The sequence below is a fragment of the Emys orbicularis genome, chromosome 12, assembly GCF_028017835.1.
Source record: "Emys orbicularis isolate rEmyOrb1 chromosome 12, rEmyOrb1.hap1, whole genome shotgun sequence".
Lineage (NCBI taxonomy): Eukaryota > Metazoa > Chordata > Testudines > Emydidae > Emys > Emys orbicularis.
Genome location: NC_088694.1, coordinates 22,945,022 through 23,089,200, shown reverse-complemented (window position 1 = coordinate 23,089,200; position 144,179 = coordinate 22,945,022). Strand labels below are relative to the sequence as shown.

Here is a 144,179-nt window from a genome sequence, read left to right as displayed (position 1 = left end):
TATTTTAATAAGATTTAATGTAGACTTTGGATAGCAGAGACCCTTTCTTCTAACAAGGCTAATTCAGGGGGATGGGTGGTCAGTCTGTTGAATAGGAGGCTTAATGTGCGAGTTGGCATCTTGATCAGGAGTTAAAGGGCTTTGTGGAATTTAGTGTGTGTATGTATGTATAATAATATAATATTGTTCCCTGGTTTGGCTTTCTCTTCAGTGCCTGAGAATTTTTAATGCTTGTGTAAGCATATTGCAGAGATGAGGTTTCAGGCAGCAGGGCAGGATCAGGCTAACAGGCCATTGTTTCATCAGAATCCCAGCCTGTTATAGACTGTTATCAGAGCTAAGGTCACCGAAATAACTGATCCTCTTGGTTTCCTTTCCCAGACCCTGGACCTGGACCCTTTGGGCAGTGAACAGTCCCTGGAGGATGTGGAAAGCATTCATGAGTTTGAGCCTTTGTTTGCTGAGGAACAGCCTGAAGTTGAGAAGCCAGTTACCACAGTGGAGGTGTGACTCTTTATAATCTTTCTTCGCTTCATGGGGATTGCCCTACCAGTCGAGACCAATTGTCCAGTGGGTCTACTATCCTAGCTCAATAGCAGCCAATGCTGGATGCATTAGAGAAAGGTTCCTCGTCCCCTGGAACGTTAGACTATGGAGGAAACTTCTTCCCAACCACAGTTGATCAGTTATATTCTGGTGCATGAGGATTGATGGCCCTTGCGATTTTTTTGTCCTAGCTAATGTAGCTGCCCATACTTATTCAAAAAGAGTAATCATACTTTGAAACTTACTGTTTGCCTCTGCAGCCACAATTAAATAATAGAGGCATGCTAGAACTTTGCATGGTTCAGCTGACTGATTTGAGACTGGTGTGCAGCCAAGAAACTAAATGAAAAGACTCTGATCTTTTTTTTACTCCATTAAAAAGATGAACATTAGTGAGGAGAAATGTTTTACAGCTTGTAAGAGTCTCTCTAATGAACCATTGTTTATAAAAGAAATATTAAATGTTTGAAAAATAGAATTGATGGTTGTCCTCTTGCGGTCAGCTTGATACATTGCACAGATGCTTTAATTTCATTCTTTATGAAGATGTCCTTCAAGCAAGTGAGACTTGGCTGCTAGCATTGTAGCTGACTGGGCTTCTTGCTACCAGTTTAACTCTGTTCACACTAGAAACACAAACATGTTCGCTACGACAGTATGTCAATGTAGCTTTTGCTAGCAGGGTTCTGGCATTGTTTCCCTCAACAACATAGGCAGGGATTTTTTTTTTTTCCCCCTGAGAAATTTTAATATAAAATGGTGCTAACAGGCTGTTACCCTACGTCAGGTGCTGGTCTATAGCACAGTTCTGCTAGCAGCTTTGTCAGAAAAAGGTCCCTGTTGATGTTGGTGAGGCAAACAGCGCTAAAGCTCTACTAACACGGCTTTGTTACCAGTGACTTTGGCCATATCTAAAAAGGGCAAACAACCTTGCTTAGCTGACTTTTACAATAGAATCTGGCTCGGTAGCATGGATGGGGATAAACCCAGTCCTAACAGGCTAGACCGCAGCTCCAGCCTATGTCTCTATTAGGCTCTTGTCTGCATTAGCCTTGTTTTTTCATTTGACTGTTGCTGCCACTGATGCCACTGCTGGTAGCAACAGTGAAAGCACTAGTATAGACAAGGCCCCAGTGGAGGTTTTAACAAAATAATATGACTTGTAACCTTGTGTAGGGCAGACCTATGTGAAACGGTGGCTTAAAAGTATGGGCAACCATTAGTGCCTTCGAGCTCAAATTGTAACAACAGTAAGAAAAAGGTCCAGTATAGATGCAGCTTGTTTGGGCTGAAGCCTGGCTTTATAACATGATTTGGCCCTGCCCACACTGGCTGGCCAAACCATGTTACAACCTGGCTTGCCCAGAACTGTACTGAAAGCGTGGTTGTCTAACCTCTGCCCTGTGTAGCTGGTGCCTTTGTAATCCATTTAAGCAGCAACCTGCTGGGAAAATAGGAAACAGGGAAACAAAGTATATAGTGATTATGGATTACAACACTGATGTTGCCTGATGGTCCCTTCTGGTTTGTCTGTCCCTAAAATCTCAGGGCTTCAGCCAGTCACCTTCAAGGGTCAGGAAGGGATTTCCTCCCCCCAGTGTAACCTGGATTCTTTTTGTCTCCTTCCTCTGAAGCATCAGAGATGGCCATAGCCCGGGCACTGGATGGGGATTACCCGTGCTCTCAGATGGTACTGAGCATTCTCTTTCTCAGGTGCTTGGCTGGCTAGTTCTTGTTCATGTGGTCCAGGTCTAACTGATTGCTATATATGACCTGTTGGGGGGGTAGGGGGAGGCAAGGTGGGGTTGCCACCTTCAGCCTGGGATGCAGGTCTCTTGCCAGGATAATCGGAGTATACCTCACTTAATTCCCTGCCATTGCAGAAACCTCAAATTTGGTGCACCTCAGTACATCCTATTCTCTGCCTATGGCACATAATAGTTTAGTCTTCTGAGGGCTATAATATCTTGGTGTAACTTCAGTTGTTGAGTTTTGTGTGCCTGTGCCGGGTGGTGTTGGTGGCCTGTGATGTACAGGAGATCAGAATAAATTATCTGGTTGTCCCTTCTGGGCTTAAATTCTATGACTCTGACACTGTAGTCCCCCAACATGATTAAAACACACTTTGGCCTTGCAATGTAGATAGAATGGAGCCATGATTCAACCATATTGAATATGTTCTACATACCTGCAAGGCTCAAGCCCTATTGCACTGTAGGAATACAGGTAAAACATGAGTTAGTCCTATCTATGCTGCCAAGTCAAACTGTGTGTGAACTGTCAGGGCACTGGTGTTTTGTAACCAGGTCCCACAACATAGTAGTTAGGGAGGCATACTTTGAGGGAGGGGAAAACATAGTGGGAAAAGATAAGTAATATTTAATGTTTTATATTTAAAGCCCGTGTTTAACCTGGCAGAGTACCACCAGCTTTTTCTTGGTACGGAGAGAATCCGGGTTCCAGAAATCCTCTTCCAACCCTCTCTGATAGGAGAAGAGCAGGCGGGCATAGCAGAAACCATGCAGTACGTCCTGGACAGGTGAGTTAGCAAAACTGCATGGCTCCCTGTGGGCTTTGTTTGCGGAAATGGAATTAACTCCCTTAGGCTAAACTGAAAACAGATTAAGGGTCCAATCCCACTAAAATTCACTTTGGTCTGCGCATCTAACTCCCTTAAATTCCTCTGAAAATCTTCATCTTAGTTTTGAATTTCAGCTCTCACCATTTGGGTCAAAATAGCTGCTTGCTTGACAGCACAGGTATTCAAATCCGCTTTTCTTTTGCTGGCCTTAGTTGATCCACAATGCTCCATGTGGCCTTTGTGTTCTGGATTGAATCGTTAGTGACCGAGTAACAATCCTGTGCTAGCCTAAGTAGATACAGATGCCAGCAATAGCCCCTTGTAGGAATCTGAATCATGACACTACAACCTGGAGTGGGTCAGGATTAGAATAGCCAAGGGGCTTGCAAATCTGTTTAGAGTAGTGGTTCCCAAACTTGTTCCGCCGCTTGTGCAGGGAAAGCCCCTGGCGGGCCGGGCCGGTTTGTTTACCTGCGCGTCCATAGGTTCGGCCGATCGCGGCTCCCAGTGGCCGTGGTTCGCTGCTCCAGGCCAATGGGAGCTGCTGGAAGCGGCGGCCAGTATGTCCCTCGGCCCACGCCGCTTCCAGTAGCTCCCATTGGCCTGGAGCAGCGAACCGCGGCCACTGGGAGCCGCGATTGGCCGAACCTGCGGACGCGGCAGGTAAACAAACCGGCCCGGCCGGCCAGGGGCTTTCCCTGCACAAGCGGCGGAACAAGTTTGAGAACCACTGGTGTAGAGGGACACTAACTAGATGCCCAACCCTACCCAGAGCCCTAATTCATTTATTTTTATCAGCATTGAGTCACCCCACAAATGTAGGACCAGAAAAATAATCTAATATGAGAAAAGCTCTAGCCCTACATAAAGGACTGAGGATTGAAATCACTATAAACAGAATTCTGGTAACGTAGGATTCTGATTATAACATGGGAGCCAGCACAGGAACTGTTTTAATGACTTCGTCTGCCACCTCAGCGAACTTCTGGCTGTCTACAGGAAAACAAATATGAGCACCAGGTGTGGTATTCATGAAGCAAGGACTGTCTGCTTATGTCCAAAGAAATCTCGCTTGATGTTGAGGTGGCAGTATTCTTCTCCATAGCTATTCACTCATTGCAGTGAGATGCTCCCAAAGTTGAAGCATTGGTTTTCTTCCTGCAGATATCCAAAGGAGCAACAGGCTTTACTTGTCCAGAATGTCTTTCTCACTGGTGGAAATACAATGTACCCTGGACTGAAAGCCAGAATCCAGAAGGAGCTACTTGAAATGAGGCCATTCCAGTCTTCTTTTCAGGTGCGGTATTGTCCGTGAAAATGCACAAGCTCACAGTGTATTCCATTAAAAAATCAGTAAGGCATGCGTAGGAGAAGTGTGAGATGAAATCCAAGTCTCCTGTATGTTTTTGTAATGACACTTGCAAGGTCCTTCCTACCCATCTCAAAACAACTTTTCCCACAGCTTTTCCCACAACCTGCCTTTACTTTTTAAATAGCAGACTGGCCTATAGACAGTATAAAATGACTGATGTAATCATAGTCTATTAGTTTAATATCTGTTGCTTTGCAATTTGATGACTTTACATAGCACTGGCCTTCATATCACTGACCAGTGCAGAAACATGGATGCAGCCATGTTTTTGGCAGTTGTAATAAGGGTTACTGTTGAATGCCACTCACTATTTTTCTGTATATTAACCACCTTTGGGTAGCTTTCTTCTAATCACGTAATCCTCTTATTTGCTGCTGTGCTCCGTGTAGTTCTGCTGTACACAGCTGAAGGTGAATTTGGGGCTGCTAGCTTCCTCACAGCAACATAGTGCCAGCTTTTGGTGTCCCTACTTCTTTACTCTTTGATCTCTTGATATAGTCTCTTCCTTTCTCTTTTTTTCTACCCAGCAACCTGCCTTCCCATCTGGCCTACCCAGCCCCCCATGAGGTGACACTCCCTGTTAGTGCACTATATCCAACATGCTTGCATTGCTATTCCCAGCTGCACTGTAGCACTATACAGCTGGATGTTGGCTTTCAGGGAGTGAGAGTTAAGTGCTTGGAACACAATCAAGTAGGTTCCCAGCTATTTGATCATATTAAAATGCAGGATTACTGTAGCCAATAAGTCAGGTAGAATAAGTTGGCAGTTCTTAAACTGTGTTCTGGAAGCCTGACTGGTTACATTGTGCTGGCTTTTCTGGTTTCCTGCTGCTGACTCAAAAAAACAAAACAAAAAACCTCCAAGTAAAAAACTAAGCACCCTATAAGGACTTCCTTATTACCATCAGTGCGGCAACTACAATAATTGCTTATGTGATCATATATGGGAAGGGAGGTGTCAACACGATGATCTTCCCAGTAAGATGTGGTCCACACTGTAGAAGCCCCTGCCATAAAGTCTTCATTTTAACATTGATATCTCTTGAATCAGTGGTGGTGCTGGGAATCTCCTAGAAAAGGGCAATGTCAGTGGAATGTGATACAGTGCAAACTTCTCCAGTACAGCACTCCTTACTGTTAATCTGCAGTTCCTCTCTGCTGTTCTAGTCCTAGGTTGCCAGACCATTCTGCCAATGCACTTAACCTGTGCTACCCCACCACTACTATTCTAACCTTGGGCTTCCACTTGTTCTGAACCCTGTGGTGGGATTTTTGATGTACATAATACAGAGGTTCACCAAACCCACTGGGGATTTGTCTTCACGAGCCAAAGAACAATACTTTGACCCCCATGACTTCCAGGGCATTGAGTGGGATTGGCTCAAACTCTTAAACGTAATGTATGGAATATTGCAGTATGTAGACTTGATTTTTGTGAAGTAAGTTAAGGGGCTACTCTCTCCCAGAGTGTCTCTTGTTTTCAGGGTTCACCTACATTGACAGACCTCTTCTTTGTGCTTTCTGCTGTGTAGGTTCACCTTGCTTCCAATCCCATTCTGGATGCTTGGTATGGAGCTAGGGATTGGGCACTGGAATATGTGAACCATGAAGAAGGCTGGATAACCAGAAAAGATTATGAAGAAAAAGGTGGCGAATACCTCAAGGAGCACTGTGCTTCAAATGTCTATGTCCCCATTCGCCTTCCAAAACAGGCTCCACGGACAACTGAAGCTCTAGCACCCACCAAAGTACTGGCGGCTAGTGTAGGCAATCCCTGTGACCTGGCATAGCAGAGAGACTTTGACCACACACCCAGGGTTAAAGTGACTGCATGCCAAGCAAGGGAATAGTTGCTACCCTGCACAGTAAACTCACCATGGACTGCAGGCTGGAGCCTAGCACAGAGCATTTAGCACCTTGGGTAGCAAGTTTCTCTTGAACAATCAGGAGTGGGAGCTGTTCTGTGTCTCTAGAGCAGCAGCTGGCCTTGTCATAACACTGTAACATGGAAGCTTTCGGCAGCTCCATGTCTGATGTTGCCTGCACAGAATATGGGACTATGCATCCATTCTATGAGGGAATCGAGCAAGAGGATGAATACAGAAGATAAATATTTCAGATGAAAAACATGATCAACCTCTTGGAATTTGAGAGTTGTATTACAGAATATGTTTTTTAGAATTCTTCAAATAAAAGAAGATTTTTTACTTTTTTATGGTGCTGTTTTATTAAACGACTTATTCTATAAGCAGGATTTATAATGTAGCAGTCCAGCAGGGGTCTCTCTTGCCCATTACAATATGCGTGGTTTGTAAGAAAACCAGCACACTTCATTGGTATTAGAAAACAGAAAGCTGGGCTGATGCACTGGCTCTAATCCTTGTTGGTTTGACCATCGATTTTTGTTTCCTCCTCCCACCCTCAAAATAAGTAATGTTTGAATCGGCAGCCATAATTGGCTTTTATTAATCATTTGTTTTAATCGCTGTCCCCTTTAGGAGTGGGGCCACTTGTGCTAATTGCAGTTGAAGTCTGAAGATATCCCTGGCCTAAAGACCTTACAATCTGATGGGCTTGCCAGATCCTTAACTATACCTAGGATCTGGCAGAGGAGAGGTGCAGGTCAGAGTGGCCCCTTGACCTACCGATAGTTTTGAGACAAAAGGTCCGAGAGATGTGACCTGACTGGTTCTCCTCCCCTCCTCTCCCAGGCCTGGTCCACACTACCCCCCCACTTCGGACTAAGGTACGCAAATTAACGTAGCTGAATTCGAAGTACCTTAGTCCGAACTTACCGCGGGTCCAGACGCTGCAGGCAGGCTCCCCCGTCGATGCCGCGTACTCCTCTCGCCGAGCTGGAGTACCGGCGTCGATGCCAGAACATCGATTGCCTGCCGTCGGACCCGGAGGTAAGTGTAGACGTACCCGAGTCTGCCCCTGTTGTGGAATACCGGTTTAAGACCATCTTACTGTGCCTATGGGTTTTAGAGCAATCTGAAAGTTAAAAGCTCATAATATATGGACTTTGACATTGGGAACCCCTTGATCAAATGACTCCACCTTTGAACCACAAGCTCTACCCCAGCACTTTCTCTGGCCCACTAGTCTTCTGTGCATGTAGATCTGAAGTCAGCAGTTCACTGGGGAGGGGAGTCCTGTATCTGAGGAATCCCTGGACCAAACAACCCCATCTTGCACCATGAATTCTACCACAGCCCTAATGTAGCACAGCAATATTATGGTGGTGCCACCACAGTTAAGGTTACACCAGGATTTCCACTGTAATGGGGAGGAAAAGGTTGGCCAAAATTGTCTTGCGTAACTTAGATCACTTAAAGTTTATTGTAGTTTGTGTACGGCTTGGGGTTTTGTTTTGTTTTCTTCCCCTATAGCCATCTGTGGGAGGAAATAGCAATCAAGGTTTGCTGTGACCGCTTTAAAGAGGGGATGTGACTAAAAATTTTCTAGTATCTGACATTTCCTTCAGACCCCCCTTTTCATAAGTAGTACAGCACATAGGGGGCTGAATGGTGTGACCTTTGGTAGGTGTAGATAGCTTGCCAAATAAATTTCAGCTATACAAATTGATGTCTTGACTGACAGTATCCTCCTGCCATGTTAGCCAATAGTGACCTTAAACCAATCCTTAGAATAGAAAACTTTCTATGGGGGTGCTTTTCTTGATGCTCAGAAACTCTTTTGATGATGCTGGCATTGAGAGTCACAGCCACTTGCTCTTTTGTTCACACAATCCCGTTGATGAGGGTGAGGAGCCTGCTGCATAATTACATTACCCTAATGTTGCTGCTTATTAGAGTCTTCCTTCTTGTGACGGGTTGGATCACAGAAACCCCCTTGGGGGCTGCCACCTAATGTGCAAAGACTACCTCTGCTCCTGTTTTCCCTGCCAGCTCGGGACTCCAGCACCCTGTCTTGCTGAGTCAGACACTCCTGTCTGGCTCCAACACAGACCCAGGGTCTGAATCACTTGCCCCAAAGCTGCCCGTTTACCTGAAAGCAGCTCACAGAAGTCTGCTTGTCGTTAGCACTCAGATGCCCAACTCCCAATGGGGTCTAAACCCAAATAAATCCGTTTTACCCTGCATAAAGCTTATGCAGAGTAAACTCATAAATTGTTCGCCCTCTATAACAGTGATAGAGAGATATGCACAGTTGTTTGCTCCCCCAGGTATTAATACATACTCTGAGTAAATTACTAAATAAAAAGTGATTTTATTAAATACAGACAGTAGGATTTAAGTGGTTCCAAGTAGTAACAGACAGAACAAAGTAAGTCACAAGCAAAATAAAATAAAATGCGCAAATCTATGCCTAATCAAACTGAATACAGATAATCTCACCCTCAGAGATGCTTCAGTAAGCTTTTTCTCAGACTGGACACCTTCCAGGCCTGGGCACAATTCTTTCCCCTGGTACAGCTCTTGTTCCAGCTCAGGTGGTAGCTAGGGGATTCTTCATGATGGCGCCTCTCTCCCCTTTGTTCTGTTCCACCCCTTTATATATCTTTTGCATAAGGCGGGAACCCTTTGTCCCTCTGGGTTTCCACCCCCCCACTGGAAAAGCACCAGGTTAAAGATGGATTCCAGTTCAGGTGACATGATCACATGTCACTGCAAGACTTCATTGCCCACTTGCCAGCACACACATATACAGGAAGACTAACAGGTAAACACAACCATCTGCAGACAATGGTCCTGGTTAATGGGAGTCATCAAGATTCCAAACCATCATTAATGGCCCACACTTTACATAATTACAATAGGCCCTCAGAGTTACATTTTATATTTCTAGTTTAGATACAAGAGTGGTACATTTATACAAATCAGATGATCGTACTCAGTAGATTATAAGCTTTGTAATGATACCTAACAAGAGACCTTTTGCATGAAGCATATCCCGGTTACGTTATATTCACTTATTACCATATTTTCTCTAAAACTATCCCAGTTACATTATATTGACTTATTATCAAGTTTTTATAAAACCATATAGACTGCACAACGTCACACTTCTCTTTACTGTTTTCCTTGACCATGCTCCTGAAGGAACAAATAAGCATGCATGTGTATTTTAGAGCACTTTGGAATATCAGCTCTTAAATCAGAAGCTTTGCTCTTAGGGCAGAATTTCCAGAAGAAGCCTCCGCAGAATGCAGGCAGAGAGAAACTACTGCACACAACACAGGTTCTAAGAAAACTGCCGCGTGCAGGACTCAGACTCAGTATGTGGGTGCTGCTCATCAGGTTCAGCGATAACGGTGCAGCACCTTGAGCCACCCGCTTACTGTCAGGCTGCCTGTAAACTGTCTTGCAACAGAGTCCCAGTCCTGCTGCACAAGTGCAAATTACTTTCTCTGGCTTGTTGGCTTGGCTTGAACTTCATTTTACCCCCTGCCTAACGTGTTGAGTATTGCTTGCCCAAAGACTAGCTGAGATCAAGCCCAAGCAGGTGATAACAGTTTGGGGAGGATGAGGACCATAGTTTGAACTTCAGGATATGTTTAAAAAAAAAAAAAAAAATGTCTGGCTGTTTGGGGGGTTGAGGGATCTATATCTTAGGAACCCCTTGTTCAAGTGACCTCACATTTGGACCACTGATCTGGGTCCCCAGGAAGGCACAGCAGTTTTCAAAACAATCAGAGGCAGCATGTGGATTTCAGAGAATTAGAAAAGTCAGCTGTTAAGGCTGATACTATTTGCTGTTTAATTTGCTCTCCCACTATAATGAAGTAGAGGTGAAAGGCTGAGCATCCCTTAGCTGTGCACCCATTTTTGACAGACCCCTAGCTGTGGGGGCAGCACGACTCTTCGCTGAAATACTTTAATAACAGTGGGAATTCATTTAGACTCCTCAAGACTGGAGTATCAAAAGACTAGCTATGCTGAATGTTCCAGCTATTGTCTGTAGCTTAATTTGGAGCAACGCAATCAGTGTGATGGAACCAGAGATGCCAGATCAGCTGCTCAAAGAGTAAAATAGTATAATGCCCCAAAATAGCAACTATTGATTTGTCACTTTACACCATCACTAGCTGTAGTAGCCAATGAGAACTCAGAGGGATGGAATGCAATCATTGGCTGCTAAAAATGCATTCCAGCCTATGGATGTTGCATGGGTGAGATTTTCAAAGTCTCTGAAGGGTTTTGAAGGCCTTCATTAATTATAATGGGACTTGGGCATACAAATCTCCTGGGGCTCTTGGAAAATTTAAGCCTGTAACTGGGCTTTGTGCCAGGTGGGACTAGAAGACGCAAACTGTGGAGGGATCCGGCCCAGAGGTGGAGGTTTTTTAGCTTGGTTTTGGGTTGTGTAATAGGTAGTAAGAGTGAATTGGTGTTGGGGGTGCTGCTGCACCCTCTGGTTTGAAGTGGTTTCCACCATATACAGGGTTTACAGTTTGGTTCAATAGCTGTCAGCACCCCCACTATACAAATTGTTCCAGAACCCCTGTAAGAGTGACTTCTACACAGTAAAAAGCCCTGTGTCTTAACTGCAAAAAAATCCACCTGCATCTCCTGAGTGTAACCTGTAGGCTTGTGTAGCGAGTACAAAGTGATGCTCAAGGCAGCCTTCCACAGGGGATTTCTCACAAGTGCCCATTACTGTATAGCAAGTGCCTCACAATCTTTAATGTATTTATCCTCACAACCTCCCTGTGAGCTAGGGAAACACTATTTTATCCTTGTTTGACAGAAGGGGAATTGAGGCACAGGTGCCTTTAACATGTGAATTCATAGCAACATACAGCTCCATAAAATTAATGGTGTGTTATCACCTCATTCAGGTAAAAGAACGCAAAGACACAAATTACCACGTTGTGACAAGCTAGGTGAGTTGAGTCTGTTGTTTAATCTGAAAGAGGCAATCTTCAACTGGGTTCCACCTTTCACAGACTTGCTTAGATTTGTTCTGAGTGAAAACACCACATCACTGGGAAGCCCTGGAGACTGAGAACATGCCCCACTTGTTTAAATGTCCCAGATTTCAGTTTGAGCTGCAGGCAGGTTTGTTTTTAGTGTTTGAGGCTTCTTACGCTCTCTGTCCCAATGTAACTCCAATGCTGTGACTCATTCTCAGTCTCCACCAAAGCAGCCCAAGATCAGAACTCTTTGCTCCAATTAACAATCTGTGAAACATGTAAGGTGCTGCATAAGTGAGCTGTCCAGAGAAATGGGCGGACACCCCTGAATTATCACTGCCCTCAAGGTTGGAATGCAGGATTCTCCCACCCAGAGAGAGGTTACAATGATCCTGTGACAACCAGTGGGAAGGCAGGGAGTCAGAAATGGGGCTGAAGGAGAAGTGCATGAAAAGTTGGAAAGGCAAATGGTGCAATGGATTTCCCCCTGTAATATTACTATCCCCAAACCCATAGCATGTATTTTCCCATGGGTTCTATGCATCCTGAGAGACTACTATCCTGGGTCTTACCTTTCATTCCCATGTGCTACCTCTCTGCTCTTTTCCTTTGGGTGTGAAATAGTCCAGGCCCTAAAAGTTCAGCTTCAAGAAGAGTTTCCTTTCAGAGATGTAAAATGCTTGAATCCCTCCTTACCTAGCACCTCTTAGCACAGCAAGTATTCTGCAGACTGGCTCTTGCTCCCATTTCTTGGCTACCTATATTTAGCTGGTACACAGCTTTCCTCCTCCTCCTCCCCTTCACACATGCCCAGCACTGGCTCTCTTAGGCAGTATCGTGTTAAGTTATTTTTATGGTAAATGTTCTTTTTTTACGGTCTTATTTTCTTCTTTTTCTTGAACACTAGTACTAGGGGGCGGTTTCCCTTTCAGCGTGCTGTGTGGTTCAATGAGCAGGGCACTAGACTGAAAGTCAGGAGATCGGAATTCCGCTCCTTGTTATATACACAATGATAGACCAGAGGCTATTTGCTTTGGGACCTTGGGCAAGTCACTGCACTCTTCTGTGCCTTAGTATCCCCCATCTGAAAACAACAAAAAAAGAACTAATTTCGTAGAGTGTAAGTTCTTTGGGGGCAGGGAATGGTGTTTTTTGCTCTGTGTTTGTACAGCTCTTAGCACAATATGAGCCTGGTCCATGGCTGGGGTGCCTAGGCACTATGATAATATAAATAATATCTAATCACCTTTGTAAACTGCTTTGAGATGGAAGTATCAAGTGATAAGTCTTACTTCTTTCATAGTCTTACTTCATTCATAGCCAACTGCAGGCCGGGCAGGATTATTAAAAGTTGGCTTTTCCCTTTCTAGACTCAGACACAATGTACCTGCAGGATCTCCCTCTTTGTCTACCATTTTCCTTAGCAGTGTAGCGCAGTATCTGCTTCATTTATTGTTCAACTTACTGAAGGACCCTCTGAGGGCATCTATGTTCATGTGTAAATGGAAGCAATCAGAAAGAAGAGTCAATTCAAAAAGAACCCAACCCACCAATGAAATTCAAACCACCTTCCTCAAAAGGGCTGGCTGAATGGACCAGCATTGCAGCATGCCAGAAAAATGTGGCTTGGTTCAGGCCAACCTCTGTCAAGGTGAATTCAATGGAGGAGAGTTCTCTCTCCAGCACACTCAGGCTCCCTGTGTTCAAATGCAGTTAGCTGGTGTGCCTCAGCTGATCTCAGCTAGATAATGTACAAGGAGAGAGGCAGCCTGTAATATAACCAGAGCTCTAACCATGTTCAAAATAAAGACCTTCCACTGCACTTGGAAACAGATGAGTGAGTCAGTGCACCCTAGAGAGCTTTGGTGTAGAGAGAAACCTGGCTTGGCAAGACACCAGGGCTCTTCTGGACTTCTAGGGAAGTTTTTCACTTTGGCAGAGGGCTTGTGGTTCTTTTCCTACTCCCCCTTCTCTCCAGGCTACCCACCTCTCCATGTTTATCCTATGTCTCTCCCTGTTGCCTCTTCCAATCCAAACTGCTAAATAGACAACCAGGCATAGATTTTTCTCTTAATGGCCTGGAAGGCTGAGGATTCTCTACCTGAATACCCGGGGGTTTGGTGGGAGGCAGCAAGCTCAGGACAACTAGAAAAGCATAGCTGTGGGACCTAAGGACAACCTCGGATTCCCACCAAAGCTTTTAATGTACAGAGACTCTGTTCTTGAGTGTGTTTTCCCCATGGCTGTTAAAGGGGACCTGCAATAAAGGGGGAAGAAGTAGGGTCTGGGGTTTATTTTGTTACTTCATGATTCATAATGGTAATGGCAGCCTCAGTCCTGGTGGTTTTCTTGTTGCTTGTTTTTTACATTTAAAAAAATCAGGAATGTCACAGCTGGTCTTCTCTGCTTTTGCTGGGGGATTGTTAGGGGCTCTCCGATGTGTATTGGAGCAACAGCATCCTTTAATTGAAAAGGGAAGGGACCTTGACTAACATTTTCTTCTAGCTGGTTGCAGGGCATTTGAGTTAAGTCTGTACGGTCAAAAAGCAAGTGCTTCTCCACACACTGTTTTCAGGACTTCAACTCTCCCCTTAGAACGAGATATAGTTAAATCGCAGCAATGCCCTAATGTTGACTGAGTTATACATGTATAGCCTATAGCTGTACATCTACCTGTGTCTAAAAGGATTAGTTACATGGGTACAAAAACAATATGTAGATCAGCCTTTAGAGGTTTTACTTCCTTGGTATTTGTAATATTAATCCTACCAGTTCTCCAGTCATTCACAGAGTTATCCAGAGTAAACAAGACCTAAATTCCTCATCTGAAGAGCGTTTTTCCCCCTCAAAGGAATTCTCAAGCTGCTTTTATCCATCATGTAGAAGCAAGAAAGGGCATAAATTCAGGTGGTTTTTTTCCCTTTGCAAATCACCTTTATCCCCATAAGGCAGCTGAACAGGGAGGTCTCCTTAGTGTCACAGGCTACTTTCAAAGGCAGTAGTTGAAACACTTGACCTATCATATTCATCTATGTTATAAGGCTACAATGAGCTCCTAATCAAACAGTCCATAAGCAGCGTCCCATAGCAAAGATCTGTTTCCCCAGATGCAGTCACATTAGCGCACTTCCACCACTGATTTACCCTGCTTTAGGAAAGTTATTACAGGGTAGATGCAATCTGTTAACACGGAGGTTTGGGCTATTAATTAAAAGCGTCTTGTGTAGAGCAGTGGTAACTTGTCCAGTTGCAGGGTAAACGGCTTTGCTTTCTGAACACGGCAAGTTGTTTTTAAAACCTCGTTTCATCTCCCTTGCACTAGTGGTTTGTATCAGCACAGCATTCCCAACAGTCTCTCCACTGGGAAACATGCTTGCCACCATGCTCTTTTGCAAGTTCTGTGTTACAGCTTGGTTAAAACATCCCCCCACCAGACACACTCTCCCCTCATCCTAGATTCTTGTGACATACCTGGCATTTTTTCATTTTTAATGAGATAAAGGAGTGGGGGGATTTCACTCTTGTGGAATCTTAGAGGAACAATAAGTGGATTTCTTTTCCAAAGCCCCATTTAGGGCACAAAAGCTCCTTGTGAGACAGTCCTGTCATCCCCAGTCAGGCAAGGTTTGTCGTGCATGGGGGATCTTTTAGCTATTCATTCAAAAATCCTGCTGAATATGAGCTCCCAGTGTGATTCTGCCGCCAAAAGAGTTAATGCGTTTCTGGGATGCGTAAACAGGGGAATCTCGACTAGGAGTAGAGAGGTTGTTTAACCTCTATATTTGGCACTGGTGCGACCATTGCTGGAACGCTGTGTCCACTTCTGGCGCCCACAGTTCAAGAAAGATGTTGATAAATTGAAGAGGGCTCAGAGAAGAGCCACAAAATGATTAAAGGATTAGAAAACCTGCCTTACAGTGATAGACTCAAAGAGCTCAAATCGGTTTAGCTTAACAAAGAGAAGGTGAAGAAGTGACTTGGTGACAGTTTATAAGCCTCTACATGAGGAACAAATATTTAATAATGGGCTTTTCAATCTAGCAGAGAAAGATATAACTCAATCCAGTGGCGGGATGTTGAAGCTAGATAAACTCAGACTAGAAATAAGGTGTACATTTTTAACAGGGAGAATAATTAACCATTGGAACAATTTACCAAAGGTCGTAGTATATTCCCCATCACTGACAATTTTTAAAACATGCTTTACAAATTATTTGGGGAGTTCTCTGGCCTGTATTATACAGGAGGTCAGACTAGATGATCACAATGGTCCCTTCTGGCCTTGGAATCTATGACTCCATGAACCTCCCTCTCCCCCTGCCCTCCTCCTAGCCTTGGAATCTATGAAAAGCCCAGTAATGTTAATTCGTCCCTTCTTCCTTCTGAGGGCCATGTTCTTTACGGTCTTTGACTCCAATGGGAGCAGAGTTATGCTTCTCTTGAGCGCTGTTGAAACCCATACCCTAAATATCCCATGGCCTAATTCATAGATTGCTGGCTTGCTTCAGTGTCCTTGGCCCAGATTTCTCCTTTTTCTTATCCTGTGCGATTCCCTGCCATCTGCTGTCCCACCTTCCAAGCTGGAAGTGGATGCACAGGGGTATCCATCTAGAGTTATGAACTGCTCTGGAGGAAAGGTGCACTATTACCACTATGTTTCATATTTTACTCCTGTGGATGAAACATTTGAACTGGGAATCATAAGGCAGGAACAGGAGTAGTTTTCACCCTGGGATCTGACTTCTTATTTGGTTAAATATCTGGTGAGGGAAGAGGAGTTGTTACATGATCAAGTATGTTACTACAAAGCTAAAGAGAAAAAGAAACCAGTACCACTATTTTTGCCTTTATGTGCTCCCTTAGCTGGCTCAGGTAGCACTCCAGCATCAATAGTCATTCCGAGAACTCTGCTGACATTATCAGCAATAATAGTCAATTAAGTGTACCAGGAAGTAATGATGAGGAAATAAACACATATGTTCAATTCGGTGCCAATGGGGCAAAAGAAAATTAATGTTTACCAAGTGGAAAAGGTTAAAAGCAATACCAGGGAGAGGTGCAGGGGAAATATTTTCAAGCTTTCAGTGTTACAAAGGACAAAGAAATATAGAATGTTCTGGACAATGCTTTTTATAGTTTGCCAAAGAAGCAAATTGCAATACAGCATTAGAACATTTTTCACCTGCTGGCTCTCATTAATCTGACTTTAGAAACATGATTACAAAACCCTTTTTTTGCAGCACAGGTTTTAAAAAGTGCCCTGAAGGTAAATGGATCCATGTTCTATTGTATTGTTTGAGATTGGAATGCTGTTTGGTACTATTGTTAGACGTGGAAATTTGCAGTTGTGCTTGGGTCTTCGAGATTCCAAGGGATTAGGTCAGTTTTGGCACTTGATGCCTTAAGGCCATTTTTTTCCTCCTGTGAATTTGCTTTTGAAATGTGCATAATAAACTGCTATTAGGCAGGTACAGCATGAACTATTAATCACCTCCAGTCTGGTTTGCAAAGTACAACAGTAATAGCATTACACTTTTACATTACACAATAGCTATAGCCCTTTTTAAGTGGAGGATCTTTAAGCCCTCCACCATGTAATGGAGACATGGTAGTGATTCCATACAGCTGAGGTTATAACTAGCTTTCCTCTACACCTGTCTGATCACTACAAACCTTCACTTCTTGAAAACTCAGGTCTGGCCTTTGGTCAGTGGGTGATTTCTTGGTGTGATGTTTGAGTAAGAATGATGCGTGCTGGACAAGGTATTTCAGAAAGGTAAGAGGGACTTGGAAGGGAAGGGAATGAGTGTTTCATTTTCCAAGCAGTGTAACTTTTCATGGGTGTTGTATCCCAAACTGCGGAGTCCTAGAGATTCCACATTTGTTTTCTTCATTTGCATTCAGTGAAGACTGCTGCCTTTGAGAAGTGCATTTGGGAGGGTGTCATTCATTTTAGCTATCCAGCCAGATTCTACTGATTTCCATAATTACACCAGCATAAAACTGGAGTAACACGGTAGTGAATCAGATCTATGGCTACTAACGTTTCAATTTTTGCCAAGCTCTCTAGTGCTTTCCTGGCTAGAATTTTTGTGCAGCTTAAACTCCATAAGACCAGGGATCTAGCAAGGCTGGGAATTGTGTGGAGCTTTGACTGAAGTCCTGTGCCTGCTGCTCCTGAACGTCTGCCTAGTGGAGCATTTAAGTTTCCATACATAATCTAGGGATTGAGTTTTCTTGACAAGTGGCTTCTTGTTACTCTCTGGCCTCACTGCTACCCTATATACTTGCATATAAACCGAGTCATTTTTAAATTGGCAATTAGTGGTGGTTGTTTTATATGCAAGTAGTCTGAGAAGCACATTTTTTTTTCTCTTGAACAATTCCTTTTCGGAAAAAATTAACTTTAAAATAAGAGGTAGGAACAGTGGGAATTTCCAGACTGAAAACTTTGAGTGAGTGAAGGCTGTAAACAGATGTGGGATTAAACCAACATTATTGTAGTTTGTAAATCAAGAAAAGTTTGAACATCAGGAAATAATGAAATTGAGCTCTTATACAGTGTTTTTCATTAGTAAGTCTCAACATGCTTTACAACAGAGGTCAGTATCATTATCCCCATTTTACAGATGGGGAAATTGAGGCACAGAGGGGACGTGACTTGCTCAAGGTCAACCAGCAAGCCAGTGGCTGGCTTGAAGGTTGTTGACAAACTACAACAGCCCACAACTACTGTTTAATTGCCAACACCAACATTAGCTCTTTCCCGTCTCACTTCCCTGCTCCTTACCCCCAGATCCTTTTAACTTTCAAATACAGACTCCCTCCTGGTATCCCAAAGGAAATGCTGTCTATTGCAGGGGTCGGCAACCTTTCAGAAGTGGTGTGCCGAGTCTTCATTTATTCACTCTAATTTAAGGTTTCGCATGCCAGTAATACATTTTAACATTTTTAGAAGGTCTCTTTCTATAAGTCTATAATATATACCTAAACTATTGTTGTATGTGAAGTAAATAAGGTTTTTAAAATGTTTAAGAAGCTTCATTTAAAATTAAATTAAAATGCAGAGCCCCCCGGACCGGTGGCCAGGACCCGGGCAGTGTGAGTGCCACTGAAAATCAGCTTGCATGCCACCTTCGGCACGCGTGCCATAGGTTGCCTACCCCTGGTCTATTGGCATGTGTGAACCTCCTCCTCATTAAAAGCTTGAGATCAGACTAAACACTAACACTTGATGTTTTAACCTCCCCATGTGGTCCATGCAGCCTTAGCCGTCATTTACCACCTACTCTTGGTTGGGTGGTATGCTCTACGTCAATCACCCTCCATATTTGTCAGAGACCCAATTACCAGATACAGACTGGATATCAATCTTCCCCATCATCCCCATCTTCCAATGTCCTTCTTGAACATTGGAAGCCACAGCTTCAACTAATCTGCCCACCCTTTGTCTGTCTTGTCTATTTGAATTATAAACTGTTCAGGCCAGGGACTGTCTTATGAGGAGTTCGTCCAGCATCTGCACAGTGAGCCCCAATCTCACTTGGAGCTTGAAAGCACAATGCAAATGAAAGCTAGAGGGAAGAGCTGCTCAGGTTAACTAGTGGAATTTCCCTTCTAAGAAGGGAGGGTTGAACGGCAGAATAAAAGCCGAGAATTGGAAACCTAACTATTTATAGACTTTGATGTTGCAGCTTCTGAAATGGAGGGTGTTCATGTTCATGCTAGACACATGCATTTGCACGGTAAGGAAATGCAATCACTACAGCATTTTGAAGTGGTTAGCAATTTACAGCCTTAATTATCATAACCAAGTATTTGTCTGGAAATGATTGAAGCTTAACACGCCTGAGAGGTAGGCATTATTGTGGCCTGTTAACCTGTGTGCTTCACCTTTCACATCTGTTAAGCAATTTACCAAAGATGATACATGGACAGAGATGAAAGTGGGAATAGAACCTGGGGCTTCAAACCACTCACTGTCCTCCTCTGGTTTTTAGTGTTAGTGCCACACTTTGAAATTGCCAAAGGATACTTTTTTAAATGTCCACTTAATCTAATCAAATTAAGACTGGCTGGTGCTGCACTAATTCCGTTAACAAGGAAAGACCACCACCATTTGTTATGAAAAATGGCTTTCCAGTAGGGGGTGTTATAGTGTGATTATGTATAGGAATTTAATAAACTGTTTTCAGGAAGTACTTGATGAGAGAATAAAATGTGAAGGAAGGTATGTTGCATGATGTTGGATCTCTCCTTTTATGCTTGAACACTGAACAGCCAGCTTGAGTCACAGGGTTGGCAGCTCAACACCAACTCCAAGACCTTGTCTACACTGGAAAAATTAGTATATTTGTTACCGCAACTCCAGCAGCAACAGTAGCAAATGCACTGCTGTAGACAAGGCACAGGCATTTCACCACCATGTGCTCTAGACACTGCTCAGATATCTGAGACCTGTCTCCATTAAAAAAGCTGGGTAACGTTTTTTCACCAAAAAATGGAGATTGTGGTCAACCAAAACATTTCACAGATTCATCCTGAATTAATTGAATTGTTTGTCAAAAACATCTGAAAGAATCGAAATGTTTGACGTTTTTGAAACAAAATGTTTTGACCTTTTCATTCAAAATAACTTTGTTTGGAAATTTCAATCAGTTTAATTTTAAAAAGTAAAAGCAGAAAGTCCAAACATTTCCAGTGAAACAAGATGTTTTGTCTGATCCAAAATGATTTTTTATTTTTATTTTTCAGGATGGCCAAATTCAGTTATTTGCACAACTCTATTAACAAAATAACAGATGCAACTGCTTTCTGCATTAAGGGGACTTTTCTTCTAGTATAGATACACCCCCAAAGGGGCAACACTGCAAAGGAGACAATTATGAATTATACAAGCAACTTTTTATCTTGGGAATTGACACACATTCCAGATTCTAGGTCACTATCTACGTTGAGACATTTGCTTCGGGTTGGAAATGGATATTGTTGAAAACACCTGCAGCAACAAGTCTGAAATGTCTTTCCAGCAGATCCAAGACCTCAAGGCTGCCTTGCCCATTCCAGAAATGAAACCTGACATGCATTTTGTCCCAACACAGAAAAACAAATATATAGAAAATATTAATTAGAAAATACTCCAAAAATCTGAATTTTATGGCCTTCCAGGCTTGCTGCAAAAGACAGCTGTTTGATGTTTTGAAGAAGGCAGAGGGTCTGAATCCCATAGCAATGAAAGGGTGGAAAGGAGATTCTGAAGGTGGCTGGCTGACATACTTAAATCAGGGAAAGGCTCCTACACTGACTGCAGTGACATTAATGAATTTCAGATCAAAAGCACAGGAACTATTTAACCATTTGCTAGTATGCAAGTGTTATAGGCAAAGGAGAACTATCTTCAATAAGATGAATACACCCATTATGTTATTTCCTATTCTATGATAATGCTCTGACCTTATCTGCAAACAGCACAATATTCCTTCCACCCTGGAAATGGTGTTTGCTTCTAAAGACAATGTCTCTTTCAGTTACTTCATCGTATTCATCACAGGACACAACAGTTCCTCTCCCAGGCTTTTGGGGATTGTTTATGTTTCCTCATGTCTTTGGCTCTGGATTCTTTCAACAGATCCCTAAGTTCATGTTTTGCCATCTCCTGCCTCTCTGATTAGTAAAATACATGCTTCTGCAGTTCTGTTTCTTTGGCCCTGTTGGAGAGGTGTAATGGAAGTAAAAGGTATTCTGTCTGTGGATGATGATCACTTATTTCAATCAAAGCAATGGGAGTAAACGTGGCTGAAATAAGACTAAGGCATGGTACGCCTACACCTTGAATACTGTGTGCAGTTCTGGTCACCCCATCTCAAAAAAAAAAAAAAAAAAAAAAAAATAGAACGGGAAAAGGTTCAGAGAAGGGCAACAAAAATGGTTAAGGATATGGAACAGCTTCCGTATGAAAACAGATTAAAAAGACAGGGACTTTTCCGCTTGGAAAAGAGACGACTAAGGGGTAGGGTGACCAGATGTCCCATTTTTAAAGGGACAGTCCCATAATTAAGCCCTTCTGCAGGTGTCCCGATTTTTTCTTTAAAATTATCAAATTGTCCCATATTTTCTGTCTCCCCCACCAGGGCCGGCTCTACTGTTTTTGTCACCCCAAGCAGTGTGCCGAATTGCCGCCGCGGGCAGCTAAACATAGAAGCTGCCGCCAAATTGCCGCCAGTGCGGAAACGCACGTGCCGCCCTAACGGCACACGGACTGCCCCCGCCGTCCGGGGCAGCAATTCAGCGTGCTGCTTGGGGTGGCAAAAACACACAGACTGCCGCCCCTTGCAGATTGCCGCCCCAAGCACCTGCTTGGATTGCTGGTGCCTGGAGCCGGCCCTGTCCCCCACATCAGTACTGGTGGGTCTTGCTGCTGGCCAGATCCCTGCTCACCAGCTGCCCGCCCACCAATGGTGAGTGGGGGTGGGGGGAGGAGTCAAGTGGCCAACGGTGGGGGTGAGTGTGCAAGGCTGGTGGCAGGGCAAAGCTGCAGCGCACGGGGCCGGCCGCTCCCCCTGCTGGTCCGTCTGTGCAGCTCCCGCTGCGTGCCAGCTCTTGGCCAGCAGGACCCCACCCCCCCGTTCCGTTTCCAGCCAGCACTGGCTGCGTGGTGCAAGCTGCGATGGCTGGTGAGTGCGGGCAGGCACCAGGCAGCGGCTGGTTACATGTCACCTCTGCTGCCCACCCATTAGCCATTTTCATGCTCCCCCTCTCAGTGTCCTCTCCCTGCTTTGCCCCTTCACCACCCTCAATCCTGCTGCTCCTTCATATTCCCCCCAGTGGGGTGCGTCCCTCTCCCAGCAGTGTGCCGAGGACCAGCCCTTGGTCGGAGCGCTCAGCTCACCAACAGCCTGGCTGGCAGGCTCCTTCCTTCCCCCACTGCCTCTGGCTGGGCCAGCGCCCCAGGAAAGCCCAAGACCCTCCGGCCCAGGGCACTGGCCAGGAGCAGCTGAGCCCTGCATGTCCCAAAGCCCCGCACAGCACTGGCACAGGGAAGCCTCTCCGCCCCCTCAGCTAAGCTCTGGAGTTGGGAGGGGAAGTGATTTCCAGCCTGTTCGCTCCCTGACACTGCAGGCTCCACAGCAGCCCCCAGGCAGGGGCTTAGCACCGTCTTCACCCACCCCCCTCCCTGCCCTGGGTCCTGCCCCCAGGGAACACGGGGCTGCTCCATCCTCTAGACACCCTCCCCTACTGATCCACCTCTCTGGCCCGGTTGGCTGAAGCCCCTGCAGTCAGGTTCCCTGTGCCCTTGTGCACAATGCATCCTTAGGGTTTAACCCCTTCTTGTCCACGCTGTAGCCAGGGGACAGGAGGTGGCTGGGTTATGTTGGTGGCCATCAGCCTTTTGACACTGTGCAGGCAGGAAGGGACGGAAGCTGCTTCCATCCACAGGGGAGCAGGGGGTGTGCAGGGGAAAGAGATTAGCTCTGCAAAGACATGGGCCAGGTCATCCCTTGCCCGCCTCCTCTTTCCCTGTGGCTGGAAGCAGCTCCTGTCTTTTCCTTCCTGCACAGTGTTGAAAGGCTGCTCCTGGCCACATTCTGGTGTGAACCCTGGCAGAAATTGGGAGAGGGAGAGCATGTGACCCTGCGTGTGTCCCCCATGTTGCCTCGGGAAGATGCAGCACCATGTACCAGGAGAGGCAAGTCCATCCCGGGGGCCCAGCCAGGCAGGGATGTTCGGGTCGGTCACTCCCCTGTGTGAGAGTGGTGTACGGGAGTGTGTATTTGTCACCCCTCCATGTGTGAACCCTAAAGCCTTAAAGACAAAAAGGTAAATAAAAAGAATCCAACTACGCAGTATTTCTTTTTAACAGGGGCTTGGTCAACTTGATGTTCATTTGAACATTTGTACTGCGTAGTTCTGATTGATTGCCATTGAACTTGCTTGAATATGAATAATTTTACCGGGTGTCCCGTGTTCAGCACAGGGAAATATGGTCACCCTACTAAGGGGGGATATGATATAAGTCTATAAAATCATGAATGGTGTGGAGAAAGTAAATAAGGAAATATTATTTATTCACGACACAAGAACTAGGGGTCACCCCATGAAATTAATAGGCAGCAGGTTTAAAACAAACAAAAGGAAGTACAGTACATAATGCACAGTCAACCTGTGGTACTCGTTGCCAGGGGATCTTGTGAAGACCAAAAGTATAACTGGGTTCAAAAAAGAATTAGATAAGTTCATGGAGGATACGTCCATCAATGACTGTTAGCCAAGATGATCAGAGATGCAACCCCATTATCTGGCTGTCCCTGGGAGAAGCTGGGAGTGGATAACAGGGGATGGATCACTTGATGATTGCCTGTTCCGTTCATTCCCTCTGAAGCACCTGTCACTGGCCACTGTTAGAAGCCAGGATGCTGGGCTAAGTGGACTATTGGTCTGACATAGTATGGCCGTTCTTATGTTCTGATGGCACTTGTATCAAAAGAACTCATTGACTAATGCCCAGTGGTAAATGCTGCTGCAGAGCACTTGCAATTTTAGGCACTGCTGATAACCTCCCCCTCGGGTTAATGCACAGCTTCGCCTTCCTAAAATCCTTCTTCCGTCATTGAACATTGAGATTGAGGCTGACTAGGAATGCCCACATTTTGCAGGTGGTTTGAAGGTCTTTGACCTTGTGCTTCACAACACATCTGTGGCATAGAAGTATCCTTGTGTCACAGCTCACATTCTACTGGGCTTCTGTCATTTTACAATAGATGCTCTAATTAGGGGAGTCTAATGTGCTCATGTAATAAACTTCCAGCACATTTTACAAAAAGGCTAAGCCTAACGCCATTTGTCTTTCATATCCTGGCGCTTTTATATATAAAATCATAATGCATAGCTTTTATAAAAGTGCATTATTGCTTCACAGACCCCAACTCTGGTCTCTGAAATCTCACACCAGAGACAAACTTTGCATCTTGAATCCAACTATATAATTACCCCCTTACAAGGTAGGTAAAATGTGTTTGTTCTGATTAGAGGAACAAAGTGCACAGGTTAAGTGCAGCACAATGGACTTTATGACCAAAAACTAAACAATAGATAGAAATAAATGATGTATCATCTAGGTGTTGAGTTTCTTTTCTGCTCGGTAAAGAATCTGTGAAGGCAGGACTTTAAACAATGCCTGCCATACATGCATTCTGTGCAAGGCAAAGATGTCTGCTTCACAGACGCCACAGCAGGGGCATTTTAAGCATTAGTAAAGATGCAGGAATTAATCTTGAGATTACAGACCCCATTAGCTGAAGTTCTGCTGCTTCCGGTGGACAAGGCTCCAGGCCAGTGCAAGTATAATCTCAGCTATCCGTGCTAAATCTGTACAAAGTCTGAAGGAAGAAACCCAATTCCTAGGAAAATTTGTCTTGTCCCTGTTGCTCAAGGAGCTCAGGTCTCCCCAGCCACCAACATGTTCTGTAATCACTTACACCTGTGATCACCTACAAACAGGCTGGCAGGCTCTTCCCAGTCAGACGCCTCCACTCACAAGTGTGACCATTTCACTTGGCACAGCTGTAAACAGCTAACCAAGGTGGTAGAGAATCACAACCTAGAGGTGTGGCTTTTATCTTTATTACTGTAGCAATTTTAGCAAAACAGCCCCATTTCCCAATGTACTGGAGCCTCCTTAGATCCTATTAGAAGGTCCATCAAGCCAGGTCTCCACTGCTAGCCACTGTAGAGCAATAATAAGAGTCCCTGCACTAAAGAATTTAGAATCTCAGTTTAAGATGAGATGTAACAGGTGGGTGAAACTAACAGACAGGTAAGTGGAGGATGGGATAATGATAATGGGTGCATGGTTTCTCACACTAAACTGGGCAGATGGCCAGCTACTAGCCACAGAGATTTCAATCAGTGCCTGCACTAATACAGACTCTTCTCTCAATCAACCTGCAGCATTGTTTTCCTGGCCTTACAATATCCAGGAGCCAAATCCTGTAGTCCTTACAGAGACCAGTCCAGAGTTGTGATTGGTCCAGACAAGTGGGGGTGTTTGAAATGCAAACCTAGATCTGGTTTCCAGTTCCACAAATGATTTCTTTCAATAAAAAGCCTAATCCAAGTCCTGGATCCAAACACCCCCACATGTTGTGGTGGTCAAGATCCAGATCTGACTATTGCATCTGGAGCCCATCCCCCATACAAAATGTGCTTTGACTCTTACCATGAGAGTCTTCACTGATAATGATGGCAGAGCTTGGCCCTATGTATTCATGGGAACAGCAAAATAGAGAAAATAAATGCTAGACCCTGATAAGGGTTAATCTCTTGCTAATCCTGTGGGGTTGATTAAATGGTCTTCCCTTTACAGCTTTAAATTTATTCACTAAGATTCTAAAACCACTGGCTCTGCACTGGGTTTTAATTTCACAGTGGGCACTTGAATCATTTATTGGCATCTCTTAGGCGTTCATATGCCAGTTTAATGCTCTGTGCTGTGACATAGCAATTTGGCATCTGTTTTCTTAGCTCTGCTGAAACCATCATCCCCAAGGTCAATCACCACTTCCTCCCATCTTAATCGAAGGGCTGTTTCTGTTCTTGATCTGTTGGCCTCCTGCAGTACCCTTAATCAGTCATCTCTATTTATTCCCCTCCACTGCAGGTTGCCTTTACTCTGTGCTCTCCTGGTTCTCCTCCTACTGTGCCACCTTTCAGTATCTCCTGGAGTGTCAGCTCTTCCCCTCTCTGTTGGTGTCCCTCAGAGTTGTCCAAGGCTTATTCCTCTTTTAGTATCTTGGAGACTTCCGCTCCCATGGTTTCTACTGCCACTTCTGTGTGGAAAAATCCTAAGTCTACTCCTCTCCTCCTTTGTCCAATTCTGCATCTCCTGCTGCCAACTCCCCAGTACTGGATTTCTTCCTCCCACTCCTCCTTTGACTGTTCCACTATATTCCTCTTCTATCAGATTCACAGCCTTAAAATCTTTATTTCCACATTCTTCCTCCCCACCTTCTTCAACCCCTTTCCAAATCTCTGAATATGTACTTTGTTACATAATATCCCCAAACTCCATCCTTTGCTCTGCACCCCTCTTTCTAAAATCCTTGCTCCCATGCCTCTTGGCTTGATTTTTGTAATTGTCTCCTTTCCCAGCCTATCCAAAACACCACAACTAAAATGATCTTTTTCTACTGCTTTGACCTCGGCACAACTCTCCTTGAATCACTTCATTGATTTCCTCTCCACTATGCTTCTCCTCACCAGTCAGGCCCTAGCAATCTCCCCAAATTACATCTGTTCTTCCCTACTATTCTCTCTCTAAATCCTCCCTATCCTTTAACCTTATAGCTCCCTCCCACTTCCTGCTTAGCCCCTTCTATTGTACTAGCCCCTCCCCTTAGACTAGTCTCTTCCCAATCACCAGGCACCATTTCTAATCTTCAAATCTTAAATTGCTATAGCTTTCTTTCTCCCCCCACCCCCAAATAGATTCAACTGGCTGCTAGCATCTAGTCTGCCTCTGACCAATACTCTTTTAGAATACAAGAGCATGAGGTAAAAACCTTCCCTTGATGCACAGCCTACATTTTTATGGTAACGAGATCACAGGATGTTAGTACCTAGTTTATCTTATTCTCTATCTGGTGCTTCTAGGTTTGTACCCAGGATCAGAAAAGCCTAAAGTTCAGCCCTCAGGTAAGGGGCCAGGGCAACTCCAGAGTTATGCCTGCTTACAACAATGCTCAGTTTGGCCCTTGGTCTCTCTGGGAATAAGGCATTAAAATTACACCCAAGTGATGTCCTTGGCAGTTCTCTTACTGCCAGTGAATTTGGGTCTCTGCTTCACTGGTGCTCTCTGAAGAGAAGTCAAGGGTCCCCTGTCCTGCCACCCTAGCTGCTGCCAAAATTCTGGTTTGCTTCTGCAAAGTGGAGCATGGTACAGATCACAGCTCTTGCTCCTTGGCTTCCATCTAGCATCCTCACAGCAATGTAAACTGTGGAATCGCCTTGCCTCTTGTAGGTCCATGTGCCAACTGGAGTGCAATCTTTGCTTCCCCTTTTGCAACTCTCTGACTCTGCCATATCTCACTGGTGCCTGAGAGACCAAACTCCCTTCCTGCCTTGACTGGTAAAATGCACTTCAGCTGGGAATGGGGTGATCAAGCTGGAAAAGAGGGAGATTATCTACTGATATAGACTCATTACCATATTATCTGAGCCTCTCACAATCTTTGACATATTTATCCTCTCAGCACCCCTGTGAGGTCGAGAAGTGGAAAACGGACACACACAGGCACTCAGTAATTTGCCCAAGATCACACAGGAAGTCTGTGCCAAAGCAGGGAATTTAACCTGGGCCTCCCAAATCCCAGATTAGAACCCTAACCCCAGGACCATCCTTCCTTCGACGGATTGGGTCACATATGAGAGAGCTGGATGGATCCCTTCAAATGTTTTTTCACATGGGGCCATGCTAAGCCTAGGGTTGTCAAAGACTTTAAATCAGGAGGACCTGGGCTGTAGTCCCAGCTCTGCCATTGACTCCAAATCTAGTTCTTGACCATGCTGCCTCCCTAGTCTCGGTGTTTATAAGGCAAACATCAGCTAGCGGCACAGATTTCCTAGATAACTTCCACTTTACCCTGACACTTCTAACCAGCAACTGCTTCACCCTTTCTACCGTGTGGTGTCTACATACCTTCTTCAGACAAGCTGTCTTGATTTTCTAGATCCCTGTTGGAGATGAACAGTTCTGTCTTCCTCTCATCAGCCCTGTTTCCCAGGTCTTTGCAAGTAGTGAAGATCACAAACAAATATACTTTGAACAGGATTGGCTTGTGCAACTGTGGATGCTGTCCTCCACCCAAGTGTATCTGTGATATTCCTCAACAGGCCAGGAGATGACATACAGAGCAGAGCACGACAGACACAGTGACTCTGTACCCCATTCTAATCTGTCACAGCACCAGCTTATTTTTGAATAAGTCTCTTGCTGTGGCAGGCTTTCCCTGGTGGAATCTGCCTTTAAACAATAGGGTTGATCACTCTGGATCTGCACAGATAATAAATTAATTCGGGGTAGAACTAACTCTTGGGACAGGACCAGACGAAAGCTTCACACATGCTGACACTCCCTGCCCAATACAACACTTTTGCTGTGCTGTTACACATGTGGAAGGCTCCAGGTTAATTACAAACACTGCTGACCTCTACAAATTAAGAAGCTTGCTGTTCAAAGGGAAAGTCCATATTTCAAATTGTAAAGTGACTTGTTGGGCTGGAACAATTCCCTAGAATGGGATAATGGGCACCAGTATTTCCTGAAGGCAGAGTATACAAGAGCCAGTACAACCCTGCTCAGTCTGGGCTCCTTTAACCATTGACTGGGAGAGGTCAGCTGACTGAGGATCATGTGATGGCTGAACTATAAAATTTGCTGCTGGGGGAGGAGATCAGCAGTGAGGCTTGGGGAAGTAGGAAGTACTTGGGAGTCTGTCTGCAGTGGGCCAAGGAGAGACCAGGTCTGCTGTGGGCTGTTGAGAAAAAGTGGAAGAACCCCTCTCTTTGGAAGTGGCTGTATGAAAGGCCTGTGAGGAGGCAGGATACAGAAAAATCCCAGGGAAGTGTGGCACTTAGCAGGGGTATGGCTTGGAGAATATGGCACTGGGGTGGACTAGAAGACCAGTGTTGGTATCTGTTGTTGTTTGAGGGCCCTAGACTCCTAAAGCCTAGTTCTGGAAAGTGTGGGAGGAAGCCCTCTCCTGTATCCAGGGCAGGCTGTGGAAAAAGGACTGTTGTGTTTAAGGAGGGCTGTTGAGCTGGGGTTTTTCCTTGTGGAAGGGGAAGACTCTCTTTGATTTGGCCAGAGGTGCTATCTCTGAGGGTGACTGAGGCAGAACCTGCATCCTGATGGCAGACCAGCTAAGCTACTGTTACATTTTTATGCATCCTTCTAGTGAGTAGCACTGAGCTTTCTCCTTGGTCACTTGTAGGCCACATCCAGGGAATAGTTTTCTCCACGTGAGGCACAAAGCTGTTAAGCTCTATCTCTGTCTGGTATGTAGAATGCACCCTTCAGCTTGATATCTGAATGCTGTTGTGTTGAGCCCCCTTATCCTTCACTGATTTGAGTGAGAAGCACAGAATTTGTTTAGTATCAAGTCCTTAAAGCAGGGCTTAATTTGTGCCAGGGCTATCCCGGGCTGACCCCTGGCACCTGTAGGCTTGGCAGTTCATAGCCCTGGCACCTCTGGACTTGCTGCATCAGTTATGAATGTAAAAAAATTGCTTGAGCCCTGTACCTCTTTCATTACATATTAAGCACTGCCTTAAAGCCTGGATGCCTTTTGTATACAGGAGGTAGATTGCTGTAGTCAATAGTCAGTGGACCTCTTAGATTACTCTACTAGACAAAGCACTTCACATCAAGCCTTCATTATTATAGTACAGTACATTCCTGTTTAGCTAAACAGCCTGGGAGACACCTGAATGTTTTGGATAAACAGAAGTGATTAGCTGACAGGGCTACATGAGGGATGCAGGGTGGATTTGAATAACTAGGATTTTTGAATAAAGGGAATTCAGATAACTGGCATTATACTGTGTTTGTAATGGGGGGAACAGAACAAATGACAAAGCATTGTAGGGTTCACTTGGGAATTTGTGCATATACAGTCTTTTATTCCACATGGAGAGGGTCTTGTGGTTAAAGCAGATTCAGAGCCAGGACTTCAGGGTTCTACTCCCAACTCCGTTACTGACTTACTGTGACCACGGGCAAATGATTTTCTCTATACCTCAGTTTACTTATCAACAAAATGGATATAAACATTATATCATCAGGATGTTGCCTTCATTCATTAACACATGCTGAGTTCTTTGAGAGCCTTAAATGAACACCTTATAGAAGTACAAAATATTGTTTGTGGCTTTTGTTCTTAACAATTTCCTTATATAAAGCATGAAACCTCTCCCCTCCAGAGTAAATTAATTTCATGGCAAACAGGAACTTGCTATCAGGCTCATTTATTTTATCTATGAAAAATTGTAGATATTTTTAAAATCTGGATTGCCTTCTATAACAGCAATTTAATAATTTCAGTAAACCCAGCAGTGTTCCAGGTGTGCTCACTCTGAATTAGGGTGACCAGACAGCAAATGTGAAAAATCGGGAGGGGGGGGGGGTAATAGGAGCCTATGTAAGAAAAAGACCCAAAAATCGGGACTGTCCCTATAAAATTGGGACATCTGGTCACCCTACTCTGAATTAAAATGCAAATCTTATCTAGATCCATAGTAGGCTGTTTTAGGAATACCCAAATATACCTCGAATCTTCTACCAACCCCAACACTGGAACTTGAGACCTTTTTTAAAAAACCTGAACAATCATAGGCACTCACATACACCCAGTACCTTTTGATTCAAAAACAATATTTTGGAGGAGTGTGTTCTCTCCCCCCACCCCCAATTCTCCTTCTTCTGTTCTCTAAACATTGCCATTTATCTGACATCAGCCAAGTCCAGAGGTTGTGTGCATCTTTCAGGGAAGGGCTCATACAGAGAGGATCACATCCTCAGCAGTGTAAATCAGTGGTTCCATAGCAGTTAGTGCTGCTATGCTAACTTACATCAAGTGATCGGAACCAATAAAAGAAGCCCAGTTGATGGGAGGGGGTTGGGGGCTGAACTAAGCTTGTTACTATCTTAAAAAAAGACGCATTTCCTTTTTTCACTACTTCCTTTTCACTTTCCTCTTTTGTCTTCCTTTCACCAGTAGGAAGGGAGGGTATAGCACCATAGGCTTCTAACTGCTTTTCAGCTGTAGAAAGGGTTTAATGCCTTTTCCCTGAGTAGGATCCCTTAATAAAATTTGTGCTTGAATAAAGGGATCCACCTTTTCTACTGTTGTGTCCAAAGGACTCGTCTCCTGTTTTGATCTAGATCAGTGGTTCTCAAACTTTAGCAACCCAAGGACCCCCATTTTGATTTTAAAAATTGTGTGGACCCCCAAGCTGGCTTCTAATTTTCTCCTGGGGGTGCTCAACCCTTGCTTAGCTCCAGGCCCCACCCCCACTCCAGCCCTGCCCCACATCTTCCAGCCCCCACTCCACCCGTGCCCATCTTCTTCCCCACCTCTTTCCGCCCCCTCCCCTGAGTGCACCCTGTCCCTGCTCCTCCCTAGAGCCTCCGGCATGCCGCAGAACAGCTGTTCCATGGTGTGCAGGAGGCATTGGGAGGGAGGGTGAGGAGTTCATCAGTGGGGCTGGTGGCCCCAGAATGACTCATGGACCCCCCTGGAGTACCCTCATGGACCCCCGAGGGTCTGTGGACCCCATTTGTTAACCACTGATCTAGGTCCCATCCCCATTGTACTTGAATGCCTTCCAAACGGTTTGGAGGGCCTGTATTATACAGTATCACTTTGGCACCTTGATTGTGAACAGGCCAGAAAACAGTGATGGTGGTTTACCAAGTATTGAGAGGCGCTGGAATAATTTGTATGATGGGGGTGCTGAGAGCCATCGAACGAAACTGCAAACCCAGTATATGATGGAAAGCACTTCAAGCAGCCCTACTTCCAGCACCTATCCCAGGAGCTGCAGAATATTTTTGGGGGAGAGGGGGTATAAAATGGAATTTCATATCTGAATCATTCTGAACTGCTGTTCAGGAAATACTGTCACGGTGGGGACCCCTCCCTGCACAGCAACCCTTCCCCCACTGCTTTGCTTGGCCTGGTTCCCGCTACCACCCGCCTAGCTGTAGGAAGCACGGGACTCTGCCATGCGCTGCGTCCTGTTCCTTGCTGCCTCTGAAAATACCTGTGCGCCCGGCCGCTTCCTGCACTTCCCCGCTCAGGATCCTTCCCCAGCCCCCTTTCCCCCTCGCTAGGGCAGGGGAGCGCAGATCAACGCCCGTCTCTGGTCCTCAGCCCCCTCCTCTCTCCCTGGCCACACCTTCGAGGAGGAGCCGGGCGGGACTGAGCGCAGGACCAGAGGCTGCTGCACTTCCATCAGCGCCGGCTTCTTCCCTCTGGTCCCTGCCGCCCGCGGAGGGAAGGGCCCGCTCCGGAGCTGGGCAGCTGCAGGGCGCTCCCGAGCCTGGCTGCAGCCCTGCGTCTGGTGGGGCACCCTCCCCGGGCGCTGCTCGCCTCTCGCCGGCCTGGGCGGCTGCTGCCGCAGCCCGGTCGGGGCTGGCTCCTGCGGCGGGTGAGTGACAGAGCAGCTGCAGCCCGGCGGGGCGAGGGGGCGCCGGGAGATGGGGGGCGCCTCGCATCTCCCCCCGCCCTATCAGGGTCAGGTGCATCCAGAGGAAAATCGGTGTGGGGCAGAGCCAGCGAGGGCTGCGGGGTGACTGGTGGGAAGGAGCCGGGGAAGCAGCTGGGGATCTCCCCCCCCCCCGGCTAACTACGGCGGTTCTCCGGCTTTAATTATGCAGGAACTTGCTAGCTCAGGCTGTATCGCCTCCCTTCTGCTTGTCTGGGCTCTGCAGCCAGGGGGAGCCCCTCCCGCTCTTTGCCCCTGCCCACAGCTTCAGGACTTTGGCTCCCCCGGGGATTTGGGACTTGAATTCCTGTGCCGGAGGCAGCAGGACTTTGTTGTGCTCGGGTAGGGTGAAGATTTTGGGGGAAGGGGAGGGCTGGGTTTGCATGGGGGGAGAGGAGGCAGCAAAGAGAAAGCAGCAGCTCTGGGTATCCGCTGGGTGCGATGCACTGCTCTAGGTAGTTCCACTCTTGAGGGCTCTTACGTTCGCAAACCCTTCTTCATTGTGATTTTTGGCTGGTTGTTTTTGCTCATGGGGAAGGAGGCAGTAGCAGTGCTGTGGGCATTGGGCAGTGAGAATGTGCCTAGCTCCTGACCTGCCCACCTGCTCTTCCAGTACTGATCACCTGCATGGCTCTGCCTATCCACATCAGTCCTGCCCCTGGGGTACTCCACTACAGATCCCGCTATGCAATTCTCCCAGTGCATCGCTGGTCTGGCTGACGATATGCCCTGCTATTCCAGTTCTTGTTCCCATAGCTCTGCCAGTGCACCTGGCACCTTATTTCTGATGTGCAGCCCCCCCCCTTGTGTTGCAGTATGGGGTCTTCACACAGGGGTGCCCCTCAGTCCTGACCTGCAGTACCCCTGTTATTTCAGGCCCAGACCTCCACACTTCTGTGCCAATGCATCCCTACTTGACCTACAACACTCCCTGCTATTCCAGTTCTGATATTGTCAGTGATGCGTGGTGGCTTCAAGGGGTGGACAAAATGACCCACTAGTGACTTGAGACCACCAAACTAGCTTTCTTGGCTGACCAGGTGTAAGTGATGCAAACCTAAGTCTCCATAGCTGAAAAGTCAGAGGCAGGGTGGTAATCTGTTATTGAGCAGTGCTGACAAAATTACTCTGCAGTGTCAAATCAGGAAGTGACCTCCAGCGTTGTGCAATCCTAGGCAAGCTTGAAAAGAACCACTTAAATAATCTAGTCAGCCCTCTACATCAAATAGGATAAGACACTGTTAATCCCACTATACATTTGTCTAACCTTATCCCGAACACATCTAATGACAGGACATAATTACCTTTCTAGGGCAGTTCATTCCATTGCCAGATTGGCTTCAGGGTTGAAAACACTTTACCCATTATGGAAATTAGGTGATCACAGGAAGCTGGAGAATTCAGGGCCTCAGTTTCTTGCCCCCATGTAGCAGTGGGTTTTGTTTGCTTCATTTGGAAGTTCTCTTCCTTTGGTATGAGTTAGACATGTTAATATACTTCAGCTAAACATATGCCTCTGTATTTAGAAATGAATTGATGGTTAAAGTACAGGATGGGGCTTCAGGGAGTTCAACGGCCATCTTGGCCATCTTCCTGTGTGATCCAATGAAAGTGTGTCCCAGAGACACTGTCAACCAACCTCAAATCTAGTCATTTCAGGTGCTAACCCTGCCCTGAGGCTCCTGTGTGCAGTTCAATCATTTTGAAGGGACTCTGTCAGCCTGCAACCTGCCTGCCAGTCTTTGTTTTTATAATCACTTTCTTATCTTTAAAAATGTTCTTTCCTCTGCTGTGAAAAACCCACACAAACCAGGGAACACTCTTAGTGAAACCGACTTGTGGAATGCACAAAGCAAACAAATGGAGGGGGGGGGGGGGGAAATCTCCAATGTTTCAACTCTAGTCATTTTAGGTATTTGTAACAAGTGTATAAAGCATTTTCAGACAGCGTGAGTCGAGAGTCCTAACTTCTGAGCCCATCTATTTCCTTACCTTCCTCAACAGAGCTGTTTTGAGCCTTAGATTATTACTATTAAATTGCACAGGGGAGGGCCAAGTATCCTTATTAATATTCAGAATTGATATTCTTTATTTATTGACTTGGAAAGGACTTTAATCATGGGGTGCTAGGCCACACCTGGATTGCTTTCACTGTAAAGCACATAGGATTCTGTCATAACTGCTATATAAATAACAACTCTGATAACATTTTTCCCTTACTCATTTAATCTCTATATTGATGGCCTGGATCCAAAGCTATTAAAGCTAATTGAAAGGCTTCCTTTATTTCCATAGGCTTTGTATCAGCCCCAGGATTTCTAAAAGTTGAGCTGCTTTCCTTCTGATTGGAGGGAAGGGAAAATGACTGAAGATTTCTTAGTAAATGTAAGATTAAAAGTGTTCCAGTTCCAATGTGTATGATGCATGTGATATCATTTAGACATAAAGATGCTACTGTTTCTCTCTCCCCTTAAAACTGCATGTCCAGGCAGCTTGTCTCTAACAAGGTTTTGTTGTTGAATCTTTCTTTGGTGAGAACTTGTCCCTGCATGGACTTTCCTGGTACCAGCTTCTTCTTGGTGTCTGGGTTGCACTGTATCATCTCTGCAGCAATTCTGTTGGGGGAAAACTCAGCCATGTTTTATTTTGACTTCGATCATTTATAAAATGCCTGTTGCCTCTGGGTATATTTCAGTCAGTGAAAGCAAAACATCAACCAGTGTTTACTGCAATGCTGTTGGTGGTGGTTACCCAGTCTGAGATGTTCAGGTTAACAAATCACAAGAAGCCCTGGGAATGTTTCATTTTACCCTGGTATACACTAGTGCAGAGGTTCTCAACCTTTTTCTTTCTCAGTTCCCCTCTCCCCCCAACATGCTATAAAAACTCCACGGCCCACCTGTGCCACAATAACTGGTTTTCTGCATATAAAAGCCAGGGCCAGCGTTACTGGGTAGCAAGCAAGGCAACTTCTTTGGGTCCCATGCCACAGGGGCCCCCACAAAGCTACATTGCTCAGGCTTCACCTTCAGCCCCAGGTGGTGGAGCTGAGGAACCTGGGCTTCAGCCCCATGCGGTGGGACTTCGGCTTTCTGCCCTGGGCCCCAGCGAGTCTAATGCTGGCCCTGCTTGGAGGCCCCCCTGAAACCTGCTCAAGGCCCTCTAGGGGGCCCTGGACCTCTGGTTGAGAACCACTGCACTAGTGAAAACATAGACTCTGTTCTAAAAGATTTCTAGGGATGCTATGTTACTAGCTCATGCTCTCTTCCGTTCCCCACCCCAACAAAAGGAACCCACTCTCTTCAAACAAACCGCAGAATTTACCTATGAAATCACTTAAGCTAGTGTAACTCTAGTGGGCCTGATTCTCCTCTTGCTTACCAGTCTAAATCTAAATTCAGTTAGGCAACTCTGGAATTTAACTGGTATAAAACAAATTTAAGTGAGAAAAAAATCAGGCCCACCATTGCTTAGTATCTTCCCAGAATGTGGCTGGAAGGAACCCCTTGTAGCATTTCAGTAGAAACACTACACTACACTACACTACACCAACAGGAGGGAGTCTGCATAGGTAATCCATCTCCCCGAGAAGCGGTTGCTAGGTTGACAGAAGAATTTTACACAGCGACATGGTAAGATTAACTATGCCACTCACGGGTGTGAACTTTTCACACCTCTGATCAACTTAGTTAAACCGATCTAATTTTCTAGTGTAGACCAGACCTTAGAATTGCTCATTCAGCTGGAGGGCAAAACTTGGTCCATAGTTTAGGTGGTTCAAAATGAGACTAGATAAATGATGATTAAATGACCTCACTTGGCAAATTAGATCACTGGCTAATTGACCTAGCCTTCAGGAAAGAAATGTTACATAATATTCAACATTCACCGAAGTCTGTCACTCATTTAAAACCCCTTAACTACTTTGGGTAATACCTCACCTTTGTCACTATTGCTTAATTACTTCTGGATATTTATTAGAGCTTCACTTTGTCATCTTGTCTTTGGGCTGAATTCTCTCCATTAATCATACCCACTAATCCGATCATCCTGTTGATCTCTTGGAAATTCCTTTTGCAAACTGCCGCATTTGATTCTTTCTGTCTCTTTTGCAGGCTTTTTAAAAATATTGGCACAGTGGGTGTAATTTCCCACCAGGTTTTATAAACTCGGTTGACAGTCCTCCTCCTCCTCCTCCTCCTCTTTTCCCCCACCTCCATTTAGGCAGAATGAAAACCTTGTTTTGAATGTCACTTAGAAAAGCGAGTGTCATTACATACTTCTTATATTTGAAGTAAAGAACTCTTGTGGGTGCGGGGAAGCCCAACCCCAGACCCAAGTCAATAACATTTTCCATAGATGCATTTGTGGACACTAAGGCCCCAATCTTGCAATGAGCAACATGTGGACAGATACCTCTTCCCACACAGAACCGGTCTTGACTTCAGAGGCTCTGTGCAAATTCGGGAGTCTGCCTGCATGTTGCTCATTGCAGGATTGGGGCCCAGGGTTGCTAATGTCGTGGAAGAATTTTTTATACATTTAAAATGTGCTATTTTCTTTTGGACTAAAGTAGCTGGACTAGGTCAGTGAGTGAGTAACAGTAGGTTGGTTGTTCTGAAGATGCTAATGGTCAGTCTGAATTCAGTGTTTGTTTTCCAGCTGAAAACAGTTCAGCTGGTTTTCTTCTGTGCCAGAAAGGCCACCAATTGTTGACTGCAAGTAAATGCTTATTTAGACCATGGGATAGTGCGTACCTAGCCCTCACCCCTGTTAAAAGAGCTGAAGGGGTGAACTGGGGTGTGTGAAAGGGGTCAGCTGTTCACTTTTTCCAAGGCTCCTGAGTCAAATAACACCCTACTGTGGGAATGGTTTGCCAGCTGGCTCTCCCTTTAGGGAAGTTTAAAGAGGCTTATTGCAATCTTACTAGAAGTCTGTCTTCCTCTATTAGTCTGCTTGTCTCTCCATCTCCCTTCCATGTGCTTGTTCGCTCATTCATACAGACAGATCTATTGCTACATGTGCACAGTTATCTATCCATACCAGCTGTGCTGCTCAGTGAAGTGTTCCTCCCATTCATGGCACATTCATTTGTAGATTGTCACTTCTTGCTGTGCAACATACATTTTTTCCTTAATATTTTTCTTTAAAGTGACACTTCTGAACTACTTCTAAGCCATATGCTTAACAAGCCTTAAAAAAAAAAGAATCTTCTGTTGACTATACAAGTGAGACCCATTGTTTTTCAAATCAAACATAATCTCTCCAGCCCTGAGCAATTAACCAAAAAGCCCTCTTGCTGTAGGTTCTGCTTTTGCGTATACATGGCTTTAACATCCACATTCGTAAAGCATGAGCCCACCTTGTCTTGTGTTTGGGACTTACAGTCAGGACTGGAAATAGGCTGTGTATGTATCATCACTGGCTCTGTGCCTCTGTTTCCCTGTATAAAACAGGGATACTTCTGCTTCACATGGGAGGCTGAATTGTTTAAAGCACTCTGACACATGGATCAATAGTACAAAATATTTCTTATTACAGTTTTCCCACCTGGAGGGGTGGAAGGGCCCAAATGTTTCATGGTTAATACAGAATATACTGTCCAGACAGTGCAAAATTTTGAAGTTCCTCTATTTGCTGGTAGTAAAGACAAAAATGCTTATTGTCATCTGCCTGCCAGTGACCAGACAATCTGAGCTGATATTAGTGAACCTGTGTAGTCTTGAGTGGGAGCTCAAAATCATCAGTCAGCAGCTGAGCTTATCAGAGCTGAGCTGAGATTCTTAGTAATGCATAGTTTGTTCTCACAGCATCTTTCATCTGAGGGTCTTGTAAAGGTACCCTGATACCATGGTGAACAGGGCCATGTAAGTACTAGACAAGATGGAGAGGGTTTACAAACATTAAACCTCAATACCCCAATAAGGCAAATGAAGTACATCATTTCACAGTTTGGTAAACCTGAGGCATGGGTTAAATGACATGCTCAGGGTTCCACAGTCCGTGGCAGACATGAGAATGAACCCAGAAGTCCTGTTCTCGTTAGCAATTAAAATAATGGTTTAGCTGCAGTTTTCAAAGCATTTTGCAAAGGCAAGTAGGCAGCATCCTAATTTTACAGAAGGGGAAACTGAGGCAGAATTGACATGACTACCCAGGTTATGCCAGTGAAAGCCCAGGGTACAACATAGGCCTCCTGAGTCCATCCGATGCCTCTTCTGCTGCATTCTCATTAGAATATACTCAGTCTTTTACATTACTCTCAGTAGTTTGTTTGTTGGAACATTTAGTCTATATCTTTAACTGGGAAGGATCAAATCTCATGGTTTTCAAAGCAGCTAAACTGAAGTTATACTCATGGGAATTGTTACATGCACTGGGAAGGTGGGTAGGTGCTACTGCTCTGTGGACTTCCTGTTTTTTTCCCCCTTCTGTTGGAATTACGGAAGTTAACTGAATGGCTTTTTTGTTTTTTCTATTCACACTTAGAACAACTTGATAGGATCTGGATTAAGGAAGCTAAATAAGAGTTTGATAAATAGCAAGTTACCAGATAAGCTTCAAACAGGAAAATAATTTTCAGAGGGAGGCTTTTGCTTCAGTATAAAGTAAAGATCGTAAGTTTTAATAGTACTGGGCTCTTCCTTAGCACTTTGTTCCATAGTCCCGAAAGCAGTTTTTATATGATCTTTCTCTTCCTTTAATGGATGGGAGGGGGGTGGTAGGGAGACAGAGGGCTTGTACGTGTACAAATGGACAGGAATAGCTATTTTGCAAAGCTCCCATGTGCACACTTATCCCAAATACAAGTTTCATTTTTTGTTTTACCTTAGTTCACTTTGGAAGATCATACAGCAGGCTAGGGGCAGAGCCAGGAACAGAGATCTAGTCTTCTGATGCCCTGTCCACATTACCTCCATGCTGTTAGTACAGTTGAAACTGAGGGCTTGTCTACATTACCCACTTGATCGATGGGCAGTGATCGATCCAACGGGGGTTGATTTATTGTGTCTAGTCTAGACGCGATAAATCGACCACCGAGCGCTCTCCCGTCGACTCTGGTACTCCACCGGAGCGAGAGGCGCAGGTGGAGTCGACGGGGAGCGCCAGCCATCGACTTACCATAGTGAAGACACCACGGTAAGTAGATCTAAGTGCGTCGACTTCCTAGCTGAAGTTGTGTAACTTAGATCTATTCACCCCCCCAACCCCCCCAGTGTAGACCAGGTCTTACTGTCCTTTCTGGGGGCATAATGCAGTTTGTGCCTGTTGAAATTAGCTTTAATCCTTACTTTGAATTTGTCACTGCTAAAAACTGCAGAGGTCCTACATCAATGGGACTGCACCTATCTTGTTCCAATGATTTAGACTGAATTTTGGATATTAAACTTAGCATTCAAGATCAGTCCACTAACTCCCACATCTTACAGCATGTTGGAAGCACACAAACAAACAGCACTCGCTCAGTGGGTCTTGTGTTTGCGTTCCCCAGATGGCCTAATAAAGATGGAACCAAAATCTCTTGCTAGGCTAGGCTATAGCACAGCATCTCCTCTTTTCAGAGATTCAGGGTGGAGTCAGAACATAGCATCAGATGTAACAGGCTGAGGTGGTGCTAATGGATACCCTGAGCTGTATATTGGTGGCAAGTGTGAATTGTTTGTAATTAACTGTCATGCTACACACTTGGTTCACTCTTGCCGGGGAGAAGCAAAAGTGTTTGCATGGTGTCTCCTGAACTAGGGGAAAAAACACTGTACACTCATACAAATAAGCAGTTTTAATTTTATTTTAACATCTCATGATTCTTTGGGTTCTGACTCATGGCTTTTTTGGTCTGAATGAATCACGGCTTTTGATCTCTCCTTGCTTATCCCCTTGTGTGACAATCACAGGTTGAAAACGCAACTTTAAATCCACGCACGTAGGCAGGCATCAGCTCCCACTTTCCCCTCTCTCCCCCACACTATCCAGAGCCCTCCCCTGTGGTCCTGTTCAATGACTCACGGTTTCTGTTGCCAGCCTGCAGATGGATGTGCCTTGGGATCCTACCTTTAACAAGAGAGAGAGGAGGAGAGAGAGAGGGCGGGGTGGCAGTGGTGCCAAGCTTGGGAAGAGTGCAGCTCGGAGGTGGGCCTGCTCCAGGGTTCTGCCCCACTCAGTGCATATGGTGCCCTGGTGCTGCAGGCAGTGGTTACAGCTGCTACCTGCTGCACGGTGACCTCTACAAGCCAAAGCCAGAAACTGCATGTGGCTCAGGCAAAATTCCTGTGCTGCTGTAGCTGACAATCACAAGCACCACTCCAAATCACAGCAATATCAGGTGTGGGAGGCGTTGAACGGCACTAAAGTCTCTTTGTTACACTGGGAGTAACTCCCAAGCCAAAACCATCCCATCAGTGGAGTTACACCAAGGATATACTTGGCCTCGTATTGGTAGTGAAATATCTATTGAAAATATCCCCCGAGAATTGCCTCTACTGTCCCGCGCAGGGCTAAGATTTTAGGTCAAACAAAGGAATGACTGTAGGAAACTCTGCACATCTGGGCCTCAAGCAGTCACTGCTCAGCTGTTCCCACTGGTGGTGACATCTTCGTGCAGTGGTGCCCAAACTTTTCCTGTCGTGCCTCCCCCACCCGACCAGTAATGGAATCTGTCTGTGCTCCTCCCCTCCATTACAGCATAGTTGGCTCAGCAGATGAGCTTGGTATGGGGAGGAGCTGGGGCTAGAGGCGGAGCTGGCCTGGGTGCAGAGCAGGGGGTAGAGTGGAGCTGCGGCTGGGGGTGGAGCTGGGCTGGGAGGTGCTTCCTCTCTGCCTCCCCACCGTGCATCCCCCTGAATGTTCCTCTGCACCCCCCTAGAGGGGTGCGCCCCACAGTTTGGGGACCATTGTCTTAGCGGGTGGAGAGCAAATGGGCAGAGACCTTCAGACCTTGCTTCATGTAGATATCTCAAGTCGGAATTCATCCTGTATCTATGAAACTTGAGATGCTTTGACTGCTGCTGACCAGGCTTTGGGTATTGACTGGGGCATGTTGAAATGCCCCCCTCTAACCATCAGGGGAAACATCAGCTGGGGGAGGAGGTTCAGGAAGGAAATTCCAGCCTTGGGCAGCCTCTGAGGCACTGCAGAAGTTAGAAAGAGAAACCTGTTAATTCCCCTAGCTTGTTTCTGTGTCCAAGTAGGACTATTTCCTGTGCGTATTCTAGTATGTCATTGTCAAAATAACTTCCAGTGGCTTGGGCCTTTGACTGCTTTCATTAAGAAGACTGGTCTACTCTAAGTGGGGATTAGTGTCTATCTTGACGGGAAGGGGATTGTCTCCTACCATCTCCATGGTTTGAGAAGGCTGGTGTGGCCTGCTTCATGTCTCTTTGTTCTACAGGCTGTTTTGGATAATCTCCTTCTTCAAACCATAATATTTTCAGGTATATGGTCTAAGGAACCGCGCTTTGGGACCAAGCCCACCCATGCCCACTGCAGTGCTGGGGGAAACTGCTTGCACCAGAAAAACAAATACAAGGCGATTATAAAGTTGTTGTCACAAATGGGTCAGATCACTTCCCCTGCAGGTGTCTGGCCTGGCAACCTGCATTCAGATTTAATGTGCTGTTAGAAATTAAATGGAAAAACCGAATTGGAGACTTATGCCCTCAATTATTTTTTGTTCTACATAGTCTGGGCTGCTATCTGCCCCTCCCTGTAATGTTTCATTCCTGCAGTTCAGCCTGGTCCGAGGATGCTCTGCTGCAAAGTGGCAGTTAAAATTCAGTTCATTTTTGGACAAAAATGCAGTTCTGGTCTTTCCATTTCTCCCAAGTAAACTCTGAATTCTGGGATGGGGTCCTTCTGCTTATCTGATACTGGAGTTAGATTTTGGTAGCAGATACTTTGCTTCTGGGATCGCAACAGGGAAATGATGGTGTGAAATTAACCTTCAGAGGAAGGAAAATGTCCTTGTTCCTTTGGGGGAAGGAAAGGCTAGAGTTGTCCTTACCTGTGCCCTTCACATGCTCTCCATCCCCAAAGCCATATGCGATCTGTGATTATATATAATGCATCTCGGTGTAGTTATTGTAGATATTTATAAGGTGCCTGTCACCTTGGGACAAGTGCTATCAGTGGGTGTCTTCATGCATAGAATTAGCATAAAAAATATGGCCCTAATACAGGAAAGGAATGCATCTTCAGTGCACTTTAGCTATAGTCTCTGCTACTCTACAGGCCAGTAAATAGTAGAGATTTCTCTTCTGAGCTGGATAGAAAGAGGCTGAGTTGGAATGTTAGAATGTAGTCTCTTCCCGATTTAATCCCAAACCCAGGTTCTAATCCCCACCCAAATAAAAATTAAGGTTGGGTTTTCAAATGTAACTCTTCATTTCAAATGTCCCTTCCCTGTATCTGATGACCCTCTTACCTGAGCTGTTTCCTGATGGCTCTGTGCCCCTGGCGAAGCTGAAACCAATGGCTTTCCAATGCTGGCTGACAGCAAACTTTCAAATAAAAGACTGCTGAGCATCCACCTCCATAATGCCCAAGGAGCAGTTTCTGCAGCTGCCAGAGACCCCTTAGGATGCACATAGATGTTGCATAATAATAAATCCATGAATGAAATATCATCACCCAGCCTGCACTGAACATGCAGATAGAAAGGTGGCCAGGTGAGGAATGGATTATTAACTCTTATCTCCTTAGAGACATGAGTTTCTATATAAAAAGCCCAATATGAAATCTAACTTTAAAATTTTACCCATAGCTGTTACCACTCACCAGAAATACGCGTGTGTTGCACAGGTGAGACTAGACCTATGTATCTATGAAAATTCCACCCTCAGGGCCTGATCAGCACACAGCTGTTGACCTTGGTGGGAGTTCTAGGAACACAGGATTGGCCCCTAAAGATACAAACCTCAGGCTACCTTTAGAAAATCCTTGTGATTCTGTCCATATTGTGCTTCTGGGAGACTTACTGGCTCGGAGCTAGTGCAGATGACTGGAGGCTGCCACCCGATTTGTTTCACTCATCATGGAGGTGCCACTCAAAAGAGCAGTTATGTTACAAATACACAAGCTGATCTGGAGGAGGAACATTGGGCACAGGGTCCCTTTAAGAAAATGGAGAAAGTGAGTCCAAGGTGAAATATGGGGTGGAAAAACAATGTTTTATGTCCTACTGTGATAAATATTACAGGAAACATGAAGTGAAAATGTTAAGAGGCTTCCTCCGGCTCTTGTTTAGAGCGGAATAGTTGGAACAAAACAAGGCCCTTCGACTTTTCTATTAACAGAGTCAGTTTTAAAACCATTTCTGACTCACTGTTTAACACCTTTTTTTCTAGCTTGGCATTTCGCCCCCAGTGCTAGGAATAAAGTGAGTGGAGAGACAGATGATCTGGAACCCTGGAGAAGAACAGCCAAACCAAAACACTTCTTCCCAAACTTATTGGCTTGGGGTCTCTGGGGAAGTGTTTAGTTAAAAGCTTCAGGCTTCTATTGAGCTAAGGAAACAATTTGTAAACTTTGATCCAGTTTATGTAGCTCCACCAACAATACCATGGCATCTCAAGTAGTTATGAATGTATCCTCTCAATAGTGTGGTGAGGTCGTATCCCCACCTTACAGATGGAAACTGAGGCACAGACTAAGTGACTTGCCCAAGGTCACACAGGAAGCCTGTGTCAGAGCTGGGACTCAAACCCAGAACTCCTGAGCCCCAATCTATGCCTTAACAACAGGCCCTTCTTGACTTAAACCTCCCCTGCTGTACATGGACATTAAATATTCAAAGGCACATTCTGTAAGAATCATAGTTTGCCTCAGGGTCCTTGGTCAAAATTTCTTCTTCTCTCAATTTTTATGCAGTATGTTAATACCACTTGACTCCTGCCCATCACCTCAGAGATGGCTGCATTTCAATGATTCTTTATGTATATAGTTACAAAAGCATGAAAGGTGCTGAATGCATCCAAGGTTGTGTCTACATTGCAATTAGACACCTGTGGCTGGCCCGTGCCAGCTGACTCAGGCACGGGATAAGGGGTTGTTTCATTGCTGTGTAGACTTGGGTCTCTGGGACCCTCCCACCTTGCAGGGTCCTAGAACTCATGCTCCAGCCCAAGCCCGAATGTCTACAACACAATTAAACAGCCCCACGAGCCCGAGTCAGCTGGCACGGGCCAGCCTCAGGTTTTTAATTGTAGTGTAGACGTACCCTAAGATACTAGTTGATGTAATTAAACAACTGCTGATTTGCATCAGTGACTTAATTTATTATCACTCCTACCTATGGCTAACCTGGTAGTGCCAATGTACCCACCAACATGGCACAATAATACTTTGCTCTCAGAAATAGTTGTTGAAATTACTACTAAGGGTGAGTTGAGAGCTCATGATAGTCAGGGGGACATAGTCAGCATTGCCTGATGGCTAGAGCACAGGACTAGAGTTAAAAACCCCAGAATTCTAGACCTGGCTCTATCACTGACTTACTGTCTGGTCTCAGGCAAGTCGCATCACCCCGTAAGACCTTGATTTCCCCATCCTTTACAACGGAAGCGATGGTAGTTATCCACCTCGCAGCAGGGCTGAGAGGGTTAGTCATCTCTACAGTGCCTTGACAGTGTAATTGATGTACTTATGCAAAGTCTTTCTTTGTTTCATGCACTCCCTTGAGCTTAGTATCGCATATGCTACAGTACGCAAACTTCCTCCCACAGCTCTGCTGCTGGTTCTTGACTTCTTGAAGCAGGTGCTAAGGGTGGTGCTGCGTTGCGTAGTGGTTCTGTGAGGCAGCGATTCAGATACGAGCGAGGGTGCATCGGTTCAATGGCTGCTTGTGACACTAGTCAGAGGAGCAGATGTTCAACTTTAAATGAACAAAAGCAAACCCTCCACTGGGCTAGGAAACACTAAGTTTTTTACTTGGTTATCTTAGAAACCTTCCATTGGTGGGGCACTGTTTGCTCCCACATCACATTGCTGAGAGGGAATTTGTCCTCTAACTAGCTGATCCCCTGAGATTAGGGGTGGGAGGTGGTGACAGGAGCCCCTAGAGAGCAGGTGCTTTGGTGTGGCAACTCTCCTGGGCACACTCGAGTGTGTACCATGCAGTGCATATTGGCAGCTGATCCAGCCTCCCTTGTGTTTGAAAGGCCTCACAGCTGGGTTACTGTCACAGGCAGGGGAAGCTAGTTTAGGTTGGCTGGCGAGGCAGTAACCCTTCTCTGACTGAGGTTGCGGAAGAAGATGTTGGATGGCTGAAAGTAGGAGAGACTGTTGTTAGAAAAGTGATATTTTAAGAATAAGAAAAGAAATCCCAGTACTTACTGCATTTCCTGTGAGTAAGAATGCTCAGTACTCAGGTTTATAAGCGGGGAGAGCAAGCTGATCATCTAGTACAGGGTTCTTGCCACAGATTCCATCATCCAGACAGAAGAGACTTTGGTGTCCTAGCACCTATCCTAATGGTATCGCAAACTGCTTCAGACCCTGGCCCTGCAGTGACTGCTGACGAACATTGCACCCTTACGTGCTCAGCAAGAACTCATGCATGGCTTAGGAAATTATGCAGCGCCTGTTTGACTGACGAGAGCATTAGGTAGGACACTGGCATGATCCAAACTCCTTGGAAAAGCGCTATGTCAGCTTTAGCTCCCACCAGAGAGGGGCAGAAGAGACTCTGGTCCGTCTGCCCTTCAGTACAGCACTTCAGAGGTACTGTACTTCCAGACTCCTTCGTCCTGTAGCAGACCTGCTCCAAAATGCCTTATGGCCCTGGCTGGCATACAGCTGGTGCTGCTATACTTGCACATCTGGCCTATTTCCATCTTGGGTTCCCCCACCTACCTGGTTTTTGTTTGGAGCCAATTTGATTTCTACCCACATCTTCCTCTATCCCTTCTGCCGCTCTCCACCCCTCCCTTGCTCTGTCCCCTTCTTTGGTCTCCCTCAGACTGCCTAGCACCCTCTGCCTCTCCCAGCCTCAGGTGGCAGCTCCTGCTCCCCCTGCTGGTGAGGAACTCCTGCCACCTGACAGTCACTTTCCCAGACTGTGTGGTTCCTAAACTTCCCCTGTCTATCAGCCCAAACCACAGTGCGGGACTTGCACCACCAACCAGCTGGGTTCAGTGAGAAGTGAGACACTAGTGGCAACAAAACCTGATAAACAAAATTGGGCGTCCAGCTAAGGCAGGGGTGGCCAGCCTGAGAAGGAGGCAGAATTTACCAATGTACATTGCCAAAGAGCCACAGTACTACATCAACAGCCCCTGCATCAGCTCTCCCTCCCCCCCCCCCCACTCCCAGCACCTCCCACCCACCGGCAGCCCTCCCCACACCTCCCAATCAGCTGTTTCGTGGCATGCAGGAGGCTGGGGGGCAGGCGGGGGGAGGAGCAAGGACATGGCAGGCTCAGGGGAGGGGGCAGGAAGCGGTGGAGTGGGGGCAGGGCCTGTGGCAGAGCCAGGGGTTGAGCAGTGAGCACCCTCCAGCACATTGGAAAGTCGGCGCCTATAGCTCCAGCCCCAGAGTCGGTGCCTATACAAGGAGCCGCATATTAACTTCTGAAGGGCCGCATGTGGCTCTGGAGCCACAGGTTGGCCACCCCTGAGCTAAGGAGTCAAGGCCAGCGTGCTTGATGGAGTCATCCGTGGGAGAAGGACAGCAGAAGAGTTGGTCTCTGCAGCTGGCATTGGGTGGTGGGTAGGAATTAGAGTGACCAGATGTCCTAATTTTCTAGCGACAGTCCTGATATTTGAGGCTTTTTCATATATAGGCACCTAATCTCTCCCCCCCCCCCCCCCCCCACGATTTTTCACACTTGCTAGCTGGTCACCCTAGTAGGAATGGTGCTGAAAAGGCCGTGGATAGAGAACACCGGTTGTGGATGGTGAGGGGCAGATCTGAAGAAATCCTGACCTGGCAGTGGGCTAGAAATGGATACTAATGAAATAAACCAAACTGCCTCATTTACCGAAAACTGTTGTCCTTGTTATAGATTCTCTCATTCGGCTTCAGATTCCAGCCGAGAGAAGATTAACATGGGGTTAATCGGCAGGGGAGGGTGGAATGTTCTCTTATTCTTTGTGCACTGATAGCACTCTGGGGCTTTGGGATCAATCCTGCAGACACCTGTGCCCACAAATAATGCCACTGACTTCAAAGGAGACAACTTGTGAATAAAATTACTCATGTGCATGTTTGAGTGACTGGGTCCTTAGGTGCACTCTTGCTTCGAAGACCAATACAAACAGCAGGCCAGTTGTAGAATTTTATACTTAAGTCTCAGCGCACCCTTTTTAAAGGATGCTCTGTCAGAAACTGTGTGTTCCCAAATCGTTTTCCCCCCTCTAATGATAGACATGCCTGGTCTGTTAAATATGTGTTTATAGAGATCTCATGGCAATTGAATAAAATCACAAGCAACGGCATATAAGTGCTGTAATGATGCTCATTCTGTAATATCGTAACACCGTGTTAAATCTGGTGACTATACTCCTATCCAATGCCTCTGCAACCAAAAGCTAACTGTTGTAATGATTGTTTTGTTTCTGATATTTACATAGTGAGGATTTGTAAACTTGTTAAACCCTCCAAGTAAATAAATAAAGAGTTAAAAAAAATAAATAGAAAAGTCAGTGGGTTTTATTTTTATTATTATTTTTTTTTAAAGAAATCAAACTGACTGTCCCTCTATGTGGCTGGATCATATGTGATGACTTTTTACTTTATTAATGTGGGGGCTAGTGAGCAAACTGGGGGTTGGGTCAACTTATGTTGCTCAGGGGTGTGGATTTTTCCTGAGCGACATAGCTGGGTTGACTTAATTTTTTAGTGTAGGCCAGGCCTAAATCTGTAAAGCATCAACTTTCAGCCACTGGATCATGTTATATGCTTTCTCTGCTAGATTGAAGAGCCCATTAGTAAAGATTTGTTCCCCATGTAGATCCTTACAGACTGTCATCAAGTCACCCCTTCACCTTCTCTTTGTTCAGCTAAATGATGTCACAAGTTAAAGCGGGGAGGGGGATGGCTGTTTGCTTGTGGCTCAGGGAGTTTCCACTTTACAGGAAGATGCCCTGATCCTGCAAGGCCTGTAAGTCACTTGATACAAAAGTGGATCCATGGAACTCAGGGGGACTAATCACATATTTGCAAGAGGTGGGCCAGAGTGCACACAAAATGTGGGCTTTGGTTGCATTGTGGGATGGGACATGATCACAAGTACCAGCACCTACATGCTCTTAGTAAGGATACTTGGAGGTAGACATAGGACCTACTTTGGGGGCTCTTATTGGAGCAGCTGGATTACTTTTTGATGGACCATCATGAAAACAGTGATCACATGAGTGGCATAAAATAGCGAGCGGCCCTCTTTCTGACTGGCACCTGCAGTAGGATCATTATTCTCTCTGTCCTGATGCTGTGGTTTGCTCGCGGCTCGCAGGATGTGCTCTGCACCTCTCAAGAAACGGAGCTGCTGAGCTCATGGAAACAAAGCTGTGTCAGAGGCAGGGGAAAAAAAGAGAGAGCGAGAAAGAAACTAAGATGTGAAGCTTTGTAAACCACAGACACCCACACAGCTGGGTCCTGTGCTGTTTTACAGGTAAAATGAACATTTAGGCCTTGCTGTGGCTCTACTATAATTAGACCGACCAGGTAGTGCAAAGAAAAATCAACATGTGCAAAATATATATATATATATATATATATATATATATATATATATATATATATATATATATATATATATATATATATATATATATATATATATATATATATATATATATATATATTTTTGCACAATGAAAGAAACTAGGTCATTGGGAAACAAGCAGCCTGAGCTGCAGAGCCAACATCCATGTGGGGCTTTGTGGACTACAGTGTTCTAAAGAGTAGCACGGAAATAGGTCCAGTTCTGCCACCTTTCAATGCTTGTAAACCTATAGCAGTTCTCTGGTGCTCGAGGAGGATCTAATATTTCTGGTAGTTGCAGCTGCCTGACAATAACTTGCAGGCTGCCGCTGCTTTTTAAGGCCATGTTTGAGGCTTGACTGGCAAAGCACAGCCTCTTTGTCTTCTCTCATAGGTCTCTCTGTTCTCTTTTGTTTTGTTTCTTGTTCTTGTGCCAGTGTAAGAGCTACAGGAGACTAAAACTTATGCAGAGAGCAGGCAAAGCCAGGCAATGGCAGAGCAAGCTTCCCACCCACCCGGCTCCCTCCCATGCCTTCTAAATGTGCTGTTTCCTCTGGCACTTCTAGGGCACAAACCTGCAAGCCTTCCTCCTGGGAGTAGCTATGCCTCAGGCAAGCAGACCCACTGACTTCCACTTCCACTGGCTTTAACAGACCTGCAGAATCAGGCCCTTGCTGCTTGAGCCGTTTTTGTAGGGATGGACACAACTTTTACTAAACCATCATGAAAAGTGGCATCTGTTTGGCAATGGGGGACGTCAAGAAGCGGCCCTTGCTGTTACCTCTTAAACCATCCAGTTATTAAATACATTGAGCTTCAAATCTTCAGGGTTAGCTAAAACATTGCTAGACTAGACCCCCTCCAAGGAATGCTCTCAGAAGGGTAGAATTATGTACTACGCTCAGGTGCCTTTGACCTTGTGTTCCACTCCGACTGAAGCCCGCAAACTCGGGCTCACATGTACCACTGAAGCAGCACTTAGGCCTTATTCCGGTGTCTCTGCGCATGACTGTTTCAACAGGAGCAGCCCCGGACCAACCTGCATGCTTTGGAATTCCTGTAAGTTAGATTTGTATTGGAACGCAGGGTTCCAGCTTTCAGCCTGAGTAACTTGCAGAGGAAGCGGAATGTCTTGTTTAGAGTCTGCGGAGGTATTTATAGAAGGGGTTGAATCCTTTATCAAAGGCCTCTGGAGGTATTTGCAGGAAGGTGGATGGGGATGATAATGCTGTTGTATGGAGCCTAGGGGTATCCTTCCACGTATAAACCTTGTGAAACTATCCACCATTTGGTACAATCTGGTGCATTCCAAAGGGGAAGAATTTATTCTTCAGAAACATCTTTGTGGGCCATGGATAAATCATGCTTGGCTGGACTGGCTTGTGTTATCCAAAGAGGACCAAGGTCTAGCAGAGGCACATGCCTCTACATAGTTTGGTTTGACTATGATTTAAGCTGCCTTGAGGACTTACTAGATCTGTTTCAGACTGCCTTTGTGTTTTGCAAATACTGTCTGTCCCAAAGGGCCTTGAGGCTTTTAGCACCATTTTTGCTTAGCAGCAATGCTAATCTCTCTCTGTTTTGAAGTGGCGGGTGAGCAAGGAATGTTCCTGCCAGCTTCCGTCACTATTTGATTACAACCCTCCAAATTTTCAGGCATTTGCAGATTTTGCATAACGAACCCCCAGTATCTAATGTGGTCAGACTTGCCTGGAAGAGGTTTGGAGGGAAGGATGGTGATAGGAAACTTGACCAGCTCTTTTAATATGCGGCTTTAACATAGTGGCCTGTTAATTTTGACAGGCTTTGGATCTACATTGGGACTTTGCAACCCTATACACTGTGTATTGGTACATTTAGAGGAAACTAGCTCATCACTGAGGCAACTTGTTTGTGCCTCATTAACTGTATCTCAGATTCATCTCCTGTAGAGGAATGTGCAGTATATTGAGTATGGCTGTTCCTCTCTTCCTGGCATTTCCTTCCTGGGCCTCTTGATTAGCCTTAAGCTGACGGGCTAATTGGCTTGGTAGCTCACCCAGCCCACCAGCCTGATTAGCTAATTATTTTTAATTACCCCAGTCAGCTGTCTCCAGGGGGAGCTGGGTGGTGTCAGAGTGCAGGCTCAGGTGTGAAATCCCCACATTCTGTCACACACCCCTTTGGGCTGCAAGCGGTTAGGAGATAAAAATCCTGTCACTTAAAAAACAGTTTCCCAATGTATTAGGTCTGTCGGCAGCAAAACACTTCGCTGTGTTTGGTTTTGTGGTAGTACCTCTAAAGCCCCGGTTTGGGATTTGGAGCCTAACTATGCTGGGTGCTGTGCACACAATGCAGACAGGCCCTGCCTCAGTGTACAATGGCAGTAAGGTGAAGTCATTGGTGGATATAACAAACAGAGGGTGAGGAGAGCACAAGGTAACATTGACACCTTGATTGTCACTGCGTGTGTGTCCATTCTGCATTGGCCTCGGGGGATGAACTGGGTGACTTCGTAGGTCTCCAATCTCTAGCATTTGCCTTATTTTGACACTCCAGGCTGCTTTGTCTAGTGACTGGGGCACTAGACTGGGTCTCAGACCTAGATACTGTTCCTGACTCTGCCACTGACACGCTCTGTGCCTCTATTTTATCTTCTGCTCTTTGTCTTACTACCTGATGTTGTAAGTTCTGGAGGACAGGGACTCTTGCTGTGTGTCTGTAGAGTGTCTAGCCCAATGGGGCTCAGATCGCCGATGGGGCCACTAGAGACGACTGTAACACAACTGGCAATAGCCTCATCAGGCTGGAGGCAATCTAGAGCTGTCATAAACAAGTGGGCTGCTGTGAGAGGTGAAACTAACTCCCCTGGTGCCTCAAGTACAGTGAGGCTGGGGATCCTCAGATTCTTAAGTGGATACTTTGTGTTATGCCAGAGGAGCCCATAGGTGAGTCATGGCCTCAGGGAGCTCCCTGGTGCTCTAATGTGCAATTCGCCCCAACTAAAACTACAACATCTTCAAGTGGGTTTCACTAGGTACCGTCCAGCTGGTAGGTGACAATTGCACACCGCGTTACCGAGTTTTATAGTTAAAAGCCTTGACATGGTGTAACACCATCAGATCCCGGCCGTTGGTGGATGGGATTGAACCTGGGACCTCTCAAGCTTAGTGCGTGAGCCTCAAGCCACATGCCTCTTAGCTGAGGTTGTAGCAGACTCATTAATCTCTAGATGGTCTCGGTGTCACTAGAGGGGGACGGAGCACCACACCAAGCAGGCCTGCGTTACAATGGCAGCAAAATGAAAACTTCTTTAAGATGGTAGCTGTTATCAGGAGAGGGTTTTTTTCCATTGGGCTGGGAATGGTGACTTTTCTGAATGGGACTGTTGGAAACTTAGCCTTGTTCCTTCCTTCTCTTCTCAGGGTTCCATCATGTGCTCCTTGGAGATTAGGATGCACCGATCACAGCTCAGCCCCAGGATGCTAGTATAGTGCTGGGCTGCTGATGCACAGAGCACCTACTGTGGGATATCGCTCCAGCAGGGCCATCCTAGGCCTGCCCTCCATCTCTCCCAGCAGAGCCAATGGACGCCCACGTGGATCTCCTGACAGAACTCCAGCTGTTGGATAAGGTGCCCACGTTGGAGCGGCTGCGGACAGCTCAGAAGCGCAGGGCTCAGCAGCTGAAGAAGTGGGCGCAGTACGAGAAGGAGATGCAGCACAAGAAGCGGAAGCATGAGAAGAGGAGGAGCGCTGTCAGCCGCAAGAAGGTGTCTTTTGAGGCCAGCGTTGCTTTGCTGGAGGCATCGCTGAGGAATGATGTGGAGGAAGGTAGGACTTGCTGGGGGTGCCTGTGTCTGGCAAAGTCCTTATGGTTTGGCAACCTGTGAACCTGCTGTACCTCTATGCAGTGTGCAGGGCCACCTCCAGTGGTGTCTGTACAGAAGCACTGTCCCTGTGGGCTGGCATTTCCTGTAGTGAAGGCACCATGCCCGGCAGCACGGATAGGCTAAGGTGGTGCGGTCTGTGTGGAAAGTTACACTTTCTTAGACTGATGTCAGAAGGTGGCCCAAGTACGTGATGGGGGTACAGGCTAGATCCTGCCGGGGGGGAGGCTCCTTTCACTCTATCCAACCCTCCCATGCAGGGCCAGGTGCACCTGGCCTAGGGTACTTCTGCCCCACATGGCAGGGGAGCTACCAATTCCTATTACTCTGCACTTCTGCAGGAAGTTCTTAAAGTGCTATACGCATGGATAAAAGACGCCTCCCAGCACCCTGGGAGGTGTGTCAGTGTCTCTTTCCACTTCAGAGATGGAGGAATTGAGGCACAGGGTGGTGGAGTGACCTGCCCAAGGTCCTAAAGCAAATCAGTGTCAGAGCTGGAAATAGAACCCCAATCAGCTTGACTCCCAATCCCCTGCCATAGTAGCTAAGCTATTACAGTGCTTGCCATTCATGGGGATACCTATCAGTAGCAGAATGTACCCTGACCTGGCCTTCCCCTAAAGCAACGTGTTGTATTTACTCCAGCCTTCCCCTGTCGCCCAGTACTACAATCGCCACCTCCCATGTATGTGACTTTAATCTAGCTCCACTACGCTGTCTGTGGTCAAGGAAACTGTCTGAACAATTTCTCTGACTAACTGTACTGAAAACTAGAATTGAAATTCCCATGCTAAGGAGCAAGAGAACAGCCCCGGCAGCTGCTGACGGGAGTACTGTCCTATCGTAGCAGAAGCTGTATCTAGTCTACTGGCACTTCCATGGATAAGTGGAGATGCCTGGAACCTTGCTGAGTTTAACCTTAGCTCTGCCAGTGCAGGTTTATATTCTGGCATCTAATCTCTAGCCTAGACTGTCTGAGTAGGAGCCCTCTCCTCTCTTGCATGTGGCAGATGGACCTCTGCCAGCTGGTATATACCTCCCTTTTCCCATCCCACCCCCTTTGGGGAGTGTAGTGGTAGTCGCACACTTAAGGTGTGCATGGATAAGGACTGAGGTTGGCTCCTTTGGCTTCTGCACAGGGGTTTAAGGTGTGTGTATGTTGGTGAGGGGGGAAGAGGTAACTTGGCCTGCTCTGCAAGGAATTTTCCCCAAAAGTCCTCCCATGGATGTTCTCACTGAGGTACCTTCTTGTATTCCTTTTAGCCCCTCATAAAGGCATATTGTACCTAATGGGTGTGACAGTGGTTGAGTCTGAGGGCACGTCTTCACTACCCGCCGGATCGGCGGGTAGCAATGGATCTATTGGGGATCGACTTATCGCGTCTAGTGAAGACGCGATAAAATCGATCCCCGATGGCTCTGCCGTCGACTCCGGAAATCCACCGCGGCAAGAGGCGGAAGCGGAGTCGACGGCGGCGCGGCAGCGGTCGACTCGCCGCCGTCCTCACAGCCAGGTAAGTCGACCTAAAATACGCAACTTCAGCTACACTATTCACATAGCTGAAGTTGCGTATCTTAGGTCGACCCCCCTCCCCCCCCCCCGTAGTGTAGACCTAGCCTGGGATAGATTGGATTTCCTGTAGAGCGGTGTCTTTCATATCTCTGTAGTGCATTTTGCAAAGCAGTATACACTGCACTGCTTTTGTGCATGGAATCCCGGTCTGACCCTTGGCAGGTGGGTCTGGGAAGACCTATAGTAATCCTTTGGAGACTGACTTACGTATATGTATTTTTACTCTGCGAGTTTAACTGGGTTACAGCCGCCCCCGCTGCTGAGCCACAGTTTCTCAACCCTGACTCTGTTTCACGAATAATTGGCTTCTTGGAGAATGCTAACTATGAGGCCAATTATGAATAACTGTGGTGGTTTTGTACTGTGAAAACCAGTCCATTAGATCTTATGACATATGACATAAGTGGTAAGTTAGTTGCTGCCTGGCTGGCCTCCTTTGGTGGTGGCAGGTAGGTGGCAGCCACTTGTATTGCTGTTCTGTATATTTTAAACTGATGGCCCAGCTGTGAGTGACATGAAATACTTTCATTAAATAGGGTAGTGTTCCTCTCTCACACAATATGTCTGGACTTCTGCCTACTGAGTCTCGAGGCTAGAAGAGGTCAAAGACCATCAGTATTGTTAAAAACCTCAGTATCTCTGCATCTGCTGGCTTTGGATCATAGAGGTTGGGGGTTAAGAGCATAAGAGCTGCTAGACTGGGTCAGACCATGGTCGTCTTGTCCAGTATCTTGTCGCTCACTGTTGCTTCAGTGGGAGTGTACAGAACAGGGCAATTGTGGAGTGACCTCCCCTGTCTTCCACTCCCGGCTTCTGACAGTCTGAGGTTTCAAGTTATCTTGAGCATGGGGTTGCATCCCTGACCATCTTGGCTAGTAGCCATTGATGGACCTATTCTCCATTAACTTATCCAGTTCTTTTTTGAGCTCAGTTATATTTTTGGCCATCATAACATCCCACAGCAATGAATTCCACAGGTTAGTTGTGTGAAAAAGTACTCCCTCTTGTTTCTGCTCAACCTGCTGCCTATTAAGGTCATCGGCGACCCCTGGTTTTTGTATTGTGGGAAAGGGTAAATAACACTGTTCTACAACAGTCATGATTTTATAGACCTCTATCATATCACCCACTTAGTTGTCTCTTTCCTAAGATTAACAGCCCTAATATTTTTAGTCTCTCCTGGTATGAAAGTTGTTCCATACCCTTGATCATCTTTGTTGCCCTTCTCTGAGCCTTTTCCTGTTCCACTATATCCTTTTTGAGATGAGGTGACCAGAACTGGACACAGTATTTGAGAGATGGACGCACCATGGATTTATATAGTGGCATTTGTTATTTTCAATCTTATTTTCTATCCCTTTCCTAATAGTTCCTAACACCCTGTTAGTCTTTTTGATCACTGCAGTGCATTGAGCAGAAGTTTTTGTAGAACTATCCACAGTGACTCCAAGATCTCTTTTCTTGGGTATTAACAGGTAATTTAGAGCCCATCTTGTATATGTACAGTTGGGATTATTTTTTCCAATGTGCATTACTTTGCACTTAACAACATTGAATTTCATCTGCCATTTTGTTGTCCAATCACCCAGTTTTGTGAGCTCCCTCTGTAGTTCCTCACAGTCTGATTTGCTTAACTATCTTGAATAATTTTGTATAATCTTCAAGCTTTGCCACTTCACTGGTCACCCCCTTTTCCAGATCATTAATGGATACGTTGAACAGCACAGGTCCCAGTACAGATCCTTGGGAGGAACCTGAGGGTTGTTTGGGTCTGAGAGGGAACTCACTCCTTATGCCTGTCTCAGAGACAGCTTGTCTAAAATGTCTTTCCTTGTGGGATCGTACTCAAGTGTAACAAATCCATGACTGAAAACCACATCATGGATGCCATCTAAACTATCCACGTGTGGTATCAAATATGAAACATGTCCTATGCCCTTGAGTTCCAAAGACCTGGTTCCCCCCCATCATATGAACTAAAGAATCACCATTAGATGTCATGGTATCAAGGCTTTTTTTCAAAGAGTTGAGAGTGACTATCAAATGCTTGAGCAGATTGGCTAATCCATCCCAGAGAGAGTAGTGGTGTGCACACACACAATAGAAAATACATTGTGACTGGCTCAAATAGAGGAAGATCAAACCAGTCTGGCCACGTAGTTTTCTGCTCTGAAACTTTACTGCAGCCTCTACTGTACTGAGACAAGAGTAGAGCTGGGTGGAAATTGTAGAGATTTAAAAACAAACAAACGCCCATTGTGTATCACTGCAACTGAGAGCTTTCAAAATTGTTCATGAAAACCCATGTGTCCCAGCCCAGAATAGCCGAATGTCTAGTGGTTAGGGAGTGGAGAGGCATAGGCTCAAGACCTTGCTCTGAATCAGACATGAGTACCATAACCACTGGGCTATTGGCTCTTCTGGCGGTGTGTCTCGTACACATACATTCTGACCCGAATTTCAGCCCTGGGAGGGGTGAAACCTTTCCTGACAAAAGTTAAAGCTGATACGTTCCTGCCAAAAGGTTCAGTTTTTGACAGACAGGCATTATCTGCCAAACATTTTTTTGAAAAATTCCTAACCAGCTCCGTCAAGAACTTTGAAATTGAGAGAAATTGTTCTGCAAAGCGTAACTGGTCACCTTGGCATCTGGTCTTAGTTTAGCTTGTAGCACCAAGGCCACTTCCAGCTAGGAAAGGAATCTGAATACAGCACACCAGCCTGGCCGGCTGGGTTCTGATGTCCAGAATGTTGGCCATATACCTGGGAAAAGTCCCCAGTTGTGCATGGGCAGTGAAGTGGATCAACTGCATGGTGAACTGGCTTATAGCCTGGTCCTTTAATATTCCCTTCCTAGCTGTAGCTGATGGAGGTGTCTACAGGGAAGATGACCATCTCTGGACACCTGCTAATCACTCTGACCCTGAAACTCACTGGTCCTCTAGAAAGCAGTTTCACGTTGCACACAGGCATACCCTGTGGGTTGTGTGGGGAGGAGGAGGTGGGCATGCAGTTTAGGTCTTGAAACTCTTCTATTTAATGGGAAAATCCATGTCTGATCTCTTTAAATGTAGTGTTACCACTCTAACCCCTTTCCTTTGGCTCCGCCCTTGTGGCAGGATGTTCCTCTTACTCGTCGCTTCCTAGCACACGAATTCAAATCAGACCACATGTGAAAAAGGCACTTTCAATGTTAGCTGGAAAAATCAAAGAAACCGTATTGTATCGAATCCCTTAGCTAAGGCTGGGGGCGGGGGGAGAAAGAAAGGAATGCAGAGGAATCATATCCCCAATGCAACATTTGCTTCCCCGTTTAGCTGAATATTTCAGATGCCTCTGGAATACTTCAACTCAATGGGGTTGTACTGTGTTCATTTTTCAAGTCTAAAAATAGTTTACAGTCCAGGTTTTGTCCTTATTCTGGTCCCTTTTGTCCTTCCTGAGTAGCCAGTACAAAGGGTGGGTGGAATCTAACTGCAGCTGCCAAGTATAGAATTCCCTGGCAGAGGAATTCTTAATAGTTTAGAACAAGCGAAGCCAGATCCTCGGCAAATGCCCTACACCTGTTTTAGGAGGCAGAATTTTGCTTCATCAGTTTTCAGCTGACTTTTAGGGGCCACAGCCAGATGTTTTATTTTTATGGCAGCTCCTGCTGTTCAAGGGAAGATCAATAAAAATGATCATGAGGCTGAGAAATTAGTTTGGGGAAAGAATTAAAGAGCCAGGTGTATATTTTGGCTCAGAGGTAACTAGGTTGGGGAACACAGTGGTTTAAATTCCTCTTCTTGCAGTTTATACATTTGACATTTGCAAAGCGGAACAAAAGGGTATTACTGGGAGTAACAGAGTGAAAATAGTGAGGGGAAAACTTAGACTGAATATCAGGTTAGCAGGGAGATCTATTAAGCTGTGGAATAACCTCCCAAGGGAAGTGGTAGAAGCCTTGTAGCATGAGACTAGACTGGATGAAAAATCATAAAGTATCCTTTAGGGAACAATCCTGCATGTGCTCCAGGGGACAGACTGGGTGATTTAACAGGTCTTTACCTTTTCTGGCTTCTTTTACTTTTACACTGCTATAACTGAAAGCAGCAGCAGCTGTTTTGCTCAGTTGTCATAATACAAGTGTCAACCCAAAAGGTATTTGTTAAAGAAAGTTATATGTGGGTTAGAACAAGAAATGCTGCTGAGCCTTACCATTTCCTCTTACAAATAACTACCAGTGTTTGCACTGCAGTCATGTCTAGAGGCCAGGGCTCCATCGTGCTAGACTCTTACAAACATGAACTAAAACCAGTTTGTGCCCAGAAAGGGCTTACGATTAATGTTTAAGACAAAACAGCAGACATGTGATCAGCCTAATGGGCAGCACACCAGCTGCCTCATTCGGAGTGTCATGGCCTAGGTGGCTTTTCAGTAGAGATTTACAAGGTAAGGGAGTGGGCTTGCAGACTTTTTACAGGGGATTCTTCCTTGCATAAGGAGCAGTAGGAGAGCACAGCAGTGTGGTGGGAAAACTGGACAGATAATCAAGGCTGACATCATTGGCCTCTGTGGAACTATATATAGCCCCCATACACTGCTCTCCCTGCTACTCATTTACTTGCCCTGTGGGTTAACTGGGAACCACCCACCCACCCTTCCCAGTGTTGTCTGAAGGTTTTCCTTCCTACTGACATCATAGCAGATGTCCAGCTGTGTCAAGTTCTAATAACTTTCTGGCCAGCATCTGGAACTTCAGAAATGCACTCTGGAGAGCAGGTATGGTGCTTTTGTTGGTTTCACTGTGAAAGCTGCTGTGAGTAGCTTTGGAATGGAAAGTATTCTTGCAGGATGACAATCCCTACAAGCTGGTTTCACTCTTTGTGAAAGGGTGAGTAGCCAGCCCAGCTTCCATAGTGGAAGGTGAACACAAGTACATTCTCTCCAAGGGAGAAATCCTAAATAGGACCTGATTAAAGAAGGCAATGGAGACAACTTCTAGGGCTTTAGTGATTTGATTTAACTCATGCGCAAGTTGTATTTGGAGTAGAAGTACTTGACAGAACGAGTTCCTCGCTCACTTTTGGAGGTAGTCCTGCCAAATCCATGGTTAAACTCACTGGCAGAACAGTGTGGTGGAAGCTTAGACAGCCATTCCCAATGCTATACCTAGTTTGTGAATGGAAAACTTCAGTCTCCAGGACTGTGACCCAATTAATACTTTCTAGAACACTGAACGATGAAAATAATACCAAATAGTTGACAAACAAATAGGAAACCACCACTGAGACACTGGAAACTGAGGCCTCTCTTCTCCTGAAAGCATGCAGGGTGGCTGTGCCTGGAAAAAGGTATGTGTGTGCAGTAGCTGGAACATGCTGCATTTGCTCACAGATTGGGTAACTGCACAGCTGTTACCAATTTGCGCTCACAGTTCCCACTTGCATGCACAGCAAAGCAAGAGATTTCCTTGTAGCAACTTCAGGAGGTTCTGTTCTGTTAAGTACCTTGGTTGGCTGGGGAGATAAACTGATCAGATTGGAGTGCCTGCTGGAAAGTGCGGGAGGTCCAGTATTGCCAACTCACATGACTTGAAATTAGCTGCTATTTCTTAAAGCCCCACCACTTAAAGTTATTCTCAAGTTGGGGTTCTCGTATAACTTTCTGGTCTTTCTCTTTGTGGGGAAGCTTGAAAACCCAAAACCTAAAGAGACGCAAACAGAAGACAAATCAAATCTTCACATTTATTTAAAAAAAAATCTCTTGACTTGAACACGTGGGATAGCAATAGTGGAGGCAGCATTCACTGAAACCAAGCATGAGTCTTTTCTAAATGCTGTGGAGTTTCTTACGCATGGATCCAAGCCAGAGGCCTGAGGCAGATGTTCATGTCTATGGGAAGCTTTGCCTGGGTAGGGCTTCAGGATCGGGCCCTGAATTTACACCAAGTAAATAAATATTTACCTAGGTTAAAGTTATAACACTGGCCTTTCCCTTATGATGACCCTTGAAAACCTCCATAAAGCTGCAGCAGAATCTTATGCTCTGAATGAGCAGTCTCCCAGGGCAGTTCATGTTGTTTTCTTTTCTTTGCACCATTTTAGTATAAAACTGACCTTGTTAATTACAAAAGCATTTTAAAGAGGCCCTAATTAGCGTCTATAAATTGCTTTCCCTAACCTTTCCAAGCTGATGTGATCTGTTCCCTTGTTACTAAAAAACCTTTTATGAGGTGTCTTCATTTTCCACCCACATGATTAGTTTCTGAAGCCTTTTACTCAGCTTTTCCTGCATGTAGTCAAACTTGAAGGCGTTTTATCAGCAAGTGCATTTACCTGTTGGAGGGGGATTTTTCTGCTGGCTTCTGTGCTGCCTTGAAGGGCCTGAAAAAAAATTAGTTGTCCCCAATCAGGATATATATTTAATAAATTAATCAAACCCTAAATGTGTAAGGTCTCTGTTCAATGATACACATATTTTTTGGCTTCTTGGGCACTAAAATCCATTCCTTCTAGCACACCAATAAGGGAAAGGTCAGTGTCAGCCTTGCTGGCAAAGGTGAAATTATTCTAATGGTAAATTAGTGGAGGTGTGTGCTTCCATTACATGCTCATACAATCTGTGGATCTGATTACAACCAGGCTGGCTGACGTACGGCAATTAAGCAATTGTCAATGACATCAGAACCTGGGAGTGAGTCTGATGTTCTAACAAGTAGATGACTCTTCCTGGCTGCTTGAAGTCAGAGCTAGACAGGAAACTGTGTTCCTGTCCTGTCAGACTTTTGAGATTTCAAAAACTTTCCCTGTCCTGAATAGGGATGAAAAATCAACTGTGAAATTTTTTGCAAATGGAAAATTTCAGATTAAGTCAATAAAACCATTTCATTCAAATGTTGACCTTTAATTCCTTTTTTTACTATAAATTACTTTAAATGTTTAAACTAAAAGTAGTTTTGAATTGAAATGAAATGTTTCATTTCCAAAACATCAAAATGCAAAACTTTCAAAATCAAAACTTTTCCCCTTGGTTTTGACATCAGCATTTTCCTTCTAAAAAGCTATTTCATTGAAAAATTCCCAACCAGCTCTACTTAAAGCATTTACACTGTCCACTGAGGAGAGCCCTTTATGGCGTGTGCGCTTTCTGTTTCAAGGCATCTGAAATGACAAATAGACCATACAGAGGGGTGTCTGGCTCTGTCTAACGTGCCCGTCACCATGTCTAGATGCTCTGTCAAAATAAAAATCCAGGCCAAAATTCTCAAACTTTCAGCTCCTAAAGCCACACACAGCACCACCACAACAAAAAAGGGGGGTCGGGGGAGAGTGGTTTTTTTTTAAAGAAGTGCTGAGCACTTGCAGCTCCTGTTAACTGCAATAGAAACCAAAAGTGCACAGCCCCTTTCAGTCGTACTTAGGAGCCTAACTTTAGGTACCCTGGCTTGAAAATTGTGGCCCAAATATTGAAAAAAACAAAAATCCTTGCCTGTGTTCATGCTCTGTCCCAGCATTCTCTCTCACCTTACACAATGAAACTAGAATTTCATGTTCTGTTAATATTCAACTCATTTTCCGGTTTGTTTTTTGTTTTGCAAACTACAGACCCGATCCCACTTTCACAGGAGTCCAGGGTAAAACCTTGACTGCTATGGATGCATTATCAAGTCCTAGCAGAGTATCCGCCATGCAGTGCTTAGGTTTCCAATCTATTGTCGAATGGCTTTTTTATGGATCTCTTCAATCACTGAAAATAATTCATATTGTTTTTTTAAAACTCCTATATAGACAAACTACTTGTCCCTCTTAACAGAGAATATTCAGTTGTGGTCCAGAGCATTTTAAGTGGATCCGGACTTGGCCAATGGCTCTTGCCAACTCCTGGATTTTGTTTCTTAACAAAAGTAGCTTAAATTGGTTAAGCTGCTTCTAAAGTGTCAGAAAAAATATGGTTTGGAGGCCAGTTTCAGCAGCTTTGTCTCCCTGGTTTCACTTTTAAAACCTGACACACTTTGGCAGGTTCAGTCTTTACTCTTGTACTTTTTAAACAAGAACCACCTCTTAAAACAGCTGAGTTGTCAGGCTGTGAACAGCCATTAACTCCCATTAGCTGCAGTTACTGTTGATCATGTGTGCTGCACACTTCTAGTCTGTATAGGCTTGGTTTAAACAGACTCCTTTAGCATGGATAATCCCACTGATTAATTGTCCGAGTATGATATTGTCTCAGTCAAACAGTGTATTGTCCTGGTTAGTGTGGGGATGGAATAGGATGTCAGTGTTTGAGGCTGCTATTACATGTCACAATATGTAATACAGTAAAAGCTGTGTTATCTAGCACTTTATCAGCCAGAAAGCTCTATTAACCAGCATTTCTGATATCTCCCAATACACATCTTCAGTCTAGTAACCGGGACTAGTATACTGCCCAGGAGGTTATGCAATTGCACATTCTGCACTCTACTTTTATGCAAAAGAGGCAGAAGACAAGTAAGCAAGCTGATATCAGGGTTTTATTCAAAAAAGCAACTTCCAGGGTGTGTCACAGGGTCATTACAGATTCAGCCCAATCTCCTACACCTTCTACATCTACAATAATAATTGATGTTGATAATGATGACCCTGAGACACTGCAAGATCCTGAAGTGCCTTCTGAATCATCAAAGAAAGATTAAATTATGTTCAGTATAGTTTTAACGTTAAGGGCATTTTTAGTGATCTGGGTGTACAGCATGTGCTGCCCATAGTGATATGAAGTGTCATAAGATAACCTACTGTATAGAAAACTTTACCTGTCTACACCTAAGTGCTTCAAGAGACCAACCACTCGGCAGTGCAGTATGACTACTGGATTGGTGAGTACCTGTGTACTATTTTATACTTTATTCATTTTATTGTATTCTAATTCTTTGACAATTGGTATTCCATTGGTAAGTATAATTCTTAGTTAACCGGAATTTTTGACTAACCGGCACTCCCCATACCGCCAACATGCCGGATAACAAAGCTTTTATTGTATTAGAGAGACAAGGTGGGTGGGGTAATATATTTTATGGGACCATCTTCTGTTGATGAAAGAGACAAGCTTTTGAGCTACACAGAGCTCCTCTTCAGGTCAGAAGCTGGTCCAATACAAGATATTACCTCACCCCCCCCTTGTCTCTCTAATGTCCTAGGTCCAACACGGCTTCAGCAACACTGCAAACAATACTTAATATTGTTTTAACAATCCCATTATTTCAGTGGGAATGTGGAGATTGGTTCCGTTGTCCCATGGACATGTTAACTGAGAGATGAAGCATGTCATCTATGGTCTGAAATGTAAGTTTCATTGTGGTTTGTATCGTTCCTAGGTGCTGACTGAAGTTAAAGGGTTTCTCTGGTTTGATAGGATTTGGGGGAAATCCTGCAGTTGCACCACGTAATGTGAAGGGTTTCCTGCCAAGAGGGAAAAACTGAGGCAGTTCAGAGTTAAGATTGTGTGCTTGTGAGGTACGGCAGGTAAGGTCACCATCTGCTCCGCAAACTCTGCATTGCCAGATCTCAGCAAGCCAAGCCGAGGACACAGCAGCAGCCTTAGCTGGAAATGTCATGGCTTTTGTCAGCTCAAGGCAGATTATTAATGTTACCTTAGCTGAAGTGGGTGCGTGGGGGATGTTTGTGCCCAAAACAAAGCGCTAAACCTCTCCCGTTTAACCTGTTAGTGCCCCCTGTCACAGCTGCTGTACTTACAACTGCGAAGAACTAGAAGGGACACCCTCCTCAGCCCTCAGGAATGGCTGCTGTTGGGAAGCATGTGGCAATGCACATGCCCAACAGGCGATGCTAACTGCCATCAAGCCAGCCCCTTAGGGATTCTTGTTTATGCTTTAATATCCTGCAGCCACCATATATCAAAGGACATAATTTCCAAGACTCAAATAATAATAATTTGCATGTACACAGCACCTTACAGCCAACTACCTCGAAGCACATTAAATGTCACGACTCCCCCAAGGGAGATTTTATTAACCTCGTTTACAAATGGGGAAACTGAGGCACAGCCCAAGGTGTCAATGAGTCACTTGCAGAGCTGGGCCTGGAACCCAAAGTAGCTGGTTTCCAGTCCCTGCTCCAGCTACTAGCTCAGACTCTGAAAGGTATCTTTTGGTCTGGCTGCCCAATTGGAGGGTCTGTAACTGAAGAGGAATTGGTATCACAGTACAGATATCAGCTAGCTGAAATGGGGATGGCAGCATGGAAGTTATTGCAGAAAGCAAAACTTAGCTCTTCCTCCACCTCACCAGCCCACTGTTCTGTTACTGCCCGCACTCAAATAGCAACCACCTATGTTTTCCAGCTCCTTCAGTAAAGAGAACCACAAAAGAGCAAAAATAAAGGCACCTGGAGTGATCGTAAGATATCTCCTGTGTAATAGGTGGTGGCAGCAACCTAGAACAAAACAGCGGCTGTCTCTCTACATGGATAGTGGTCTTGGACATCTAAAGTTGCATTACACAAAGGCATTGCGGTCTAGAGCTAAACACACCACACTTTGTATTGGTCGTGGGGTTTGTAAATCAGTATTGGTGACTTTACAAGGAGGAGAAGCCATCCTGACGGTGGGGAGAGCCCTCACATGTCTGTCTTTCCTCAAGAGGCGGGGGAATCATGCTTGCAGATAGTTCATAGAGAGCAGAGAATCAGCCCATGGACTATGTGCTGCAGTTTAACATGCCTGCGGGCTTTTCTTTTTCCCTTTTCTCCTGCCCAGGGAGAAATTTAGAGGTAATCCGCTTTATTCTGTCCAGACTTAAATCCCTGCCCTGGCTTCAGGACTGAGGCCTGGGCTACACTAAAAAGGAAGGTTGACCCAGCAACATGGCTCAGGGTTGTGAAAAATCCACGCATCTGAGTGACATGGTCAAGCCAGCCTAACCCCTCGTGTAGACAGCGCTGGGTCGATGGAAGAATTCTTCCGTCGAGCTAGCTACCGCCTCTCAGGGAGGTGGATTAACTACGCTGACAGGAGAACGCCTCCCAAACCATCGCTGTAGTGAGTGTTTACCCTGATGCGCTGTAGCATTTGAAGTGTAGACGTAGCCAAACCTGGCCCTGGTCAGCCTGTATACATTTACAGTGGCAGTACCTGCTCCTTAGGGCTTAGGCTGTGATCAGGTGTCTTAGTGTATTTATAGGTATCTCCATAGCATGGCTGAGTAACTGCATGTATGTGTTTGTGTAAATGATGCTGATCCTGTATCCCCTGCCACTCACTTATATTCATTCTCCTCACTCCTCGGTTTTGCTTCGGATCTCACTGGCTGCAGTTCTCCCACTTCCCTGAAGAATGCTCTAATTCCTTATTTAATACCAGTTGCTATGGCAACTGTCAAGGTAGCTCCTGATGACCTATTGCAATGCTCCTGTTTCTCTGGTGTTTGCTTTCCGCTGGAGCCTGGCCATGTGTTTCCCAAGCTGTAAGTAATCTGAGTTTGGGAAACCTTATCACCTCTTAAGAATGAGTTGGCAAAAAATCATATTCTGGAAGGATCATTAAAAGTGTCCCGAGCCTGGCTTACCTTATTCCCCATCACCCCATGGCTAGTAAATATGCCAGCAAACAAGCCACAGTTTAACACTGCCATGCTGCCAGTTTAACTCTGTTATCTCTAGGGCCAGAGGAAAACCAGCACATTGCTGACTGTCCCAGCACTGCTGCCCTTAATTAGGAAACAATAGATCAGATGCAGCCTGCAGTAAGCAGAGGCAGCTTCCATTGAAGTCAAGGGGGGCTTGCGACTGCTTATCCCTGAAGTTGCCTTCCAGAAAATCCCAGACTGGTGTAAACTGCCCTCACTTTGAACACTAGCTGAAGGTGAAATGGGGTCCAGCTGTAATATTTTTCCCTTTACATTCAGCATATACTGTATACCACATTTTACAGTGTCCCAGAGTTTGGCTTATTATCTTATGCTAAACCCGTCCCTTTAGTTTTTCCAAGTGGGCTATTGACCCTCCTATTCTCCCAGGAAGGGAATGCCCCCCTTTCACCTTGCCTGGGCCAAGTCAGAAAGTCTGTTTGCTCCTTGAGGCAAGATACCAGCCTGGCTGCCCCAAAGATCTGATTCACCACAGGAAACTGGATGTTTCTAGAGATCATATTAATGCTGCTGCGTATGCCTGGGCATTGGGCAGGCAAGAGGATAGGTCCTTTTAATAAGGACGACTCTTGCCCAGTCTCTAAGAAGAGGAGTGAGGAGAGCAGATCTAATGACCGATTGGCTATTGGAGTAAAGTTGAAAGCAACCCCACCCAACCACCTTGCTCCTCCATGTTTTACCTTAATCTTGGTTCGTAGCGGGGACTTGCTAGCTTCACGGTGCTGTTGCTTTGTCCTAATTAGTTACACAACTAGAGCTGTTTGAAAAACAAATTTCCTTTTGTGGGAAGATGCAGAATCTCAGAATGACTCTCCCTTCTGAACTGGAACAAAACCTAGCAACATTTTTTGCAAAACAAAATTCCCAAGTTTTCAATTGGAAATATCCAGATGGTAAAATTTTGATGCTGAATGACCCAAGATTTGATATGTCAAAATAACCATTTTCTTTCCAATTATCCGGATCAGAAAATCTCTTCATAACAAATTCTATGGGGGGAAATGGCTATTTCAATAAAAGGATATTTTCCAATCCCAAAATATGACCCACTGCAGAAAAGAGTGAGGAAGATCTCAAGAGGAAAAGGTCTGCAGTGTGCAGTGGCAGCTCTTCAGTATTGCACTGATTCCACCTGAGCATGTCAGGACATAAGAACGGCTGTACTGGGTCAGACCAAAGGTCCATCCAGCCCAGTATCCTGTCTGCTGACAGTGGCCAATGCCAGGTGCCCCAGAGGGAGTGAACCTAACAGCTAATGATCAAGTGATCTCTCTCCTGCCATCCATCTCCACCCTCTGACAAACAGAGGCTAGGGACACCATTCCTTACCCATCCTGGCTAATAGCCATTAATGGACTTAACCTCCATGAATTTATCCAGTTCTCTTTTAAATGCTGTTATAGTCCTAGCCTTCACAACCTCCTCAGGTAAGGAGTTCCACAAGTTGACTGTGCGCTGTGTGAAGAAGAACTTCCTTTTATTTGTTTTAAACCTGCTGCCTATTAAACCTGCCGCAGTGCTTTCTGGCAGATTTACACGGCTGTCTCTGATCTGAGTCTGTCTGCCCATGGTGGGGGTAATTGTGACATTTTCTTGGGGTGCCCAAAAGTGTAGGTCACTGTGTAACCCCCATGCCTCCCCGAGAGAGATTTGCTGCTGCTAAACTGGGGGACAGCTCCCTGTCATCTCAGTCTGTTAATCATCCTAGATAAACTTCTCAGGACTCTGCCAGCTCTACTTCACCTTATGGGTAATGTTTGGTGCATCCCAGTTCCCGCGTTCCCTGGCAAAGCAGTCCCTGGGAGTATCTAGCCTATGTCACTAGATACTCAGCAAAATTACCAAGTTTGCTATCTCCAACGAGACAGCGTACACTCCAGCATGTTTGGCTGAAGTAAGAATTCACACTGTTTAATATTACAGTACTGAGATCTAATTACGATAAAACAAAGAGAAGTTTATTAACAAATATAGAGATTTAAGTGATATTGAGTAAAGATAGTGGAAAGAGTATTGGTTATAAATAAAACTATGTAACATATTTTTAAGATACTAATCATCACTTTAGCAAGCTACAATCCTTAGGCTAAAAGCAATTTTCTCACCCTCAAAGTTTTTCTGCAGAACTTGCCGATTTTTAAGTGTATGATTCTGTCTCCGAGGTCGTGGATTCCGGGACTTTTTGGGACCGCCGGGATGTCTTCCACAGCGGCAGGGCTGGAGCAGGTGTCAGCCCCAGGGCCACCTGCGCAACAGCACCAGGGCTGAAGAAGCGGCTGGGGTTGGGTCAACCCTGCTGGAGCTGGAGCAGCGGCGGTCAGCCCCTGCCACAGGAGTAGCGGCAGGGCTGGAGCAGCTGCCAGAGGTCAGCCCCTGGCAGTGCTCCAACTCTTAGTCCCCCGTCCCCGCCAGGGTATTTTTTTAGTAAAAGTCAGGGACAGGTCGCGGGCTTCCCTGAATTTTTGTTTAGTGCCAGTGACTTATCCCTGATTTTTATTAAAAATATCTGTGACTTATTGATTTTCAATCAAATCAGGGCCCAAATTGTCCTGGTTCTTCCCCCCGTGTCCCCCAGGAGTCACCTCAGTAAAAGGATAACAAAATGTCTTTTTGCTTCCCCTTATGTTTCCCCAAAACACATTGTTTTGCCCCCAGAGACAAAACAACTCCTTGTAGCTTTAGTCTCTTGTGTCTTCCCATGTCGATTTAACATCCCCCAGTCAGCCTGGCTTTTCCTGTTGACTTACATGCAAGTACCGCTGGGATTGTATTTGGCTTCACAATGCTTCATTTGCATAGGGACAGGGAGATAACTACCTATCTGGAAGCAAACCTGTTCCTCCCTTTGGATACCGACTCTAAAGCATAATATCAGTAAGTGTCCATAATTCCTCATATAGTGTTACACAATGTTTCACAATGATATTAATGACCAGTGTGTGTTAACGACTTTCATTCAATACCTTACAAGGCACTCTCTACAGATAAATATGACAGCAATGTGTTAGGTGTAGTGAATTTGTCAGGACCAATAAGAGTTGCTGACACATAGTGAACCACCAATGGGCCTCTGTGTTACAGTAATATTGACGCCTTTTTACTGTTGCAGATCCGAAGTACACTTAAAATTGAGTGTAGTAAACGTCTGTTTAGAATGTCGTCCGTGCGCAGAGTGCTTTAAAGACAAACATGAAGACAGGATCCATGCCCTGAGGAGTTTCCAGTTTAAACACCCCTGTGAGGTAAAGGCAGCACTTTAAGATAACATGTGTTCTCAAAATGTGAGGCACATAATAGAAATAGGAATCAGATTTAAGAAGGAAAAGAACAAAGAACGAGTTTCTTTTCTGTGTGTGTGTGTGTGTGAGGGTGCCAGGGGAGGAGATTTCAGTCAAACACTTATAAGAATAAGTTTTAACCTATTTAAGAGCTCAGAGTCCTTCTGTGACTTTTAGAACTTTTCAGACCTGATTTTTTTAAACTCTGTACGTTTCTCTTAATTAGCACAGTCTGTCAGACCTCAGGAAAACTCCTCGGGCAGCTAAATGCACTCTTCCTTTTAATTAAATTTGGTTGGGTTGCCTGAAATCACCCTATTCCTAATGAGGGCTGTGTTCCACCAAAGGAGGACAATCCCAGTGGAATCTATAGACTGGGGCAGTCTCCTAACTCTCTCATGCAGATGTTTTGAAAGCTTTTAAATAGACACTAGCAAGGTATCAATGCAGGTCCAGAGTCTAAAGCTAACTTCCATTGATGTGGGCAGCAACACTGATGAAATTCCAACTTTGCTGCTGAGTGATGTCAGAAAAAAACCAAACAAATGTGTCCTGGCTTTGTAATAATACTAATGCCTCACTGTCATATAGAACTCCTTAGCATAGATCTCGATGGGTCACTGAGCTGAACAATCTATGTTTTTACCTACTGTAGCCATCAATATAGAATCTAAGCACTAAAGAGCATGGAAAAAAATAATCCCTGTCTATTTCAGTAACAGTCCTGCTCACAAAGGACTTTCATGTTGGTGTGATCGTGAAATGGTCACTGGGCTTGGCAGGGTTACCTACAACCATGATGCTCTCTGAAGGGTGCATAGTTGGACCATCATGCAAACAGCAAACTGGTCAGGCACAGGCTATGGGACAGTGCCCCATCCCAGAATCCATTCTTATCTTCTACCGCGTCGCAGCCCTTTTAAAAGCAATAGAATTGAGGCACAGGGGGAATTCAAAGTTCACCCTATATTGTGGAGTCAAGGTTCAAATCATCATGTCCCCTGACACCAATTTTACTGGACCACTGAGTGGTCCAAGATTTTTGACTTACTCAGTAAGCCCTTTAATACTTGGAGCGTGGACACTGAAATTATGATGGTGAATGAGAGCATGAAACATTTCTTTTACATGCATTCAGAGACCTGTTTTCAAGTTAAGGGGCATCACTTGCCAAACAGTTTCCTAAGACTAAGTAGGATCGACAGCCTGAGTTACAGCTGGAGCTGGGGGAAATTGTCAGCTAGTTCACTTCCTGTAGCAATGTGCTGGGGCAGGGATGCAGGAGCCGTGAGAGCAGCTATGACTGGATGGCTCTGCTGGATGCAATTTCTCACACTCTGGGTTTTGCCAGGTTTCCTGAAGCAAAATGCAGGTTATTCTTACTGGGCCAAATTCCAAGATGTGCTGAGCACCTACAAGGCCCGAAGACTTCTGTGGGAACTACAGGAATGGCATCTTTGGGCATTTGGCTCCTTAAGAATGAGTTACTCAGAGTCAATGAGCCTCCTATTCCTTGCGAGTAGATGTTAGTGCAAAGTCTGCCAATAGAAACACTCCTTGCCCCTGGTACTAATCAACCCCAAACTGGAGTTTTGTGCCCCTCAGGAATGGATTCTGGATGCACCCCAGGTAGTGCTGGAAGTTTCCAGTTCCTGTGGGAGTGACTTACCAATTAGCAGAGGGATGCGGGGGAGTAGTTTCCATTTGGCTTCAGTCACCTTATTTTGGAAATTGATTCCGACAGGATGGAGCCTACACCCTTCTCCTTCCCTTAAACAGAAAGTGACTCTGGGCTTTCCAGTCATGGGACAGGAAAGAGGTAGGGGAGGCTTGTTAAATCTCCCAGCAAGAGTGGCTCAGTTGTTAAACTCGGTCATGCTGTGACACCAATCACAACCAGGGGCCTACTTGGTATTCTGGGAAGAGTTCCCAAGTCCGCAGCACCATGACCAGCAGTCCTGAAATGCCATGGCTGGGGCCACTAGAAGCAGCTCCAGTAATATTCAAGTATGCTGACACATTGGCACTGGAGAGCCCCTTAGCTGCTGGCTGATCAGCCAATTGAAGAAAAAGCCTGTCATTTCATAACTAAAACAGCCCCTAGGGCTCTGAGACTAGCCAAGTGTCTTTGTTGCTCATGTCTGAGTAAGCAGAGCTATCAAAGTATAGGATGGGGTATTGGTCTTTACATGTTGCTCTCTACTGAATAGGGAACTAGGTGGAACATAGTTCTCCCTCACTGCTGCATTGTGATGAGCGTGGCTAGTTTTGTATAATACTGCCCTTTAATGAATGGGATCAAAGCTATCTGACTGCATATCACAGTCGAACGGAGTCTCGTCTTCAGCTCAAGTGCTTTTGGAGCCATTGTATCTGGGTTCTATCACTGCCTAACTGAGTAGCAATGGTGTACCGCATAATGACAGCCATGACATCCTACGTAACTATTGCTGCGTTCACCTCTAGCGTAATCTGTAATAGAAAAAAACAGCCGAGGGACACCTCCATATCCAAATAATGGCAGCTCCATTTGGATAAAGGGGATGCTATTGTATATAGCTGTGTCACGGAGTCATGGAGTCACCGGGTCAATGCTCTGGAACTACTCCATATGAAGCCAGTCAGGACTCTGGGTCTGACCTCGGAGCATTCAGCATCCCCTTCCTCACTGTGCGCTTCCCTCAGCGAGTCCGCCCAGGCAGGGCTCCTGAGGAAGCCAAAGGGCCTTGCACCCCAACTCCGCAGTCAGCAGTGACTCTCAGTCAGCGTAAAATGGAAGGTTTATTAGTCGACAGGAACACAGCGTAGAACAGAACTTGTTAGCACAGGAATCAGTGACTTTCAGCCAAGTCCTTATTGGGGAGTCCTGGACCAGACGCCCTGGACTCCCCCTCTTCCAGTCCCCCCAAACAGACTGCTAGCTTCCAGCAACCCGACCTCAGACACCCCTGTTGCTCCTCCTCCTGGTCTTTGTCCTGCTTCCTGGGCAAAAGGTGTCACCTGGTCGCATCCCCCTCCTGGATCTTTACTAAGGGCACCGGCCATAGCTCACATGCAGGCAGCTGAAGCAGCCTCACCTGCCCACGAGGGTCTCAGCCAAAGTCACACACCCTTATTCCCACCACAGAGGCATTGGTGCAGCACATAGGGAAACTGAGGCACACACAGTATTCATGCAAAACAGTAAAACTCACATAGTCTCAACAGTAAGACTCACTTAGGCTCACATACAACATAACAAAGGAAAATCCCCACTTCGTCACAAGCTGCAATTTGATAAGTGACAAGTAGATATACACGTGAAAAGGGAGATACCCTTGCTTCTAAATTTGTTGTGGGCTGGGAAGAGAGGAGTGGATTTTCCCCTCAGCCCGAGCATTTGCTATTTTTGCGGTGACTATTTTACACTTTGTTAGGAGCCCGATATGTTTACATTCCCTTACAGTTGCCACTCTTTGCTCACCCAAGTGGAAATGAATACACTTCCCAGCAGAGAGACCCACTCTGAAATGAAGAACCGTTTTTGTGAGTGATATTGTGGTCATTTCACAATTTTGAAAGAAATGTTTAAGGAAAGGGACCAGGAAGGGTGGGGGCTAGTTGAGGAGCCCACCCTCCTTGCTGAATTGGTAGTGGAACACTAAAGAATCAGTTTCTGAAATGAAGGTGACTCTGCAGCCTCCATCTGAATTTGTCTCCCCTGGAAGATGTGGGGCTGCTCTATTAATTGTTGCATCCTTGGTATGCCATACTTGTCCAATGGCTATACGGGACGTTTTTGTCTGAGTATACAGAGTTTAGTCAAAAGAGGCTGTTAGGGAAAGCCAGCAGGAAACAAAACTGTAACTAGAGATGAGATACCTATGGGGGACAACATTTAAGTGGTCATTAAGAAAACACTGGCTGAGCTGTTCATTGGGAAGGGCTCAGCTGCCAGGGCTGGGAACCTAAGATCAAAAGGTAACTGAACATGTAAAGTCCCTCTCTGAAGAGAAAGGGGGCCCACCTCTGCAGTGTCTGTTAATCTGTCTAGTGCATAGTTGGCTGTGCAGGGTTTCTTGCACTCGCCTCTAAAGCAACTGGTACTGTCCCCTCAGACAGGATACAGAACTTGATGAGCCACTGGTCTGATTGGTATGGCGGTTACTGTGCTTATCACTGATATCTGGGCACCTTTGAGGGCAGGGATGTGAGAAACTGAATCCACCAGAAATCTGCCATCCTGCTTCACTGTGCGGGTCCTGTGCTCAGTCAGTGGGCTCCTACAAGACGGTGCCCTCTCCGAAGAAGAATGCCACTCTGTGGAAACTGAGGCAATTAGCAGAAGCCCAAGTGAGATGGTGACTCATTAAAGACCCCGCTACACAGTGAGTAATGCCAGCCTCCCTCGCAGTGAAAGCACCACACTCATCCAATCAGGGCTTAAATTCTCATTGAGTATTTCCTGAAGCCACCCATGGGAGGCGCCGGGGCTTGAGGCTTCAGCCCGGCGGGGGGCGTTGGAGCTTCTGCCCTGCAAGAGGCACCAGAGCTCAGGGCTTCAGCCCCATGAGGGGCGCCAAAGCTTGGGGCTTCTGCCCTACAGGGGGCGCCGGGACTTCTGTCCCGCTTGTTTAAAAATATTTACCGGCTCCACTCTGGACAGCTTCAGCTGAATTTAAGCCCTGCATCCAATGCTGGGAGTGAATTATTAACATGGTGTTTGGAAAGGACAGGTTCTTGAAGACTTCTGAAAGCAGCAGGACTGGCTGATCGGCCAGCTTCCAACCCATTCCTCCCTTGCTGCTAAGTCTGCTGTCACCAGATGGCCATCATGTTAATAATCAGCTCCATGGCTGCAATGAGGGGAGAGGGTTTTTGGGTAGCTGTTAAAGATTGACCAATGGAGTGGGAGTCCAGGAGCCCATAAAAGTCCTTCATTATGCTAAGCAGCCTCGTTTAACTAAAATTAGCCCTTGGTAAGTGGCATTGACTGCTGTGCATAACAATGAGCTAATCTCACTAGTGAGAGGATTTACTAGAGGAGGATCCATTTGCTCTCAGCTGTCTGGCTGTGTTATCTCTGTATGTTACTAGGAGCAGCGGATCCTTTGCAAGACCCATTTGTCAAAGCCTAGGGCCCATGGGATGTACTCAAGTTGTACTTTGAGACACAGGTTTGAATCCTGCCTTGTATCACAAGTGAAATGACTTTGAACAGTGGGAAAATGTCTTGTCCATGTGCACCTGTAACCTTGCTCAGAGGATTAGAGGAGAGAGAGAGCTGCTCAGTAGTCCAGGACTGAAGGAGGATATTCCACAGCATTTACCTCTAGGACTCCTGCTCCACACTAGCCAGAGTGTTTTGGGGTCACCACCTGTTAGCAACTTTGTTCTGCTTTACTTCTGATACAGCAAGTCTTCAGGAGGAGCGCTGCTGATGAGTGAAATCTTCTTGTCTCTGTGTGTTCGCATGGCATTCTCAAACCAAAGAGCTATAGTTCATGCAGCTCTTGGGTTTCCCTAGCGGCTGTACACAATACTCATGGAGGGGCCACCTCAGAGTCATGTTGAGAGGGATGAATGATCATTAAGGCTGCGATTTAGTCACGGAAGTCACAGATTCCATGACTTCCAAAGACCTCTGTGACTTCAGCCAGCCCCGGCTGGGAGCTGCAGGGTCCCTTGCTGCTGGTGGCACTGGCAGCAGGTGGACCACCCACAACTCACAGCCACCGCAGGCAGAGGGGGGGACCCCTGCAGCTCCCTGCCCCTGTGGGTGGCAAGGGGGACCCTCGTTGCTCCCACCACCATGGGTGGCAGGGAGGACACCTGCCACTCCTGGCCACCACAGGCGGCAGGGGGTACCCCCGCAGCTCTCCGCCACCATGGGTGGCAGGGGGGACCCCCACAGCTCTCCGGCAGGACGGACCTCCAAAGCTCCCGTGGAGCCCAGGGGAACCCCTGGAGTTTGGAGCCAGCAGCAGAGAGGGACCCTGGAGCTCCCAGCCCACCTGCAGCTGCCCAGGCTCCTCATTTTATCACGGATATTTTAAGTAAAAGTGAGGGACAAGTATCTGCTTATTGTGGACTGTTCAAAGGATGTGGGGATGCAGGCAGATAGCAGGAGCAGCACTGGGAAGGATTAGCTAACATTAGCTAACAGGACACAAACAGCTGATTGGCGCCGCAAGCCTGGGAGGCGGGAGAAGTGGAGCGGCCGCTGCGCTGGGAGAGGGAGTCTGAGCCGCACGTGTCAGCGCACCGCCGACAGCCCAGCCCAGGAACGCTGTAAAAAAAAATTGGGGGCACTGCTTTTTGGCGCCCCCAAATCTTGGCGCCCTAGGCAACCGCCTAGTTTGCCTTAATGGTAGCACCGGCCCTGGTTGCAAACAATAAAATGTATGCAAAATTGTGGACTGTGCAAAGTAACCTAATTAAAATCAAAATTGCGGTGGAAGCCTAATATTGTGGGGTCCACAATTTCCGCAGTTTCACAAATTAAGTAGGGCTTTAACCATAGCTTAATCTAGACCCAGTTTGACCTGTTGGGTGGTATAATCCCTTTGGGCTGCTCCACCAGAGTGAGGGTGATGGTGCCTGGGCACAATCTTTTGGAACTCCCAAGGGCAGTACCGGGCAATCCAGAGCCAAATCACCACCGGCAGAGTTGGCTACCTGTCTCTCATGCAGCTTGGGCCCATCTCTGTTCAAGGTTAAAAGGAAAAATAATAAAGCTGAACTACAGTGTCACTTAATCTATTTAATTTAATTAAGCTTTTTCAGGATCTTTTTTAATGGCCTCTTTTCTGGAGAGCAGTTTAACTGGGAACGTGAGCTGTCAATGGAGGTGGGTGCCCTAATTAAAATGGTTCTTCTGCAAGCCCTTTTAGACTATGAATCTGAGCCAGATTTACCAGTATGTTCTGGATGCTTTCTGCAGCTCTGGTAAAGCAAATCAACCATAAACCTGGGTCTACAGCTCCTTTGCATTGCTCGAGTGACAGAAGGCAGGCAGCCGGAGCATACCAGTGAATCTGGACCAGTATTTCTTTCCCTCCTAAACGGCTTAATTTTCTTCTAGTTAGTGTTGAGTATTGAGGAGTGCTGCAAAAATGATCAAAGGTTTAGAAAACCTGACCTGTGAGGAAAGGTTAAAACAACAGGTCATGTTTAGACACTTGAGAAAAGATGACAGAGGGGGCACCTGATAGCAGTCTTCAGATATGTTAAAGGGCTGTTATAAAGAGGAGGGTGATCAATTGTTCTCCATGTCCATTGAAGGTAGGACAAGAAATAAATGTCTTAAATAGCAGCAAGAGAGATTTAGGTTAGATAGAAAATGCTTTCTAACTACAGTGTAAGGGTAGTTAAGTATGGAGTAGGCTTCCAAGGGAGGTTGAAGAATTCTCATTGGAGGTTTCTAAGAACAGGTTGGACCTGTCAGGGATGGTCTAGGTTTACTTGGTTCTGCCCCAGTGACCTCATGAGCTCCCTTCAGCCCTACATATGATCTTCCTCCCCTTAAGGTAAAACCCCTGAACGAGCCTTGCTTGTTTGTATCCTCCCACTCATTCATGGCTGTCCTCTGTGATGCTAGCCCAACTCTGAGCTGTCTAACTCCAGCAAAGTACAGTATGGAGTCATTTATAAACAGCAGCTATTGTTTTTCATTGGCTATTTTTGCAAGTCTTTTTGTTTAAGTGCTGAGCGGATTCCTTTTTTTTTTTTTTAACTAACAAACTCACTAGATTTCAAGTCTAGAAGTCACTCCCCACCAGATAGCAGCTGTTTAGAGGAAAACATCACCGATTAGCTATTCTGTATCTTAGGTACGCACTGGGCTCATGGGACTTGCTGGGTGGGGCTAAAAATAGCCGTGTGGATGTTCCCACATGGGCTGGAGCCGAGGCTCTGGAGAGCCCAGGCTCCAGCCCAAGCAGGAACATCTACACTGCTATTTCTAGCCCCATAACACCAGCCCAAGCCAGTTGACCCGTGCTCTGAGACTCTCGGCCACAGGGGCGTTTTCTGCAGAGTAGACGTACCCTTAGAGCTAAATAGAGCTAGTTAATCTAGTTCTGGAATTAGAAATAACTCAATACATTCTTCAGACCGCTTGTTTTGTCAGTGTTTTAGTACCTTCTCGGCCTTTTGGCTGAGGGGTGAAAACATTATCTCTAAATGCGAAGGTCCCAGCAAAAGCAATAGCCTGACATAGTTTGTGATACAGCTGGGGCGGAAAAGCAGCTCAGCATTCAAATATGTGACAGCCTGCACCTTAAAATCACCTGTTTTTCATAACTGTAGGCATCAAAATACATGAAGTTACCATGAATCTGCATCCTTACTGCACATGCAAATTACTAATCCGGCCATCACTTCTTCATGCAGTTACTGGGCTTGTACACACAGCTGCAGTTTTTGCACACATGCAGTAAGTGTGCTGTTAAATAAGTGCAATTCTGAAACTTGAGGTTTGGTGTTCTCCAAGGCAAGGCAGCAGTATTTCTGGAAGATAACAGAACCTCTCAGGGATTTGACTGTTAAACCACATTTCCTGCAGCTCACAGAACAATTGCAAGAAGCCAGCTTCCTCTTGGATCATGAATTATTTTTTAGTAGTTAGACACATTTTAAGAACATTCCTCAGTGATTTGTTCTTCGCTCTAATTGTATGGAGTGACTAAAATATATTTTATTGCGCTGCAATTTTCTTTTCTCAATAATGCTCTCCGAGTGACCAAGAGGGAACGAAGATAAACCAGAAAGGGCCTCATGCAAAGATAGGGGCGTGGAGTCACTTCCTGACTCCAAATTGCTTTCATTTTTCTCCTGCAGCTGGTGATAAGCAAATCACAGATCAGCAACTTTTTCATCAGATTCTGTTTTTCTTGTGAAAGGAGAGTGTCATTTGTGAGTGAGGGTAGATTATCCTATATGAGAAATTAACAAAGTTAGGGCAGATCTAATAGCATGACCCATCAATGTATGTGCCTAACTTAATACCCCTTCCTTGGCAATTGAATCCTGAGGAATATTCTTTATCAAGTATCTGCTTATTGTGGACTGTTCAAAGGATGTGGGGATGCAGGCAGATAGCAGGAGCAGCACTGGGAAGGAAATGGCAGCCAAGGCATTTTTGGGGACCTTTATAACTCAAGGAAGTATTCCAAGTGACTTTCTTTCAGATGCTGACTATAATATTGTGGGGAAATGTTCAAAGCGTTGTAAAATCTTAATAGTAGCGAATGTAGGCTGGAAATCTTTAAAACTGGTTTTTAAAAAGTCTTTTCCAAAATCTGCTCTTTTGCAATCTCAGTTTCAGAATGTCGTGCTCATGATGGCAAAGCTACTTGGCTTTTAGTACAGAGGCGAGTGGGAAGGGTAAATCCCAGGTAATCGGTGTGGGTCTAGTTCTGATCTCTCTCTCCAGATCAACTAGGCAGCTATTAGAATTCTTTGAGGGTGTCGAAAAGCTTAAGCCAGTGGATATAGTGTACTTGGACTTTCAGAAGGTCCTTGACAAGGTCCCTCACCAAAGGCTGTTAAGCAAAGTAAGTAGTCAAGAGATCAGCGGGAAGGTCCTCTCATGGATCAGCAACTGGTTAAAAGATGGGAAATAAAGGTTAGGAATAAATAGTCAGTTTTCACAGTGGAGAGAGGGAAATAGCTGGGTCCCCCAAGGTCCTGTACTCGGATCACTGCTGTTCAACTTATTCATAAATGACCTAGAAAAGGGGGTGAACAGCGAGGTGGTGAAATTTGTAGGTGATACAAAATTACTCAAGATAGTTAAATCCAAAGCTTACTGGGAAGAGTTACAAAGGGATCTCATGAAACTGGATGACTGGGCAAGAAAATGGCAGATGAAATTCAATGTTGGTAAGTGCAAAGTAATGGACATTGGAAAAAATAATCCTAATTATACATATAAAGTGATGGGGTCTATATTAGCTGTTATCACTCAAGAAAGAGATCTTGAAGTCATTGTGAATAGTTTTCGGAAAACATCAGTATGCAGCAGCAGTCAAAAAAGCTAACAGAAAGTTAGGAACCATTAGGAAAGGGACAGATAATAAAAAGAAAATATCGTAATGTCACTATATAAATCCATGGTACTCCCACACTTGGAATACTGTGCGTGGTTCTGGTCACCCCAAGTCAGAAAAGATATATTAGAACTGAAAAAGGTGCAGTGAAAATGAGTAGGGGTATGGAGCAGCTTCCATATGAGGAGAGATTAAAAAGACTGGGACTGTTCACTTTAGAAAAGAAAAGGCTAAGGGGGGCATATGATAGAGGTCTATCAAATCATGAATGGTGTAGAGAGAGTGAATAGAGAAGTGTTATTTGCCCCTTCACATAACAACAGAACTAGGGGTCACCCAATGAAATTAATAGGAAGCTGGATTAAAGCAAACAAAAGGAAGTACTTCTTCACACAATGCACAGTTAACCTGTGGAACTCATTGTCATGGAATCTTGTGATGGCTAAAAGTATAACTGGGTTCAAAAAAGAATTAGATAAGTTCATGGAGGATAGGTCCATCCGTGGCTATTAGCCAGGAAGGTCAGGGACAAAACTGCCTGCTCCAGGTGACCCTAAAACTCCAATTGCCAGAAGCATTTGGCACTGGCCACTGTTGGAGACAGGATACTGGGCTAGATGGACTACTGGTCTGACCCAGTATGGCTGTTCCTATCTATGTAACTCCATTGATATGAATGTAGCGACTGCTGAATTAAACTGCTGTGATTAGGTACATTGGCAGTCCCACAGGCCCTGTGTGGATGGGGAATGCTGGCTTCTTTTGTATCTGTTTTTCTGCTTTTGTTTCTAATGGCTGTCATGTAAATAACGGTTACTGTGATTTACTGCTGTAGGTCTGCAGTGGTATTAGAGCTAAGTGAACATTTCCTGGCCGTACTGTACATTTATTTCTGTCCCTATATGGGCATTATTTACTGGGAAATGCAGGGATGTGCAATCACCTTTTTAACATCTTCACTGCTGTTGTGTATTGGTATGAAGGGCACAGTATACCTGGCCTGCTGTCCCCTGGACCAGCTCTTGTATGTTGGGCCCATCAAGGAAATGTTTCCTTTCGAGATACTGAGGAACAGTCCCACTGATGAAGGCTGCAAAATATTTCAACAATGAAGGAGTTAATTTTGTCTTATCAGGAAACTATTTGAATTAATGACAGCTCTGTGATCCTCCTCTTGCACCTCCCCCTGTTAGCCCCAAAATTGACAGCCCCCCCCCCCCCAGCCCTGTTCTGTTGTATGTAGCTGTTAGATCAATGAGGACTGGATGCAAGTTCATTAGGAGCCTGTCATCTGTTTGAGTGCTACCTCAGGGTATGTCTACACTGCAATTAAACACCCATGGTTGGCCTGTGTCAGCTGACTCAGGCTCGTTATGCTCGGGCAGCGGGGCTGTAAAAATGTGGTGGAATATTTGGGCTCTGGTGGGAGCCTGAGCTCTGGGACCCTCCCCCCTTGTGGAGTCCACTGCAGTTTTACAGCCCAGCAGCCCAAGACCCGCAAGCCTGAGTCAGCTGACACAGGACAGCCGCGGGAGTTTAATTGCAGTGTAGACATACCCTAACAAACCAACTCGGTGAAGGCGGCAGGGCCAGAGAGGTGGGTTTTGCCTCTTGTGCCTAGAATATTGCCTTAATCAAATGGAGGTGCTTGTACTGGGGCACAGAAGCCCTGTCAGGGTTCCTTCCCCACTCTGAACTCTGAGGTACAGATGTGGCGACCCGCATGAAAGACCCTCTAAGCTTATTTTTACCAGCTTAGGTTAAAACTTTCCCAAGGCACAAACTCCTTCCTTGCCTTAGTATCGCTACCACCACCAAGTGATTTAACCAAACATTCAGGGAGGGCCACTTGGAGCCCTACATTCCCCAAATATCCCCCCAAGCCTCTACATCCCCTTTCCTGGGGAGGCTTGAGAATAATATCCTCACCAGTTGGTACAGGTGAACACAGACCCAAACCCTTGGATCTTAAGAGCAATGAAAAATCAATCGGGTTCTTAAAAGAAGAATTTTAATTAAAGAAAAGGTAAAAGAATCACCTCTGTAAAATCAGGATGGTAAGTACTTTACAGAATAACAAAAGACTCAAAAACACAGAGGATTTCCCCTCTAGGCAAAACTTTTAAAGTTAGAAAAACAGGGATAAACCTCCCTCTTAGCACAGGGAAAATTCAGAAGCTAAAACAAAAGATAATCTAACGCATTTCTTTTCTGCTATTACTTACTATTTCTGCAAGACTAGATGCTTAGTTCAGATACAGCTTAGGGAGATGTATTTCCCCCTGCCCTGTTTCCTGGCTGGCTCAGAGAGACCCAGACAAAAAACCTTCTCCCACAGATTTGAAAGTATCTTCTCCCCTTATTGGTCCTTTTGGTCAGGTGCCATCCAGGTTATCTGAGCTTCTTAACCCTTTACAAGTAAAAGAGGAATTAACCCTTTACAGGGTAAAGAGGGATTTTATGCTGGGCTAGATTCTGCACTAATGTGCACCTCCTATGACTCAATTGACTTCATTAGGGTTGCAGTGTTTACATGGACATCTTGGTCCTATTTTACCTCATAATCTGCTGGGAAAAGGTCCCTGCCTAGATCTGCCATGGGTTTTCAGGGAAATTAAATAGGCCCTTGACGGCAAGTCTAAGGCTATCATGGTAGCTACCTAGTCAGTGGGAGAGAGTTGTGAGTCTGCAGAGCCTTGCGCCTGTTGGGCCTACACCGCTCAGCTGTCAAAGGGCTAACAGCCTGATCTGGGCTCTTGCAATTGTCAGGCTTTCATACAAACCATTCTGGTTTGTTCTGCCCCTGGTACCCAAATCTAGGGGAGAGTCTTGCTGGGTGTTTCTGGACTCGCTGGCCCACTTTCCTATCTTACCAGCTCATATTGAATAACACGAGACATGCAAGGAAGGAAATGGCGTCCCTTCATCGCAGGCTGAGTGAGTGCTTATTGATGGGCTAGTAAATGCATGGAAGCGGGTTCACTTCAAACTCCATGTGAAACACAGGAAGCCTCTTTTCCAATGGCAAGAGCAAAAGTCTGAAATGTCCCCCCTCCCCCGACTTTGTATTACAACTGGCTGCCTGAAAATGAGTCTTTTGTTTAAGAAGTGCGACTATGGGGTTCTTTTTTATGAAAATCAAATATAAGACAAAGGTGAGGACAAAACCTCCACAAGGAGAAGTGTTAGTGGCTTGAGCACAGGACTGAGAGCCAGGACCTCCAAAGTTCTCGCCCAACATTGACTCCGGTGGCCTGGGACAAGTCACATGGGCTCTGATCCTACTAACACAAAGACGGGCCCCGTCAACCTTAGTGGAACTTCTCATGTGGGGAAAGTTATGCACATGCTTAAGAGTTTGCAAAACTGGAACCTTACTCTCCCTGCCTCTGCCTCCCAATCTGTAAAATGGGGATGATCCTTGGAGCCTATGAAGATGATCTCATGTTTTAGAATCACTTTGAACATAGAAAGGAGGCCTCCTTGCACTGCCAAGGTCTGCTGCAGCCCCATTCATCAGTGGAGCTTTCCCTCAGCATTTCGAAAGGGGACATTACTTTGTCAGGCCCAACATACAAAAGCTGGCCAAGGGACAGCAGTCCAAATGTGCTGTGCCCCTCCCACCTAATACATAGCAGCACTTGCCCAGCATAACCCACGTTGACTTTGATGGAAGACTTGCCTGTGCAAAGAGTGCTGAACAGAGCACTCTGGGTCTAATCCACTGCTCATTTAAAGTCAATGGAAACATTCCATTTGGCATCAGAGGGACTGATTGAAAGCACAAAAGTGCTAAACATTATTTGTGTTTGCACTGACTGCATCCAGCTACTAACAGCCTGGCTTGTAACACATGAAGCTGGAGATATTGCCTCATTTGATTCGGGCAGCACACAGGGAGCAGGGGACCAGCAGAGCATGTACAGTGCCGCTGAATGGCACAAAAAATCATTTCAGTGCAGAACACAAATCTTTGAGCCCTCACCTCCTAATTAAAACTGACTCATGGCTCCCCGGAACATCGGCATGATCCACCTCCGTAGCAGGTAATTAGCTCGCCCATCAGCGGAGCCGTATAAGCAGCCATTTAAGCATTAATTAACTTTAATGAACTTACAAAGATGGGCTTTGCTACTAAAGCATTTTGTTATTACTATAAATCTTGAATGCAAAAGATTGTGCTGTGGGATTGCTGCCAGGTGATGCAAGGCACTGGCCTGACTGTTGCTCTATCTTAATCTCCATCTTGTGGTATCTTCTTAATGTCCGATTCGTCTCGTCCATCACAAAGAATTGATGCTGGCTGTTATGCTTCTCAAAACTGTCAATTTTAAATGGTTCCTGTTTATCTGACGTTGAAATATTAGGAGCAGAATGAACACAGGACAATCTGTAATTAAAATACAGAAGATAGTAAAGAAAATGTCAATTTGTTTTGTGGCAGCACCTGGGGCCCCTAGTTATGGGCCAGCACCCCATTGTGCTGGGTGCTGTACAAACACACAATGAAGAAGTCCCTGCTCCAAAGAGCTTACAATCGAATTTTCTAGTAATTAAACATATGGGGCAGAATGAACTGATTAATTAGCAGTAATGTCCTTGCATTATTGCATGTATTCTGCCCTCGGGCAAATCACTGTAACTCTATAGAAGTCAATGGAGTTCTTCCAGACTTATCCCAGTGTAGAGAAGAGAACTGGCTCCAAGGCCACTGACAGAGCTTCAGAAGGACTTAATGACTCTGCATTAAATGATTTGGAAATTTGCTTTATTTCTCAGCTCAATACTTTGGAAAGGCAAAGTGCTTTGATAAATGAGAACGTTCGTTCACTGGCAAACAAAGGAAAACAATAATCCCTGTTGGTGTGCTATTGCTAGAGGAGGCTTAGGGGAGATCTGACTCTTGAGTTGGAGCATAGGCCATTGAAAATGTCATCCACCCTATGACTGAAGCACTTCCAAGGGCTAAAGTGAAAACAAAGCATCTATCTGACTCTGTACACTTTCCAGTGCTACTTCTTGGTCTGTTTCCCACATAGATTCATAGATTCTAGGACTGGAAGGGACCTCGAGAGGTCATCGAGTCCAGTCCCCTGCCCGCATGGCAGGACCAAATACTGTCTAGACCATCCCTGATAGACATTTATCTAACCTACTCTTAAATATCTCCAGAGATGGAGATTCCACAACCTCCCTAGGCAATTTATTCCAGTGTTTAACCACCCTGACAGTTAGGAACTTTTTCCTAATGTCCAACCTAGACCTCCCTTGCTGCAGTTTAAGCCCATTGCTTCTTGTTCTATCCTTAGAGGCTAAGGTGAACAAGTTTTCTCCCTCTTCCTTATGACACCCTTTTAGATACCTGAAAACTGCTATCATGTCCCCTCTCAGTCTTCTCTTTTCCAAACTAAACAAACCCAATTCTTTCAGCCTTCCTTCATAGGTCATGTTCTCAAGACCTTTAATCATACTTGTTGCTCTTCTCTGGACCCTTTCCAATTTCTCCACATCTTTCTTGAAATGCGGTGCCCAGAACTGGACACAATACTCCAGCTGAGGCCTAACCAGAGCAGAGTAGAGCGGAAGAATGACTTCTCGTGTCTTGCTCACAACACACCTGTTAATACATCCCAGAATCATGTTTGCTTTTTTTGCAACAGCATCACACTGTTGACTCATATTTAGCTTGTGGTCCACTATAACCCCTAGATCCCTTTCTGCCGTACTCCTTCCTAGACAGTCTCTTCCCATTCTGTATGTGTGAAACTGATTTTTTCTTCCTAAGTGGAGCACTTTGCATTTGTCTTTGTTAAACTTCATCCTGTTTAACTCAGACCATTTCTCCAATTTGTCCAGATCATTTTGAATTATGACCCTGTCCTCCAAAGCAGTTGCAATCCCTCCCAGTTTGGTATCATCCGCAAACTTAATAAGCGTACTTTCTATGCCAATATCTAAGTCGTTGATGAAGATATTGAACAGAGCCGGTCCCAAAACAGACCCCTGCGGAACCCCACTCGTTATGCCTTTCCAGCAGGATTGGGAACCATTAATAACAACTCTCTGAGTACGGTTATCCAGCCAGTTATGCACCCACTTTATAGTAGCCCCATCTAAATTGTATTTGCCTAGTTTATCGATAAGAATATCATGCGAGACCGTATCAAATGCCTTACTAAAGTCTAGGTATACCACATCCACAGCTTCTCCCTTATCCACAAGACTCGTTATCCTATCAAAGAAAGCTATCAGATTGGTTTGACACGATTTGTTCTTTACAAATCCATTGCTGGCTGTTCCCTATCACCTTACCACCTTCCAAGTGTTTGCAGATGATTTCCTTAATTACTTGCTCCATTATCTTCCCTGGCACAGAAGTTAAACTAACTGGTCTGTAGTTTCCTGGGTTGTTTTTATTTCCCTTTTTATAGATGGGCACTATATTTGCCCTTTTCCAGTCTTCTGGAATCTCTCCCGTCTCCCATGATTTTCCAAAGATAATAGCTAGAGGCTCAGATACCTCCTCTATTAGCTCCTTGAGTATTCGAGGATGCATTTCATCAGCCCCTGGTGACTTGCAGGCATCTAACTTTTCTAAGTGATTTTTAACTTGTTCTTTTTTTATTTTTTCTGCTAAACCTACCCCCTTCCCATTAGCATTCACTATGTTAGGCATTCCTTCAGACTTCTCGGTGAAGACCGAAACAAAGCATCTCTGCCATTTCCAAGTTTCCTGTTACTGTTTCTCCCTCTTCACTAAGCAGTGGGCCTACCCTGTCTTTGGTCTTCCTCTTGCTTCTAATGTATTGATAAAAAGTCTTCTTGTTTCCTTTTATTCCTGTAACTAGTTTGAGCTCATTTTGTGCCTTTGCCTTTCTAATCTTGCCCCTGCATTCCTGTGTTGTTTGCCTATATTCATCCTTTGTAATCTGTCCTAGTTTCCATTTTTTATATGACTCCTTTTTATTTTTTACATCATGCAAGATCTCGTGGTTAAGCCAAGGTGGTCTTTTGCCACTTTTTCTATCTTTCCTAACCAGCGGAATAGCTTGCTTTTGGGCCCTTAATAGTGTCCCTTTGAAAAACTGCCAACTCTCCTCAGTTGTTTTTCCCCTCAGTCTTGATTCCCATGGGACCTTACCTATCAGCTCTCTGAGCTTACCAAAATCCGCCTTCCTGAAATCCATTGTCTCTATTTTGCTGTTCTCCCTTCTACCCTTCTTTAGAATTGCAAACTCTATGATTTCATGATCACTTTCACCCAAGCTGCCTTCTACTTTCAAATTCTCAATGAATGGCATAAGATCACATGATGACACTGAACCTTCATATGTTGTCTCTATGTTATGTGATATTGCATCAGTGCACGCGAACCCTGAATTTCAGTGTCTCATCATCCATGGGGTGATTCAGTTTTATTTCATTGTATCAGCATGTAGGATGGTCAGTGCAGGGGCACGCTAGTAGTCACATTTGTCTTCATATTCTATTGATGCATGAGGAGGTTGTCTGTTGGGGGAGGCAGTGTTGTGTGTTCATATTTTTTGAGAAAAAATCCCAAAGTTGTCAAACTGCAACTTCTTGTGGTGGTACTATCATACCAGGAAACTTGATTATGGCACCCAAGTTTCAGGCCATGTGGATTGATCTCTAGCTAGGTCCTTAAGATGGTCTAGCTAAATGTTCAGTCTGTGTCCATCACTGGTGATCTTACCATGTCACCGAAGCTTTTGGCAACCACATGGTTACCACATTGTGGCGGCATTCCATGGTAAACATGCTTTGTAATGTATTGGTCTCCCTTCCTAATAATATGTCCATACCAAGAAAGCTGCTGAAACTGAACCAGCGCTGATAGGAGTTTGTTAGTGGGTGCAACTACATGTATCCTCAATGCTGATCTTGTCCTGCCACTTGATATAGAGCAGCTGAGAAAGACGACTCTCGCCAAGCTTGCAGGAAGCAGGACACAACTCATAAAAATTGTGACAATCTGACGAATTTCAGGGAGGTGTCAACCTGGCATTTCCAGGCAGGTGAAACAATTATTAAATTAAATTATTCTGTACTCAGGGCACTTTAATAACCAGGACATGGGCCAGTGCAGACTCTGGACATCTGTCCACTTGGATGATATACTTAATGATGTGACTGCATTTGGAAAGCTTCCCTTTTTATTCAACCTCTGGGCAAATTCTAAGCTCAGTGGGGCTGAGGTCCGGAGCCTTGGTCAGGGCATGGGCTGGTTGGGCTTGTTAATGATAGGGTTACCATATTTCAGCAAGCAAAAAAGAGGACGGGAGGAGCCCCGCCCTAGCCCCGCCCCTGCCCTGCCCTAGCCCCGCCCCTGCCCCTCCCACTTCCCGCCCCCCTCAGAACTCCCAACCCCCCCCCCCCCGCTCCTTGTCCCCTGACCACCCCTCCTGGGACCCCTGCTTTTAATTGCCCTCCAGAACCCCACCACCTACCTAAGCTTCCCTGTTCCTTGTCCCCTAACTGCCCCCTCCTGAGACCCCCCCCACCCTAACTGCCCCCCCCAGACCCTGTACCCTGACTGCCCAAAACCTTCTCCACACCCCCCCCAGAAAGCCCCCCCCGCACTCCCGACCCCCCCCCCCCGCTCCCTGTCTCTTGACTGCCCACTCCAGAACCTCCCTGCCCCTTCTCCGACCCCCTGGCCCCCTTACCCTGCCGCTCAGACCAGCGTGCTGGGGAGGAGGAGCAGGGGGAGGAGCTCCAGACTGGTGCGAATGGCTGGCTGGTGATCTGCGAATGCAGGGAGGGAGGGAGGGAGTGCTCTCAGCTGCAGGGGAGAGGAGGGGGAAGCGGAGGAGGGGCTCTCTCTGGCTGTCGGAGCCCCATGTAAGTGGCACCATCCGGCCAGCTGCCCTGTCAGCCGCGCGCGCTCTGCATGGGGGGGGAAGTCCGGACATTTACAAATTCCCCCCGACGCTATTTTTAACTCTAAAAGCCGGACATGTCCGGGGGAATCCGGACGAATGGTAACCCTAGTTAATGAAGCAAGATGGGGATTTTGGAAACGTATTCAGTGTGGAGAATGAAATTCTAATAGTTTCTCAAGTAAGAAAACTAAGCGGGTACCCTCAGTTTCTGAGATCTTGGGTTTTTCCTTAGTTGTTTGGCTTTAATTTGCAGGGTGTGGTGAGCTGAGCCGTAAAAAGGAGCTATAGATGTCTCAGCTGGTCCATTCTGTTTGTTGAATCCAACCAGGCTCTAGGGCCTGGTCCCAAGTGCACAGGCTGTCTGGTTTCAGTATTACAGTTAGAGAGAACCACACTGGCAGTTTGAGTTCAGCAGTCTTATTAAAGAATCCCCGCTATATACAATACATCAGCCCTGTCTTCTCTAATACAAATCACTTGTCAGAGTCTGACTTCTGCAAAGTTCGTTAGCTCCTGGGGCAATATAAGGGCTGATTTCTGCCAGACTCTATTTTTAAAGTATGCTTCTACTATGCATGTGTCATTTGAACGCCTGTTAGAGGGTTGGAAAATATATTGGCTTCCCTGACAATATTGCCCTTTGCCAAATTGAAGTGACTTTCCCTCTTTCCAGTGGAGTAGAAGCCACCAGGGCTCTCTAACTTACCCCTCTGCTTGTTCAAACTCCATCAGTAATGGTCCTGATCCTGAGGGGAACCTGCCACTGACTTCAGTGTTGAGTTTGCTTGTATTTAGGATTGTTAGCAGTAGGCCTGTGAAACCCAGGATTCCCCTTTAGAAGAACTCTTCTTGTTATTGGTGCTCATCACACTACCGGTTATTGCACACTGTGTATTTGCATGCACAGATCTGAAAACCTGACTTTGACAGTGGGTCACACTCTAACTGATGTTTTCTCTTTAAGTGTCTAGCTTTGCGTAGTTATCTGGTAGCTCCATTGCAGCTGCCTTTACCATTGTGTCATTTACTGGAGCCAGGCTGCATGGGGGGTAGTGTTGCAGACAGGGAGACTGTAAATGCTGTTATTTCTTTCCGATGATCCCAGGGTTTCTCTTTGAATTCCAGGCATGTGAAAGGCACTTGGTCTGGAGAGCAGACTAAATGCTTCTTTTTGTCAAGCCCTTGAGAGAGACGTGCTAGGCAGATGCAAGGATATTAAGTTGCTGACTCTGTGTGTTACCTTTGTGGGACAGGTGAGCAGGTTCAGATGAAAGGGGAAGTGACTTGAAGCGTTCAGGAAAAATGAGGATCTAGCCTGCACCTAAAATTCTCTTGGATTTCCAGGTCGATGCTATCTTGCTGACATAGACCAGGGAAGCCTGGCTTGTAGGGGTCTTGTGGCTAAGCAGCTGTGCTTTTGGAGGCTCCTCTTCATTGCTGACTCTTGGGGCTCAAATGGACACGTCTTCTATCATAGCACTCGACCCTGACTCAACCAAATGCGACCTGCCTTTCTTCCCTAAGCCTTTAACATGGCCCCCACCTCTGCCTTGGGGCTCCAGCTCCCCACTCTGGCACAACACCCATTCTTACTTTAATGCAGCTCCCCCCCTGCACCCCCAATGCTTCACATGGGGTTTGTCATTGGTAGCAGGGAAAGATGGTGAGGTTGAGGTGGGAAGGGTATCTCTGACAGTAGAGAAGATGGATCAGGATGGGGTCTTCCCCAGAGTTGAATTCTGATCCATCTCCCACCACAGCCACACCTTAGGTGACCCATAGCTGGGGATAACCATTAATGTCCTAAGGATGAACTACGCGTTTCTCTCTTTAAAATGGTCCTGTAAGCTATGCTGCCTAAATTTGATCAGGACCAGAAGTCAAAGTACAAAGCAGACTGATCTTGTGACTTTTCCAACTTGGCTAGACCTAGTACAGTAATTCCTCACTTAACGTTGTCCCGGTTAACGTTGTTTCGTTGTTACGTTGCTGATCTATTAGGGAACAAGCTCGTTTAAAGTTGCACAATGCTCCCTTATAACGTCATTTGGCAGCTACCTGCTTTGTCCACTGCTTGCAGGATTCTCTGGAACAGTAGCACTTCCTTGTGGGGATTAGAACCGGGGGGGGGGTCAGCAGCCCCCCCATCAGCTCCCCTAAATTCCCTGTAAGGTATGTGGCTTGGCAGCTGCCCAGCAGCAGTTCAGGTGGCCCTCCCCCCACTGCCGTGCTGCTCCCCGGAGCTTCCTGCTTGCTGGGGCCAGGGGGAGAGGAGTGCTGATATCAGGATGTCCCCCTGCTTCTGCCCCCCCTCCCCGCTCTGTACCCCCTCTCCACAAAGCGGAGGAGAGGGACAGAAAGGAGGGAGCTTGCTGGAAGCTGTTGCTTCCTGTCTGAACTGGCTGATCTGCTTAGAAGGGCAACATACTTGAAGTGGGGTCAGCTTACTTAAAGGGGCAATGCACGACTCTCTCACTCACTCATAAACCCCCCACCCCAGCACTTTGGAAAGTCAGCACCTATGCAGCCATGCATGTGCTGTCAGGAGGAGGGAGTGGTGCACTCCAGCTGGATAACGTGGGCTCATCACCGTGTTCAGTTTTTGCAGGGAAGTGTTTGCAGCTACTCCCCTGCATCTATTGTGTTTCCTCCCTCCTGCCTCAGTCCATGCTGCCTTGTAGCGTGTGAGGCTACGTTAACAACAGCGTATTAACCCTTGAGGGCTCAGCCGAGTGCTAGTTAATCATTTAGCAGTAAGGCATTCCCTGGGAAATATTCCACCTTCTTACTCCACCACCTCAACCAAGCTTCACAATCATTCATTGCTGTGTACAATATTAAACTGTTTGTTTAAAATTGTGTAAAACTTAGACTGTATATGTATATAATGTATTTTGTCTGGCGAAAAAAATTTCCCGGGAACTTAAGCCCCCCTATTTACATTAATTCTTATAAGGAAATTGGATTTGCTTAACATCATTTTGCATAAAGTCACATTTGTAAGGAACATAACTGCAACGTTAAGTGAGGAGTTACTGTAATTAGTGGAGATGTCACAAGCCCTGAGATTTCCAGACTAAAGGAATTGGGCCAAGTAGCTGAAGGTTTGGGGAGGAAGTGCTACTAGTGCTTAGAGTAATAGACTGGGATTTCTGACTCCAGAGTTCTAGTCCCAGCTCTGTCACACACTCCCTTTGTGCCCTTTGACAAGAAACCTGAATCTCCAGAGCTTCAATTCAACTGATTAACATCTCAGGAATTTTTAGGGTTTACTTCACTAATGGCAGTGAAGCTTCCTGACATCCTTGAATGAAAGGTGCTACAGAAATTCAGAGTATTCTGGAAGCTTATTCCAACCTCTGAATCACTTAATATTATCTACAGAATACTTGTGTGTCATGAAAATAGAATGGCCCCTGAAGATCCATTGCTATTTCTCAGTTAAACTTCAGGCCTTTTATAACCTCACACGAAAGTTTCCTTTCTGTCAATGTTTGTTTTTAAAAGGAAGTTGAACCACAATCTCTTCTTACAGCAGCAGACTTCCTATTTCAGATTTGTTTCCTTTCGGTGTCTCAAATACAGTAGAAACCAAGCCTATTAAACAGGTGATCTTGTTCTTTACCACTTGAGTGCACCCAGCTGCCTATTGCAGATTCCAAGGTCATCAGGACCACTGTGATCATCTAGTTTGACCTCTTGTATAACACAGGCCAGAGAACTTCCCCAAAATATTGCTAGAGCAGAGCTTTTAGAAAAACATCCAATCTTGATTTTAAAATTGTCCGCCACGACCCTTGGTAAATTGTTCCCGTTATCCTCACTGTTAAAAATTGTATGCCTTCTTTCCAGTCTGAATCTGTCTAGTTTCAACTTCCAGCCATTGGATTGTGCTTTTCCTGCTAGATTGAAAAGCCCATTATCAAATATTTATTCCTCATGTAGGAACTTGTAGACTGTACTCAAGTCACCCCCCAACCTTCTCTTTGTTAAACTAAATAGATTGAGCTCCTTGAGTCTATTGCTATAAGGCATGTTTTCTAACCCTTTAATCATTCTCGGGGGTCTTCTCTGAACCGTCTCCAAGTTACCAACATCCTTGAACTATGGGCACCAGCACTGGACACAGTATTCCAGCAGCAGTCGCACCAGAGCCAAATACAGAGGTAAAGTAACCTCTCTACTCCTACTTGAGATTCCCCTGTTTATAGATCCCAGGATTGCGTTAGCCGATATATGATGCGATTTTGTGTGCGCGGTGGGTGTTCCATGGCACATCTGCATTATCATATTGCATGTATATTAAGTGTCACAGTTTTCTATCAGGTCTAGTAACCCTGCAGTGTCACTTAACAGTTTCAGAGGCTCTGTTACAAAGCATATCTTGGCATAGTACACAGCTCTACAGGCCTGATTATGCGAGGTGCCGAGCATCATTAACTTCATTGTGAGTTAAGAGTGCTGAGAACCTTGCAGGATCAGTCCCAAATATGCTGTCTGATCACTTGGCTTCTTAAAGCTCCCCATCCCACTTCTGCTTCTCTGGAGCCAAATGGAGGGCAAATAGTTGGGAAGAATTGGCAGTCTGTGCAGAACAATGACAGTGCTACAGCCACTTGTTGACCAGATGCAGCTTAGGGGTAGGGGAGTGACTGTATAGCTCAGAGCCGCTGGAACCTCTGTTAGGTAGGAATTGAGGGAGGGACAAGAATAGAGGAGCACCCCAAAGAGTAAGAGCCTCTAACAATCCTCTGTAAATTGAACAATTCACGTTGGTTGGAGTCATTTTGGCTGCCAGTTCAATGACTATCGCTGTCGTTTGGATCACTATGAGAGGTCAACATGGGCCGCCTTGTGGCAGCATGGCAAGCAGGTACTTTCCCCTCAGCCCTGCCATCCTGTATGCCAGAATCTTCTTATAAAAACAAATCTGTAGTTTACAATTGCAGAGAATCTTCAAAAACCTAAACCAAGTGCACATCAGTGCAGTGATAACCACCTGAGTCAGAATGCCTGGAACAATAGCTCTGAGATGGGTGGCCTGCCCCTTATTTATTTCAGTGAAGTGTTAACTCTGGAACCTAATGCCATTTTAAAATGGCAACATTAACTATTTCATGATACAGTTATCTGCGTGGTCTGCTGTGAATGGAGCTTGGGAGAGTATCATTGCACTTCCCCAAGTCTCAAAAACTGATCATGATCACTATTATTTCTGATAGCACCCAGAATGTGCTGGGTGCTGTACTAACACGAAAGAAGGTTCAAGCCTTGCCCTGAAGAACATGCACTCAAAAGGTAGCTGAAACTTTATAACTGCCCCGACACTACTACTTCCTTCCTCTCTCATGCCAAGATATGTCTGTGAACTGATTCTGTTTTTTGTCTAGTCGGTTTCCTGCTATACTGTTATTTCAGTGCCCTGAGAGATTGATTTTTCTAACAAGTTTTGTGTAGACTTTTAGATGAACGTTGCTACATGTCTGTCTAGATAGGCTTTGGTACAGTGCATAGGAAGTGTTCTTTGAACAGTTTTTTAAGTGGGCTCCATTGTACTACTCCAAAGGGTTTGCCACCATTTCATTTGAATGTATTTGCACACATTTTCATAGCTTCATCACCAACCAAGCATCTGTTAAAGTGAGCCTGGAAACAGGCACTCAGGTTCTTCACCCTGCAGTTCCATATGAACAAGTTTATATTTTATATGAGCAGGCTTAAAACAGAGTCCTGTCATGGAAACTATATAGCAACCTTAATTCCAGGGGCCACTTCTACTCTTGCAGTAGTTTAGGTAGATCTGTTCTTCCCAGCCCTCCCCCCACAGAAATCCTACTGATGTCATTAGGTTCCAGAGTTTATAATCAACATGCATCCCTTAAAGAGACACAATTGATTTAAAAATCATGCTCCTGTTTGCCTGTTGTTACAGGTAACAAGAACTGAGCAGGAGATTTGTGTGAAAATAGTCTCGGTATCTTTGGTTTTCCTTTGTGCTTTTGATAGTGCTTTCTGTGTAGTCCAGTTTCACTGTTCCTTTCTATAGTCGGCTAGTCAGTTCCCTAGTCATGTGGGTCTTTCGTACAGCAAAAAAGGGAAACAGACACAGAAAAATGTGATCATAATGCTACAAATCGTCAAGGGGAGTTTGGCAGTTGTAGCATCTGACACTTCTTTAATTCACTTTTTTTTAAACTGACTAGGTTTCACATGATTGTCCCTTTAACACTGCCCTCTGAAAGGGGTGGCTGATCCTGCAAACTGCTCCTTCTCTGAGGGTACACCTACACTGCGGCTGGGAGGTGTAATTCCCAGCTCAGGTAGTGCACTAAAACAGGCAGTGTGGCCACGGCGGCTCGGGCTAGCCACGTACTCGGGAGGTCAAGCGGGACTGTCCTGGGGCAGCTAGATTCTGCTGTGGCCACGCTGCTATTTTGACTGCGCTAGCTCAAGCAGAGCTAGCGCATGTGTGTCTCCTCAAATTGCAGCTGCAGCGTAGCTGTAGCCTGATTTGTCCCAGAAGGATGGGGTCCACCTCAAAGGAGGGGGAAGGCTTGAAGCCCAGGACAGTGGAAGAATCCTTCAGGCTCCAAAAGCAAACTTAGTGCTGGTGAAAAATGTGAAATTGACGGCCTCTGGAGACTGAAGTCTTATAGACACAGCGCAAGGGCAGTCTGGGAAGCAGTAGTGGCCTCTCCCCAACAAAGGAGAGAATGTTGGTGATTGGTATTAGTCTCCTTGTTCGGTTTCCTAATTGTTTTCTAGGAGGTGCTCTGATGCCACGATGATATTTAAGAATTGGTGTGAGAACCAGGATAGTTTGTAATGCAGAGACCTGCTCCCTAAGAGCAGGACTTGGACTCATTACACATTGGTCACTAAACAAACAAGTATCAGGTGCTGACAGTGCTGATCTTGTGGTAGAATAAAATCACATAAAGTCTGCATATGGACCAAACCCCAAAGCACACAGCCTAGTTCAGCAGTGAGTACCTTCTGGAGAAACTGATTCTTTGCGGCTAGTGCTGGTAGGAGCAGAGGCAGAAGCAGCCAGAGCAGGGACTGGGTAAAATGGGGGCCAGCAGGGACCACCCCAGACACAAAACTATGCAGGGGAGACTCTCCCATTCTGAGAGGGTGCCTCTCTCTATGTGGCCTTGGGCAACACTGCAGAGAGGAACCAGCCAGAGACTCCTGCTGGTGGGAACAGATGCAGAAGCAGCCACAGCAGGGATCTCTGGACTTTCAGAGCTTCCTACAGTTTTGGCTGGACTTCCTCTGCCTTGTGCTGATTGGCTGTTTGCTCCAAGCTTCTCCCTCCCCCTTCCTCAGTCTCTTTATCTCTGCTTCACTCCACATCTGCCCCGCTATCCCTTCATCTAACCCTGCTGTGGCCCTCTCATCCTCTTTCCCTTCAATGGCCCCCCTCCCTTCACTTTTCTTTCCATTTAGCTTATCCCCCCTTCTAACTAAGCCTCCCCCCAAAACACTGTGGAACTGACATAATGTTTGCTGTCATCATTGATCACTCAGCATGCAGTGCATGTTCTACTCCTTTCCGCGTGTCAGTCTTGTCTATTTAGATTGTAAACTCTTGGGGGCAAGGACTATCTACTACTGTATGCACAGTACCCAGCACAATGGGGCCCCATTCTGGGCTGGTCCTTAGGCACTACTGTAATGAATATAATTAATGGCGCAGAGTTGAAAGCAGGGCACATTTTAATGAGCAATAAGCATGATAAGTGGGGACAGACTTTCTTGAGGGGCAACAGTCTAGCTCAGTGGTTCTCAGCCAGGGGTACATGTACCCCTGGGGGTATGCAGCGGTCTTCCAGGGGGTACATCAACTCATCTAGATATTTGCTTGGTTTTACAAAAGTCTTCATAAAAAGCACTAGCGAAGTCAGTACAAATGAAAAATGTCATACAGTGACTTGTTTATATTGCTTTATATACTGTATACTGAAATTTATGTACAATATTTATATTCCACTTGATTTATTTTATAATTATATGATATAAATGAGAAAGTAAGCAATTTTTAAGTGATAGTGTACAGTGACACTTTTGTATTTTGATGTCTGATTTTGCAAGCAAGTAGTTTTTAAGTGAGGTGAAACTTGGGGGTACGCAAGACAAATTAGACTCCTGAAAGGGGCACAGTAGTCTGGAAAGGTTGAGAACTTCAAGCTTATTTCAGTAGCATGAAATTTTCTTCTCTGTGTGGGTACAGTGTGTAACAGATGGGGCCCTGCAGGCTTGAATCCTTTCACAGACTTCTTTATTGTGTGTCAGGTATATTAGCTGGGAAATAGTGTGACTAAGTTAGGTGGCAGGGGTCTCAGTAGGTGTTGAGCTTTCTTGAGAAGGCTGGGAGTGATCAATCTTTTGGCAGGTCACTGAGTTCCTATCTCAGCAGATAAACTGGGCCATAAATGTTGGAGTCAGCCTTTTACAGCAACTGTTTAAAGCTGTCTGTTCCTTCTCTTGCAAAAGGCTTTACATAGCTGTGACATTGCACCCCATAGTGCTTTACAGAAATATGCTTATGAGTGTAAATATGACATAACTGGAATATGTTTTATGCTAGATATGCCATGTAACATGTCTTTGCAAAGGTTATGATCTACTGAATATATTCATCCTATTTGTATGCATGTATCATTTTTATATCTGAAGTTATGAGCATTGGCTCTATGCTTGTATTTAAAGTGTTTGTTGTAGGAAGCACATAAAGCAGATTTGGTCAACATAGTGTGAAGGGGTTATTCAAGTAATTGGGAGTATTTAACTAGCAATGAACGTTGGGAGATGCCAATACACATCTGAGCTTTCCTGGGAATGTTAAAACTAACATGTAAACAATGGCGTCAGCCTGCAAAAAGCTGAATCATTCATAGACATGGGACTTGCCCAGGTGGCTACAGACTCCATTTTGTTGCTGTGGTTTTGCACAGGAGAACAAAGGGGTTTCCGTCCACAAGAGAGAGAATATTAAACGCCCTGGAAACTCCTCCATTTGGTCTTCAGCTGGCTCAAAAGATAGCCTCTCCACCCCAAAGAGATGCCTGAAAGAAACTGGAACAAAGGACAGTAACTACAGGGGTGTGAGTGATTGCTGGACCCAGACTAGGAAGGAGTCTAGTCTGTGAAAGAAGCTTATTGGAACATCTCTGAGGGTGAGATTTACCTGCATTTAGTTTCCTACTGTATTAGGCTTAGACTTGCGTGTTTTTGTTTTATTTTGCTTGGTAATTTACTTTGTTCTGTCTGTTATTACTTGGAACCACTTAAATCCTACTTTTTATATTTAATAAAATCACTTTTTACTTATTAATTAACCCAGAGCAAGTAATTAATACCTGGGGGAGCAAACTGCTGTGCATATCTCTCTATCGGTGTTATAGAGGGTGAACAATTTATGAGTTTACCCTGTATAAGCTTTATACAGAGTAAAATGGATTTATTTGGGGTTTGGATCCCATTGGGAACTGGGTATCTGGGTGCTAGAGGCAGGAGCACTTCTTAAGCTGTTTTCAGTTAAGCCTGCAGCTTTTGGTGGACATGGTTCAGACCTGGGTCTTTGTTTGCAGCAGGCTAGTGTGTCTGGCTCAACAAGACAGGGTACTGAAGTCCCAAGCTGCCAGGGAAAACGGGCTCAGAGGTAGTCTCAGCACATCAGGTGGCAGTCTCAAGGGGGTCGCTGTGATCCAACCCATCACAATAGTTACAGAATTATCAACAGGCAGAGGGAGGGAAATTAGTTGTGTGTTGCAGGCACTGGGAGAAATGCATCGGTTTGTTCTGAAGATGGCAATCCAGGCACTCTGACTAATTAGAACAGTGGTTTTCAGACTGTGGTCTGTGGACTGCTGGAGGTCTGCAGACTATGTCTTAAGATTTCCAAAGGGGTCTGCACCTCCATTCAAAAATTTTTAAAGGGTCTGCAAATGAAAAAGGTTGAAAACCACTGAATTAGAACATTAGAAATAGCGCTGATCAAAAAAATGTCATCAACTTTTTTCCAGTAGAAAATTGGATCTTTGACTAAACTAATTTTTTTGTGGGATGTGCCAGTTTCCTTCAAATCTTCGGAGTTTATTGTCCAAAAACTAAGTGTTTTAGCTGGGGGAGGAGGGCGGGAGGACATTTTCTGACCAGCTCCATTTAGAAATCTAAGTGGAAGTTACCAACTAGTTCAGTTCCCTAATTTTAGATATAGCAAAATTTCATAATTTAAGAGGAATAGAAATGTTGACTGGTTTTATTCAGTGGAACCAGCTTTAAAAATACAATTATTCTCCATACAGTGTTGGAAACCTGAATACAGCAGGGCTTTTTGCAAGAGCTTGAGAACCAGGTAGTGAAACTGACTAGTCTAAATTTCACTGTCCAAACTAAGAATAAAGTCCAAATGGCATAAGATAAACCTGATTTTTAAAACTAACAATAAAACAGATTCCGCAAATCCTTTCTCATATGCTTAACTTCCAGCACATAAGTATTGTCTCATTGTTTCCTTGTTCTCTACTGTCTGTATCCATCTGTTGTCTCCTGTCTTATACTTCGATTGTAGGAACCGTCTTCTTGGTCTGCCTTTGTACAGCACCTAGCACGATGGGGTCCTGTCCATAACTAGGGCTGCAAGGTGCTCCAGTAATACAAAATAATTAGTTCTGCTCTCTCAAATGGGACAGCTTGTGTGCTTAAAGCTAACCCTGTGCATATATCTGCAGGATTGGAGCCTGTGGCCAGGTCTACACCAGAAACTTTTGCCAGTATGGTAAAATCAGTTAGAGGTGTGATTATTATTATTGTATATAGTTTTTACACTGGCAAAAACCCTAGTGTAGATGCATTGATATTGCCGCAAGTGCTTTTGCTGGTATATGTATGCAGTGTTGTTGTAGCTATGTTGGTTCCAGGAGAGAAGGTGGGTGAGGTAATATCTTTTATTGGACCAACTTCTGTTGGTGGGATAGACCAGGTTTTGAGCTCACCCACCTTGTCTCTGTAAGGGCTTGTCTACATTACTCGCTGGATTGATGTGCAGCGATCGATCCAGCGGGGGTCGATTTATCGCGTCTAGTCTAGACGCGATAAATCGACCGCCGAGCGCTCTCCCGTCGACTCCGACTCCAGGGCGAGAGGCGCAGGCAGAGTCGATGGGAGAGCGTCAGCCGTCGACTTACCGCAGTGAAGATTCACGTAGCTGAAGTTGCTAACTTAAATCAATCTTCCCCACCCCCAGTATAGACCAGGCCTAAGTGTGCTGGTATATCTTATTTTAGGTCTGGGGACTGGTACAAGTTATACAGGCCAAAGCACTCTTTTTGCTGGTATAAGCTGCGTCTACACTAGAAGGTTTGCTAGTTCAGCTATACTGGCAAAACTTTTCTTGTGTGGAACACCTATATTAACATCTCAGGCCTAAGGAACTACATTGCAGTCTTGACAATGCCTCTTAAAGTGAGTGAGCTTCTTACATTTTGGTGCGTCTTCTTTACGGCCCTTACTGTTCTGTGGAGTATAGGTTGCTTTATCATCTCTTCCCCCCAACTCCCATGGTCTGGGGAGGAAATAGGTCATGCTGGGATGTGGCAGGAGGAGATTGGGGGGTCTCAAATGGAGGTTTGATGTTGCTCAGTAAGTGCTTTGTTTATGTAGCTGCCAGTTTAGTGTGATGGGGGGTAGCTGTTGGAATCAGTTAGTTTTTAAGAGATGTATTTTCATAGTTGTCATGGGAGCTCTTTTATTTAATATAGTGTAGATTTGAATGACTAAATGTATGCAGAAACTGCATTGATGTCAAATCTTCTTGAGCATGAGAAGTTTAATTATAGTTAGAATGGATAGAATAATGGAAAATGCATTTGAATTATTATTCTGTGAATATAATTCATAATGAATTATTCACAATGATTTGCTCACCTGGCTCCTATTGTGACTGCTGTATTCCATTTGAGAGGGCGTCTCTGTTTCTCACCATCTTTTTGCTCGGTGCATACAGCATATCAATGGGTCTATCAATTACAGATAATTATGGCCAGATTTTATAACAGAGCTCAGCGCATTGGGCACTGAGCTCTCTTAAGGACTTAATTGTGTGTGTGAAAATGGGAGTTGCTTGCTGGATGCTGAACTCTCTTGAAAATGCCCATAGCAGTTCTGAGTTCTCTAAGCTCATTTTTAAGTAGATAGTAAAAGCAGTTTCTATTTATCCACGGATTTACAGTTCTCATCACTGTAGCCCTTCCCATTTCCCTGTGGAGGACAATGTTCTCCTAGTTCCTTGCTCCATATATAAAGGCTGTTCTCATGAGAAAGCCCCAGCAAAGAGTGGCCCAATGGTCCACTCATGCCACTAGCATAGCCACCCACTAACTGTGATCCATGGTAGACTTGCTGGTGGTCCATAGCTGGTATTGGCTGTTTCTGCTTGTCTTCAATTGTTAGATCTTATTAAAAGCTGAAAATAAATCCTTTCCTAATATTACTTTCCCATCTGTTGATGTAGTTGACAGATTGCAAATGAGAGAAGAGGTGCCCAGGAGACATTCTCTCCCCCTTAAGATGTGGCACCCACTACGGAAAGTTTGAGATTCTTCTTCAAGCACAGTGCTGCAACATCTGGGTTGCAAATGCTGCAGGGCAATACTGATCTGTTTCAAAGTGTTAGTTTCCATTGCAACATCTTAAGAGGTTTTGTTTGGTCCTGGGTTGTGTTAAAATGCTGTTCATGCAGAACTCAGCCTGACCTGTTGGTGTCCACTTATTTACTTCTTATTTGCCCTGTTAAAAGAATGAAGGTGACATTGTATATATATATTTCATCTTGTTTAATGCTCTGTGGGGTTTCTTGCACTTTCCCCTGAAACATCTGGTGCTGACCACTGTCAAAGACCGTAATTGCCGTACCGGATCAAACCCATGGTCCAGCTAGTCTAGTGTCCTGTGTTACACTCTAACTTTTAGAACTGACTGAATGCATCCCTGGTAAGTGGGTCTATTGCTAATGCCACAGCATTTTAAGCAAGTAAATGTTATTTGGTACTGTTAGGCATACTGGTTTCCTGCAAGATATTCTAAGTGCCTCATTCTTCCCCATGTGGGAGTGTCTGCTTAGGACATAGGAAAGTCAACACACTTGTATTCATCCTAATTCTTCCATCAGAAGGTGGGGCTTGCTCCCCCTCCCCACATGGAAGTGGCAATAGCTTTGGCCCAGGAGGCTCACACATCTCAGGGGATCTGCCAGAGCTATTTGTAGGGGAAGCCCCAGATCTCCTGCCCTCTGCCCATCTGCACAGCTCACTCTTACGGTGCACCCCCAGGAGGCACCCATGGCATAGGGCTAAGATGCTCTTACACCTCTCACTCCCCCTCCCTTGCCCCCCAACTGGGATTTACTGGTTCAGATTCCCAGCCTCAAAGCTTTCCCGTTCATCTTTAATTGGGCTCCCCCCCAGCACTGTTCGCTATTAACTGGCAGTGTGTTGCCGCTTGCAGTTCTTTCAGGTTGCCTCTGTGCTCGACAGCAAAGCAGAAATCCCTGGTGTTGCCGCCTGCTCTGCAGTTGTTCTGTAGGCAGGCAGCGCAGCGGGTAATCACCTGTTTCCTTTGCTACCGGTGTAACGGGGCAGAGGCAGGACGCAGGCCCAGCACACGGTGGAAATAATGGAGGGATTTGTGCCAAAGAGAAAAGGAAGATAAGATTTCAATGGGCGGAACAAACAGTGAATGAGTAGGCAGCCAGCAGGGAGTAAATGAAAGCCCTGAGCGCTGTTCCATGGCCCCTGTGAAATGAGGTGGGTGTTCTCAGCCCAGTTCTTAACTGACAGGTGTCTGCGTCACAGCGGGTCCCCTCTTTGACATTCCTGGCAGAGAACACCACGCTTCATGAACTCACATCACTCCCCAAGAGGACTCCTCTGGATTAGGCTTCTGGGGATCAGTGGCTGAGTGTTGTGGAACCCCTGGGGCTGGCCGTGCCCTCCTTTGCTCAAAGAGGAGGGATGGATCTGTGCTGAAGCAGGGTCCTGGGAGTCAGGGTTCTGTTCCAACCTCTGCCATAGACTTGCTGTGGGACACTGGGCGAGTCACTTCCTCTCGTGGTGCCTCAATTTCCCATCTGTTGGATAGAGCTATTTCCGTCCCGCACAAAGGTGAGAAGCTAAATTGATTATTTGTGAAGTGCCCAGATACTAAGGTGAGGGGGACATACAAATACTTTGACAGAGCCATGGAAACGGTCCTAAATCTGGAGTGGGGGTTGGAAATCCAGTCAGACAATCCCTGAGAACAAAGCAGAGATCACCAAACGCATTTTCAGTCCTGCGCTAAGCAAATTTTTGCCCCTAGACTCCAGAGGTGGAGGCCAGGGCTCGCCATTACCTAACTCCCGGCTCCCTGCTTTCTGGGCTGTCTTGTCCCCAGGGGGTTCTCCAGGTCCTTGTTACAGCCCTGAAGATGCTCTCAGCCTCGAGATCCTCTAACAGAGTCAGGGGGACGTTGCACAGGAGGACTCACTTATCCCCCGGCCAGCTAAGGGGCAAAATCACGACACTTGGCTGAAAGTTAGTATACGTGCCGAGAATCTCAGTGCTTTACGGTCCCTATTTTGCAGATGGGAAACTGAGGCAGAGTGAGGGGAAGCGACTTTGACCACGTCACACAGCAAGTCTATGGCAGATGAAGGTCTGATTTCATTTTTCCGAAGGCACTGAGCAACATAACTTCAGTTAAAGCCACTGAGTCTGACAGGTGCCCAGCACCTTGGAAAGTCAGGCCCTACAGAGGCCTGCCTTTAAAAGCTCAGATTGTTCAGTGGCAGTTTCCGGGCGCTGAGCACTTCTGAAAATCTAGTCCGTGGCAGAGCTGGGAATTGAACCCAGGCCCAAGGCCTCCACCACATGACCAGACTTCCACAGTCCCTGCCCTAAGTAACCCTGGACTGAAATAGCAGGGAAGGGTATTTCCAAGGCTAACCCCAGGTGCGGAAACTTTCCGGTTGAAGGATGCTGGTGAAGAGTGACCCTGTTGCTGAGTAAGGGGAATGGTCCCAGTGCTGTTATGACAGCAGCCCCATTGCCTCACACATTAAATGGAGCTCTAGGCAGCCACCACATACAGAATTTGTGTAGCACACTATCTTCAAAGCACTCTGCAGCATTAACTACCTCATTTACCCCCTCTGTGAGGAAAGTCAGTACCGCTGTCCCCATTTTACAGACTGGGGCCGGGGGGGGAGAGAGGGGGGGAGAGGTGGGCTGAGCCTTACGGAGGGCACATGATGTCTGTGGCAGAGCTGGGGGGCCAAGTCAGGAGTCCTTGGCTGTCAGTGCTGCCCTCATTTTCGCGCACCTGGCCTATGAGTAAGTTCATCGCAAGGCATTTCCTGTCAGGACTAAGGTGCAGGGGCAGGGCTGGGCCTGGAGGGAATGCGATGCACAAGCCAGCGCAGTCTCTCTCTTGCATTCATGAGCATGAATAATACCTTGCTGAGTCTGTGGAAGGGGAGAATATAATACGTCTTGTAGTAAAGGTCAACTCACGTGGCTGCACATGAGCTTCGTGTCAGTCCTTTGCTAACCATCCTTAACTCTTTCAGTGCCTTATGAACTTTGCCCACACAAGCAGAGAGTATATGGACTCTTCAGCATATACCCTGGTGTTCCACTGATGCCCCGGCTCCTCCCGCATGGACGACAGCACTTGTAAGGTTAATCTGCCAGCGTTTACTTGCCCAAATAATTGTAAGCAGGGAAAACATGATTATAGAGCCACATGACATTAGTACACAATGGCTCTGAAATGAGCCAGATTGAATTAAGCCTCCTAATGGCATCACATCCAAAGTAAATAACAAAAAACCAGATCCACCGGTGAGTGACAGGTCTATCAGTCAGATCCTATTATTAGAGCAGGAAGATGGGGTTAGCCAGTAATAGGAGAAGCATAGTCATTAAATCAGACGTATTGGCAGGGGTGCAGACAGTTTCAGAACTGGGAAGTGTGTAAGTACTGTGGGGTGTCCATGTGCTGAGCATAAGGTGTGAGCTGCCTAGATTGGCCATTAAACCTGGTGTTGTGTTGTGTGTGTTTAATTCCAAGGAATAAATATATGACAGGAGTGCTCTGTTTCTCTCTCTCAATAGTTAATAGGTACGGTGCCAGTTGGTGGTGCCCAAGAATATATAACATGGTTCCTGGATTTTATAGGACCAAGAAAAAGTGTGTGCTGCAAACAGCTTTCTCTGTGCAATTCCCGACATCAAGCTCTCAACAGCATCAGGACCTCCAAAGCACTTTGCAGATATTAGTTAATCCTCCAACACCTCTGTGAGGTCTGGAAGGAACATTGTTCCTATCTCTGATGGGGAAACTGAGGCTCAGAAGGGTTAAGTGATTTAGCCAATATCAGTGAGTGGCAAAAATCAGGAATAGAACAGAACTCAGGAGTCTGGTCTGACTACCTGACTATATTTCCCTTCATCCCAGTGAGACCTGCTTGTGTGACTTGAGGGCAGAATGTGTTGGTAGCAAACTGGCACACTAAGAAAATATCGCATTGAGTTTAAATATAAAGAGGAATCTGCAAAGCTTTAGGCCATATCTCAACACCAGGTTGTCACACTGGATCAGTTACATCATGATAATTTGTGTTGGAAGAGAAGGTGGCCTGGTGCCTAATGCACAGGAATGGAATGAACTCTGGCGTTCTAGTCTCCTGATGCCATCTTCCTCTGTGTCTGTGGGCAAAGCACTGAAGTGCCTGACTACAAAACTGCTGAGTACAGAAAGGGCTGGAGTTGGAGAGCAGTGGGTACTTTTATCCCCATTTTACAGATGGGGAAACTGAACTGGAGAGATGAAAGGCCCTACAAAAATACTAGACCGCATAAACAGCCAGATTGGGGTTCCTGATTATCCCTTGGTTCAGATTTGTAGTGTAGAGGAAACCTAACTGGGTCACATAACTGGGCTAAGGCCTTGGCCATGACCGAGGCTATAGCAGGTCACAGAACATCCCTACGATCTTGTCTGTACTACAAACTTTGACCATGTTGTGATCCTCTTCTCAAACTGGAGGGCTTTACAGGGGTCTGAACCCTTCATGCGTATTTTCTAAAATGAGGATAAGAACCTCCTGGCATTCCCTGCCTCTCTGAGCAGTTGTGAGAACTAGACTTTGTCTACAATGGACTTTTGTCAGTAAAACTTTTGTCATTCAGGGGTGTGAAAAAAACACTCCCCCGAAAAGTTTTACCACCGAAAACTGCCGCTCGTCGGGGGTGGATGTTTTTTATCGGCAGGAGAGCTCTCTCCCACCGACAAAGAGTGGCTACAGTACCCCTTTTAGCGGCACGGCTGTAGCGGCACAGATGTGTCGCTAAAAGGTGCATAGTGTAGGCATAGCCCTAGACCAGGGGTCGTCAACCTTTCAGAAGTGGTGTGCCGAGTCTTAATTTATTCACTCTAATTTAAGGTTTCACGTGCCAGTAATACATTTTAACGTTTTTAGAAGGTCTCTTTCTGTAAGTCTATAATATATAACTAAACTATTGTTGTATGTAAAGTAACTAAGGTTTTTAAAATGTTTAAGAAGCTTCTTTTAAAATTAAATTAAAATGCAGACCCCCGGACTGGTGGCCAGGACAGGGGCAGTGTGAGTGCCACTGAAAATCAGCTCGCGTGCCATAGGTTGCCTACCCCTGCCCTAGATAGTGTCTGCATAGTGCTCTGAATGCAAGTGCTAAGCATTGCTGTTCTCTGAGCAGAGCACAGAAGTCTGTTGCTCATGTGTGTACACTGCAGGGTTTATTTCCCTAATCGCTCCCTTTTTGATAAAGGGATTGTAGGGAGGAAAGTGACTAGTCCAAACTAGGTGCCTTCCTGCTTGTGCTGTTGCTCTGGGAATAGCCAGTGTTGCAATCTCTCCTGTCTGCAGGCTGTAAAGATTGTTCTTGCCCTCTTAGCCTCATGAGTGTTCTGTATTTTACAGCTCTGGTTTCCCTTAATGATTACATCCCCTGCCAAGGAACATGATGGGATACAAGTAGCTGGTGCATCTCTGCCCCTAGGGAGGAAGTTGTTATGAACCTGCTAGCTCAGTGACATGTGGCTGGGAAGAGCATAAGGCTACAGAAACTAAAAAACTAAACCACAGCAAACAAGTGTAGGCCATCACAACCTCCGTGTAAATGACTTGAAACATTCCCCATACTGGCCATCAGCTGATATTTGATGAGACCCTTCTGTACTTATCTTGTGGCCATTGCTGTTACCATGTGTGAGGTCAGTTCCTAGATTTTTCTGCTTTTGCACTGGGTAGATGGTTTAAAAATATTTTTGGAAGCTTTCCTTTAGCAGAAGGAACCTTGCTTAAAAAACTGACAATACCTGTAGAAAGAGGCAGGATTTTAACAAACTCATCAGTAGTCATCTTAAAATCCTGTGATGTCCCACAGGCATACACGGACCTGTGTGAAGTACCAAAAGCTATGCCTGCATCTTGCAGACCTGCCAGGACTTCCCAAAGCGACGATTGATTCTGGGTGCCTCAACTCTTGTATCCCAAATCCGTGACTCCTGACAGGGGCCCGAATTTCAAAGCGTGGGTGCCCACACTGGCTGGAAGTTAGGCTCTTTTGGCATCAAGATGGGAGCAAAAATTATCTTTTGGAAAAAATCGGCCCTAGTGCACAGTGAAATCTGCGCTCAGGTATGGTGCAGTGAAATAAAATGCGAGTTCCAAACTGTTCTGAAGCAGACCTGTGCAGTTTACAATCCCAGGTACAGTAGAACTCCTATTTTATGATGCAGTTTGGATCGAGGAATTCATAAAACTGAACACTGGAAAATTACAGTGGGTCTGGGGCATAAGTTACAGTTTGGTGCCCTGCATCGTGGTCTTGTCCTTGACATTACTGCAAAGAGATTTCCAAGGCAATGAAGGCATCAAAATGTGAAGGGGTGACATTGACATCACTTTTGTTATGGGATTATTTTATTTTATTTTTGTCTGGAAAAATTATCCATATAGTTGGTTGTTCATATGGTTGGTGTTCATAAAATTGAGGTTCTACTCTATGGTAAAGCTTCCATTTAGAGCAGTGGTTCCCAAACTGGGGTTTGTGAAATGTTACAGGGGGTTCTCGGGGAAAAAATTCCCTAATGGTGGCTGTCCCTAGGGACCCCGGGGAGCATGGGGCCAGCAGCCCAGAGCCCCTGGACTTCCAAGAGCTAAGCAAATCAAAGCAAGCATATCTATCACACTGAGGAGATTTAAACTTCAAGACTCCTTATAAGAAACGGAAAGGGAGGTGAATATTTTTTGCTGTTTTTAAAACTAAATAGGCAGCTAGTATTGTTTTTAAAATTATTATGAAGAACAAGTTTAAGCTTTGTTGTAACGTGCGCTGTTTGCCCGGACTGCTCAAGACCTGAATGCTTGTGTAGAAGGAACTATTTTAGTTGGTCTATTAAATACCTTTATGCTGTTTCACATCTGATACTCCTTGATGAAACATAGGAGCCTTGTCTTATAACAGGCTTATTCAAAGTGATACAAGCTACGAAAGTGAGATCTTGGAAGAGTGTTGCCATTTTCATAATGTAATAAAAGTACTGTAATGATAAATAATAATTAATAATAAATAGTGTGTAATAAGCATGTCATAAAAACAAATTTTATATTTCCAAGATCACCGCTTTTATAATTTATACTCCGGTAAAGGAGAAAATCCCTGGAAATATTCATTTTTAAGAGGGGGTTCGTGAGACTTGATGTGTTAGTGAAAGGGGTTCACAGGCTGTTAAAGTTTGGGAACCACTGATTTAGAGTAAAGTTAGTGAAAAACTGTCTGTGTATGCATGCCCTCTACTGGCTAGAATCAGGCAGCACAATGTTATATGTGCCATATTAACTCTCCTGTAACTCAAGTGCCAGGGGCCTGTGCTTTTGCAGCCCGTGGACCAGAGTTCTAGCCCCACTGTTGCCACAATGATCCCGGTTGCCAGTGCACAGCATAGTGACAACCTGGAGTGGGTAGGTGGCCATGGCTTTGTCACAATCTACAATCATGTTTCTTTGTGGCCAGGATTCGGTTAGAGCTGAGGGTGAAAGATGTAGCCAGGATTGGTAAACTGAAGTTCCTTTCTTCCTTTTGTTCTCACTTGCAGTGTGTTACTTACTGAAGAACAATATCAGCCCAGACCTGTGCAATGAAGATGGACTCACTGCACTGCATCAGGTGAGGCCTTGAGCTACCCTCACCATCCTAGGCTGCTTGTTAATGTGTACATCTTCCATGGTGCTGGAGCACCAGTGTGTCTGTGCAGGGCCATCTGCGAGTGCATCTCACAGAGACAAGGGAGGGTTCCCTTCCCACATGTATTTTGCTTGTTTTTCCATAAAACACCTGAAGTCTTCACATGTTGCAGCATCCTGTCCTCTGGGGCTAAGCTGAGCTCAGAGCCCCTCTCCCTACACCCAAAACTTACTTCCGTTAGAGAGGACCTCGGGCAAGATTTGGGACTTTAGGCCCAGATACAAAAAGCAGCACCTGTGCAGATCCCCATGAGGCTAGGCTGCCAGCTCTTAAAGGCAAGCTGACTCGACTCTCCCACAAGGCTGAGCTACTCACGGGCTTTGAAATAGGTTTGGTTCAATCAGTGCACTGGCTGTTTGGGTAAATTGCTGCAGCCTTCTTGTGTGGAGACTCATACATAGATTTAAGGCACCGTGATGTTCCTCAGATGTACCCAGCATTGTGAGGCACCTTGTCCTTGTCTATACCTGCCTGGGTCAGCTCCCTGACAACCTCGTCCCCAAGCAGCACAAATACTCCCCTCTCAGCCCACTTGGGCTCTGCTGTCCCTCTGCAGGTAAGCAACAGATGCCCTGTGAGCATCCCCTGGCATGGCCAGACACTTATCCACCAGACAATCACAGAATTACCAGGCCCGCTGTCCCTAAAAGGAACAGTAAACCACAGCTTACGAGTTCATTTTAGATCACAGCTCCAATTAACACACAGCACTTTTTTATAGAGAAAACAAATACAAGTTTATTTAACAAAGAGTAAAGATTCGTGCAGTAGCAAACAGAAATATTGGGAACACAGGGCTACATAGAAACACCGAGTTACATATAAAACAAAATCATAACACGCATTCTAGAGTCTGAAGTCAACTAACAAGATGCCCTCTTGTCTAATAAGGTACCACATACCCCAAAGTCCTTCTCACCGTGTTTTTCAACCAGATGGCTGTGACCCTTTTTTCATGAGGCCAAGCCCACTGGCAGCTTTGCCTTCCCCAGTGAAGGATAACTGGGAGTTCATCTATGCCCCAGATATACTTCCAAAAGTTCTTTGTCTTTAATCTTAAACATGATAACCCCTGCTGCTTTTGTTTTTTCCTGTAACCCCTGCAACCTATTGATTAGCATTCTGCTCAGACTGTCAATGGGAATATATTGTGAACCAGACAATACTCAGTTTGCACATGACCAGTCAGAGGGAGAAGCGTCTCTTCCCCCCAGCCTGACAGAAGTATGTGGATCACCTTTTTGTGACTGCCTAGCTCTCACACCTAGGGAACACAATTTTTAGTATACATATGTAAACTTCCATGTTTTCTATACTTACAGCTCACAATGATTGTGCTGACCAGCGTGACACAGGCTTTTATTAGAGACCTTACACGACAGTCTTTGGCAAACCACTATATAGACCCCAGTCCCAGGGTATCCCTACAGCCTTTATGCACCCCTGTGCCCTCTGCCAGCTGGCACAATGAGGTCCCTGGGTCTCAGGCACTTAGAGTAATTTTCCAAGCGTCCACACAGGGGACTACACTGAACTAAACTGCAATTTGTTAAATCAAACCGATTTTAATTCCTTCCCCAGTTAGAAAGTCCTGGTCTCTAGCACAGAAACACAAGAAGAATCTAACTGCTCCTGGCTCACAGGAGTTGCAGTGACTAGAAGTGCCAGCAGGCAGCCTCCTGCTCGCTGCTGAGAGGGGCGGCAGTGAACAGCAGTAGGGCAGTTGAGCTTCTGCTGAGCTCAGCCTTTCCCAGTCCATGTTGTAAATGCTCTCGTTGACTCTATGGCTGGAATGGGGATTTGTCTACAAATGACTTTCTCTCTTCCATGCTGCAGGGACGTTTGCTTTAAGAAAAGCTATTTCTCCACAGGGTCATTGTTCTTCAGACAAAGGGGAACATTTTCTGCTTGTGACACTGGAGGTTTCATTACTTTCACTGCCAGCAGGTGAAGTCATGCCAGGAAAACCCCACCAAGCCCATGAAAGGATCAGTCATTGTTAGGGCACAGTTTGGGGTTAAGGCAAGAACCATGGCATTACTGGCATTAATTGAATCCCAGATGAAATTATTGCACCATGTGTAGTTACTGTGCCTTTAGCAATTGTTTCTTGTGGAGGATGCAGCTTGTGGTATTGTGATCACTTACAAACTCTAAGTAAAAATTATCCCCTCTGTTTCTGTCCCTCACCAGTGCTGCATAGACAACTTCGAAGAGATAGTCAAGCTTCTCCTCAACCACGGGGCTAATGTCAATGCAAAGGACAATGAGCTGTGGACTCCACTGCATGCAGCAGCTACCTGTGGTCACATCAACCTGGTGAAGATTCTAATTCAGCAGTAGGTGGCCCCTGCTTCCTTTTTGTGTATCTCTTGGTGGGCCTGATTGCTTCCTCTGAGCTACTGAGTGCTCACAACTTCCACAGCTGTTGGTAGGATTGAGAACACTTGGTACCTTGTAGGATCAGGCCGATGGTGCTTGTTGGCCAGGTCAAGGCTACACGTTGCTGGCTCGTTATTAGGAAATGATGCCTGGGTTGGAAGAGTAGGGAAAGTACAGGAAAAACTAAGGAGAAAACAGTAAAACAGAGGATGACCTGGATCAGTTTGCTTTGAAGGGGGCAGGCGCTTGTCTGACCAAAGCCTCTGGATTTGGATTTCAATCTGTCACATGTGGCTTGTTGTCTGCTGGCTGGATGTTTGTAGTTCACCTTTCCTCTATGCTTCCAGGCTTCTGCTCGCAGTAGGTGGGCCAGGAGCAAAGGTGCAGTAAGAGGAATAGCCAGAAAAAACAAACGACAAAGGGTGAAACTCATCTCTGTGCATAGTGTCCCCACAATGCCCTGCGCACCATGCCAGTCCTTCAGCCAAGGCTAGAAACACTGACACAGGAAGTACAAGGTGTTCACGTAGCACAAATGCTATAGAGAGCCAAGCTGCACCACACAGGGCACGAACACTGGGCCTCCCACTCACCCCTGCCTAGAGCACTCGGGCGAAGGCCCTAATGTTTAAGCCCTTTGTGCTCTCTGCACTCGGGTGAGCAGGAGGCCCAGTGTTAGTGCGTAGCATAGTACAGCTTAGGGTTATCACACTAAATTGTACTTATCTGAAGGGAGGCTGACAAGGAGGTCTCAATAACCATACAATTGTGTCCCCAGGTGCTGTCTGTAGCATGAAAACCTTGCACTTTCTGTACTGAAAACTGTCTCTCGCCTTGGCTGGAGGTTGAGCAGGCTGAGAAGAAGCCCTGTATGCTAACGTGCTACCCTTCACAAGCAGTGTCTGTCTCCCCTTTCTGTACACCCTAGACCAGGGGTTCTCAACCTTTTTCTCTCTGAGGCCCCCTCAACATGCTATAAAAACTCCAGCTGCCCCGCACTGCTCCGGCTTCCCGCCTCCGACCTGGCCAGCGAGCGGGGAGAGGAGATGGTGGGGGAGGTGTGGAGCTGCCCCTGGGACTGCCGTGCTCTTGCGCTGCAGTTGGGGGGGGGGGGGGCAATGCCCTCCATGTCCCCAACTCTGCCCATAGGCTCCTGGCTTCTGCCCCACAGGGAGCACCAGGGCTTGGCGCTCTGGGATTCAGCCCCGCGCCTCCTGGCTTCAGCCCCGCAGGGGTGGCTCGGGATCGGGGCTTCAGTCCCTCAGTCCCTCCTGGCTTCAGTCCCTCAGGGGACGCTGGAGATTGAGCTCTGGGTTTTAGTCACGGGGGCCCCGCGGACCCCTGGGTGAGAATCACTGTCCTAGACTACTGCACTACCAGGTGGGAGACTTGGGTTCAGACTTTGGCCCCTGTTTCTTGGCCAGAGGACTCTATCTGTAAGGAAGATAATGCAGCAATGCTTCATGACCTTGAACAAACCCATCCATTGCTGGGAGCTTCCTGCAGTTTTCTTAGCCTATAATTAGGCTTGGAAAGATTAGATTTTTTTATTGGTAAACGTCAATTTCACCATACACACACATTGACTAAAAGATATTTCCATCAGTAGTAATTGAAATCTATAGATAGGCAAAGTGGAAAAAAATGCTGCTTGAGAAGTTATTGAAGTTTGATTTAAGGATATTTACTCTGTGTATTTTGACATGTGATGTTGACAATATGTGTTTTAATAGTTATAAAGCTGTCACTTGATAAATCTTAGCATCTGCTTCATTAAATAATTATTGTCTGACCCCCATAATTTTCCGTAACTGTGAAAATGTAAATCGATAAAAATAGAAAAAAAAATCTTAAAAATAAACATTGTCTGTTGAAATAATAAAAAAATGAAAATGGAATTCGGCCAGGCATAGCTCTAATGTTTGGGGCAGCTATATATGTAGCCTCAAGGTTTGGGCAAGCCCAGGGATAAAATTGGAGGGAACCTGAAAGTTTTGGGGAGGGAGGATAAAAATGGAGTGCAGAAATAAATGAAAGGTGGGAATGGATATTGCATCCTGGCTGGGCCCTGGAACATCCTATCTTGTGATTATAGGAAAGGATGTAGCATGAGGGATAACAAGCAAGCAGGGTCGGACTGGGAAGCTGGGAGCATCTGTTCTGGTCCATCCCATTCGGGTGGGTGCAGGGTGCCCTCTGTTGACTCAGACACTGGCAAACCAATACGGTAGTAACATTGTACCATGGTCCATGTTCAGAAGATGAGTTGTCAGTTGTCTCTTTCTAAGGATGAGGGATAACAGGTTTTCTGCAGTAAATGGCATAGTGTGGGGTTATTGTGATCAAAGAAGGCTTCTGCAACAGGTCTCACAGATCAAAGGACACTGCATCACAAGGCTTTGATGCCTGAATAGAGAACCCAGAGACCACCAAAGGTAGCAGCTTCCAAAGGATGTCAGGTCCCATGCTTTGGTAGCTGCTTAAATTGACTATAATACATTGCAAGTGTAAGTTATATTGTAATTTGCTCTGCTGATGAGAGAGAAAAATGAACAAGAACATAAATGCTGGTGGATGCTGTCTGCCTTCCTTCAAAGGCTGTAACCATCGCAGATCGAGCCTTAGCTATGTTATAATATAAAATACACAACCAGACTGCCTAGAGTTTGAACACGGACAGGGATTACCCTGTTGGATCAGAATAGTAGTCCATCTCCTTGGGTATTCAGCCTCCAACAGCAACCACTATAAGATTCAGAGGAAGAAGCAAGAAACCCTGTAATAGACAAAAGTCTGCCCAGAGAGGAATTACTAGTTTAGTCCCCACCTACATTCCCAATAACCCTCCTGGCACTCAGAACTTTTCAGTGAGGACCGGCCAGCCAAGTGTCCACTGACTAAAGATTTGTTAATGTCTGGGCGCTGTGTTCCAGAATGATGTTACAGTGGCTCATTGTGAGATGTTGCTTCTGGCACTGATGGGTCATTGGCCTGTTCCTTCCTAAAAGTGCAGGAGAGAGGAGTGTGAGCGTAGCAGGCGAGGCTGCTGGGGCCATGCACAGCCCAGATCCGCTAGCCCCAAATCCCATGGAGGAGGCTCAGTGTTCTATGAATACATCTACTTCAGGACATGTACCTCCCCATGTCAATCCTTCATAGGTCCCATGGACACCGCCTTTTATATCTTTGTCCAATCCTGGAGGTATTTGGGCACCAAATATGAGACATTACTATTAAAACTCCAGCTTGGTCTTCAGAGAAATCATCCCAGCTGCCATGACCTGTTGGATATTGTCTGTTATAGGGCAGCATCTGAGGTTCCCTTTCCTTCTATGTGTATTGGTGCCACTTCCTCATGATGGACTTTTTCTTTGCAGTGGGGCAGACTTGCTGGCAGTAAATGCAGATGGAAACATGCCATATGATCTCTGTGAAGATGAGCAGACCCTCGATGTCATTGAGACCTGCATGGCATACCAGGGTAAGGAAGGATGGGAATACTCAAAATACATTGGAAGTGGGTTAATAAAGTATTGAATCATGTTTTTGTGTTCCTCAGTGCTTGGTACTCCTATTGAGGAAAGTAGAAGTCACTGCATTGCATTTCTTCTTGGCAGCTGTTGGAAGCCACACTTTCATGAGCCTAATTCATAAAGTCCTGAATAGTAACCCATGGTAAAAGGTTCTATCCAGCTACCAATCCTTTGAGCCATACAGCCTCCCTTAATGGAGATCATTATAGCAGAGCCCATGCTGTGAAGGGTCTCATATGAAAAGACAACCTTAGATTTTGAGAGAGAGAGAGAGAGATGGGTGGTGGAGTTTGAAATCTGAACCTGGATCTGAGTTTAGCTCTTCGTTCTGGACAGGCTAGCTAGTTTACCTTTCCCAGGCCAGAGCTTAGGATCAGAAAGGCACTAAACCATTAAAGACCTCAGCCTAGAGAAGAAGGAAGATGAACAGGCAGCAGCGGCTAGAGGGCTCTCTGACAGAGAGACTGAGAAGACTACAGGGACTGCCTGTTTCTCCCAGGCCAGGATCAGGGGTGTCTGGATTGAGTGGAAATTACTCACACCTTGCAAGGCGAGAACAATGTTTAGGCAAGCCCCAGGTGCACAGGCCTTTTGTTTTGTTTTATCCCTTTGCTCTGTGTGCTATCTACCTTTGGGTGAATAAATAATGCTTTCTTTTGAAGAAGCAGTTTGTGGGTCACTTTAATCAGCTGCTCATCACAGACTCCTGGAGGAAAAGGACTTATAGATGCCAAGTATAGCTGGGCCTGACTGGTTATCATGGTTGCGGGAAACGGAGGCTGCAGCCCGGTGACTCAGTCTAAGCATACTGAGCTGCATGATTCCCTCCCGAGAGGTGCACCATCACCAGAGGTGCACCATCACCGGAGGTGCACCTAAGTGTCTTAAGCACAGCTTACCATGTAATAGTGATTGGCCTCATCCTAGTTGTTAAAGCTGTGGGTGCAGAAAGCTTGCTTGGCATCTGCCCTATCTATTAAGGTCCGTTTTGGTGCCCATCACTATAGAATCTAGTCTCAGTACGTGCATTCTGTCCTCACTATGCCTGGCTAATAGCCAGTGCTATTACCCCCTCAGTTTTCATAAGCTGGTTCTCAGATGGTAGCATCATCTGTTCATGTATTCCCTACTCATTTAAACACAGAGCCCTCTGCTGCGGCCACTGAAGTCAGTAGGAGTCTGGTTGCTGAGTTCGATGGGAGCAGAATTGGGCTGAGGTTTTCGTCTTTCTGTTTGAAGGGCATATGCTATACAGATTATGTATTCCCCCATTTTCCTATCTATAAAAGGGGGAATAAGGACAGCCCAGGGAATTATAGACTGGCTAGCTTAATTTTAGAACCCAGAAAGATAATGGAACAAATAATCAAACAGTCAGTTTGTAAGCACCTAGAAGATAATAAGGTGATAAGTAACAGTCAACACGGATTTGTCAAGAACAAAGCATGTCAAACCAACCTAATATCGTTCTTTGACAGGGTAACAAGCCTTGTGGATGGGGGGGAGCAGCAGATATGATATAGCTCGACTTTAGTGAGGTTTTTGTTTCTATCACACGTGACCTTCTCATAAACAAATTAGGGAAACATAGCCTAGACAAACCTGCTATCAAGTGGGTGCACAACTGGTTGGAAAACCGTACTCAGATGTCAATGGTTCACAGTCCTGCTGAAGGACATATTGAGTGGGGTCCCTCAGGGATCTGCCCTGGGTCTGGCATTGAGAGTACAATTATAAAGCTTGCGCGTGATACTAAGCTGGCCGTGATTGCAAGCTTTGGAGGACAGGATGAGAATTCAAAATGATCTTGACAAATTGGAGAAATGGTCTAAAATAATGAGGATGAAATTCATTAAGGACAAACGCAAAGTACTACTCTTAGGAAGGAATAATCACTCGCACAAATACAAAATGGGACATGACTGCCTAGGAAGGAGTACTGAAGAAGAGAATCTGGGGGGATTATAAATGGATCCCAAACTAAATATCAGTCAACAATGTAATACTGTTGCAAAAAAAGCTAACATCATTCTAGGATGTATTAGCAGCAGAGTTGTAAGCAACACATGAAAATTAATTCTTCCACTCTACTCAGCACTGATAAGGCCTGAACTGAAGTACTGTGCCCTGTTCTGGGCACCGCACTTTGGGAAAGATGTGGAGAAACTGGAGAGAGTCCAGAGGAGAGCAACAAAAATGATTAAAGGTCTAGAAAATGTGACCTACGAGGAAAGATTGAAAAAAATTAGATTTGTTTAGTCTGGAGAAAAGACTGAGGGGAAACATTGTAACAGGCTTCAGGTATATAAAATATTGTAATAAAGAGGAGAGTGATATATTGTTCTCCTTAACCACTGAGGACAGGTCGAGAAGCAATGGACTTAAATTGCAGCAAGAGAGATTTAGGTTAGACATTAGGAAAAACTTCCTAAGTGTAAGGGTAGTTAAGCACTGGAACAAATTACCTAGGGAGGTTGTGGAATTTCCATCATTGGAGGTTTTTAAGAACAGGTTAGACATACACCTGTTAGGAATGGTCTAGATAATACTTAGTCCTGCCTCAGTGCAGGGGACTGACCTAGATGACCTGTCAAGACCCCTTCCAGTCCTACATTTCTATGATTTCTTACCCTTCCAGAGCTGCAATTTTTCTCCCTTGCCAAATCTCTTCCCTGTGTAACATACACATAAGCAGTGACTATCCTATGGCAAGTAGCAGGGTGGTTGAAATAGACCATAAGTTCCCTCTGAGAATGGGGGCCTGCTTCCTGAGCACAGAGAGGGGAGTCTCCCTGTCAGCCATGCAGCACATAATTGCCTCCTGCACAGATGGCCAAGATGGTCCCTTCCATTAGGCCTGCTGGAAATGCGGGTCAGGAATGAGGCTACCTCTGAAAGGGTTAGTGCCTCAGCTCAAAATTGCTTCTAGCATGCAAAGGGGTAACGAAACAGTGGTTACACCATCGGTTCTCAACCTGTGCAGCTAGCTGCCTATGAGCCACCAGGGTTTGATAGCCTCTCATCTTTCCAAGCAGAGAAGTTGAGGGCACGTCTTCACTACCCGCCGGATCGGCGGGTAGCAATCGTTCTATTGGGGATTGACTTATCGCGTCTAGTGAAGACACGATAAAATCGATCCCCGATGGCTCTGCCGTCGACACCGGAAATCCACTGCGGCAAGAGGCGGAAGCGGAGTCGACGGCGGCGTGGCAGCGGTCGACTCGCCGCCGTCCTCACAGCCAGGTAAGTCGACCTAAAATACACAACTTCAGCTACGCTATTCACGTAGCTGAAGTTGCGTATCTTAGGTCGACCCCCCCCCCCCCGTAGTGTAGACCTAGCCTGAGTTTCGGGGGGGGGGGAGGGTTAAAATTGAGCTCCTGTTTGCTCTGCATGGGCACATTTGCTCTGGCTCTTGTCCCCAGGGTAGGATTTTGCTGGAATATCATTCTCACGCCATTAGGAGCACTATTAACCTGGCTGTGCTTTGGGGGTACTGTACAATAGAGTGTGCCAAGTGTTCTGTCTGATGTTCAGCATGCAGATATGGTCAGACAAGGAATTTGAACCCAATTATTGCTGTTATTTACTGGGTCAGGAGAGGAAAAGAACATTTCCATTTCCCTTTCTCCCTGTTAACTACAGGCATCACACAGGAAAAAATCAATGAGATGCGGGCTGCTCCGGAGCAGGCCATGATCTCTGACATCCGAGGTCTAATTGCAGCAGGACAAGACCTGAACAGGACAGATATTCAAGGTGCTACATTGGTGAGCAGAATTGCTACAGTATCCACCCTCGTCTGTCCCTACAACCTGTGTGAATTCTAGGAGGCTGTCAGTGGTGTGTGTCTTTTGTTAATCTCCAAGGACAAGTACAGTGTGAGGAGGTAGAAAGCTAGTGGCTTCTATTTTAGGTCATCTCCTTTGAGCAATAATGGTGTCCATGAGTAAAGACTTCGCAATTCAGGGCCTGATCTTGCTCCCACTGGAGTTAATGGCCAACTTCACAAGAACGTAGTAACAGATCAGATCACTGGCCTATCTAGTCCAGTATTCTGTCTCTGATAGCGGTCCAGTACAAGCTGCTTCAAAAGAAATCCCACAATGGGAGTCCTGTACACTCCAATGGGAGCATGAATTTTGGAAAAGTCTTTGGGCAGGCTGAGTAAAACCATTCAGTAGTTCTATTATCACTCCTAATCCCGTTAGTGTCTGATCTGACTTCTACTGAAGTGAGAAAAAAAATCCTCATTGACTTTAGTGGGATCAGGCCCAACTGAAGGATCTGACCCCATATATTTTTGGTTGCCCCAAAGGAGTCTGTTTGGCCTCTCACTTAAACTTTCCCCAAAAGCTAGGGTGCCCTAGTAATACTGTTTTTAACTGTAGTGTATTGTAGCCTGTGTGGCTGTGACCTTGGTAAGTTGACATTTGAGTTCAGAGGTATCTGAGAAGGCTTTGGTATCTACAGGCCCACCGACAGCAATTCCAGGCCCCAGGACAGAACAGTCAGTTGGCCCCTTAGAAACGGATGGCTGAGGTTTGATTCATGCAGGGTGGGCTGGAGTCGGGCCACACGCTACTGCTGGTCTGTCATGGCGTCGCCACATGGGCGCGGAGCTGCACCATGTGCGGCTGCTGGTGCACACACGCATATGCCACGGACGCTGTCTGCCTGACATTTGGGCAGTGCTGCGCCTGCACTGGCTCGTGCCCAGCGAGCTGCCGGCTGCATTGCTGGGCGCGCTCTTCCAGCACCACCAGGGCTTCCACATGCCCTCCCGACTGCCTTCGCCACTGCCGGTACCACCCTGCGCACGCCTAGGAGCCCTGCGGCCCACCCAGGGGGGGAGGGATAGCTCAGTGGTTTGAGCATTGGCCTGCTAAACCCAGGGTTGTGAGTTCAATCCTTGAGGGGGCCACTTAGGGATCTGGGGCAAAATCAGTACTTGGTCCTGCTAGTGAAGGCAGGGGGCTGGACTCGATGACCTTTCAAGGTCCCTTCCAGTTCTAGGAGATGGGATATCTCCATTAATTAATTAATTTATTTTTATTTAAAGGGCCTGGGGCTCCTGTCTGCGGCTACCATGGCAGCGTCGGCGGCCAGGGGCCCCTGGGCAATTGCCCTCTTTGCCCCATCCCCCCCTCCCCCCCCCCCCCGCCGTCATGTCATTACACAAGTGGCCAAACCATGGCAGTGTAATTAAGTCTCTAACTCTAAAACGTTGATTAGTGAGATTCAGAAATCTTTCCCGTATCATTAGTTACAAAATCTGAGGAGGGCAGGCTTTCTAAATAAGACTCTGGCGGCTGGAATCTTTCACGGGGCTTACATTTTCATGGTATTCCGAGGTTTCTCCTTTTAACTAATTTTCAATTCTTTGAACATCCTGTTTGACTATTCCATTAGCATCACCCAGCTCTGGCTTGTCGGCCAATCCTAAAATCTCTGTCTTATCATACCAGCACAGTAGAACTGTTATAATTTTGACAACTTCCCCCCTGGGGATCAAGCTTGCATTTACCTTTCAGGCTATTGCTTGTGAAAGTCAAGAATTTCCCACTCACATGCAGCCCCCTGTTGGCCTCATGAAGATATGACCACTGATGCAAAGCCTATAAGAAATGAGCTAGCTCATGATGGTTTGCGGGGAAGATGAGATTTGGCACTCCATATATTTTATAATAGAGTGAGGGGATGCAAATGTATATAGTATATCCGATTGTGTATTCCTTTCACCCCCACCTTCGGTATGTTGCTGTTTTAGATTGTGACCTCTCTGAGACAGGGACTGTCTGCCTGTGTGTTAGAACAGCACCTAGCACAATGGGGCCCTGATCTCAATATTAATGATCACCAGCTTTGAAAAACTATTGCAACTGCCTTTTATTACCTGACAGCCACAAACTTCTAGTCTGGAATGCATGACAGCAATGGCTCGTTTTCGTAGGGTGGTGCAGGCAGCTAGCATTTCTTTTAGAAAAGCATTGAATTTTAGTACAAAAATAACTCTTACGCAGAATGATAGGATATGAAAAGGGCAAATTGAGCTTCAGACCTCCCTGCTTTGAGAGTGTCCCTTAAATTACACACAAGAGAACACCAAGAAGTTTGTCGAGAAGACAGCTGGTATAATTTCATTTCTGTGGCATGATCCACATTCCTTCTCCATTATGGAATGTGCAGAAAGGAGTAGAAGTTCTCTTTTCCCGTACAACACCACTTGAAATGGAATTACCTCTGAGGGGGAGGGACTGCTGCCGACTTGCATACAATAAATTGCAAAACAGAGCATGGAGCAGGAAGAGGGTATGTTTTGATCAAGGATACAGCAGCAGACAGACAGTATTAAGAAAAACTCCCCAAAGAGACCTAAATGTCCTCACAGAGTAGAAAAGATCCTCAGATGCCATTTGTGCTCTCGGTATCAGACGTTGGAGACCAAAATCTGAAATGCAGAGTCCCTGAATTGCAAGCAGTCAGGGATTTAGATATCTTATTCACTTAAATTGAGAGTGCAAGCAACAGCATATGCAAAACTGTGGCCACGGAAATGGAAGCCTGGCTATGGCCAGGCTGAAAACTTGGTCCTAGAGATCCATTCCAGAGCATCTCAGAAGAATGTCCTCTTTTCCCCATTGTCATGGAATGTGCAGAGTGCCCTTTAGCTGTGATCCTCCACCCCAGAGCTGGCTGCATTGTGGTGGTGCTGCATGCTTAGTTTGTGAAGCATTGCAGAACCTTTTGAGATAAAAATACAAAATTTGGTGGGGGGGTTCATTCCTGACCACAGAGGCCTGCCACATTGCACCTAGCTTCACAGTACCTTACATTTATCTCTCCATAAATAGTTATAGATGGTGATTTCATTGGTTTAAAATGTACTTTGGATGCTGCTTTTATTTTGATACATGTTAAAAAGCACTTACATGTTAAAAACCCTTGGAGGACATTTTTAGATCAGCCCAAAGACCTTCACTGGCAGAGATTTACCTAAACCACATTGATGGTGTTCCAGGGTCCAACCAAACTTCCCTCGAAGTCAATGCAGTGTCTTGTCATTCACTTCAATGGGAGCTGAATCCAGCGCTGCTGTTTTTTCTTGGTCTAAACTCAGACACTGCAGTGGCATCACCTGGGTTACTTGGTGAAGAAGGAAGTTCATGAGCCTTAAACAGCAATTCATACTCTCTGTTCCTGGTCTCTTAGCTGCACATAGCTGGGGCTAATGGCTACCTGCATGCAGCTGAGATGCTTCTAGACCATGGAGCACGGCTAGACATCCAGGACTGGGATGGCTGGGAACCTCTCCATGCTGCTGCCTTCTGGGGACAGGTAAACATTTTTGTTGAAAGTCTATTTTGTGCAGCTGGTTCACCTCAGTGGGAGGCTAGGGCAGCATTTCAAAGCGGAGGACGAGTGCTCTGGCCAGAGAGTGCACACTCCCTTTGTTTGCAAAATCCAGGTGTTCTGTGGGTGCAAGCAGAGCAAGTGTATTGTGTGGGCAAAACAAGTCCAAACAAGTGCCAAAAAAGCCTTAATAATGCCATGATTCGCTCCGCCACACACATACACCAGCCAATATTTTGCATATGGCATGTGTTGGAAAACTACTGTTTAGGATGATTTTCGAATGCTGTGAAAATGTCATTGGCACTGTTTCTTGTATCCCTCCCCCTGTAATGCTGGGGTCCTAGTTACCAGTTGTGCAGGGCTCAGAAAGCCCTAAAAAAAGACCTAAAATTAGCTTTTTAGACATCCACATGTTACACCTTTAAAGTCTGATACCTCAGGCTCTCCCTAGGGTAGAAATGAGTGCAGGTCCCACTGAGGAGCTGGGAATCTCACTGTGCCAGTGTTGGAGGGTTGGAGTGTGTTCTCTGCCTGTACATGTACATACAAGGAATTGATTTGTTCCTAGTTTTTTTCCCTCCAACTCCCAGATCTCATGGATACCTATCTGCTAGTATTGTTCCTTAGGATATACATGCCAGGGTCCATTGCCAATGGACACAATGCCATCCTGTCAATTAGACATGGAGTGGATTTACTCCCAATTGTGGGGTCCCCGCCCATGGGCTGGAAGCATTGGGGGGTATCTAAGCTCAGAGTCTCACTAAGACCCTGGTGATTCTAAGTGAGGCGCTATCCCTGGGAGAGCTGGTGGGAAATCTTCCAATGGTTGAGCTGGTAGGAACTGTGCTTAGTATCTTGCATGGAGATCACTCATACACTCACCAGCACAGTCGGAGATCCTGGTGTCAATGAATCATGCACCCCACTGGTCCATAAGTTTGTCCCTTAGATCATATGCAGCTACTGATTGCCTAAACAGGGCTGTGAATATTGCTTTATTTTCCTTGCTGCAGATGCAGATGGCAGAGTTGCTGGTGTCCCATGGGGCCAGCCTGAGTGCCAGGACGGCCTTTGATGAGATGCCAATAGGTGAGTTCAAATTCTGTCCTGGGTAAGGGTATTTCTGATCCTGGCTAAATCCCTAGGATTTTTCCAGACAGCACAAAGAAACCAGGGAGCCTCTTAGCCTGCTGGAGTTCAGGGCTGAAATTTTTAAAAGTCTGATTCTTTTCAAGTGACTTAAAACCATAAGTCCCATTGAAAGTCAATGGGATTTAAGAGCATAAGTGCCTCAGTCACTTCAGTGCTTTTGAAAATGTTACCTTTGCTCTTGAAGCATCAGCCTCTCCTTCGTACACCCCTGCCCACGTGTCTCCGGCTCCCCTTCCACCTGCCGGCTGCAGAACTGTGAATGGTTTGCTGCTTTTCAGGTCTTCTGCACCTACTCTGTGCAGCCCGAAGAATGTGGTTTTTATTACCCTGGTTTGTTGTGGCCAGATTCCAAGCCAGTTTGGTGTGGAGTGGAAAGTGGGGAGATAGGGAAGTCTGACACCTCGACTTCCAATCTCTGTTTCTAAGAATCCTATCCCCAGCTGCTGACCTACTGTCATTGTGTGTCCACGGGAACAGCAATTGGTTAAATACAGAAATTCTCAAAGGCTTCTTCCCTTCCCCATAGACCATCCATGTGATTCCAGGATTCACCCTACATTTCTAGAATATCAAAATATAAAGCAACGGTAAAAAACATCTCTTCCCCTTTGTGATGTGAGGTACAATACACTGCACAGAAGAGAGGGATCAAGTCGGTCTCTCTGGCCTCTGCAGAGCTAAATTCCACAGCATATTCTCCAGTGCTTTTTTCCAGTCCTGTTTTAGGTGCCCCAGACAATGCTGCTTCCACCAATTGCCTTAGGGACTGGCTTTCCTGTTCTGCTTACGTTTTCCTTCTCAATTCTATTCCATTATCTCTACCAAACTGTGAAGACCAAGAAGGCACAGCTTTGAGGGTGGCACAGGAGTGTCTAATTATGGTAGTTATCATGTGTGCCCCCACTCTCCCTGTTCCATTCAGCTGAGTGTATCACATTAGTACAGTCCTGCTCATGGCTTGGTTTGGTTTGTGTGTGCCGTAGACTTGTGTGAAGAAGAGGAGTTCAAAGTGTTACTGCTGGAGCTGAAACATAAGCATGATGTGATCATGAAATCCCAGATGAGGCACAAGTCCTCCCTCAGCAGGAGGACCTCCAGCACGGGAAGCCGAGGGTGAGTGCGAAATTGATCTTCCCACAGATCATGCCACACACTAGACTGGATAGCATCCTTGCTGTCCCAAACTTGAAAGCAGAATACCCAGTATTCAGTATAATCAGATACAAAGCTGTCTGCTCTGAAGTTCAGTGGACTCTCCAAAAGTCTGAAACTGGGCCAATTGTTCAGTGAGCTTTTTTTTTGGAGATTGTGCTGCTTCTAGAAAAGTAGGCTCCATGATGCAGTGCATCAAACAGTGCGGGAAAACATAGCAGGTGATAGGGGAGTTTCCCATCTCCTAAATCATTGGTATTTGTTCCATCATTGATTAATGCTTTGAAAAGATCTTCTCATGCATGATAGTTCTAATGACTGGAGATGTGGGGAAAAGTGGAGGTATAGCAATAGGTAACAGAAGGACAGAATCCCGATACTCTTCTGCAAGTTGACTGAACATGCAGTCTACCTAGAATATTATTTTTCTTTATGAATTTAGAGTAGTAGTTCTCAAGCTATGGCCTGCAGAACTCCACTGGACCAGTCCACAGGTCCTCTCCTAGAACAAAACAAGTGGATAAAGCTCCAGGGGAGGCTGGGTGGAAAGCTGTCCACTAGCAGAGCTGTATGTGAGATCTCATCTTCTGAGCCCAAATCCTCTTTGAAAAATTCCTTTACCATTTCTATGCTTCCCTTTCCTCCCTGTAATGTGGGAGTTAGGGACCTTTTCTACCTCACATGGGTGCTCTGAGGCTTAATTCATGTTTGTAACGTGCTCCTAGACACTGATGGAAGCTGCTGTAAAGTGCAAGAAGGATATGAAGGAGCTATCGTGTGAGGAGGAGCTCCCTCACTGCCCCATCTTGCTAAAGTCTCTGCTCCCTGCTTCTCTTCTTCAGGAAGGTGGTGAGGAGGGCGAGTCTTTCGGACCGAACCAACCTTTACAGGAAGGAGTATGAGAAGGAGGCCATTGTCTGGCAGCAAATGGGAGCAACGGAAGAACAGAGAAACTCAGGCTATGCTGGAGAAATCATGGAGGCTCGATCTGACCAAGAGAACACAGATCCAGTAAGGAACCAAATTCATGTTCTAGTTTCCTATCAAAATTCATAAAGAGCCTCAAACCAGAGTTGTGAATGGGCGTGTTGGTTATGAGTACTTGGACACTATGGTGATAGGTGTTGTGTGAGAACCTAGATTATATTAAAGACAATGTTAAGGGCACATATTTAAATACAAGGCCAGATTCTGGTTCCAGCTACGCTGGTGCAAATCAGGAGTACTGCCCTGGAAGTGAAAGGAATGATGTGGGATTCACAACAAAATAAATGAGGCCAGAATCTGACCCAAAAAGTCAGGCAATTGCAAAAACTCATGTTCTCATATAACAGTGTGTATTTTTATGTGCATTTAATAGACATCATGTAGGTGCAATGTGGGTGGGCCAATATTTCTAGAAGAACTTGATCTTGCACTCTCTGGTGATCTTTATTTAATTCAGTTACCATCATGCTGAACTAAGACAAGTTTTTTTTGCATTTAATTGCCTTGGTTTTTAAAAAGAAAACAAATGTGGAACTGTCTTTCTATGTTAACATTTAACTGGTCCCAGTTAGGATTTGAAGTTCACACATTAATGAACTAATAGGGCTGGGGGAGAGGTAATTTCACCCCTTTGGTGCTACTCTTTGGCTGCAGGAATGGATTAAAAGGGACTGGCCTGGACTAGGAAGCTGTGGAAGGGATGGATTGTACTCTGGGAGCTGCTTCTCTTTAACGTTTTCTCATTACAGAATTCAGTGCTGGAGAAGTCTATGCTCCTTCCTGAGTTAGCTACCAAAAGCACACAGAGTGACCCTGAATCCTCCCTCCAGAATGGACTCAGGGCATCGGCCAGCACTTACCAGTACTCGGTTTCCAACGGGGACGTCTGGAAAATGCACACAGCTCCAGACTGTAATGCAAGTCAAGCCCTGCCCTATAGCAGCCCCAGTGTCCCCGACTCTCAGCAAATCTGGGGTGGCTACAAGGATCGCAGCCATCAAACACTTTCTGAACTGAAGCGGCAGCGGGCTGCAGCTAAGCTGCTTAACCACCCCTTCCTCAGCACCCACTTTGGCACCAGTGTGAGTGGGGTAGTTGAGAATGGGGGCGAGGCCAAGGAGCACCTGATTGATTCCAGGACTTCTCCCTACAGTTCCAATGGGACATCGGTTTATTACACAGCATCCAGTGGCGATCCCCCTCTCTTGAAATTCAAAGCTCCCATGGATGAAATGGAGGAGAAAGTGCACGGGTGCTGCAGGATTTCCTAGTGTCATCCATGTCTCACCTCAGAGGAGACTAAAAGTGGATGGCCAGGTTAGCTTTATTACTGAGGATGGGCTGTTTCCATCCCCACATGGGGAGAACTCAGTTTAGTTACATAGGACTTGATGGGGCCAGCCTCATTCATCTTGAATAGTACCTTACCCCGCCAGTAACCCCACTGCAATCAAATGAGTAAGGCTGGCAGAGTGAGGCCCATAGTGGAGAAATGAAGTACACATCTTTGCGTACAGTAAAAAAAAGCTACCCCACTCTTCCTCATGGCAGTGTTATGAAAAGGACAGTGGGGGGCTCTCCACTCTAAATCATGAAGGGTCTTTGAAAGACAAAACCATCTGAATTAGAGTCCTCCCTTTCTGAGCCTCCTGCTGGGAGCCACCCAGCTTCTGGAATGCGACATGCTGGGCCCGCCTCTCACTCATGGATGTGATAGGTGTATCCCCCGAGAATGTGTGGCCAGCCCCCTGCATTTGTGCAAACAGCCCAGGGGTTGCAAGTGCAGACTTTGAGTCTTTGGTGTGTTTCATTTGCTTACACAGAGGTGAAGCTGGGCACATCCCCAGTGCATGCACTTCGGGAAGTTGTGTGATGCCTGCATTGCGTGATGCCTGACAGCCCACTGTCAAAAGCTGCAAACCAGTTTGTGGCCTACTGTAATTGAAAGCAGGGGCTGTGCAGTGCCTTCAGGTTTGAAGCGGAACTCCTGATGGAAATCCAGTAGAATAAACTCTGGCAATAAAATGCTGACTGAAAGGGTCAATAATGAGATAGAAACAAATTACTTGTATTACTAAGACCCTTAGATTAGTGAAATCCATTCAGTTTTAACAATCTCACCTTCCCTGTTGGTGCTGCATTTTACTCTCTATGCTTCACTCAGCTTAAAAACTAGAATGGTCTCTGTTGCTTTCTGTCTCTCCTGCACTAGCAGAGTGCTATTGTATTTGGGTTTCCAGAACCGCAGGGCTCTGTTTAAATTAGGAAGGAAGGGGAAAGAAATACCTGCTTCCAGTAAAAATGGCATGGAAACATTTCCAGCCACACTAGGTTTTGACACTCTTGTGTGTGAACCTGTGTTCTTGGGGCTAAGCTGCTCGAGCATCTAAATATGTAAATGCTAAGTTGTTGCTTTTGGTTGTTGAGCATCACAGTAGGATGGAAACTTTTTAACATTTCCCCCCAGCATTCCAGTGTTTTTTCAGACCCTATGCTGGGGTCACCAGCAGCAGCACGGTAGCTGCCAGCAAAAGGCTCAGAAATAGTTATCTTGTATGAGAGAGAACGTGGCTTCTTTCACTGAGCAAAAGCCAGCATGCAGGGGTGAAGTTTGGAGTGGTCTAGTGAAGCGCTGTTGGATAGGAAGCCAGCACCAGTGTTTTGGGGTAGTGTGTGTTAACTGTGTGCCAGGCTGCATTTGTGGAATCTGTGGCATGATATAACAAGGGGTGTGCAATTGGCAGGCCAGTTTCTGCAGTTGCCCTTCAGGGAGCAGAACCCTCACCTGAATGGTAGCAGCAAGGAGACAGCACCTATCAGCAGAGCATCAGCTCTAGGGAAGTGGACATGAAAGTTAAGAATAAACAGGCAAAATATTTTAAAAATGTTTTAAATTGCATCTGCAAAATATTTGTCTGCACAAAGGGGCCATTGCACACAGTCTGCGTCTGTGGATTTTGTCTTGTAGGTGCAGCTTAGGCCCCAGACTTAAAAAACACAGTATTGTTTGGGTTCCTGACGCCACCCTGAGCCATCACTGGGTAGACTCCTGCTCACAGCACTGTATCTGTGCTCCAGCTAAGCATCTGCCGTAGACCACGCAACTTCCATGCATCTTCCTCTCTTTCCAGCTGCTATTTGAGAGCAATACTGTATTCCCTTCTGGTAAGGGACTTTAAATGTACCTTTCTCTTCTCTGACTCATTCCCCTCCCCCCCCCCCCCCCCCCCCCCCCCACACACACACACACATCCTTTCAACCGTTTGTGGCTTGGAAAACAGGAGACACTTGCCTAAAGATGAGGCAGCCTGTTAGTGAAGCCATCCCACAACTAGAAACATTGTTCCATCTCTACAAGGGAGACTAGCAGTGTGTTAGTGAGACATGTGTGGTGTTATAATGAACAGGGGCTTTTTGACAGTGGTGGGACCCAGAGTTGCACTATCCTTATATGGTGGAAAGGAAGCAAGAGCCGAAGGGGTACAAGCCGCATATCAGGTTGTCTGGAGGGCTCACGCACTCCTTGCTTTGTTTACTTGAGTTGAATTTGATGTAGCACTTTTTTGAATGGAGCCTGTGTCTGCAGTGCCATATCCAGGGATTTGGGCCCATCTCGCCCTCTGCTGGAGAAGGCAGGACATTGCACATTATAGTATCTGCCCCCCAGGCAGGGGAGATGAGCCTCTGTTACAAGGAAGGTGCCAGGGTGTATCGGCAGGTCTTAGAGCTTCCTCTCAGGCTGACGCGTAAGTCTTTTGGACTCTGACAGTCCACTTATCCTTTCTTTCCATTTTCTCCCTAATGAAGAGAATTTTGGCATAGGGGATAGAAAGTCAGGTCAGATTTCAGAAGGTCTGTTACAGCAAAGGCATCGTTTCCTAATGTATTTAATAACGTACCCAGTCACTCCTCCCCATTATCCCAGGGATCTTGCCTGACACTCCTGCCCCATTTTCAAGGGGCCAACCTGCTATTCCCGTTCCATTTCCTCATGCCCTGCCTGCCTTGGAACTCTACTGCTGCATTGTTTGAACTTGTATGATAAAAAAACAAACCAACCACCCTCTAAGGTTATTGGGCCATCAGGGAGCTTAGCTCCTATTCTCCCAACTTAAAGAAGTTGAGCAGATAATTGAAGAGTCCTGTGCAGCAGAGGTGACTGTGTTGGGGGGTGTATGTAGGTCTGGTGGTGTCATATGATTACCCAGAGTTCCAGGGAATGGAACATCCCAGAAAACTTGATGCGGTCTTAGCAACTGTAGCCTCGATATCATGGAATGAAGGCTTCCCCCTTTTACCAGCTCTTGAATGTCCTTTTCCCATTTACCTGGGAGAAAGACGTTACTCCCCTCACCCCCACTGGAATAAGAATTGCTGGAGCAGAATTAGCCTGGTGTTGCTGCACATCATTTGCAGCCTGTGCTAAACTTTGAACAGTTGTTAGCTGTATTCCCAGTGATAGATGATATCAGGTCATGGCCTGTTCCTTCTCACTCACACCAGCCGTAAATCAGAAGTGACTCCAATGAAGGCAGATTACAATGGTGAAAGTGAGAGGAGTATTGGGCTTTACATCTCATTCCAGCAAATAGAAAGCAGACACTTGAATGCAATGGAATTATATAGTTTGGGGCTTGCTTTCATTGACAGTGGTTACTACACTAAAGCAATGTGAACCCAGCGTAATTTAGACAAATAGCTCTGATGCATCAATATGACATCTCTGATTAACGTAATCTCCAGGATTTCATTATTCCAGCTAATGCTGTGATGTCTAACTAAGCAACAATGGCTTTACTATCCAGGGGTGTGGAAGGGAAGAGATGCTACATGCTCTAGGTTGCACAAATATTCTCTTAATTGGACTGCTGTAACATTGTAACCATAAACTTGGCCTTAGAGCTGCTTAATGTGGCTGTTATGGCTCTGCGGCTGTAAATATGACCTTGGTGATAACTTGTAATTTATCTCCAATTTATCTCAGAACGGAGAAGAGACAGAAACTAGTGAATGCTCCAGGAGCTACACCAGGGCAGTGATGAGCTTTATCTACCATTGGTGCGTGTAGGGATTTGGGAATGGAATAGTCCATCTAGGGTCCTTTCCATGGCTACTTAAGGATGTGAATCAATTTGACAGCTTGGGATAAGTTTTCAAACAAGGGCATAAGGGACTTGCTGGCTGGAATGCCTAGATGGCCATGGGACACCAGCAGGGATACATGGGCAGAGCGTAAGCAACTTAAACATGTGTGCGAAGTGGTGATAGTAAGCACTGAATGGGTAATTCTGAGCACAGAATGGGGACTTAATCCACCAGCAGGTATTTATTTGGTAGATGCAAATGCAGGTTTTCATGGGTAGGATAGGTGCACAGGCACTTCTGTAGACATATTGCAAGTGCCCTCCTTTAAGAATATAGTCCTTATTCATTTATAAAAAGCGCTATAGCAGTTACGCTAAAGCCTGTAATATCTAGCACTTGGGGGGGCCATTCCAGTAGGATGCTTTGATTATTTTGTGGCTTACAATAGCAGACACTCAGCTACTTCATTGGAGATTTTAGTGCCACTAAAAAAGTTGCTGAGAATAGAAACCATCTCAGGATTTGCATGTCTAGCACTTAGGTTAGCAGAAAATTTTTCTTCTCTTTTAGTGCTCTGTTCTTGGCCAAACCATTCAAGCTCTGTTTCCCCTAAAGCCTACACAGCTGTCTGGCCCTGCCTCTTTGGTACAATCCTCTCCTTCATGCATGTTCCCCTGTAGGCAAGGGCAGCCTGGCTCTGTTAAAATCTGAGTAACAGTGGGGAAGCTGGTCAGACTCTAGCTTTCTTAGACATGAGCCCAGGGTGTAAATTTCAGATCCATCTTTCCCCGAGCTTTTGAGGAGGTTGAATCCAGTCACCACAGCCGGAGTGCCGTGTATGGGCACAACCTTACTGCATGCAAGCCTTCATGATACACTGGGGCCCTAGTGCTGCTAGCAAACTAATGCGGAGTTGGAGGGAGCTCCATCTGCCATGCTGAAGGACCTTCTTCAGATGCATAATAGTGCCTGGGAGCAGTCTTTGCCAGTTCTTGATCCAGCCAAGCAATACGCATAGCAATAGACTATTAATTGTTAGAGATGGGCTTGAACTATAAAGTTTGGTTCTCATTTCAGACCTAGATCCAGACTTTCCCCTTCAAGATGTTGAAATTTCTTGTCCCAGTTGAGCTCTTTGAGCAAGGCCTCAGTTCGGACCTAGATCTGAATTCCTTTGAGTCCAGAGTTCTAGCTTGGGCTCTGATGAGATGTTACACAGGGCAGAGAATCCCCTGTGTTAGGGAAGGAAGGGGATGATGGTCACAGGGAGGGTTTGGGTATATAGCAATAATGAGACAGGGCAATACCCAGTGGGTATGATGAATTCTGTTAATGCAAAGTGGCTTTTGGCTGATAAGTTTGTAGGTAGATGTGAGCATTTATAATCCCCTAAATTGCATTGAGCCTCATTCTTAGCACACTTCAGCTTGATGTTGGGCATCTGTTCCCACAGCCTTCTGTGTTGAAACACTATCAGTCATATACTGAAATAGGAATACTCCAGCACGGGAAGCACTAGAACTATTCTTTAGCAGATCTCAGTGGCTTAATTGGTGTCAGCCTGCCTCGAGGTGCTCTCCCTGTCTATAGGTATATCTATGTATTACTATGCTGGCTACAAAATAGCTCAGAGCATGTGGCTACTAGAATGTGGTGACTCTGTACAGCTGGCTTCAATTGTTTTGACAAAATGGCTTTTCAAAGGAAAATCTTTTTTTTCAAAATTTCACTTCCTATGAAATTTTTCAATTTGAATGGTAGATTTTGGTTTTGCTTCTTTTGTTCCCCCATCTCTCTCCTCTGCTTTTCCAGTGAGAGGAGAGGGAATCTTCCCTCCCACCCAGCCCCAAAATTGTATTTGAATTGAAATAAAACAGATTTTCAGCAGTCCTGTGATACCTGGAATAAAAGCATAATGAGTTCTAGTTTTGTTAGTTTGGGGCTACGGTCTAACCTTAGATGTACAGCATCATGAGTGGTTGGTTTAGGTTAGCTGGGACAGAGCAGGAAGTATGGAAGGGTATACTCAGGCCTGGCATACACCTGAGTTTCAGCTCTGGCTCCTGTCCACTGGCCATGACTTGATTCCAACATCAAGTCTGGTGCCAGCATTAAAATCTTTATTCTTTCTCTAGCTTTGATGTCCTGGTGCAAGCATTATGAGCACTAAATGTTCTTCCTAAAGTATTATCTTACTAGTAACTGGCTGATTTATAAATTAAAACTTGTGTAAGGTGAAAACTCCAGGTTAGCTTTGGTTTTCTCGGGTCATATGAGTACACAATGAGATCCAAGTCCTTGTGTATTTTAACAGATGATGTTGGCACATCATGTTCTCTCCACAAAAGATATTATATTGTTGTACAGTAAGTGCCCAAACACAATGGTAGTATTACAAGCTGTAGTCCATTACTACAGGACACTGTAATTTTTCTAAGGCTGTAGAATGGGGTTTGGAGTTACTGAGCAGTTTCCAGGCCTGATCCTGCTGTCTTCATGCAGGTAAAGCTGCCAATGTACAATTGCCTACACACGAAGAGTATGATTGGATTCTTTACGGGTGCATCTGCTACTGCAAACTTACAGCTTGTAATTCTCCTCTGTTGCAGTTCTACTGGTGGTAGCAATGGTGGAGGGTCTAGAAAGAAGAGTCGGGCATTTTAGTTACCAATCCCGTGCCTGAGCCCCGTTTATACTCCAGCCTCCACCTGAGCCAGTGGAGAACAAGTTTTCAAATAGCCAATGTGGATGCACCCTTAGTTGAGCCTTATCTGACTTCTCAGCATCCAGACTGCAATTTTGTTGGTTTTTCCAGGAGAAGGAAGCAGTAAACTAATTTCAGTGGCTATCTGTAGGCCTTGTACAGCTAGGTTTGGCTGCTGCATATCCAGGACATGTCAAAAGGATGCCCAGCCCTCTGCAATAACTCGTGACTCCATTGAGCTGTAGTAAATGATGTACAAATAAAACTTGACAAAATGTATTTTATGTGAAAAAATAATGTAAGAGAACTGTATATTGTATTAGCAGCTTTGTGTATAAAAATGGCATTTTGGCAATCAGAGTAATATATTTAAAACTTTTAAAAAAAGGATATTTGATATTGTATGGAATTAACTTCATATTGCTACTGTAAGTATGAAAAGATGGTTTTTTAACATGTTGAAGCAATGCATTAAATATCAAACTGTATGTAAATCTCATGCCAACAGGATATGTATGACAGTATTAGCATCTGACTTCTCAGTGTCTTTAATAGAATGATTGGATTTTTTAATTTAAAAAAATATATTAAATTTCTTTTGATAATACGGGGAACTGCAGATGGGTCTTTATTTACTGGTTTAATGAGTTTGAAATCTGGCATCTGATTTTTAATATAACAATATACCACCACTGTGTGGACTGTAGCTAAATGTGTTTTCTCCTCTGATGCAGCCATGGGCTTTGCCAACATAATCTGTCTGGAAGAGCTAGGCAGGTGGATAAAATGCAGTGAGCTTAAATCAACCAATTATCAACAGACGTGAGCTTTTTAGGATGATGGGAATAGACTAGTATTCAAGCCCATGGTCTGGTGTCCTTAATTACCAGATTCAGCATTGCATGGAGCTTTGCGCTCATGGTGGACTCCTCATTAATCCTGTACACGCGCAGGTTGCCACAGTAGCAAGGACTTCTTTCATACATCACCCTTTTCTTCCACAATTGAGGACTCAGCAGTTATGTTTGACACTTTTGTCATCTCCAGGTTACATTGTAGCTCAATGCTTAATATGTGCCAGGGCTGAGCCTCAGTACCTCTGGGTTTGGCAGTTCAGAGCCCGGGCATCTCTGGGCTTGCCACATGAAAGTAAAAAAATTGCTTAAGCCCCAGCACCTAATTGCTTGAGCACCGGCACCTCTTTTATTACAAATTAAGCACTGCTGCAGCTCTCTCCACTGGGGCCTAAGGTTAACCATCACAGGTATAACTGGAGCAGTATAAATCTGACCCCCCATAATGAACAGGCCAATGTGCAACTGTCATGCTGGTCCTTCATCAATTCCACTGTCTGCTTCAGGAGAGAGGTGATTATCTCTCTGCAAGTTTGGGAACAGACCCTTGCAGAGAGAGGAGGAAGAAAAGGAATTAAGCCTCTTAAATCTTGTCTTAATAGGAAAGTTTTACTAGTTATACCAGTATAATGTTCTATATGGACACTTTTTTCAGCTTGGCTTATATTGGAAGAAGAGCGTGCACACTGTTACACCAGTATAACTTTCCTGTATAGATAAGCCCTGGAGAGAGGGAAGATGTATGTCATCCCCTCTTGATCACAAATACCAGTAGCTCCAGCCACTGTACAGGAGTTTGCTACTGCCACTAAGGCCTTGTCTTCACTAGGAAAGTTAGTATGACAGCAGATAAATGCACCCATGTTGACGAACTTCTGTTTAAACTGTAGTAAAGATAAGGAATTGTAGGTTGAACCAGTGGTAACCTACCTGGGGGGAGGAAGGGTCACATGCCCCTCCCCAATCGCGGGGGGGGGGCGGGGGGGAGGGCACTGCTAAGGACTTCCACCCTTGGTGCAGGGAGTTTGTTTATAAACAGAGAAAGGGTGATTAAGATAACAAAAGGCTTGGCATTACATCAAATTAAGGATCCTTAGGTGATCTTGAAAGCATTCCCAGGCACTCCAGTTAAAAGACAGGAAACAAAGGTTAGGAATAAATTTTCAGAAGGAGAGAAGTAAATAGAGGTTTCCCCAGGGGTCTGTACTAGTCCGGGATCAGTGCTGTTCATCATATTCATAAATGATCTGCAAAAAGGGGTAAATAGTGAGGTGGCAAAGTTTGCAGATGATACAAAATTACTCAAGATAGTTAAGTCAAAAACAGACTGCAAAGAGTTACAAAGGGATCTTACAAAACTGGGTGACTTGGCAAGAAAATGGCAGATGAAATTCAGTGTTAAATGCAAAGTAATGAACATGGCAAAATATAATCCCAACTCTACATACAAAATGATGGTGCCTAAATTAGCTGTTACCCATCAAGAAAGAGACCTTGGACTCATTTTCAGTACTCTGGAAGCACTCCAAATGTAAGAATCCTTCTCACTGTGCCTGTACCATCCTGAACTCATTCTCCAGCTTCAGAAGACTTAAACATTATCTCCAGTCATCAATGGGACAGACACAATTGAATAATGTAGCTGTCCTTAACATGCAGGTCGTGGGGGGGTGCCCCCTTTTTAGCTGGTGCCCCCCTTTGCATCCCTCCAATGTGTCGCTGTCAACTGCCTTGTCCTCACTATGGTTCTAACACAGGTGAAAAATACACCTCTTTTCCTTGTGAAGGCACAGCTTAAGGGAAGAAGCTTCTGTCTGCAGAGAAAGTGTTAGCATTTCGCAGAGTTGGAGCCGGCAGTGAAACAGCAGAGACCCCCCTTAAATCTGTGCTACCTCTTCCCATCCAACAGTGTTTCCCCCCCTGCAGAAAGGTAATGCCCTTTTCTCCCTACCATTTGCTGCCATTAAAACCTTAATTTGCCTCAGTGTTTCATCAGACCTAAAGCTTCTAGCCCTTTCTTCTCTCAGGACCTTCCCACTTACCTCTGCTAAATGCAACAGGCTCATATCATGGGATGGGCAGCGATGATTTTGGATGCTTTCGCTTCTTTGCCGTACACCCCTCTTTTCAAATGGCATATCTCCTGTTAAATGCAGCCCAATAAGTAAGGAGCCTCATCATGAGTAGAACAGGTCTGACTCTGCAAAGAGTAATAACTCCACATTTCCAAATTCCAAGGGAATGGGGGGGGGGGGTTAACTTTTTACTTAGCCCTTTTCTAACAACTCTAGTAAAAAGCACAGAGAACTGGAAAGGATCCGGTGACAAGAGAGCTGCAGAGTAAAGCCTGCAGCCAGCCCAGGAGTGGGAAAACGTTTCAGACTCCCCGCACAGCCCAGCTCCTGGCACGGCTCGCGGAGTCGGGGCCCAAAACCTGGCTGCCCCGTGCTGCTGGTCCAACTCAGGGCAGTCCGGCTCAGCGCGCGTCCCAGCGCAGGGGGGACCGGGGCCGGAGGAGCAGGGAGCGTGCGGAGCCAGGCGCAGCAGCCGGGCTCCCTCGCCCAGCCCGCGGGGCACTGAAGCCGGCCGGTACGGGGAGGGATCTAGGGGCGGGCTTGGCCAAACACATTCAAAAGCAGCCAGCCAACCACAGCGGGGGAAGGAGAGGCAGCAGCCTCCCCAATCCGTGGCGGCGGCGCGGCAGCTCGTTTGAGTTCAAACTCCCTATAAAAGGCCCCCGCTCAGCCTCGGCTCTGCCCCCTTTCGGTTCAGCTCCCCTCTTCCCGGGCTGGTGGCAGCGGCGGCCGCGGCTCCCCATGGCGAACCAGTCCCAGTGCCTGGAGGACGCGCCCGGCCGCTGGCCCCCCGGGGAGCCGAGCTCGCCCGAGCTCTACAGCGAGGCGCAGCGGCTGGCGCTGGAGGAGCTTGTGGCGGGCGGCCGGGCCGCTTTCCGCGCTTTCCTGCGCCGGGAGAAGGTGCCCGGCTTCCTCTCGGAGCCCGAGATCCAGGCCATCCTCCAGGCGGCTGCGCCGCCGGCCGGGGCCGAGGACGGGGCGGCCGAGCCCTCGCTCAGCGCCTCGCTGGACTGCTCCTCGCTCACCTACTTCCCCGAGCAGTCGGACGTGGAGCCGCCCGTGCTGGAGCTGGGCTGGCCGGCCTTCTCCAGCGGCTCGTACCGCGGCCTCACCCGCGTGGAGGCGCTTTTCCAGCCCAGCTTCGGGGAGACCATCTACAGCTGCAAGGAGGCGGTGCGCAGGCAGATCCGCTCGGCCAGGGAGGTGAGTCCCCAGCCCGGCCTTTGCGCCCCCTTCCTGCCCGAGCCGCCTCCTCCGGGCTCCCAGGCTTGTGCCTGGGGAACTGGGGGTGTAGCATCAGCCCCCGGCTGGAAGTGGTTTCCATCACGTACAGGGGTTTAGAGTTTGGTTTAATGACTCTCGGTCAGTACCCTCCCTATACAAACGGTTCCAACACCCCATGGAAGCTGGGCTGCAGGGGAGAGTTTAACCCACCCTAATGCTGTGTCCTTCAGTGTGAGCAACCTCTAGCCCCTAGCTCAGCTCCCCTGGCGCTGCCCCTGGCTCTAATGACTGGATGAGTGTTTAATCTGGGCAGTTAATGAGGGTGAGCTGTTAGTACGGAAAACCAGAGTCTGGCTGCGATTGAATAAATCCCTGTACTCGTACTGTACACATTATTGCAATAATATTTGTACAAAGCATGCCTAGCCTGAGGTATCATTTGAAAACTCATCATTTGCTGGTGGTCAGTATTATCCCTGGTACAATGTCGCCACACATTCTATGTGAAGTTATAACGTTCCCCTGTATGGGGTTAACAACACATGTTTGAAACCTCACTGCTCTGCACAGGCAGAAATCAGGTCTGTCCTAAACAAAAGAGGGAATGTGTGCTTGCTTTAATTTGCATTTAAGCAGTAAACAGAATCATCAAGCAGAGAGGAAAACTAAAGGACGCTTACATATGTGAAAAAAATAAGCAGGGAATATCCTTTCACATAGACTGTCTCTTTGGGTCTCTGCTGGAAATGTTTTTCAAGAGTGGGGCTGAAACTACAAAAAGGGGAGACAGAGGCCCCAAAACCCTCCACTCCCCACACAGACCATGCCCATCACATTCACTGCCCCTCAAGAGACAAAGGAAGCAGCTGTTAAACTGTGGGAGGAGTCCTGACCTGTGGATTGATTCTTATGACTGCTGAAAGCATGTGGTGAGAAGTTTGCTTTGAATCTAATATAGTTTTGTTAGGCAGTGTTTTATCTTGTAACCATTTCTGACTCTTATGCCTTATTACTTGTACTTTGTAGTTAATAATAAACTTGTTTTGTTTTATCTAATCCAGTATGTTCAAGTTGAAGTGTCTGGGTAACTTCCTTTGGGGTAGTAAATTGTGTGCCTGTTATTACGGCTATGATTATGTCACTGAATCCGTGACTTCCAGAGACCTCTGACATTTTCTTCCCTGGATCTGTCAGCTGGCGGGCTGTGCAGCTCTCAGCTGCTGCTGGTGGTGGAGTCCCTGAGCAGCAGGGGGACCCTGTAGCTCCCAGTCCCCACAGGTGGCGGGGGACACCCCACAGCTCCCAGCTGCCACGAATGGTGGGGGAACCTCCTCCACAACTCCAGGCAGTAAGGGGACCTCAGAGATCCCTGTGGGTGGCAGGGTCCCCCAGCTGCTCAGTGTCTGTGGGTGCTGGACCCTCCTTCCTCCCCACTTTGTCAGGAATATTTTTAGTAAAAACCACAGGTCATAGGCTTCTGTGGATTGTTGTATGTTGCCCGTGACCTGTCTGTGATTTTTACAAAAAAAATCCCTGACAAAAATCTGAGCCTTACCTATTCTTCTCTTAAAGGAATAATGGACTTAACCTATTTGTGCTGTCCAGGAGAGGGCTTGACAGTACAGGACATATATTCCTGGGGAGAAATATGGGAGTGTGTTGGGATCACCCTGTAGTAGTATAATTAAAGCTGGTGGCAAGAGTCAAGGTGTGGCTGGCTGGCTGCAGCGCGTACAGACATAGCTGGGAGTGATTTACATTCTGGAGGCTGTTTGAAGAGCAGTCCAGGTTGGAGACTGCAGCAGCAAGGCATTGTAACCTGAGGTGCCCTTTACAGGGCAGGGATAACACAGCTACTCATTGGTCTGGACTGTACCCTTGTATGTCACACCTGGGGCTAGTCAGACTCTTGGGCTGCTTCACCCTTGCCAGTTCTAACTAATGCTCTCCTAGATCATGGTTTGAAAAGCATCCCTTAGTTTATCTTGGGGTATGTATGTAAGAAGGGGGCATTGTGGGGGAGAGAGACAGCACTGAAACAAACCATGGCTGTAGGAAGTTCTGATCTACAAGAAAGCAAAACAAACCCCCATAAGCCTCAGAATGCAGGCAAGGGATTCCCTGCAATTTTTATACTATGCTTCCAGCCTGTGCTGCTTGTAAGGAGCAAGGCTGGATTGAGGTCTCTGAGTCAGGGACTTGATCATCACCCAGATGTCCTCTGAGCTGGTTATAACACGTAGTATAGCTGGGACCAATACTGTCCCAGTGACTGGGCTAAAACCTTGGACTGTCTGCTAAGCTGCATGAATATGGACCTGTTGATGTGGATTACAGCAGGAGAACATCTTTACACCGTAACTGTCTTCACTCTGCAAAATGGAACACCTTTTCTGCTATGGGGAGAAGGAAACCACATGAGGCCACGTATCTAATGTATGCCCAGCCCTTGTCATCACTGCACTTATTCTTGCAATGCTGCACCAGCAATATGGTTAATTATACCTGTTTAAAACTGGCACTAATGTGATATAAAGGTTGAGGAAACAATGCACTCAGAAGTCAGAAATTTGTAGAGTGAAGGCTGAATTGCCCCTTGTGCATATGCCTTACTTAGCATGTAGTGTCTGTCACTTCCACTTTGTCACTTGTCCAATATCACACTTTCTGTAGTAAAAGCTTCCGGTTTCATAACCCTGCATACAAGCTGTACTACTGTGTAAAACAGACTATGCAGCTAACATGCTATCCTAGCCAGAATATTAGGATGTGTGTGTCTGCACTGAAATGACAATGTGAGCTATAATCTCTTCAAACAAATGAGTCAAATTATAAAGTCACAAGACTAGGACAAATAAGAACATATTTTTAGTGTAAGGGTCATAATGATTTAACCATTTCTTGCTTTGCAATAATCTCTATATTGTGGAAAGGGGTAAAGTAATTAAAAAATCCTAAACCTATTAAACAGTATATTATGAATGTATTGGTCTCTGTCTGCCTTACCATCTCCTATCAAAAACATCATGCACAAACTTGTCCAGTTTTTAAACAGCTTAGAAATTTTTTTAGGGATCTGTTTGGATCTGGGCCACACCCATTAATTCTTTCCCTTCTAGCAGTGTTACACAGTTACATAAATATTAAACTCCATCCTCCCTTTATGCTGCTTGCCAAGACATTCCAGATCTTTTCACCCAAATGTTCCACTGCTTATGAGCTGAAGTTTGTCTTGGCCAAATCAAATGGATCCTTAATTGCTCCCGTATCAAGTTCCTAACCAATTGGTCTTGTGTAGCTGCAGTTCCCTAATAAATGCCGTGTTGCTTTTCACAGTTCTTGCACGTGTAGCTTCCCTCTCTGATGCAATAGGATTTTATCTGCAAAGACAACCCTCTGGCCATAATGCTGTGATTTCCCCCTCCCAACTCCCTAGTCTGTAAACAGCTGATGTTCATAGTTTTGCACAGCAGCAGTGGTGTTAAACTTCACCTGATGCTAGCCAGTTTCACTACTGCCAGTGGGAACCCCCAGGCAGCTATGAAACTGTCCAATGTCAGTTTCACACTGCTGTTTGAGAGGAGCTGAAGAGGCAGGCATTTAGCTTCTTGGCGGGTGGGACTGAAGATGCCAAAACTGGGAAGCTGGCAAAAGGATGGCCTAGAAGTCCTTTTTGTTCAGTCCTGCTGCATTTGTGTGTGTGCGCTCCCACTCCCCCACCTGCCACCCCTACCAGCCAGAAGGCTCGGAGGTGGGGAGAAGAAAGCAAGCGCAATCTTTTTGTCAGTAGCTAGTATCTGAGGTAAGGGGGATGTCCTTCATCTTGTCATCTTTGCCGCCGATGTCTACTAGTGAGGCTTCTTAGCAAGATTGAGCCCCTGTGCAGAGTCTAGGGCTAGCAGCCTTCTCAGCAGCTGAAGATGGCAGACTAGCTGGGCTTTTCACTAGAGGCTGAGCCAGTGGGAAAGCATTGTTTTTGTTGGTTAAAGTTAGACATTTAAACCATGCCCTAGACCTAATCTAGTTGATCAACACCACACAAAACATGCACTTCTAGCAAAAACGATTGCTAGAGGCAATGGGCCAGATCCTGTTTTGTCACAGTAACGTAACCTCCAGAATAGCTGTTTATCGCCACTGAATTATTGCCTAGATCTTTGGGCCCCATAGCTCCTATAACTTGTATCTTTGGCCTGGTCTACACTTAAAATTAGATTGATCTAGCTACGTCACTCAGGGCTGTGAAATTTTTCACACCTCACATGCTGTAGTTGCATCAAATTAACTCTCGGTATAGGTGCAGATAGGTTGATAGAATTCTTCCATCAACCTAGTGACTACTGCTTGGAGAGGTCGATTAACTACTTCAATGAGAAACACCCATCCATCAATGTAGGAAGCATATACTCTGGCTCTACAGCAGCATAGCTGCATCACCGTAGCTGTGTTACTGTTGTATAGACATAGCTTAAGATGTCCTATAATGCTACTAAGAACCAAGCAGGCATCAAACAACCGAAAGAGAATGTCTTGCTCATTTTCTCCCTTGTACTCCAAGGTTTGACTTGGCATAAGATGCCATAATTGGTCAGATGTCTAATATCCTGTCTCTGACGGTGGCCAATACCAGAGGAGACAAAGGCAGTATCTCCTTCCCCCGCCAAGTCCTTTCTATAATTGAACTGAGGGATAGCTCTGTGGTTTGAGCACTGGCCTGCTAAACCCAGGGTTGTGAGCTCAATCCTTGAGGGAACCACTTAGAGTTCTGGGGCAAAATCAGTACTTGGTCCTGCTAGTGAAGGCAGGGGGGTGGACTCGATGACCTTTCAAGGTCCCTTCCAGTTCTAGGAGATAAATTATAAATAAATTAATGGAGATATCCTAACAGTATTTTACAGGCTCCTGGAGGAGGATTTTTTTCCTGCTTACCTGTAATTTGCACTCAAACTAACACCGCCCTCCACCCTGCCCTTTGCTAACTTGAATTGGTTTCTGGTTGCCATTTGAAGGTATGTGTATTAAAGGAGGGAATACAATGAGCATTTGGACAAATATCTCTGGAGTGAGCGAGGTCAGGCTTTTTAATCTGAGAGGATCATGTTCTGAATATGCTTCTTTTGGTTGCTAACAAACAATAACTTTAAAAATACACCTAGGGAGTTTAAAAAAAGAAACTTGTCAGGTCAGCTGTTGATCTATATGTGCATGACAACCCACAACGATGCCACCCAAAACACAATAGAACAGGAAAGGCCAAGTGCTACGGGGCTGAATTTTTAAAGATGTATAGTCTTGAGGGCCAGAATTCCATGTCAATCAGTGTTAAGTTATGAAAGAGGGAGTAACAGATAAGATTTTTTTTTTTTTATGCTGCCCTACAATGTGAGTGAAAAGGGGTCACTTGAGAGAGAAAAAAGGACAAGTGAATTTAGAATGAATTAAAAAAAAACAGCATTTCAAGTCGTTCTAATCCACCTAAGGAATTCGCAACCCCAAGAGATCAGTCAATTACTATAGCTGAAGTTAATAAAAATAGCCTCGATTAAAATTAGGACAAATAATGTGTAATTAGACACAATAAAAGCAGTCACTAAATCTCATACTTCATAACTCTCAGTCAGTTTATGCCCTGAAGAAAGTTCTTTTCTTCCTTTCCCACCCCAGTGTACAACACTGTGTACCTAGCTTGGTACTATGTGCTCTGTATAGAGGTTGGGGTTGGTGTCCTCTGAAGCTATGGGTATTAACTACAGCCAAAGGCAGGATATTGGATTAGATGGACCAATGGTCTGACACTTATTCAATAATAAGAGCAGGCTCCTGATTCAGGTTTTTCTTGGTGGTTAAAGACTAGCTGGAAGGAAGTGCCTTTCCCAGGGGTGGCTGTGAAAATCTAAAGTACATGAATGGAAACATTGCTCTACTTGTGTTTGGCTTGGAATGCTGGTCTGTCCAGTGCAGTAGAAAAACAGCACCTCTTTACATATTCCTGACAGTAATGCGCAGAAGGAGGATTGGAATTGTGTGGCTCAGAGGTAGATGTGGACCTACAAGAAGAAACTTTGGCCTTGTGACTAGTCCAGTTGAAGTGTACATATAGCTCACTGAGGAAGGTAAAGTCCAGAGGTGGTGGTGCTGGCTAGAAATAAATCACAGTACTCAAGCAATGGGCTTAACTCTAGCATGTTACTATAGCACTGATACCCAAATTCTGGAAATCTCAGATTCAGTAGGTTACTGGATAATCCTATCTGCTAGGGATAAACCCACTTCTTCTACAGGTGCCAGAGCTACTTGAAACCAGAGCTGCCTGCTGTAACTTGCATACAACTCAAACTACTACGTGAGACTGGCCTCTTCTCCAGGGATTACCTCTGTCACATAATGCCCTGGGTCTGCATAGAAACTTCCAAATGTTGGGAGGTATTGAGCGTTTCTTTATCTTGGGTTTTTATCAGATCGGAAAGTTGCTGATTCAGGCCAGGTCTCGAGGTGCCTTCAAGGGGCTAATCAATTCTAGCTGGTGTGGTTCAGTAAAGGTTGCTGATGTAGCATTCTCTCTATTCTATACAAGGAGGGATTAAAACCCGAGTTTAGAGAAGTAAACAAGTGATTCAGGTACCGGAAATAGCAAGGGAGGTGTAGCTATTAATCTGTATTGTTGTAACATGTGCATAGCTGGTGCAATGAAGGGAAATGACAAGAGAATGAATCTTATA

At 45.6% G+C, this 144,179-nt stretch overlaps 3 protein-coding genes across 4 annotated transcripts in view; all 3 read left to right on the top strand.

Moving 5' to 3' along the window:
* The window catches only part of ACTR5 (actin related protein 5), a 14,835-nt gene extending 8,132 nt beyond the window's left edge, over positions 1-6,703 (top strand). The window contains exons 6-9 of the mRNA XM_065414738.1: positions 382-504; positions 2,946-3,085; positions 4,292-4,424; positions 6,034-6,703. Coding sequence (XP_065270810.1) covers positions 382-504; positions 2,946-3,085; positions 4,292-4,424; positions 6,034-6,291 — 654 coding nt within the window. The 3' untranslated portion in view covers positions 6,292-6,703. The remainder of the gene's footprint in view (positions 1-381; positions 505-2,945; positions 3,086-4,291; positions 4,425-6,033) is intronic.
* A 46,202-nt stretch (positions 6,704-52,905) lies between these two features.
* On the top strand, positions 52,906-126,788 carry PPP1R16B (protein phosphatase 1 regulatory subunit 16B). 2 transcript variants are annotated; one of them, XM_065414871.1, is made up of 10 exons: positions 52,906-53,152; positions 108,804-108,874; positions 111,146-111,291; positions 114,712-114,815; positions 118,513-118,637; positions 122,080-122,205; positions 123,240-123,315; positions 124,362-124,491; positions 125,373-125,541; positions 126,267-126,788. In XM_065414871.1, the coding sequence occupies exons 1-10, from the start codon at positions 52,906-52,908 to the stop codon at positions 126,786-126,788; spliced, it is 1,716 nt and encodes a 571-aa protein (XP_065270943.1). The 2 variants fall into 2 exon arrangements, with proteins under 2 accessions (XP_065270943.1, XP_065270944.1); XM_065414872.1 differs by lacking the exon at positions 122,080-122,205.
* A 10,189-nt stretch (positions 126,789-136,977) lies between these two features.
* Positions 136,978-144,179, top strand: part of LOC135887090 (protein FAM83D-like) — an 18,974-nt gene continuing 11,772 nt past the window's right edge. Inside the window, exon 1 of the mRNA XM_065414873.1 lies at positions 136,978-137,439. Within this exon, the coding sequence (XP_065270945.1) occupies positions 136,978-137,439 (462 nt within the window). The remainder of the gene's footprint in view (positions 137,440-144,179) is intronic.

Excerpts from the sequence above, each read along its gene's own strand:
- PPP1R16B (XM_065414871.1), top strand. The coding sequence starts at position 52,906 with ATGGACGCCCACGTGGATCTCCTGACAGAACTCCAGCTGTTGGATAAG. Across the intron at positions 122,206-123,239 it reads CTGCTGCCTTCTGGGGACAG|ATGCAGATGGCAGAGTTGCT; the intron begins GTAAACATTTTT and ends TCCTTGCTGCAG. Across the intron at positions 124,492-125,372 it reads TCCAGCACGGGAAGCCGAGG|GAAGGTGGTGAGGAGGGCGA; the intron begins GTGAGTGCGAAA and ends TCTCTTCTTCAG.